This window comes from Lampris incognitus, chromosome 3, assembly GCF_029633865.1.
Source record: "Lampris incognitus isolate fLamInc1 chromosome 3, fLamInc1.hap2, whole genome shotgun sequence".
Classification (NCBI taxonomy): Eukaryota; Metazoa; Chordata; class Actinopteri; order Lampriformes; family Lampridae; genus Lampris; species Lampris incognitus.
This window is the reverse complement of record NC_079213.1, coordinates 79,392,657-79,536,835: the sequence shown is the minus strand read 5'-3', so window position 1 is coordinate 79,536,835 and position 144,179 is coordinate 79,392,657. Positions and strand designations below refer to the sequence as shown.

General features: G+C 44.4%; 4 protein-coding genes across 4 annotated transcripts in view; 1 reads left to right on the top strand and 3 right to left on the bottom strand.

Moving 5' to 3' along the window:
* palld (palladin, cytoskeletal associated protein) overlaps nucleotides 1-19,736 on the top strand; it is a 143,044-nt gene extending 123,308 nt beyond the window's left edge. Inside the window, exons 11-21 of the mRNA XM_056278031.1 lie at nucleotides 5,891-6,601; nucleotides 7,539-7,680; nucleotides 8,069-8,170; nucleotides 11,078-11,296; nucleotides 12,462-12,611; nucleotides 13,093-13,181; nucleotides 14,179-14,311; nucleotides 16,187-16,394; nucleotides 16,600-16,765; nucleotides 17,412-17,545; nucleotides 17,663-19,736. Coding sequence (XP_056134006.1) covers nucleotides 5,891-6,601; nucleotides 7,539-7,680; nucleotides 8,069-8,170; nucleotides 11,078-11,296; nucleotides 12,462-12,611; nucleotides 13,093-13,181; nucleotides 14,179-14,311; nucleotides 16,187-16,394; nucleotides 16,600-16,765; nucleotides 17,412-17,545; nucleotides 17,663-17,823 — 2,215 coding nt within the window. The 3' untranslated portion in view covers nucleotides 17,824-19,736. The remainder of the gene's footprint in view (nucleotides 1-5,890; nucleotides 6,602-7,538; nucleotides 7,681-8,068; nucleotides 8,171-11,077; nucleotides 11,297-12,461; nucleotides 12,612-13,092; nucleotides 13,182-14,178; nucleotides 14,312-16,186; nucleotides 16,395-16,599; nucleotides 16,766-17,411; nucleotides 17,546-17,662) is intronic.
* A 149-nt stretch (nucleotides 19,737-19,885) lies between these two features.
* Nucleotides 19,886-32,276, bottom strand: cbr4 (carbonyl reductase 4). The gene is made up of 6 exons (XM_056278034.1): nucleotides 32,211-32,276; nucleotides 30,627-30,776; nucleotides 29,787-29,907; nucleotides 29,515-29,651; nucleotides 21,438-21,572; nucleotides 19,886-21,269 (listed from the first exon to the last, which is right to left on the bottom strand). The coding sequence occupies exons 2-6, from the start codon at nucleotides 30,769-30,771 to the stop codon at nucleotides 21,088-21,090; spliced, it is 720 nt and encodes a 239-aa protein (XP_056134009.1). The 5' UTR covers nucleotides 30,772-30,776; nucleotides 32,211-32,276; the 3' UTR covers nucleotides 19,886-21,087.
* Nucleotides 32,277-39,941: 7,665 nt separating this feature from the next.
* Nucleotides 39,942-96,982, bottom strand: sh3rf1 (SH3 domain containing ring finger 1). Its single transcript, XM_056276304.1, has 13 exons — nucleotides 96,673-96,982; nucleotides 96,125-96,236; nucleotides 95,203-95,707; nucleotides 67,237-67,512; nucleotides 66,584-66,679; nucleotides 64,774-65,079; nucleotides 61,879-61,983; nucleotides 59,319-59,446; nucleotides 58,324-58,494; nucleotides 44,794-45,077; nucleotides 44,348-44,667; nucleotides 43,021-43,367; nucleotides 39,942-42,865 (listed from the first exon to the last, which is right to left on the bottom strand). The coding sequence occupies exons 3-13, from the start codon at nucleotides 95,581-95,583 to the stop codon at nucleotides 42,697-42,699; spliced, it is 2,583 nt and encodes an 860-aa protein (XP_056132279.1). The 5' UTR covers nucleotides 95,584-95,707; nucleotides 96,125-96,236; nucleotides 96,673-96,982; the 3' UTR covers nucleotides 39,942-42,696.
* A 3,583-nt stretch (nucleotides 96,983-100,565) lies between these two features.
* On the bottom strand, nucleotides 100,566-138,702 carry nek1 (NIMA-related kinase 1). Its single transcript, XM_056276321.1, has 36 exons — nucleotides 138,673-138,702; nucleotides 138,066-138,214; nucleotides 137,593-137,689; nucleotides 137,213-137,310; nucleotides 136,861-136,944; nucleotides 136,701-136,768; nucleotides 136,501-136,587; nucleotides 135,916-135,970; nucleotides 135,419-135,619; nucleotides 135,253-135,325; nucleotides 134,911-135,062; nucleotides 133,672-133,737; nucleotides 133,268-133,327; nucleotides 133,122-133,169; nucleotides 132,886-132,966; nucleotides 132,568-132,797; nucleotides 132,366-132,488; nucleotides 132,145-132,244; nucleotides 131,767-131,853; nucleotides 130,408-130,491; nucleotides 130,187-130,264; nucleotides 129,963-130,046; nucleotides 129,633-129,809; nucleotides 129,495-129,548; nucleotides 127,531-127,765; nucleotides 125,411-125,536; nucleotides 125,032-125,190; nucleotides 117,801-118,010; nucleotides 117,598-117,703; nucleotides 117,397-117,470; nucleotides 117,078-117,295; nucleotides 114,216-114,373; nucleotides 104,543-104,880; nucleotides 102,907-103,040; nucleotides 102,660-102,792; nucleotides 100,566-101,454 (listed from the first exon to the last, which is right to left on the bottom strand). Exons 2-36 carry the CDS (start codon nucleotides 138,180-138,182, stop codon nucleotides 101,441-101,443), a joined length of 4,209 nt encoding a protein of 1,402 aa, XP_056132296.1. The 5' UTR covers nucleotides 138,183-138,214; nucleotides 138,673-138,702; the 3' UTR covers nucleotides 100,566-101,440.
* Nucleotides 138,703-144,179: the final 5,477 nt, after the last annotated feature.

The following is a 144,179-nucleotide window of genomic DNA, read 5'->3' as shown; positions in this document are numbered from 1 at the left end:
GTGTTTTGCCTGCTCTCCCATATGTGAGTTCGGCTTATAGTCCTGGTGTGATAAAGCCCCGTACGAGGGCACGGTCAGGGTCCAGCACCATGTGGTTTTGCAAGTACCTCAGGCAGGTTTCCACACTGGTGGCAGAGGCACTGTTTGTTTTAAAGATGTGATACTGGAGTTTCATTTGACTTGTCTGGGTATGAATTGCTATCAATCTCTCGCACTTGGCAGGGTCAAGCTTTTACTACTTGTGCAAACATGGTTATACTGTCTGATACAAACATACAAGGCTGTATAGCCTGGAAGTAGGCGCAGCCCTCTGTTTTTCTCTTTCCCGTGGGCCGCATGCTTCTCTGAATTGTACTCGTTGCCCAGGCCAGCAGATGGCTTGTATTAGATGTTTGCTCTCCCTCTTTTTCTCTCTTTGGGAAGACCTGTAGACTTTTAAGTGGAAACACAGTCACAGCAATGGTTACTGTAAGAAGTTCTCCTGTTGTCATGTTGTTGTTTACTGAAGGAACCCCCTCATTACAGGATATTTACACTCAACAACTTCCTGTCTTCCCTCAATTGCTTCCTGTCATTGGTCCTGGCAGAGTCCAATAAAATAGCTTTAACCTGTTTTGCTGCGTTCAAGCAGCTGCAGACCGAACAAGATGGTCCTCTGGACCCAGATTAATTGTTGTCATTGTTCAGGGAGCCAAAACACGCTGTAATGGGTAAACATGGCCATTATGCATGTAGATTAAAGTCCTCTTTGATTATGGCTGTCAGATTGGATTGGAGGGATTGGTGCCACTGTTGCTGGCAGGATCTGGGGCAATTGGGTCGACTGTTACAACATCGAGCTTCAAAAGACAGTTCAAGTTCAGCTGTAAAGTTATTTCCAACCCCATTAAGTTCACTGGTGGTGATCATGCTTCTGCATCAGATCTGGGAAGATGAAGTTGCAGCACATTCCTCATCATTTTCTGCCATCTGTGATTTCGATGGTTGTAAACCCATTCACTTTTAATTAGCTGCCCCCCCCCCTGTGGGTCCTCCTCTCACGTCTATCCCATTTAGAAAACGAAACAGACAGAAGCCAGTCCAAGAGTAAAACGTATTTTTTCAAGATCAGAAAGAAGAAAAAGTACATAACTGCTCTGTCTATTTATACCACCAATTGGCAGGAGAGAGAGGAAATGAGAGAGAGAGAGAGAGAGAGAGAGAGAGAGAGAGAGAGAGAGAGAGAGAGAGAGAGAGAGAGAGAGAGAGAGAGAGAGAGAGAGAGAGAGAGAGAGAGAGAGAGAGAGAGAGAGAGAGAGAGAGAGAGAGAGAGAGAGAGAGAGAGAGAGCGAGCGAGCGAGACCTGAGACTAGTGTTACAGTTGGAATGACAAACCGGAGCGTTTTCTCTCGCTGAAACCGAACTGAGTTCTGTGGGCTGCTTGGCTCAGGACCGAACAGCAAAACACAGGGCTGTTTGCATGGCGACAGGCGAACGGCTCCCTTTCAAGTCATCCCTGCTCCACCACAGGGAGAAGGAAATAGAGAAAGGCGGGAGACGTAAAAACACAGAAATGAGGCCCGTTATTTTTGCAGATGAAGCTTCTGCCTCTTCAGCCATTTGCACAACACATTGCTGTATCGTTGCATCAAGCACAGGTCAGGCTTTCGAGGGAGTCGCGGTGATTTGTTGCATTTGATAAGGCCTACACCCAGCACAGAGACATCCCCGGGAACATGAGCACAAGACAGTCTGTGTGTTATGCCAGCTTCATCCTGCACTGTACGCTCGGTGTTGGAGGCTGCCCAACAGCTGGGTCACAGAGTCCAGAGGGCAGCGTCCTACATTGCATGCAGATCTTTTAATTGGTGGGGCTGAACGATATTGGAAAACACTGACACGGCAATATTTTCTTGCTTTTTTTTGTGCCATACGTATTGCGATATTAAAGAAAAACAGGAGTTACACAATTTCGCCAGATACCACAGCGTTCAACTTCAATTGCTCCATCTGAAAAAAATGTATGACTCTACTCATGATTGGGGTGAAATAAGTTCAATACTCTGGTTGACTCAACACAGCACCATTGCATTCAGTTGATACTCCCCCCCGTCAGTCCAGGCTAGTCCACGATCAACAGTGTTTGTTAAGCAGTTTGAGTACCCTTAAAGAAAAGGGCTTGTGGGGATGGGTGAAGGAGGGTTGGTGTCTAGAGAGGATTCAGGATAATACAGAAAGCTTCATGTCACTGTCCTTAATGAGGAAAATGTGATTGGTCATTGGCTGAGTAAGCAAAACATATGTAACAAAGAAATTATTAAATCAGACAACATTTTGTTTTGCATTTGATGGGTTAGACAGTTTTTCTATAAGATTAGTCATGGAAAATGCAAACCTTGCTAGTTTTCATCTGCTATCAAGCAGTGAAAAGGTTTCAGCATAATGTGACTGATTGGCCCATCACTTTGCCTTGTACTAGATCCTTTGCAATGTGACTATTGCACATACGTACATTGGTGCGTGGATGCTGAAACGATGTATCGATCAGCCTTATTAAGAGGGCTATAAAACTGCTGACTGACCTGATCCTAGTGTTTTAACTCGCAGTCCCAAATAGATATCCCAAACAGCATAATCCTAGTCTGATTAAAATATAATCTCAAATAATTGTAATTTTATTGAGTGCAGCGTTCTTTAGCTCGAGGCCAGTCATCGGTGACTTCTTGACTGGGGAGTGAAGGATCTGTGAGGAGAGACAGGGAAAGAGAGGGGGGCTGCAGAGTCGTGTGGCTTTATAGTGAAAGAAAGTGATTGTTTGGAAGTGGAACTTTATATAGAAAAATATGCACACCTTTTAAGGCAAAGGGATGATGTCAGTTACAGCTGGCTAACATCCACACTACCTCCGGCTCATACACATACTAAGGCGAATTCCAGAGAGAGGCGAAAGAAAAAAAAACAACTAACACACCTTTTAAGATAAATTTAGCCAGCTTTATACAATGTGATACTCTTTATGTAGGCAAGGAGCCATTAGAATGGTATTAAAGAGACAGGCACGCAGGCAATGGTTTCTTTAAAGGTCTCCAAGTTCTTTCACACTGAGGCAGTGTAAGTATGCTGCAGAGCGAGAGAGAGAGAGAGACACGGCGAGAGAGGGAGAGAGAGACAGAGCAAGGCAGAGGGAGAGAGAGAGTGAGACAGAGGGAGAGAGAGCGAGAGCGAGAGCGAGACAGAGGGACACAGCGAGACAGAGGGGGAGAGAGAGAGAGCAAGACAGAGGGAGAGAGAGGCAGAGGGAGGCAGAGGGAGAGAGCGAGACAGAGGGAGAGAGAGGGAGAGAGAGACAGAGCAAGGCAGAGGGAGAGAGAGACGGGAAGAGAGTGAGACAAAGGGAGAGAGAGAAAGAGACAGGCGGAGAGAGAGTGAGAGAGAGACAGAGCAAGACAGAGGGAGAGAGACAAACAGAGGAAGAGAGAGAGACAAAGTGAGACAGGGAGAGAGACAGAGATAGAGGGAGAGAAGAGAGAGACAGAGGGAGAGGGAGAGAGAAACAGAGCAAGACAGAGGGGGAGAGACAGAGCAAGACAGAGGGGGAGAGACAGAGAGACTGATCAAGATGGAGAGAGAGAGAGAGAGAGAGAGAGAGAGAGAGAGAGAGAGAGAGAGAGAGAGAGAGAGAGAGAGAGAGAGAGAGAGAGAGAGAGAGAGAGTGAGTGAGGGAGACAAAGCACTGAGGAAATTAAGTATGTTCCCCCTCTGCATGAGCAGGGGGGCAGGGTGCTTCTGCCTGACACGCTGAAAACAAAGCCAAAAAAGGAATCAAACTGCTTTGGAGGGCTGCAAGCCTCAGGAGCTGCCAACTATTCTTGTAAAAGCACTCTTTCGGTCAAAGCTCGAGTAGGAGACCTTATGGGAATGTAAAGAAAAAGTATGTGTTAAAAAACAAATAAGATAGATTGGAGCTGTTTTTTTTCATGTGATGGGATGAATTCGGCAAGGACATGTTATTAGAGGTCACCAAAGTTGTGACAGATGAGAGTGAGCCAATGTGAAAGGCGAGGCTCCTCGGGAGGGGGTCAGGTGACGAACGTGGCAGAAAATAACTGACTAGGAAAGGCTGCTCAGTCATATTGTTGTTGGCTCGTGTGATGGATCTGTCTCACTAAAGCAAGGACCATCGGTTTTGTCAAATGTTCACTCGCTGTTACTGTCCATAGAGGCGGGTGGGGGACAAAGGAGAGGCGTTCCTTTAAATTCTCGTAGATGAAAAATAGTAGAGAAACCCTCTGCTGATTATTCAACATCTGGAAACCATTTGATTCAAGTGAATTTAGCCCTAGTGGTCTCCTGACAACACACATGGCTGGGATGTATATTCTGCACAGGCTGCCTGAGGGGAACTCATCAGTCTCCCATCCACATGGGCATTACCAGCGACTGGAAAAGTCCAAAGGTTTACAGCGCATCTCGAACATTCCCAACAACTCACGAGGCCTTACTCTACGATAGTACCTAAAAGTACACCGCTGTCCACTGGTTTCCAGATTAAGACTTCTTTAAACACCTCCCAGCATTCTGATGTGACAAGTGAAGTAATCACTAAAGTGGGAGGCAGAGTGGACTGCCACACTAACTAATCCTCAGGACCCATCCCTAGCAAAATGATGCACTGTGTTGTGTTGGTTGTGTTGTTGTTTCAACACAGTATAATGCTAACACTGCGAACCACACTTCAGTTCAGTGGTTAACTTTCCCCAAATTACTGATTAATAAAACAACCTATCTGAGATCCATCTCCATCCTGGATCAGATCGTAGTCCACAAAGGGAGGCATTTGTAAGACAAGAGGGCATGAGCAGAACTTCGGTTTTAATCCAGTCTGCTGCCTCCGCTTTTTTTGTTGTTGTTGTTTTTTTGTGTCATATTTTGATATGGCGTCGACAGACTGGTCTTTTAACAAGTCTTTGTTAAAGGCTTGAGGCTGATAGCCTATCAGTCCCTGCTCCTGGTGCTGTGGTTTCCTTTCCAGAACACACGCATACACATGCATGCACGCGAGCGCACACACACACTTGCAAAAATACCACTTCGTAGGGCTGCTGAGCTAGACTCAGTTCAGTCTCTTCTGAACACTCTACCCCAAGCCCTGACTGGCTCCAACAGAGAGAAAACTTCAGAGGAAATCTCTCTCTGTAATTCCTGTCAGAGACCCCCTCATTCATCAACGTTGTGCTGATGTCATCCTCATACTCTGTGTGGTTTTACAGATAAAAAGAAAAAAAATCTTGTTAGATGCATCAGCTAAAGTAGAACTTTCTTTCCATATAACCGGGATGCTCCAATGGCCCTGATTGGCTTTTTATGTCTTCAACAATCGTACTCCCATCTGCTGTCCGACACGTCTGCCAGCTCTACTCAGACAACAGTTGGACAGAGAACAGGCCATTGTGTCATGCTCAGATTGAAGACAGGCGCACACTTTCTTAACATTTTTACAATGTGTCTGTTACTTTGTAGCAGAGCTATCCCCCCCCCCCCCCGCAGCAGTACAGTGGGGTGAGAGGATGTTGAGCGTTGGTGGGGTTTGTATATGTTATGTACTGATTGGTGGAGGAGAGGAGGGTACCCAAGAACTGCTCTCTGGGGTGCTCCTCTGACCCAATAGTCAATCTAATATGGATTCAGTGAAAGGTCTGTGAATTAGTGTGGTTTGACTGCTGTGGTCTTGTGATCTCCCAGTGTGGTACCCCTGCTAAGATCTGGAAGACAAGTGTGATTCAGCTTTGGCCCAGTTCCATTCAGAGCCATATGTAGTTCAGAGCAGTACCATATGTATGATGTGAATATTATATGTGATTTCTGAGGACAGATAACAGTCACTGATCTGTGTGGGTCATCTTCCTTGCAGGAACGCTGCCCAGCTGAAGCAGCTGCAGGAACAGATTTTGTTGGAGCAGCAGGAAGCAGCCAACTGGCAACAGCAACAGGATCAGCAAGGGCAGGAAGTCCCACCCCCCACACAACAACCACAGCCAGCCCAGGAAGTACCTCCACCCGCTCCACCCTCTCCTCCTCTTCCCCCTCCTCCCTCTTTCCAGGAGCTAGAGAGCAGCGCAACTATGCAGACCAGCACCTTCAACTATGCCCGTCCTAAGCAGTTTATTGCTGCCCAGACCCCTGGGCGGGGCAGCCCTGTGGGGAGCTATGTCACCCAGTCATCAGGCTCATCAGGCTCCAGCCTGTCCTCCCCTCTCTCTCCCCCCACCTCACACAAACCCTTCAGCAGGGTCACCCTGCCGCCTTTCAGCAAGGCCAGCAGCATAGAGTCTCCCACCTCTCCTTCCTTCCCTCCTCCTCCTCCACCCTTCCTCAGCTCCAGTAACCTGCCCTCTCCATCAGCCAATGCCCAAGACTTCCCTCCTCCCCCACCCCCTCCCCCTCCCCCTGTGTTCTCGGGCCCCACCATGTCTCCAGCTTACTCAAACACCTCCTCGCCCTTCAGTTCTGTCCCTCCATCTCCAGCATCCAGCTTCCTGTCCTCCGTGTTGCCTTCCACACCCTCCACTCCCAGCAGCCCGACGGTCAATGCTCTGGGCCTTCCCAAAGGCAATGGGACAATGTAAGTAACCCTCGATCACAGACAACCTCAACAGGTGCCTCTTATGGCGCTAAGTACTGTAGACTTTACACGGGATTTAATAACATTAATCTATCCATACATATATACGTATATATATATATTTAACTCAAGGAGTGAGTTAGTGTGTCAGGCGTGTGGAGATGCAGGCCCCCTTCCTCGTTGCAGACAGGTCTGCTGGCAGCTGCAGCTGGAGACTAGAGGCTGGGTGTCTTCTGCTGGAGAAATGATGACACGTTTACATTCTTATACAACATGTTTATAGGAAAGAGCGCACCAAAAAGGCCTTGTAAATACACATGCATGAACAGACACACACAAGGTGCAACACTCTTAGCCCCCCACATGGCAAAAAATGCAGTATGACTTCTTGAAAGCACTAACAGGTCTGTCAGTCAGATAAACAATTAGATGTTGTTAGTGCGATGTACCTATCAATAGATCCCGCCAATCTGGTCTCATCATTTCCGTTTTGAGATAGGCAGCCTCTCAGAACACTCCCTTCATCTAACCATAGCTGAAACTTGTGTAGCTAGCCAAGAGAGATGAGCTGTTGTGTACGTGATCAAGGCTGTAGTTGTTTTCTGACAGATGTTCCGAAGAAAATTAAAATCCCCGTGCTAGTTGGCACCCCAACCTCTATGGACATTCCTCCTCTCTGCCGGTTGGTTTTGGCCATCCCTCACTTACCCCTGCTATCCCCCCTCACCCTGGCATTCAGTTATGAGTGGAGCGAGATAAAAAGACGCTGTGTGGAATGCTGAAGTCCAGATAAGCATTGATGGGGGGGGGGGGACTTCAGCGAGAAAGAGAGGGAAGAAGGGTTGTGACGTGTTAAGGAAATAGTCTGTGTCATGGACTTCAGGGTCCGCATTCTTATCCTAAGGAATGTTGTTGTTGTCTTGTCCCAATCCCTTAGAGCATTCCCCAGGAAGTCCTCAGTCACCAGATCCCCTCGCATGGCCTCTGACTCAGACATCCAGGGATCCAAGGACGCCGTCATCCAGGACCTGGAGAGAAAGCTGCGCTTCAAAGAGGAGCGTTTAAGCAATGGCCAGCAGGTAAGTGTGCAGTGTGCGTGTGTGTGTGTGTGTGTGTGTGTGTGTGTGTGTGTGTGTGTGTGTGTGTGTGAGATCATGCATGCTTTTGTGTGTTTCCGGTGTATTCAATATGAAGGAAATGACTTTTTCTAGGTAATGGGAGGAAGATTGTGCTGGTCATTAACACTAATTAACATGTGGCCCAACAAGTCAACGAACTATCCCATGAAACAAAACTAAATCGCACTCCTCATGAACTGTAATTGAAATTTGAATTTTTTTAAATTTTTTTTACAAATGATGCTAATCAGTGCAAGGCTTAGATACTTAATTGATTGATGCTGTGTAAACTTGTGTGTGCTGCGACTCACACACTAACCCCCACTGACCCATTAATCCCTGCTTCCAGAGGTTAACCTATGAGGAGAAGATGGCTCGCAGACTGCTGGGGGCTGACAACGCTGCCACAGTCTTAAACACACAGGACACAGAGGAGGAGCTGGTCACGCAGGTACGCTTGGGTCTTTGGTAGGATACCAGCAACAGGAGCGCGCGCGCATACACACACACACACACACACACACACACACACACACGCACGTATAACTCACTAATATGAAGTTGAGCAGGCATGGCCAGGATGCCCAAACCAGCAATGTTTTATGCTTTTGACACAAATATGCTCCAGCGCTGCATGTTCTGTACACCCCTGGAACAGAAGCCATGTCTGTTGTTTTTAGCTACCAATGTCTTGTCACCGATTTTGCTGCTGTGCGACCGTCATTCCAATTTTATGGCCTCTAGTTTTTCCTCTCATGTACAGCTGAAAAAGCCAGTGCACTTTTCCATTCTTTCTGGGAAATAGTTTTTTGAAGAGCGTGTTATGAAAGCAGAGTATAAACACGGCAAAGTGCTCCGCAGCCCTCCATAAAAAGCTCTGTTTATGAACACTGGCAGAAACCACCGTGTTGTTACATACGTGCTGTGAAGCAACACACTTTGAAGTCCTATGTCGCTATTTGGTCCCCCTTGGAGCTGCTAGCCAGCGCTGCAAGGGTGCCAGTGAGAGACACTTCCATACAATACTGGTTGCATACCGCGAACGGACTGAATACTTTTTAAAACTCGATTACTCATCACCACGCAACACAGCATTGTCAGTTAAGTAATGCCCAGCGCTACTGCAAACCACAAGAAACCAGCATCTACTACACTAAGTGATGATGTTCGGGTCCACTGGGCTGCTTCTGTGTTATGCTGTCTGTTGACATGAAATCTGACAACTCTGACTGGCTGACAGTCTGCAGCTCTGCATGGCATGGGAATATGGCCCTGAATGCATCAATGCCAACGCAGTGTAAGAGAAATGTACGGAAAGTATTTTCTTACAGAGCTGATGATACTGTATCTGGCATGCGCTGTCAATTTTTCTGTTTTAAAAGCAAGTAGGATTGTTTACAAATACACAAATATGCACACAAACACACTCTCTCCATATCGCTCTTCCTCTCATCTATTTCATTCACGGTAAGTCAATGGACATCAAATGACAAAATTACACCATAACACATGGGCAATACGTCTGTTCTTCTATCTCCTAACAGGATGACCAGTCATCTGACAGAGAATCTGTCCCCCAAAAGGTTACTCAAACCTCATACTTGTGTTTTCTTTCTCTCTCTTTTTCTTTTTCTTTCCTTCAGTTATTTTCCCATTCACTCACTGTGTGTGTGGTCACTCACTATGTGTAAGCCAACACATTAAGTCACACTAAAATATGAGATGTGTTCACTTTAACTTTAACCGGCTCAGGCCTGGGAATGACCTGATAAGGAGCGAATAGCAAACCGATAGCAGCGATAAGGAGTTCATTCATCTTTGTCCTTACTGTGGCTCCATATCCATTGGTAACCTAGGAGAGTCCAACAACTGCACAACAGACAACGGTCTGAATTTGGTTAGAAAAGGGTAGAACATTCATTGTGCATTATGTGTGCCTGTGAATAAGAAGAGCGGTCTATTCCATTGCCTACCAACACAGGGATCCCGGTTCGAATCCCCGTGTTGTCTCCGGCTTGGTTGGGTGTCTCTACAATTGGCCGTGTCTGTGCGTGGGAAGCCGGAAGTGGGTATGTGTCCTGGTCGCTGCACTAGTGCCTCCTCTGGTCGGTCGGGGCGCCTGTTCAGGGGGGAGGGGGAACTGGGGGAATAGCGTGATCCTCCCACGCGCTACGTCCCCCTGGTGAAACGCTTCACTCTCAGGTGAAAATAAGCGGCTGGCGACTCCACATGTATCGGAGGAGGCATGTGGTAGTCTGCAGCCCTCCCTGGATTGGCAGAGGGGGTGGAGCAGCGACCGGGATGGCTCGGAAGAGTGGGGTAATTGGCCAGATGAAACGGGGGGGGTCCAAAAAAAAACGAAGAAGATATCAGTCAAGCATGTCATAGGTTGGCCTCCGTAATTAAATTTTTGATGTTACAAAACATCTGAAACATTTGAATGTCTGATTTTATTTAGATATTGATGCATGAAGTTGACTGCAGCACAAATGTCAATTTGCTCAAACTGTGAACATATTTCATATTCACAAGAACTGTGAGGTGCATCTGTTTTATTACTTTTCACAAGCACGTCTCACTTCGTGCCAGCACTGCCACCACAGGAGTGCATGCTGCACTGCTGCGCCGCCTCCGACATGATGTGTCTGGAAATACATTTTTACGCCTGCCGTCAGAAGTCACAAGGAATGGTCTTGAAACCATTTATTTGACAGATAGTTTTACAGTGGAGTGGGACTAGGCTGTAACACCCACCTCAGTAGGGTAGGGGCTGGGTAGACCAGGACAGGGCACATACTTGTAGGATTGCTGATGGTGTAAGTAGATTAGTGAGCTGAAAAGAATAAATGTGCTGCTTTTGCAGCTGTGTCTTAGGCCTGTCATTATCCATGTGATGTGTCATCAGACTATTCTGCTCTCCAGATGTTCCCTTTGCCTCAGCAGAACTGTAATGATGAGAGATTGATGAGGATGATGGGAGGGAGGCGTGGCAGATCTGGGCAGAGAAAAATATGGAATTGGGAGAAAGTTGGTACTTTGGATGGAAATAAAGACAGACCAACGGGTGCTTGGAAATTCAGATTCTGAGGGTCAGGGTTTTTGTTGGTACATTATGTATCAATACATCGCAACACTAGTTTATACTGGAGATTTCTCACGAGTGATTTAATGAATATAGAAATGTGTAAACTTGTGACTGAGACATTGCACGCTTTAGAATGTGCTTCCCTTGTCCTCGTGCTTTTCAAATGGATTTAAGCTGTTGATCAGCCGAGCTACGAGTGATCAGAGTCCATTATTAACCCTAGCTTTCCTCTCTCTCTCTCTCTGCACATTTCTTTTTGTCTCTACTCTCTAGGAATACAAAGTGTCTAGCTTTGAGCAGCGCCTGATCAGTGAGATTGAGTTTCGTCTGGAGCGCTCCCCGGTAGAGGAGTCAGATGACGATGTGCAGCACGACGACGAATCTGGCCAGGGAGCGGCACCTTCCTTTGGCCAGAAGCTCAAACACTACAAGGTCTTTGAGGGCATGCCAGTCACCTTCTCCTGCAAGGTCAATGGAGAACCAAAGCCCAAGGTGAGAGGTTAAACATGACACGGAAGGCGTGCAGCCCACCCTGGCTAATAGAACGTAGAGTAGGCCGAGATATTCTTTTTCTACGCCACTATTACTGAAGTGATGATGCGCATGTAGCGTTTGTTAATTTTACATTAATAAATTACTGTTTCCTAAAAGTCGGGGGAAAATCAGCAGTCAGATTTCCCTTTATCCAAGCATTTATCTACTCTTTTGTCATAACTGTTCAACTGTCTCAAACACTCAAGCAGCAAGTGGTCTAGACCTCATTAATATTCATGAGCTGACCTTTGAATGACAAGTGTGAACAAGGTTTGGTAGTAAGGGTAGGGGGATTTCATCGTTTGATGATTTGATCTGTTAGGCTGTATGTAAATGAATGGATCTGATGACATCATGAGTATCAGAAAAATGATTGGCTGAGAGAAGCAGAACTGGGGGTAGTGCTTTTAAAATGAGAAAAATAGAAAAAAAACTAAATTCAACCTTTATTACTTTTTCCAACAGAGAGAGACAGTGCAAAATGCATTACGATTAAAGGAACAAGTGATGTTAGAAAATATCAGTGCTTCAGTATCAGTCCAACTTAAACAGATTTACGTGGTGTTGTGTGTGGCATTTTTATGAGGGCTTTGCTGTTTTGATTGGGAGCTGCTGACTTGTGATGTTGGTGATAGAAGGGGGAAATACTTGGAAGAAGTGTTGCGATAAGGGTGAGGTCTGTCCGTCGTACAACCTCCATTCGTCCAGAGGACTTTGGCTCCTCTGGTGCTGGGCTGGCTGCCTAACCCCGGCTCTCCAGGCCCCTGTAATGAATGGGCGATGACAGACCCCCGGATGAACAGATGAGAGGGAAGAAAGGCATAGAGATAGAAGATAGGGTAGAAAGTCAGGACTCCAGCAACTCTCTTTTAAGATTTTGTACTTTGGTTTTGTTCTCAATGCTATCTAACTAACATTTTGTAGACAATCAGTTTTTTTTTTAGTGCTGATAGCATACATACTACAGATTAATAAATGAACTGTTGAAAAAAGTCTGAAATTGCACATCTTTGGCTAATTTAGTCAAAAATTGAGCACAAAATATGTGTGTGTGAGAAAATCTAATGAAACACGTACCAGGTTATGATGCAAAAATTACAGTTGGGTCGTCTGTCTTGTCCAGGTCTACTGGTTTAAAGACGGCAAGCAGATCTCCAAGAGGAGTGAACACTACAGGATCAGCAGAGACGCTGATGGGACCTGCTCTCTTCACACTGCTGCGGCCTCATTGGATGATGATGGCAACTACACCATCATGGCAAGCAACCCTGTGGTAAGAAGATGATGGGCCTCAATCTCTGGGGCAGCACACAACCCGCAGTTTGTGACAATAAAGAATATTTTGTATGTGCGAGAACACGTGTGCCTGCGCACGCACGCACGCACGCACACACACACACACACACACACACACACACACACACACACACACACACACACACACACAGAGTAGAAACTGCTACTTTGGCTGCCAGTCCAAAATTTCAGCGCTCATTAGAGAAAACCGGTGTCATTATAATGGGCACCAGCCGAAAGAGGAGAAGGGTGTTGAATGAGACAGGAAATGAGTAATCTTCACAAGGGTTGAAAGTTCACGCACTACAGGTTTTCCAATGGGATTGGAATGACTAACACTCACTTTCTATTTCCTCCTCCCAGTTTGACTTCTGGTCGTGATGTAGTGGCGTGTCAGCACCTCATATGCTCCTTCTCCCCTTCTTTTCTCTTTTCTCTTTTCTCTCTCTCTGTCACAGGGGAGGGTGAGCTGCACTGGCAGGATGATGGTTCAGGCAGTCAACCAGCGAGGGCGTAGCCAGCGTTCAACACCTGGACACATTCGCAGGTAAAACCGCAGTGACCGAACGGAGAATGTGTCGCAAGAGGAAACACAAAAACAAAAACAAGCTTTCAGTTATTCACAACCTTTAGCCATCACCTTACAAACGAACTTGCATTATGTTCATCGTTTGAATGACTTCTGTGCTCCCTGGCATGTACACACTAAAATCTGATCAGATATGTTACTGTAATGCAAAATGAACTAATCTTTTTACATTTAAAATAAACAATGGGCAAAGACCGGCTGTAGACAACTTCTCCGTTTAAATGTTTGCTGTACACTGAATCACACCAGTCTTTTGTATTGCTGTCTTTCGGAGATGAAAAACTCAGTATTGATGTTAGGGAACACCCGTTTGCTCTGTGTTTTTAATTGGTCTAATGACACTCTATGCTCATTACACTGCACCACACCCACATTATAGACACTGCGTGTTGTGCAATGATATACACACCTCAAAACATAGCAAGCAATAACCCATTTAGAACCCTTATCCAGATGTACACTCCCAAATCTGCTAAGGGTTCATGCACAATCCAAGTGAAGAGAGGCGATTCATGGTTTCAGTCAGTGGTTCTCTCTGTCTTCCCTTTGTCCTCCGCCTTGCTTCTTGCAGTCACGCAACCATACCTGAAGTGTATTTACACTTGAGGGACAAAGGGGCGGTGATGTCATTGTTGTAATAGAGCATAATGATGGGAACACATAAGGTCGTGAGCTGATTGGGGGGGGGGGGTCAAGGAGGAGTACCAGACCGAGACAGTGCTAGTGGCATGATGACAGAGACAGGGGAATCAAAGATAACATCTGAACTGGAATTCAGTGGTGTTCCTTATAAATAAAGGTTTTACTTTCTAGTTTCCTGGTATATATACCCTTCCAATGCTATCAAAACCAGCGAAGGGGGCATAAACACTTCATTCCTGCAGATTAATTTTAAACCGGCTGTTCATTTTTTATCTTATGCATTCCTCTCGCTCTCTCTCTCTTTCTCTCTCAGGCCAAGGTCCAGGTCTAGAGACAGTGGGGATGAGAATGACAACATACAGGAGCGTCACTTCCGCCCCCACTTCCTGCAGGCACCTGGTGACCTCATTGTCCAGGAAGGCCGCCTCTGCAGGATGGACTGTAAGGTAGAGACATGAGCTTTACTAATTTTTGTTTTTTGTTTTTTTCTGGACAACCATAAATAAAGACCCATCTAGAGATTCAAAAGCAAATAGGCACATGATGGAAAGGGCAACAGAGTAAGACACAGGGTAACATAATGAACAAGCCTTACCAGCCAACCCCCAACCCATATACCCTACTCCCTACCTGTGTGTGTGTGCGCGCGCGCGCGCGCACACAGGACTACACTGCAGCAAAGGAGGAGGGAAGATGATCACATTGCCCTCTGGTGGTTGAGTTCAAGACTAAACGAAAATGGCAAACATTTTCCTTAGGAAACTTGATAGAGAATTATACAATTTTGTATAAAATGTATTCTATTTCCGTTGGAAACAGATGCACTTTACAAATTACTTTCATCTTTTAAAGGAAAACATAATCTTGTTTTAATAAAGTTTACTTATGCCATTGATGTATAACTTTATCCACTGGTAAAATTCATGCAGTTAGTTAATTATTCTTGTCCTGAGAAACGACTTCATATTTGTTAGCAGCAAAGTTAATGGTAACCTTCACAGAATAATCTATTATGAAGGCCCTTTTTGTTGAGAGATGACAACTCCTTATCTAATAGCCAACGCTCTCACGTTATAGTGTTTCTGGTTTGATTTAAGCATCACATTTCAGCCTCAACAACCTTTTGATACACGAGAGGGTTTAAATTGACTGGAACGTGACGTGACAGAAAAGCTGTCTTGCCAGAATGGATACGATAATCACAGCATTGGAAAAAACCCATTTCCGATCCACCCTTTAATCCAGGGCCTGTATTGATTTCCGGTAGGGTCTGTCAGTGCTGCCCAAGAAACTCTTTTCCTTCCCATGCATTCCAGTTTCTTTAGAAGATAAAAACAAGTGGAGACTATGTGTTTCATGGCTTCACCACATTATGAATGGCTCAGGGCAGGCGAGGAGGACACACTGGTATCATTTTTCCTGGATTAAACAGGATCAGTCTTTCTGTAATTATCTCCCCTTCCAAACCCTTCCTTCTTCCGTTCTTCCTCATTCTCTCCCATTATTCCTTTTCCTCTCCTTAGTGCACCTCCTTGCAGCCTGCAGTGGTTAGACTGTCTGATGGCTGCTACAAATCAGTCATAAAACAAAGCAGTACCATACCCAGAATTCACACACCATAAAAAGTCTGTTTTAATGCTTGTCAGAAATTTAAATAAATAAAAAGGGGGGGTCTCTGCAGTGTCTTGGAGCTCTTAATGTCAATGATATTTATAGACAATATTTATTTCTAAATCGTTTGCGGCTTTCCAAACTTTCCATGCCAAAAATGTCTCGACTGCAGGAAATGGGTTGGGGCCGCGGAGCTACGTTCCAAAATTGCTTATCGCCACTCAGTCTGCTCTCCATAGCCGATGTTTGAAAACATATCAATTAACAGTTAACTGCTCACTTACACATAATACAAATACATTGAGATGCATGGCATACAATACACTAACCCATACACACACACACAAGTGGGCTCCCATGGACACACACCTGAGAAAGGGAGGGGCAGGTATAAAATTCCCTGGCATGCTGTGGGTGCTGAAAAGAGAGACGGGTCCCTTCACAGGGCAGTCTCTTCCCATGAGAAAACATGCCAGCAAGCAGACTCCTCCAGACAAACACAACACAGACACATTAACCAAACACTAGTGTTTTAGGGCTGCCAACAAATACACACAGTCACAGACTGCGGCTGATATACTGATGCTAATGTGCTTTTTGCACAAAAAAAACAAGCGTTGACTGCACAAACGGAAAGCATCTTTAACTGTTTGAGTAAGCATTCATACACTCAGCTGGTTTCTCCATAGACTGTGTTTTGCCACCTGTAGGTGAGCGGCTTGCCTACACCTGACCTGATCTGGCAGCTCAATGGACAGACCATCCGTCCTGACTCCGCCCATAAGATGCTGGTGAGGGAAAATGGCGTTCACTCGCTGGTCATCGAACCCGTCTCCAGCCGTGATGCAGGCATCTACACCTGCATTGCCAGCAACCGTGCAGGGCAGAACTCCTTTAACCTGGAACTTATTGTTGCAGGTAAATATACAACATATAAAGAAGTGTGTAATCGATTAAAATATTAAAGTGTAACAATAACATGCACATCTGCCGCCCAATGACTGCTGGGATAGGCTCCAGCATCCCCACGACCCTGAGAGCAGGATAAGTGTTTGGATAATGGATGGGTAGAATAACATGCACATGCACAAGGTACATGACGTAGTTAACACTCTTTCCCCAGCTAAAGAGATGCACAAGGCCCCCACATTCATCGAGAAGCTGCAGAACACGAGCGTAGCAGAGGGTTATCCAGTGCGTCTGGAGTGTCGTGTGACCGGGGTGCCCTCCCCACAAATCTTCTGGAAGAGGGAGAACGAGTCCTTAACTCACAATACAGACAGGATCAGGTAGAGGCTCTTATTATATACACACACACACACACACACACACACACACACACACACACACACACACACTACTACTACTACTACTACTACTACTACTACTACTACTACTTTTGGCTGCTCCCGTAAGGGGTCACCACAGCGGATCATCCATTTCCATTTCTTCCTGTCTTCTGCATCTTCCTGTAACACCAGCCACCTGCATGTCTTCCCTCACCACATCCATAAACCTCCTCTTTGGCCTTCTTTTCCTCTTCCTTGGCAGCTCCATATTCAGCATCCTTCTCCCAATATACCCAGCATCTCTCCTCCACACATGCCCAAGCTGCTCAATCTTGCCTCTCATTGCCAGATTTGCATCAAAGGACTCATATATTGAGCAGCAAAAACGTGTAGATAACCACAGGTCAATTTAATACACTTTTCTAGGATTTACTGTTCAACCACTTTTTAGTCCACCAAACTGGTGCTCCAGACAACTTAAAACAAAGGCTGAGAATGTTTTACAAATGCTATTTTGGAATCTGTTGGTTAGCTACCATAAAAGCTCTACTGCCATTATCTAAGCATTACTGTTGGTGTGCTTTTGTGAGAGCTTTTGTGAGACTGTTCACTCTCCTTTAACCTGCGCCGATGTGTATTTTGCCAGTATGCACCAGGACAACTGTGGTTACCTGTGCATGATCATCCAACCAGCCATGAAGGAGGATGCTGGCTGGTACACTGTGTCAGCCAAGAATGATGCTGGCATTGTCTCCAGCACTGCACGCCTCGACGTCAACAGTAAGTGGAAGTGCTCACATTCTGAAATGCATTGGGCAAAAAAAAAAAACACAACATTTATGGTGTTTTATGCTATGGCGCAAATTTCAAAACGTATCTCTATGTTCTGTCCTTCAGCTCAGTGGCAACAGCCCAACCTCCCCAAACCTAAGAAAGTTCGCCCTTCCACTAGTCGCTACGCTGCGCTGACAGAGAGAGGGCTGGATGTAAAGGCAGCCTTCTTCCCCGACTCCAGCCCCCTGCAGCCCGGTGGCCTGGTGGAAAGTGATGACCTGTAGAGACCTGAGAGGAGGGTAGCGAATACCATCCTGAGACCCAAAAAAGTCCCCTGCCCCCAGCTCCGCCAGCCCCCGGCTCCCAACACGCCTAAGACTGATACTTTATGACTGCCTTGGGGATTCTATGACGAGGTCACAGATGCTAGTCAGTTGGTGTGCTGAGTGAGCCAGTACAGCGGCCCTTGTTTTCCAGTGTTGTATAGTATTTCAAATCCTAAAATATTACAACATCAATCAAATATGGATCCCCGGGTTTCATTTTATCAACTGGACCTGCTCTCCAAAAGGATCACTGAGGTGTTTAGCGGTTTCCGGGAAGACTGTTGATTAATGTCCTCTAACGTTTCCTTAACTACATGGTACACCCTGTTCTGCAATGGGTCACCTGTTAAGTGCCTGAGATATCTCATTTCTGTTGAAGGTAAAAAACAGAGGGTTTAACATTGAAATGAAAAGTGGAATTATTATGCATGTTGAAGTGGTGCCATTTGCAATACACAGAATGTAACCCTGTACGTATTAGTGTCACTCCACCAACTGAGAGCACGGGCAGTAATACGCGAGAGAAAAGACAGCTTCGGACTCATCGGAAAGTTGAGAAACTGTTCAGAGCATCACAGCTGTGTGACGTGTCTTGTGACTTGGGTGAGGAAGGAGGGAACCCAGAACACCAGTATTTCTTCCATTATGTGGGCATCAATGATGTGTAGTGTACCTGGGCTTTATGTAACACAGCACAGATGTATCTACAGTGTCTGGTTATAGTTAGAGCAGTGAACTGTAGTTGAACTGTATCCCTGATTAGCACCATACGACAGATATTGCACAAGGCCGGGCCTTATATGTTTCTTTTCTTTTTTTCTTTTTTTAGTGACAAAAAAAGGTTTGCAGAAATAGATTGTTTGTCAAATGATAGATGGCACATGGATGAGATCTCTCAGTTGATTAATGGGTAGCAGAAGGAGGTATGTGGGTTGAAACAGGCTCAGAAGCAGGCAGTAGGAGTGATAGTGTGTCTGTCTGCTACACGAGACATTTTTCGAACTTAAATTTCGTTATCTGTGGTAATTGTCAGAAGCGGAAGAAAAGCAGCAAGTTTTTACTGTGGACATCGACCTACAAGTTGATTTGAGAAGAGGATGTGAATGATAGGTTGGCAAAGGTGACGACGATGATGATGATGATGATGGTGATGACGATGCTGAAAACTTCCAGGATGGTGGCTCATTCAGGAGATTTTATTTTCTTTGACCATTTATGGGGGTGCCGCTGGTAATTGAAATGTCTTCAAAAGGGAGCCACGTGAAAGGTTTTCAGTGTGTTTGCCACACACATTGCAGATTGACCGTTTATTTTTGTACAAGAAAAAAAAAAAGTAAGACCATGTATTTTCCCAGCGAACTTGACAAAGAATATCACCATTCTTTTCTGAAACTTTCAATAACACATAATCTTTACTGTTTCATGAAGTGTTTTAAAAAGGTATATATATATATATATATATATACACACACACACACACACACACACACACACACACACACACACAGCCAAAACAATTTATGTGCATGTTATTTTTGGACACGTATGGTGCCAAATAACTTTTACCGGGATCTATAAAAGCACCACTTTTTTTCTCTTAATTAGGGGTAGCCGACATTCTTAGTGGGAGAGAAATGCAAAACAAGGCATATACATATATCTCCACTATTTTTGTCACCTCTGTAATACTATACCAAATGGGCATCTTTACCTGTGTCTGTTCAGAGCATGCTTCAGCTGACAGTTACTATGGTCACACAAAACATGAATATCACACTTTGTTCATTTCTATGCCAATCTGTGCCTGTATATGGATTATTCTCCTAATATTATTTTAGTTTATGAGAAATAATAAAATCAAACCCTATGAAGACAGGGCAAGATGTTTTTTGTTGACTGGAAGACTCTACCAAAAGCAATACCACGGACATTGCTCAAAATTGCAGTATCAACCACATCTACAACAATGTCACTCTTAAAGAGTACCGATGATAATGTTGACACTATTTTGATAGGGCCATGCTTTCTATAGTTTAGTGGCATGGTGTGGAGGGGTTAACAGAGCATGTTTCATTGAGGAATGGGGGGAAATAACAGATGAGATCACAGCGTTCCAATTCTCAGCATTGGGCGTGACAGTCACCTCCAACCTCATCCATCCACACCGCGGGACCAAACCAGTAACAGGACACTCAAAACATTCCCAGAGCTAAAAATACCTCCCTCCCATCTCTAATTCCCTCCAGCTGTAGTCCACCCTCACCAATCCCTCTCCCCTGGCCCCTCCAGAGGTGGGCGCCTCTGGCAGTGAGGAGGCTTGTGTCGGCCGTGTGGGGGTCTCTTAGGGGAAATGAGAGAGTGAAACTTGAGAGCTTATGGTAAGGACAGAATGCCTTACAGTCACAGAAAATGTAACAGCATTAAATCCGCTGATCAAAGTCAGAGGCCTCAGGGCACGAAGGACTGAAGTGGGCTAGACACTCTGGAGTCAACAGCGTTAGTCATGATGGACTGTCACACAAGCCGGCCCCGCGTTCGCTGTGGCTGTGCAGAGTGACTCAGCACCAAGGGGAAAAGAGGTGCAGGGCAGGCCGCAAAGCTGAAGCAGAGGGCAACTCTCGGGCTGATGTGTAATTGCATGCCTCCAATGAAATGTACCAAGTATGCAATTTCACAATTTGCTTGCACGTGGAAGAGTCTCAGTCAGAAACTGAAAGGTTTGTTTCTTTGATGATTCTGATTGGCAAACGGATGATTTAGGATAGTGATGTACCCCTACGCAGCATTTACTCATCCAGTCTTATGGCTTACCTTCTACCTTATGGCACAACATTTCACAACAGATAGAAATAGAAAGAACAGAAACAGAAAGAAAAAGGTGATAAAACTTTGCCCTGTTAAATTTCACAACGGATAGAAATAGAAAGAACAGAAACAGAAAGAAAAAGGTGATAAAACTTTGCCCCGTTTTTTGTGTCCACTCAGTGCAATGACCAAAGTTATTTTTAGCATAATAGTATTGCCAAACAAGGAGTTCCATAATGCATCCAGCTGATACTGAAACATGCGCTATCATCTGGCATTAACAACTGCCATTCAGTGCCAAAGCTCAAGGGAACGCCAACCCTTTGTTCCACAATTTGATCAAAACCTGCATCACAAGGCATTATGGGTAATTAGACATCCTGGTAGTGAGCTGCAGCAGGGTGAATCTCTTCTTCTCTACATGGCCAGCTGCAGACCTCCATCCACAACCAGGACCTGTCCTGTAATGTATGAGGACTCCAAAAGGAACAGGACAGCCTGGGCAACCTCCTCTGGCTTACCAAACCTCCCCAGGGGGGTGGCAGCACGCACCATTTCCTCTTCCCTCAGTCCTGCTGTCATGTCAGTGTGGATGAACCCTAAAAGTGAGAGAGGACAAGGACCAGTTCAAGAAACGGCAAAAGAATTTACAAAAAATAGGGAGAGTGACAGAAATCTAGGTGAGAAGAGAAAAGAAAAGCCATTGTAGTTGGACTCTGGGGAAGCAGGTAGAAAAGAGCGAAGCTGGAAGTAGTTTGCAGTTGTACCTGGAGCGAGCAGGTTGACCCTGATATTGCGTGAAGCGACCTCTTTGGCCAGTGAACGTGTGAAGCCCTCCAGGCCTGCTTTACTGGCACTGTAGACACTCTGGCCAACATTCCCTTTAAGCCCAACTACCGAACCTGCCAAGAAAAAAAAAAGACACAAAAATACTTCTATATACTCCATTTATTCAATCAGTCTACTTTGCATAAAAGAAAATTTGAATTAGAAAGGGAAGCCTGAATGAGACAATATTTGAAAAATTAGTAACTTTTTGCAGGCAGAAACCATTTGAAGCCATGTAAAACAAGAGGAGAGCACTCAGTAGAGTGCAGATCTCCCCGCCAGGTGGCCATATCTCCCCTTCTCCGGTGTTCAACTTGGTGATAAACCACCCCTTTCTTCACCTACTGGGGGACGGGTAGGCGAAAAAAGGGATACACAAACAGAAAAAACAGTATTTTTCCTGCCATTATAAGACTTTTGTGCAGCGCCCAAGTCGATTGAATGGGAAATATGGAAAAAATATATATGTAGCGCTCATGCTAAAAAAAAATCTCCCTAATAAAAACGTTTTGCCTGTCAGTCTGTGGATGTACAGCCTCCTTGGCGGACTGTCGCACAAAAGCGACCAAGTCTAATATTAAAAAGACAGAGATCAGGCTGTCATAATTTCAAAGCCCTTATTAAAAGACATCAAATGTGTTTAACTGTTACAGTTTTCATGATATAAAATCAATCAAGGCAAATGGCTGCTCTGCTAATTGATTTTCATTCATAAAACAACTGTAAGAAAACGTAGCTCAGCCATAGGCGGCACTATTAAGAGGCTAGCGTCCCTAAAATTATCACCGAAAAAAATGAATGTTAATCCTAAAAATCCTATCTATCTGTGATTAGAATCATCCAACATGTGAATAGACCACTGACATGCATATGCAGTCAGATATTTACATTTTTCCCCCTTTTTCCTCCCCAATTGTACTACTTGGCCAATTACCCGACTCTTCGGAGCCATTCCGGTCGCTGCGCCACTCCCTCTGCCAATCTGGGGAGGGCTGCAGACTACCACATGCCTCCTCCGATACATGTGGAGTTGCCAGCTGCTTCTTTTCACCTGACAGTGAGGAGTTTCGCCAGGGGGACGTAGTGTGTGGGAGGATCACACTACATAACGGATGGATGTACACAATATGCTACACAATAAAGTCTTAAAAAGCAAAGAAATTGGTAGATCGGAAAAAGACCTCAGTCAATGTAATATCAGCGCACCAACTGCAGTGGTTGCATAAAAGTAGCAAACGCAGCTACTTAATATACAAAGCTACATAACATACAAAACATAGCTACATAATATACAAAGTAGGCTATAACGATTTGGATCCCCTGCTCTACGAAGTGCTAAGTCTCCCAAGTGTTAGTTGTCCTCATTGGAATGCAAATTAAAAGGTTAATAAAACTAGCATCATGATAATACACCCATCTCTCAGTACCAGCTGTCAAAGCACCTGTCAAAAGCTAGCACAGGCTACTGAAGGGGGAGAGGACATGGGAACGAAGTTTTGCAACAAAGTTTTGCATTATTAACAGGAGGGCATATTAGAGTTATACTTTCTACATAGTACTAATCAAATACATTTATAATTCCTAACGACTGAATAGTTAAAAGATGAATCTGTTCAGTTGATACAGTAGAATATACAACATAGTTTATCCTTTGCCTTAATCATTCTGATTCTGATTCAGGACTTCATGTAAAAGGATCCACTGGCACCCGGATTATGTTCTCTCTCTATTCCCCCATTGCCAGGATCCACATTAACAGCAGTCAAGTAAACAAAGTGGACAGATCAAGAAGGCAGCTACATACAACTATCTCGGGGGAAAAAGTCACAGATGACAGAAATCTACTGTAGTTACCAGAGGAGGCGGTCGCTCTGACTGTCTGTGCTGGGGGAGCGCAAAGGATTATGGGGTGGTTAACTTCAATCAATCAATCAAGTTGCATTTTATATAGCACTTTTCTAGCTGCAACAGCCACTCAAAGCACTTTACAATTAATGAATTCACACACACACACACACACACACACAGACACACACACACACACTCACACTCATACACCGATGGCATGTCAACTATGCAAGGTATGCAAGATAACAACCGCTCATTGGGAGCACTGAGGAGTTCAGGGTCTTGCTCCGGGACGCCGTCATTATTCATTATGACACGTCAATTATGGCTATAACGAGTGCAAATCATTCTAGTAACAATGACTAATCAAAACTTCTCTCTCCACTAGCTGAGTTGTGATTAATGTATTTTTATGCGTTCAAATGTTCTTTTCATGTTTTGGTTTTCATGGTTGTGTTGATGTTTGGGGTTCGACTCAGGCTAAGTAGATGACCAGTTTACTAACTGACTGTTGGACCATGACTAAGACTAATGTTTCTAGAAGGGACATCGGGAGGTTAAACCACTGTTCAGTAACCATTCAAATGAAAGAACACTCCCGAGGTCGTGCGATGTATGGGACAAGGGAGCTGCCGTTAGAGATACATATCCGCCTCTCGACGCCATCTTCCACACCAGCTCGCCACACTACAGTCCCTGGAGACTCGAGGTACCATAGTTACATACGACACTTCCGGCCACTGAGTGGGATCATTAATCCGTTCCGATGTTCAGCTAAAAGAACATTGGTCACCAATACCCCCAAGTTTATCTAAATACCGGCACCCGTCATCTGCTGCCAAACTACTAATGTAACTCTCCTGATTTCTCATTGCAACTATGCTTTTACCGGTCTTTTTTTTTTTTATGTATTTCCTTGTCAAACACCTGCGAGCCATGCCGTTCAAATGCCTGCGTCTCCGCCTGATCAGACCACGTCTTAGCGCAGACGCAGACATTGTGTGGTAGTTTCCAGGCTTCAGGTGCAGAAGCACTAAGCATAGACTTATCCAAAATCACCCACGCCACTTTTGTGTATGTTATGTGGGCCTATTTCATTGATAATTCCCCCCCCTTTTTTTCTCCCCAATTGTATCCGGCCAATTACCCCACTCTTCCGAGCTGTCCCGGTCACTGCTCCACCCCCTCTGTCGATCCGGGGAGGGCTGCAGACTACCACATGACTCCTCCAATACACCTGGAGTGGCCAGCCGCTTCTTTTCACCTGACAGTGAGGCGTTTCACCAAGGGGACATAGCACATGGGAGGATCACGCTATTCCCCCCAGTCCGCCCCCCACCCTGCCCCGAACAGGCACCCCGACTGACCAGAGAAGGCGTTAGTACAGCGACCAGGACACATACCCACATCCAGCTTCCCACCTGCAGACATGGCCAATTGAGTCTGTAGTACACCCGACCAAGCCAGAGGTAACATGAGGATTCGATCCGGGGATCCCTGTGTCGGTAGGCAACGGAATAGACCACCACGCCACCCGGACACCCCTGCCCTAAACCTTTTTAATCACAAAACGAAATATTTGCACATGTATCATTGTCTTCCCGTCTGTTAAACTCCTGAAGTTTGCATCGTCTGCATATACAGTGCATCCGGATAGTATTCACACCCCTTCACTTTCCCCACATTTTGTTATGTTACAGCCTTATTCCAAAATGGATTAAAGTCCTTTTTTTTCCTCATCAATCTACACACAATACCTCATAATGACAAAGTGAAAAAGGTTTTGTAGAAATTTTTGCAAATTTATTAAAAATAAAAAACTGAAATATTGCATGTACATAAGTATTCACACCCTTTGCTATGACACTCAAAATTGAGCTCAGGTTCATCCTGTTTCCACTGACCATCCTTGAGATGTTTCTACATCTTGATTGGAGTCCACCTGTAGTAAATTCAATTGATCGGACATGATTTGGAAAGGCACACACCTGTCTATATAAGGTCCCACTGTTGACAGTGCATGTCAGAGCAGAAACCAAGCCATGAGGTCAAAGGAATTGTCTGTGGACCTCCGAGACAGGATTGTATCGAGGCACAGAGCTGGGGAAGGGTACAAAAAAAATTCTACAGCTTTGAAGGTCCCGAAGAGCACAGTGGTCTCCATCATTCATAAATGGAAGAAGTTTGGATCCACCAGGACTCTTCCTAGAGCTGGCCGCCCAGCCAAACTGAGCAATCGGGGGAGAAGGGCCTTGGTCAAGGAGGTGACCAAGAACCCGATGGTCACTCTGACAGAGCTCCAGCGTTCCTCTGTGGAGATGGGAAAACCTTCCAGAAGGACAACCATCTCTGCAGCACACCACCAATCAGGCCTTTATGGTAGAGTGGCCAGACAGAAGCTTCTGCTCAGTAAAAGGCACATGACAGCCCACTTGGAGTTTGCCAGAAAGCACCTAAAGGATTCTCAGACCATGAGAAACAAGATTCTCTGGTCTGATGAAACCAAGATTGAACTCTTTGGCCTGAATGCCAAATGTCATGTCTGGAGGAAACCAGGCACCTCTCATCACCTTGCTAATACCATCCCTACAGTGAAGCATGGTGGTGGCAGCATCATGCTGTGGGGATTTTTTTCAGCAGCAGGAACTGGGAGACTAGTCAGGATAGAGGGAAAGATGAATGGAGCAAAGTACAGAGAGATCCTTGATGAAAACCTGCTCCAGAGCGCTCAGGACCTCAGACTGGGGCGAAGGTTTACTTTTCAACACGACAACGACCCTAAGCACATAGCCAAGACAATAAAGAAGTGGCTTTGGGACAAGTCTGTGAATGTCCTTGAGTGGCCCAGCCAGAGCCCAGACTTGAACCCCATTGAACATCTCTGGAAAGACTTGAAAATAGCTGTGCAGCGATGTTGCCCATCTGACCTTACAGAGCTCGAGAGGATCTGCAGAGAAGAATGGGAGAAATACCCCAAATATAGGTGTGCCAAGCTTATAGCTTCGTACCCAAGAAGACTTGAGGCTGTAATTGCTGCCAAGGGTGCCTCAACCAAGTACTGAGTAAAGGGTGTGAATACTTATGTACATGCAATATTTCCGTTTTTTATTTTTAATAAATTTGCAAAAATTTCTACAAAACCTTTTTCGCTTTGTCATTATGGGGTATTGTGTGTAGATTGATGAGAAAAAAAGGAATTTAATTCATTTTGGAATAAGGCTGTAACATAACAAAATGTGGGGAAAGTGAAGGGGTGTGAATACTTTCTGGATGCACTGTAGATGGGAGATTGATCAGCTGGCCCTCTGGTGCAGCCATAACAACCAGGAGTTGAACATACTTAAAACAGTGGCGATGACAGTGGACTTCAGGAGGAATCCCCCAACACTGCCCCCCCTCACCATACTCAACAGCACCATGTCTACGGTGAAAACCTACAGATTTCTGGGTTCCACAATCTCCCAGGACCTAAGGTGGGCATCAAACATAGACACAATCAACAAAAAGGCCCAGCAGAGGATGTCCTTTCTCCATTCAACCTGCCTCAGGAACTGCTGATTCAGTTTAACACTGCAATAATCAGTCTGTTCTCTGCACATCCATCACTGTCTGGTTTGGATCGGCCACCAAACAGGACAGGGACGGACTACAATGGACAGTTAAGTCTGCAGAGAAAGTCACTGGTGCAAACCTGCCCTCCATTCAGGATTTATATACCTCCAGACTCAGGAAACGGGCAAGCAACATCACTGCAAACCCATCACACCCTGGTCACAACCTGTTCCAACTCCTTCGCTCTGGTAGGTGCTACAGAGCATTGTACCCCAAAACAACCGGATATAAAAACAGTGTCTTTGCACAGGCTGTCATTCAAATGAACGCTTAACACTGTCAAATAAATCCAACCAATTTTGTAAATACTGTACATTGTACATATACTGGTACACTGTCATGTCCATCTACCTCAGGCATGTATGTAAGTAACCTGCTAACATCTATTTCAGCATCTCTGATATATTTTCTGCACCATTGCACCTTATCACCTCTTATTTCACCTGTATAAGTCCATCCTTGTGCATATATCTGAAGATTGTTGTGTTGTTAGTCTATGTTAAGTGCACTGAGAGAGCCATGAAACTGGAGTCAAATTCCATGTATGTGCAAACCTACATGGCCAATACACATGATTCTGATTGTGATTCCAACATAAAACAGTCAATGTGCATCATTACACGTGGAAACCAACACGTTGACAGAGATTTCAATATTTCAGTTAACCTCATTCAACCTGAAAGAACGAACTGATTGCTTAGGCTAATTGATCCGTGATCACAACTCTCTCCTACGCTGTTCATAGAATGTGCAGGAAAGAGAGAAAGACGGTAGTGAGAACGGAGACACCTTAAATGGTAGCCTGTCAAATAATCATGTTTGCATGTTGTCTCACATCACATTGGAATTGGTGTTAATGTCTGTTGTATGCGCGCTTGGCAACTGCACCTCACGAAAAAGGATATCAGTTTCCTCCTGGGAGAAGCTTTTCTGCCTTACCCAGTTTGGACTTTAGCCGTCCAGTACAAAATTGGTGGTTTGCCATGACAGAGCGTGCTGCTTTTAAAAGAAATAAAGGCTGTAATTGAAAACAGTCCCCACCACTCCCACTGACAACTGTGCCTCCATTGCGCCCAATTACTGCCAGCTCAGCATGTCCCAAAATTAGCAAAAAAGTATTGGCCAGATTCAGGTGTGTCAATTTCATCAAAGGGACATCATCTATGGTGTGCCTCTTTTTCAAACCTTGGGTGCATGGAGATGCTGAGGGTTCAGGACAGGGGGGATGGTATGACACAGGGCAAAGCAGGCCTGGATCAGTTGACTGGATGGAGAGATGAGGCAGGGAAGATCATGAGTCCTTCACAGAGGGTGAAGAGCTGCCAAATAATGTCTCAATGGAACATTGCCCACTGAAATGACAGTGATGTCGACAGTGATGGCGAGAGTGTGCCTGGTGATGAAGAAGACATCGGATCGTCCAGGATGCAGAACTTTAGTGGCGTCAATTGTGTGCATCCTGCCCCGTCATCCTTTAATAAAGAAGACTGCAATTGTAATGAAGCTCCCCCATAAAAAAATCCTATGATAAGGCAAACAAAGCACAGTGCCAGCTACTCTGCTATGTCACAAATTAACTCCTGCAAAACAAAGCCAAACCAAAACAACTGGAAATGATAACAGATATCCATCCATCCATCCATTATCCGAACTGCTTATCCTACTCTCAGGGTCACGGGGATGCTGGAGCCTATCCCAGCAGTCATTGGGTGGCAGGTGGGAAGACACCCTGGGCAGGCCGCCAGGCCATCACAGATATAAAACAGTGAATATGCCACGCTTGTGAAATGAGTACTGATAATAGCAATCATTCTACTAATTTTAAGCAATAGATATGATACTATATATAGTATGGAACTGCGATACAGCTCCACTCAAATGTGGCATTGTCTTTGATACCATTTCTGGTCTTTGTTTACTTTGTTCTGCATATCACAATATGGAAAGAATTGTTACAAACTCTTTGCCCTGTTTTGTTGTGTGGTCACCTTCTGACCATAAGTAAAAGAGAACACGTGCTATCAAGACAAGTGAAATAAACTACAATAGAGAGAAGTCAAGGAAAGTAGGCTGCCTGGCAACAGTAATAAACACAGACATACAGCCAAACATTGCATTTGTGTATTGTAATTGCCTACCTCCAAGTCGAAATTGTTGCCCATCTCTCGATGTTTGATGAAGTGGGCAGCCACCCCAGCTCCACTAGAATCAGCATCCATCTTGAAACAAAAAGGGCAGCGTGCGCCTCGACAAAAATTCAGAGGTGCACGGCCATGCTAACAAGACAACTTGTGGAGCCTCGCACTTGGCGCAAAAGATGTGATGACATAATTTTTGGCATGCGCACTCTCACACCGGGGATTAGTCCCCTTCAGGCTATCGCCCGGTGGAGATTTTTTTTAAAAAAAAGCCACTATAGAGAAATCAGTAATGATGTTCACTAGCTCCTAGTGACTACAGTAATATTACAACATTTTCAGCTGCTATTGGATTCAGGCTGGTGACGGGCATGTGATTTTATGTGGACACTACCCATCGGTTAGTGACATATATTACCTATATTGACAATGGCTGCATCTTGGGCCAGAAGCATACTCCGTAGCGCTGCTTTGCAGGTAAGCATGGTTCCTAGCAAGTTGTTGTGAAGTAGAGCCACCATATCCTCGGGCTTCGTCCTCAATAGCAGACCATCCCTATAAAATAACAGCAGCAGCAAAAACAAATATAAGAACCGTCCAAAATTCATCATTAAATGATATCACTAATCTGATGAATGAGCTGGCAAATATAGCATATCCACTGGATGCGTAACTGAGATGTCTGCACACCTGTTAATCCCAGCAGCATTCACAAGATAAGAGATGTTTCCACAAGTCTTCTGGATTGTCTCAAAGGTCATCTGGACACCATGCTCTTTGGAAACATCACAGCTAAAGGCCATATGGTCAGCTAGAGGGCAGATAAGTATTTGAGTTAGTAAACCATGTCAAAAATACAGCCAGTTCTTCACAGTACCTTTAATTTTCTTTTGCTGAAAAATAGATTTTGTGAAGGCAAACAATCTGTAATTTGTACATGTATGCAAAATCTTAATTGCTATCAAGAATGGAAGGAGTCTATGCATTTGGCATACTGTTTATGTTCACTAGTTTAAGCTACCAAACATTTTATTTTGACTAAATGTCAAGTTTTGTTCTTACAATTTACAGATGAGGAAAACTAAGTAAGAGGTCAGTCAAAGTCATTTTTATTGATCACACACACGGTAAATGTGTAGTGAGATTTGATGTTCCTGTAGCTCGCTCTCAGCCTTGTTCAAATAGTAATATCTTACACAAAAATGTAAATCATCAACACAATATTGCTATTCAAACAAGCTTGAGAGTGAAATATGGGAACAACACTGTCGGGAGATATGGAAAATATCATTATCACAGTAATCACAGGGACTTTCACATGATATTGACATACATTTCACGATATCTTCTTATTACGTATGCAAAAGTGAACCATGACTCTCAATACCCATGTACCATGTGATTAATAAAAACTACTTTGACTTCCTACTTAGCTTTGCCCTCTCTGCCTTAAACTTCACAGTGCTTACACGAAAACGAACGACTGAATATCAAAAACACATATCGAGATGATAGAGCACGACACTGTACCTCCATTCAGAGATGCCACAGTGGCCTGGGCAGTGTCTTGGTTCCTGGAAACAACTGCCAACCTGCAGCCCTTTGCAGCCAGCAGGTGAGATACAGCCCGCCCAATGCCCCTTGATCCCCCACACACCACCGCCAACCTGGTCATGATCACTGCACAACACAGGGCAAGAATGGATTTCAGAGAGGGGGAGAAGAGTAGAATACCACAAAGCCCAACTGAAATTTATCTTCTTTTTTGTTTTGTTTTTTTGCATATCCCACCTATCTAAACACACACTATAGTTCCCTACACATATGGATTCCTTTTGAGTCTCCCTTGTGTGCATGCCCAGTCTCCATGGTGATGGTAGTCGCCACTTGGACACTGCCTGGCATTCCCCTCATCACATTTTCTTTCTTTTTTTTAACTTTACATTACTTGGCCTCCTGCGCATCATATTCATCATACATTTTATGAGTCCATTATAATTCTGTTTATCCTCTTTCGGTGTTGTATTGTGTAAATTGTGTAAACATAACATCCATTGCACGTTGTCCATCTTGGGAGAGAGATCCCTCCTCTGTTGCTCTCCCTGAGGTTTCTTCCTATTTTTATTCTACCTGTTAAAAGGTTTTTTTTAGGGAGTTGTTCCTTATATGATGAGAGGGTCTAAGGACAGGATGTTGTGTTGCTGTTAAGCCCACTGAGGCAAATTTGTAATTTGTGATATTGGGCTATACAAATGGAATTGACTTGAGGAGTCAAGCGCATGGTCGGCCACAGTGCAGTGCCCCTGGAGCAGTTCGGGGTTCAGTGCCTTGCTCAAGGACACCATAGCAGAGATGGTGGGCACTGTAGATATAATACCAGCCACCCTCCAGTCACCGGCGTAAGGCTGAAATACAACCCTCCTTTGGGTGGCAGGGATCAAACCAGCAGTCATGATATATGATATTGATATATTGATATTGGTTACTGGTCGGCCATCCTGCCACACGTCTCCATCCGAGGTGTGATGTGATGTGATTAATTCACACAAAAAATAAAGTAAAAATAGAAACAACGTCGCTTATTAAGGAGTATTAGGGGCAGGAAATAAGTACATCTTCGATGTTCTTCAAGAATATAGTTGGAATTTCTAAGTCAATATTAAGATTTTTGTAAGACTTAGGACAAAATACTATTTCTAAAGTTGTTTTGGTTTGTTTTACATTTCATGAAGTGATTTTCTACTCTCTTGGAAATGAGAGAAGCACCTTATTCTAACAAGCAGTGATGCTCCATTGAGAAGACCTGACCCAGTCATGTCTCCGTCAGATGGGGGTCGCTGACATAAACAGTAATAACAGTAATATTTGACTTGTCGTCGACCACCTCTACCGCATATTTGCACTGCACATTGTATTTACTGTATTGTACTGTATGTTCTATTCTTCTTACAGTTTTCTCCTTGTTTACTGGATCTACGTTAATACCTGCGCCGAGACAAATTCCTCGTACATGTGTACTTGGCGAGTTTTCTCCTCTCCCTCGTCTATGAAGCTTCACACACGCCTTGAAATACGCACGTCACTTCACAACATGTTGCTTGAGTCGCGACTTACGTGAGCTTCGGCGGTTCTGCTCCGTCCGACTAAAGGGGGATTTCGGCAAGTACGCTGAGCTTTGGGTCGTACGCAGAGCAGCGAGGCACAGGAGCCGCCATGTTTCTGCCTGCGCGTGCCACTGCGACTCTATCGTCGCCAGGTGGCGCTACACGCACAGCAAATGCGGAAATACAGCCTTTAAATCGCGCTTCCGCCCCTCCTACTTTTATTTATTCACTTAATAATCCTCCTGTTGTTTTACGGGTCAGAAAGACCCATAAGTGTTGAACAGCGGAGAAAAGACTCTAAATTGTGTTTTTTCAACCTGAAATTTGATGACTTTTCCGAGAGTGGCCCCCAACATTAGAAAAAGGGAAACGTTGTTCTTGTTCATATTTTCATGAAGGCTGTTCACCACTAGGGTCCTAAGATTGTCTTAGTGTCATTTTTGACCCTAAGATGTGTTTGGGTCATGTTTGACCCTATAAAAACGAGCGGTGTCCCCTGATTAAATGCAGTCTTTCTGCACCGTGAGGAGGGAAAACCCAGAGAAAGTCACACAGTTTGGGATGAATCACAGGTTGCTTCTTCGTGCTAAATAGATTTGGAGTTTAAAATTAATATTCTAAGTTGCTTTAATTTAGAGGTTTGATGATGGCCCTGAAGACAAGGGCAGTATACAGATTGTGTGGACAACACAAGGTTAATTAATTAATTAATTTGCTTTTGATCCATTACGGGTCCCGTCTGTCCTAATTAAAACCGTTTTATAGTGATGCATGTCATCCTATGTTATATTTTCTCCGCTTTGCTTCATTGAAGTTTATATTTTACATCAATTCGGTGTGTTTTCTTCTATCGTTGCCATCTTTTCTTTTATCAGTGCACCCCATTTAATTGCATTGTTTCTCAACGCTATAATAAAAATGATGTTCGTCTGATTGACTGATTGATGAAGTCAGTGTTTTGTTTTACTTACAAATAAACTACCTCCAAAGCGGGGACACTGTCCTTTCTAAACGTATTGTAGGGAATTCGGGGGACAACGCAACCACAGGAACTGCCGCGGCCGGGAAGCGAACCCGTATCGCCCCCACAGCAGGAGGTATCGCTCGACTAAAGGGTCAGACCCGCAAACCAGTGGCCAGCGTGTCTTCTTATCCATGCACGTTACACTACCCTCTCCCCTCCCCTCCTTCGGGAAGCGCGTCCCCGCGCTTAAGCATATCAGCTCCTTCACGCCTCAGGGCGCCTACGGTTCCGATGGCCTAACGGTTGCTCCATCCTTCTTCTGACACTACTGTAGCGAATTCGGGGGACAACGCAACCACATGTAACGGGGGCAGCCCTATGCTGTTCTATGCTGGTCAGCCTGCTGCACGCCCGTCACTCTCATCATTAGCTCTGCGTTGTGTTCTATTTTCGGTGGGGCCCCAGGTGTTGTTGGGGGGGTCCTCAGTCTCTCATCATCATCATCATCATGATCAAGGAAGGAGGGGGGACACACAGGACTCTATTTGGCCCACCTTGCCATTTATTTTGGTTTCAAACCCTTCGACAAACGTCCAGTCCCCCAGCGGGAGCGGTGTTTCTTACGGACGTGGGGGTCGAAGTTCAACCACTGCCCGGACTTCACTCGTGTGCGTTGGAAGGAGAAACCGTCCACGGGACGTAAGAAACACGCGTGGCTCGGCTCGATCGCTGCTTGAGACTCCTCCCACAAAACAAAAATGGCCTCTCCCGCGTTCCCTCTTCCGTGTACCCACAAGACCTCTCTCTTAAAGCGACAGTACACGTATATGACGGTCGTTGTAAAACATACATAAAAGTAAATAATGACATAAAATAAAATGTAGTAAACACAAATAACAGCACACAGACAGGATTTGGTGATATTTCATACTCAAACAAAATAAAATAAAAACATTAATTTTAACCTGGTTACACACAGGAACCACAGGAACAGGAGGCAACGTTAACCGCTCGACTAAAGGGTCGTTAGCGATGTCTCCTGCGGTGCGGACGATATACACTGCTCAAAAAAATAAAGGGAACACATAAGCAATGCAATGTAGCTCCAAGTCAATCACACTTTTGAGATATCAACCTGTCCAGTTAGGAAGCAACACTGATTTGTGAATCAATTTCACCTGTTGGTAAATTGTCTAATTTCCACCTGGTGGAAATTAGACAATTTGCAAGGCAACCCCTATAAAAGGAATGGATTTGCAGGTGGTGGCCACAGACCATTTGCCCGTCCTCATCTTTTCTGGCCAATCTTTGGTTAGTTTTTCATTTTGCTAGTGCCCTCACCACTAGAGGTGGCATGAGGCGGTATCTGCAACCTACAGAAGTTGCTCAGGTACGGTCCGCGGTGGTGTAGCGGTCTAAGCATCGGCTCTGTGTCGATGCAGTTGCCCACTGGGGACTGGGGTTCGCGCCCCGGTCTCGTCAGATCCGACTATGGCCGGACTCGACGAAGCAGCGATCATTGGCAACGCTGTCTTCGGGAGGGGGGCGGAGTCGGCTTGTGTTCGTCACGTGAATGCGTCTCTGTGTGTGTCGGAAAAACAGTGGTTCGGCTTGGAGTCGCCTTGTCACGAAAGTGGCGAGGCGGTCTCCTTCGAGACTGCCGGCCGGAGAGATGCAGTTGGCGAACGCATACAGTGCGAGGGTGGGTGTTTGAATTAAAATAGGGATCGATTGGCCACTAAATTGGGAGAAAAAAGGGAAAAATCAGAAATAAATTTATAAAAAAAAAAAAGAAGTTGCTCAGGTAGTGCAGCTCATCCAGGATGGCACATCAATGCGTGCTGTGGCAAGAAGATTTGATGTGTCTCCCAGCACAGTGTCCAGAGCATGGAGGAGGTACCAGGAGACAGGCCAGTACACCAGGAGACGTGGAGGGGGCCGCAGGAGGACAACAACCCCGCAGCAGGACCGCTATCTGGTCCTTTGTGCAAGGAGGAACAGGAGGAGCACTGCCGGAGCCCTACAAAACGACCTTCAACAGGCCACTAATGTGCAGGTTTCTGCTCAAACAGTGAGAAACAGAATGCATGAGGATGGTATGAGGGCCCGACGTCCACAATTGGGGCCTGTGCTCACAGCCCAACACCGTGCAGCCCGATTGACCTTTGCCAGAGAACATCTTGGTTGGCAGATTCGCCATTGGCGCCCTGTGCTCTTCACAGATGAGAGCAGGTTCACACTGAACACATGTCAGACGTGAGAGTCTGGAGACGCTGTGGAGAACGTTCTGCTGCCTGCAACATCCTCCAGCATGACCGGTTTGGCGGTGGGTTAGTGATGGTCTGGGGAGGCATATCCTTGGAGGGCCGCACAGACCTCTACGTGCTAGCCAGAGGTACCATGACTGCCATTAGGTACCGGGATGAGATCCTCAGACCCATTGTCAGACCATATGCTGGTGCAGTGGGCCCTGGGTTCCTGCTCATGCATGACAATGCTCGTCCTCATGTGGCCAGAGTGTGTCAGCAGTTCCTGTATGTCGAGGGCATTGATGCTATGGACTGGCCTGCACGTTCCCCAGACCTGAATCCAATCGAGCACCTCTGGGACATCATGTCTCGTACCATCCGCCAACGCGATGTCGCACCACAGACTGTCCAGGAGTTGACCGATGCCCTGATCCAGGTCTGGGAGGAGATCCCTCAGGAGACCATCCGTCGTCTCATCAGGAGCATGCCCAGAAGTTGTAGGGAGTGCATACAGGCACGTGGAGGCCACACACACTACTGAGCCTAATTTTGAATCGTCTTGAAGAATTTCCACAGAAGTTGGATCAGCCTATGTTCTCATTTTCCACTTTGATTTTGAGTATGATTCTGAATCCAGACCTTAATGGGCTAATGATTTTGATTTCCATTGATCATTCTTAGGTTATTTTGCTCTAAACACATTCCTCTGTCTAATAAATAAAGATTTTCAGCTGAAATATTTCATTCATCGAGGTCTATATTGTGTTTTTAGGTGTATTTTTTTGAGCAGTGTACGTTCGCTTCCCGGCCGCGGCAGTTTCTGTGGTTGCGTAACCCCCTCGAATTCGCTACATTGGTGTCAGAAGTATGATGGAGCGACCGTCAGGCCATCGGAAACGTAGGCGCCCTGAGGCGTGAAGGAGCTGATATGCTTAGGCGCGGGGACGCGCTTCCCGTAGGAGGGGGGTAATGTAACGTGCATGGATAAGAAGACGCACTGGCCGCCGGCTGACGGGTCTAACCCTTTAGTCTAGCGGTTAGCGATGTCTCCTGCGGTGCGGGCGATACAGGTTCTCTTCCCGGCCGCGGCAGTTCCTGTGGTCGCGTTGTCCCCCGAATTCGCTACAGTATTGTAGCATGACGTTGCCGTGGGCGGCTCCTCTGTTTGCCACATCTGTTTGACGAGTTGAGCAACATCAGTGCGATTCAATGACCCACAAACGGGACTTGATGGGGCTCCGTGGTAGTTACTCATAAACTACTAGCCTGTCCATTACCCGGGACATCTGCACATTTTCTAACATCACGTCGTAGCTCTCGTGTCTCCAGTTGGCACTGGGAGCAGTTAATGATCACAAATATCGATCAGCTAAAATAACACGTCATTCAGCTCACAGGCACATTACTGTTCTCCGATTTAAAGTCAGTCTGGAGAAACAGAGCAGCCGATCACTTTCCACTCGCTGAGATTGGGTGGCCTGAGCAAGGTGACATCGGATCGATTTGCTCTGGTCCAGGGGTTAAATCGCAACATCTGCCAGAGAGGACCTTGTGACCTCCCTCCCCCCTGCAGAGATATGGAGGAGCCGAACACGGAAAACCAAACAATAAAACACGTCTGTGTCTCCATAAATAATGTTTACGCCATGCCGTTTACTGATATTCACTGTGTGTGTGTGTGTGTGTGTGTGTGTGTGTGTGTGTGTGTGTGTGTGTGTGTGTGTGTGTGTGAGAGAGAGAGAGAGAGACAGAGACAGACAGACCTACAGACAGACAGAGATAGACAAAGCATAACTTGTTTTGTATTCAGATCATCTTCCGGACATCAGGCCCGCGTTTTCCTCCTTCACACTTGTGTGATCTCACGACGTTTGCAAACACAGATCTGCACTTAACATCACACTCACTCTCACACACTCTCACACACACACACACACACACACACACACACACACACACACACACACACACACACACTGCAGGCACAGAACAGGCACAGAAGACAGACATATGGGGGTGTTTGTAATGCTGTTTAGACAAGAAACAATGAGGAAACACACACACACACACACACACACACACACACAGATATCATTGACAAATGACCATTGAGGTGCTATCTCCATGTTCTGACTGATGTATTAGCATAGTTACAAACCACTCTTTTCCCTTTCCGCTAACACACACTCACACACACGCACGCATACAGATACACTGTCAAGGCTTAACTACAATGTATAAGTCGACTTAAGCCTATTTCTTGCTTGCCTGCACATCAATATTTAGACTTGGTTCAACCATGCTTGGCTAAAACCTCATTGTTTTTCTGGTTTCATCATGTTTAACCCCCAAAATTGTTCATCCAAGTTTCTTCAGCGTGCCACACATGAAATTCAGAAGTAGGAGTTAGCAGAGCAAAATCACAATTGCCAGGTGACACCAACTGGCAATACAGAAGTTTGAAGATATTTAAGAAACTGTATCTCTCCCACTGGTTTGTCCTATGCGCTTGTAACTTAGTACACATAATAAACACCGCTAATGTTATTATATGCACCCTTACTATAAAAACCACCAATATATCTTCCACACATTTACATTTTTGGGATGAAAAACTATTTAAGAGAGGGTTTCGTTCATTTTTAACCCAATGAAATCAAACTTTGTACACAGTGTGTGCGTGGAAGATGAGATCTAACAGTCAGATAAGAAACATGGCCATGATGATCGTACAATGAGCTTCTTGTCAATTGTCTCCTGCAGTGCTGGCCTTAACTTCAACTGTCAGTTGTTATGTAGTACCCCGTCCTTTCTGCAGCGCTCTCTCTCTCTCTCCCCCACGGTGTCCTGTCTGTCTGCTTCACTTCTATTTTGCAGACTGGCTCAGTGGAGGGAGGAGGCAGCGACTGTTTGCACATAGGACACACATGTGGACAGGCCTATAAAGCCTATTTAGCTTCTGGGCTTGGTCTCTTGCTGACTCACACACCTTTTTTTTTCCCTCCTCAGGGTTAGGTCATGATTCTGGGTATTTAGTTTGTTTCTTCTCTTGTCTGTTTGTTTGGTTTTCTCCCCCACACACACATTTTATCTTGGTCTTATTTGTCATGGTTATGAGCCATGTCACGATACAGCCAAATCATGACAGTTCTCAACATTTTGTAAACTGAAGGAAAAAAGCCCCAATGCAAATGGCAAAATAAAAAAAAAAATCAATATATGTAAAATGAGGTTTCTTTAAATGTCAAGAGGCTGTTCCTCTTTTACCTGGGATGTGTCTTTAGCCAAACTGGAATTTATTTGTAATAAGTGAACATGGGCGTGTTGTATTACCAATTTACCAATAATTCGAAGCCACCAATTTGTTTAATATTCCTAAATCAATATTAATCTAACGCAGAGATCATATAGTGACTGTTTACCACGTATACTTGCACAATGATGACTTCGTTAAGAAGGTAGCCAGTGCAGTTTCATCCGAGTCTCTTACCACTACCAGACTTGAAATGGAAGAAAATATAATGTACTTTTCAATAACACTGGTTTTTTAAGACTTCATTTCCTGATTTCTTGATGGTTCTTGCACCTATTTCACAATTCTGTAAACCTATTCAACCCACTTGGCGTCTAGCACGTTTACAAATGCGTGTTTACTGGTTAATCTCATTCGTCTTCCACGCTCCTTTGTGACAAATCAAGACACGTCTCCCTGGCAAGAGAAAAATTATTTGATTAAGCCTCTCATTTACATGCCATTATGGGCAGAGGAGACCCGCGTCGGTGGATAAAGCATCAGGAACAAAGCGCTCTGTTACAGTTAAACAGAATAGTTAATGAGGACGGATTGTAATAGGATATTACCTGTTTTTTGTTACTCCTCGCTTCATGTGGTCTTACACTCATAAACTGATTTGACTCATTTCCATGGTAACTGTCATCTGCAAGGAACTGTGGGTAGCACAGTGACCTCTCCGGGTGCCCGTCACTTCCTGTCAGCGTTCTCTAGCTGAGCATTGTGCACACAGATCTATAGTTAGCCTGCGGCACGCTGCTTTACAGTGTAAATCAAGAGAGCGTAAGGCGCAAAGAGGAGCGCCCTCCGCCTGGGCACATTTCAGCTTTCTTCAGGCAGCGCAGTAAAGTGCTTTTACTGTGAGCCAATCTACATACTCCTGCAAATTATGTATTACACGCCGGGTAAGCAGAAGCATGCTAAGACACATTAAAAAGCGTAATGATGCCATACAAATCCCAGCCTGCCCCTGAAATGAGGGATGGGGAACAAGGGGGACAAAAGGAAGATTTGACTCCTCTTTCTCTCCTGTCAACAGCGGTTGATGTTTTTGGTTATGTTCCCAGTTAGACAGCTCCACCCTGTCAGCAAGTGGCCAGCATGAGACAAGGCCACACTATAAAATGTAACAGATAAGAGAAGAGAAAATAAGCCTCACAATATCATCACACAAAAAAATAAAAAAATAAAAAAAATATCAAAATGAATAAATTGGGCTTAAAATTGTATGGAAACCATTACCTTTTATTGTTATGGTCATTTTTACAAAATGTGCTATTCCCTCAAATAGTTCAGAATGTTTTGCACATAGTCCTGTGCCAAATAAGATGATTTAAATTTCACCCTTCTCATACATACAAGACTAAATATACAACAAAAAAAAAATCATTAAAAAAAAAATCAAGTAAGTTACCTTGGCATGATGAAATTCTGTTTAGTTGAACATAGCAGACCTTTGTGCCGTCTTGTGTTCCAAGGCATGAACATAAAGTATAAATGAGTCTTCACAGGAACACAATGCTTCACTTTTTTTTTTGTCAGTCAAACTCTGAGGAAGATACTGTGCTAAGTTTCAACAGAATTTATAACGTACATCAATATAATGAATGCATGTCTCTGTGTACACAGATTCTGTTGAGTATGCAAAAGGCTTGCCAGTGAAATAAAAGACGTTGCAAACATGGGTTTAATGTATGGCCTTGGGGCATTAGACTAATTCTACACAAGTATTGATTGAGAAGCAAAAAAAAAAAGAAGGCCCCAACAGTGTTTTGTACCACCTTTTTCAAGCCTGTCCTATTCTCAAACCAACACAAATGACAACATACTCAGCATTCGATCACACAGTGGTCCCCATCAATCAACAATAATGAAATAAAACAACTTTAAAACCCTTGAAAATCTGGATCAAAATCATTCCTCAGGTATATCATGAAATGTCAGAATTCAGCACGTTTTAGTGATTGCCCCGACAGTCAAATATTCAATGTAGTTTAACAGATTTGTGCTAAAGGTGAACCCACAACCTACAGTGTTAATCTGTCGTTTTGCTACAGTTTTACTATGACATTACATAAAAACAACTGTTTTGGTGCCCGCTGAGCCGAGGGTAGAAGACCATATTCTGGCACGATTCCTTACAGCTTGTCCCCATGCTTTCTTGGTTAATATCAAAGATACAAAAGAAAGCAATGGTGAAGATCCTATGCTCACTCCATCTGCCAGTGCATGATTGGAATGAAGACAGACGGGGAAGAAGACATCATGTTTCAACAGATTTGTTGCGGTGAAACAAACTGCTAATGTTCTGAATGTTTTCATTCATTCCCCCAACCTTTTTTTTAAACCGCTGCTCAGAACTTTAAATTTTACGTTCGACCAGTTACAAGAGAACTGGTACTGATCCCCGTGTAATCAAGAAAGGGTCTTATAATAATAATTCAAGTCAATACAACATTTAACAACAAACATTTTGTACAGATGAGATGTACAGTGAAACCCAACAACTATATCAAGAATAAAGGGGCTCAAGTGATTGCTTTGTATTTAAAGCTCGACTTTCAGATAACGAAATACCCTTCATCGCACTTTATGTGGAGTGATACCAGTAACACCTTAGATGAGGAAAACTGTTTGTGCTTTAGCAAGTTGTGTTTTCTTCTCTTGAAGTCACATTAAAAATGAGTAAAAGATAAACAAGAAATTAGAGCCTGTGAAGTCTGACCCTCGGGGCTTATTTCTTGTGTGTCTGTCCTTGTGTCCAGATTAGGTACTCTGCAGACACTCTGTAAGAGCAGCTGGTGTCAAGTTATGGAAATCCATTTGCAACTGAGAATAAATACAGAATCAGTTGAACACTGCTACTGAAATGACGAGTGCATGTTGCCCTTGTGACGTAGAGCTATGTCTGGTAGGTTTAGGCTTCTGCCAAGGGCCTGAGGGAGCAGCTACTCTGGTCAAAAAGTACATAGACAATATAGTACGCAATGTATGATTGCAAGGCCCATTATGGAGTGTATTTTTTGTACATTAAAAAGGCAAAACCAAGCAACACTAACAAATCTATCTCCCGTTCATCCTCTGCAGATGGCTTACCGAATGACATGCAAATATTTGATCACCACAAAGTAACACATTAACAGCTTAGCATGTCATCTCCACCAGGAAAATGCCTGGACCAATCTGTACTATGGCAATACTTTGTGATATGCAATTTCCACCTGAATGACTTGTAGCTCCAGCATATGTAAATCCACGTTTCAGATGAATCTTAGGGTCCATCAGGCCTTAAGTCAGAATTAGTTCATATGATTGGAATTTGAAAAGTATCTTTTTCTCGCTGTGCTGCATATGTTGATGATGGCATTGCTTCTCTTTCCGATTTGCTGCTTTCGATATCAGCAGAGAGTTGAAACAATATCAATTGGAAAAAATAGCAAAACCATTTGGCAGTCTGAGAGAGGCGTAGTGGATGTAGTTAAGAGTGGCATAAGGCATGTGCTCGCTCAAACTGCTCAGGTCTTGCATCACAAAAAAACCCAAGCTCATATTTTCTAGAAATCAAAACGATGAAATAAGTTAAAATGTGAAGCATTTCTATCTATTATCAGTTCATATTGTATGTTTTGTGACTAATGATCTTTGTCTCCTTATGTACAGTAAAGTGAGGAACAGTACAAGGCACACATTTAACATCTGAACTGTTACGAGATATAAATAACTGACAAAGAGAGATCATGAGTAGTGTGCTCTGGCCACTATGCTTTCACCACCAAAGTGGTCCCGCAACCCTCTCTCATGTGCCGCGGCCATCAATGTCCCATTTCTATGGCTGTAGCCACAATGGCCTCTAAGGAGGTTTGGTGTCCATCTGACGGTGGGTCGAAGCAGTTTTGTGGGTGTTGATATGTTTGTTATGTAGGGCGGTATAGCAAGTACACTCACTAGCGGTCATCCGGTGGTGGTGACCATGGTGACAGCATGGTGTGTGTTAGACGCTGTCTACAAAGCTGCCGGGAAACAGTCCAGTCCTGCCGTTCCTCTGGAGTGTGCCTTTGAACCATCCATCTTCCCTTTTCCTGTGAACAAATACAATGTCTCCCTCCTTCAGCTCCAGCTCCGCCTCGCTCTGGGGAGGGTAGGATACCACTACCCTATACCTGAGGAGGACAACCAGCAGGATAGAGTCAGTCACTGCTGCAACTCAAACTGATGATTCAAACTCTCTATAATGCAGGTCTATCTCTCCTGTAACATTTGCCATGTGGACAGTAAGAGGAAATTATGTGTTAAAGTAGAAGAGACATTTCTGTACCTCTCACATATGATGGGTCGTGCATCGTGCTGTTGAGATAAGAGAGAGGAGCAAGCCTGGCGAGGAGGAGGAGCAATAGGCGCACCTCCATCCAGGGGACTGCTCTTACGATGGGAGGATTCAGATGCTGAGGAGGAAGAGGAAGCGGCAGACGCTGCAGCAGCAGTTTCAGGCTCTGCGCGGCTAGCAGTGCCAGAGAGAGGGGGAGTGGTGTCTGGCCCCATGGCTCCCTGTAGCATTTCATTGGCAGCAGCCTGCTCTGCCTCCAGGGTGGGTGAGGAGGGGGGGGAAGGGCGAGCTTTTTTCTTGTTGGAGGACAACAGCTTCAGAAGACCTTTCTTTTCTCGCTATAAAAACGACATCATGGAGTTTTATGTTAGTACTGCTGCACAAAACTCCCAGGCAATGAGGCATACGAGCAGTTAACAATATGCAACTTGCAGTTTTTACATGCAGCTAAAATCAGTTTGACAAAATCCATTGTCAGTCATTTCATTATAGGCTGCTTTTCAGCCCAGGAAATGTTAAGGTAATGTGGTTTTGGCTAATCAGCATTGCACTTGGGAGACGTCAGAATGGAGCAGACAGCTGGTGCCTGTTGTCTGGCCTCATCCGATCGCCGCCCCCACTCTAATTCAATTCTGAAGACTTTCTTGAGAAACAGACTGCACTCTTCGATGTAAATTAACATAAAATCCCATAGTTGACTGCTATATTTTCAACAGTGAGGTAGGGCTGGGCAATATCGATATTACATCGATATCATGATGTGAGACTAGATATCGTCTGGGAATTTGGATACTGTAATATCGTGTTATGGCATAAATGTCTTTTCCTAGTTTTAAAGACTGGATTACAGTAAAATGATGTAATTTTCTGAACTTACCAGACTGTTCTAGCTGTTTTATTATTTGCCTTTACCCACTTAGTTAATCTGATTGTGTAAATGTTTGGTGAACACACCAGTAGTCATCTTCACAATATTGTTATAATATCGAGGTATTTCGCCCAAAAATATCCTGATATTTCATTTTGTCCATATCACCCAGCCCTGTAGTGAAGTACTATTCTACATATTTAACGTGTTTGATATTCTGAGATAATTGTTAGTAAATAGCAGCCCTAGGCACTCTCAACCAGGGTAAATTATTTTAGTCATCTGGCAAGTGCTGAACTCTACCAGACAAGTATGTTGGAAAATGGACAAATGGGCAAAGGTAACTGTTGAAAAATGCAAACATCGGCTGATGTAGTAAGAACAAAAAGGAAGCAGTTTCAATGTCAATACCAATAATAGGATTCCTAAGCTTATTTTGACAATGCCAACCTTGCTATCTTTGTCGAGTCGGCAGGCGAGGGCCGTGTTTGTAGACGTGGCATTGGGAGAACAGCCGTTAGCAGGGCCAACAGGAACAGTTAGAAGAGCTACAGACCGCAGAGCATCACCCTCTAAGGAGGCAGCGCTGACATTAGGTGGGGTCAGGGAAGCAGCGGCACAGCCCATGGCCACCCCAGCACGGGCACAGCCTTGGGTGGGGTTGGAGGAGGGTTGGGGGCACACTGTCAGGTGGGGCAGATATGCCACAGGCGTCGCAGACTGGATGGGCGTCACAGCTGCTGTGGGCCTGTCTTGACTGTGACACGCAGCTAAAAAGAAGATAAAGACACTATAAGAGCAGCAACAAAGCCTAGAGATACTGCCACAGCACAAAATGTATATGATAAAGCCCCAGCAGTACCCTCTAGTATCCATTTCATCTACAGCAAACCTACCTGTCCTGACAGCATTGCGGGCCTGGTTAACAGTCATCTGAGAATTGACATGCATCAGTACTTTTGGCTGCTGACCAGTGGCTGTTTGAGCCACTGTTACTACAGCAGAGGACTGGGGGTTGCCAGAGACAGAGCCAGAGCAGACGGTGAGGGGTTTGTTGAAGTCAGGCCCTGGAACAATGGCCCCCAGAGGAGTGGAGGATGGGCTAACGATGGTGACTCCTCTGCCAGCCTGAGTGCATAGACTCAGGGGCACTTTGGGTTGGGTACTCCCCGATGCCGTCCTAAAGGTAGAGGATGAGAAGAGCAATTAGGCCTAACTGGATGTAATAAAGTGAGGGTATACCCATGAGTCAGCCCTATTCACCAATAGGGCTGCAGTAAAATTCATATTTCCAAAATGTACAAATATAATTTACTTGGATCTTTTGGCCTGCTTGTCTTATAGAGCATTTAATCCAAAATTTCATTTGCAAATTTCTTTTTATTTTATCTTCTTTCAACATGTCAACTCTGCAGAATACAACAATGTTTAGCGATGGTAACAAGGTTTACAGTTAAGGCCAATATAAACTAGTTTTAAGATAAAGCACAAGATCACAGGGCAAACCTTGTAGTGACAGATTACACAATTAAAAAACAATTAAAAAAACTAATAACATAATGTAGACAAGTTGACATTTTATGAGAGTAAAATTAATTGACTAGATTTTCTTCACTCATAGAAAAGATGCCACGTTTTGAAAAATTGGGTGGTTTGTGGAATATGTGAATATTTTGAGGACAATTTTAATGGGGTTAACATTTGAGGGTATACAACAAAATGAAAATTTGGTCTTTAAACAAAGACTTATTTATCGTTTCAAAAAAGGTTATAATAAATTCTATTATCTTTATATTTACTATATCATCTACATTATCATTGATCAACAAAAATATGTAATAAGATTTAAGTGTGAACACGTATTGTAGAACATACAAAATGTATACTGTGTGGCGGACACTTGGGGCTATGCCTCTCACCCATCTCATTCCTGCCACATTGGTGACCCCGACGTGATATGAACATGTTTGGAGCAGAAGAGGAGTGTGAATCCACTTCGGCCACGCCGCCCCAACTCTCACAGCCGGCCGTTCTCGCCGCGGCTGTGAAACTCCCAGAGTTCTGGCAGAGCGACCCGGCCTCGTGGTTCCAGCATGTCGAGGCACTGTTCCACCTGCGTGGAATCTCCACGGACGACTCCAGATACTATTTGGTCATCGCTGCGCTGGACCAGCAGTCCACACGCCGGGCCATGCAGCTGTTGCGCGCCCCTCCGCAACACGATAAATACGTCGCCCTCAAAACATCTTCTGCTCTGGAGGTACAGCCTATCTACCGCAGAGAGGGCAGATAGAATCCTTTCCCTATCCGGTTTGGGCGACGGGCCGGCTGTGGATCTCATGTACAATATGCTGTCGCTGCTAGGCTCAGACGAAGGTGGGTTCCTTTTCCCGCACGTTTTCCTGCGCCAGCTCCTGTCTCCTGTACGCGCGGCTTTGGCTAACTCCCCGTGTCTGGCCGCTGGTGACTGCCGAGGTTTGGCTGAGGAGGCCGATCGGGTCCTGCTGGCTACCAGACGGTTCTCTGTGCAGTGTGGCATCGGAGCCTCTGCAGCCGACGTCGGAGGACGCGGACCCGGCAGTGGTGGCTGAAGTGACTGCCCGGAGACGGCGTGGGAGCGGCCTCTGTTTTTTCCACCGGCGGTTCGGCGGCAAGGCGAGGCGCTGCGTCCCTCCATGCACGTTTGAGGCGGCAGGAAACTCCAGGGCCAGCGCTCAGTAGCAGCTGTGGGCGCTGGCGGACGTAGTGAGCTGCTCTTCATTAAGGACACGATGTCAGGAAGACGGTTTCTGGTGGACTCAGGCTCGCAAAAGAGCCTACTCCCTCCTGTTAAGACAGACAGGTCGGCCGAAGGCGGCGGCCCACAGTTAAGTGCAGCTAACGGTTCGTCCATTGCGACGTTTGGCACAAGGTTGGTGACTGTTTGCTTCCACGGGCGCCATTTTGAGTGGGACTTGGTAGTGGCCGCCATTACTGTTCCTATTATCGGCGCGGGTTTTCTGTGTGCTAATGGTCTGCTGGTTGATGTTGCAAACCGCCGTTTAATTGATGCTGTGTCTTTCGCCACTGTTCCGTGCGAGACAGGGGGAGCCGGGCCGTTAACACACGCTAACTTTTTGGCATTAGGGGATGTTTTTCAGCGTTTGCTGGCGGATTTTCCATCGGTGACTACGCCTGCCTTTTCCACCGCGGTTATTAAACACGGGGTAGAACATTTCATTCCCACTCTGGGACCGTCAGTTTTTGCGCGCGCGCGGCGCCTCAACGCAGTAAAATTGGCTATAGCTAATGTAACCAGGTTAAAATTAATGTTTTTATTTTATTTTGTTTGAGTATGAAATATCACCAAATCCTGTCTGTGTGCTGTTATTTGTGTTTACTACATTTTATTTTATGTCATTATTTACTTTTATGTATGTTTTACAATGACCGTCATATACATGTACTGTCGCTTTAAGAGAGGTCTTGTGGGTACACGGAAGAGGGAACGCGGGAGAGGCCATTTTTGTTTTGTGGGAGGAGTCTCGAGCAGCGATCGAGCTGAGCCACGCTTGTTTCTTACCGTAGCACAGGTTTGCTGATTGAGAAGAACGTAACCTTGAGTATCCCTGTAAGAAGATACTGCAAGCTGTGGGATAAAATACTTGTTTATCCTTTCTTACATCGGAGTCCCGTGGACGGTTTCTCCTTCTAACGCACACGAGTGAAGTCCGGGCAGTGGTTGAAATTCAACCCCCATGTCCGTAAGAAACACCGCTCCCGCTGGAGGACTGGACGTTTGTCGAAGGGTTTGAAACCAAAATAAATGGCAAGGTGGGCCAAATAGAGTCCTGTGTGTCCCCCCTCCTTCTTTGATCATGATGATGATGATGATGATGAGAGACTGAGGGCCCCCCACAACACCTGGGGCCCCACCCAAAATAGAACACAACGCAGAGCTAATGATGAGAGTGACGGGCGTGCAGCAGGCTGACCAGCATAGAACAGCATAGGACTGCCCCCGTTACATTGGTGCCGTGACCCTCCTGGATCCTGAGAGTGACATCAGTTGCTCGCCGCGGGAGGCTGCTGTCGTCATCAAGCCCCAGACGTCCTCAGGTATTTCTATAGACTGTACACTCATGTTACAGTGGACTGGAGTTGAGCTGTGTGGACACTGGACAGTCATAGCTGTGGTTACCATGGACTGGGCTTGTGAACAGGACATTTGTATATATTGAAGGAAGAAAAACACACGGGAAAAAAAGGAAAAAAGGTTAATGTTGATGTGATTGAAGGACTCGTGTGAATAATCTATTGATGTAAACTACTAGATATGTGCATATGTAATTAATCTATTGGTGAATTTGTTGATTGTATGTGATTGTTTCAATATCTTAGTGCTTTCTAGATTCAATTATTTAAATGAATTGAGCTTTTCACTTTTTTATTTTATTTTTTATTTTATCTGAGTGTTAGAGGTAGGTGGGGGTAACATTGCTGATCAGGATCTTTTGGATCGCCAGTCTGCTATGGAGAGGGGGTACCAGTTAGATGTGGGTGGGGGTTTACGGCTAGGTGTAGGTAGGAGTTTCGGGCAGCTCTTAGAGGGCAGGGAACCAGACACCAGAGCACCAGGACCTAGAGACCCGACCGCATTTGGCACTCCTCAGTTCACCTCCACACGCTACGTAGAATGGGCCAGGCCAGGTATCAGCGAAGGGGCTGTGCTAGGTAACAGCGAGCAGCCAGTGGGTGAGTTAGCCATGCTCATTACTCAGTTGGCAGAGAAGATAGGAGAGTCAATCACTGCTAAGCTGCAGGAAACACAAATGCTTAGAAACACACACACAGACAGTGCTAGGTCTGCTGAACAGTGTTCGGAGACAGTGCCTAGTGTTAGAGTAGTATGCAGACAGACGCTAGGGAGCCTCCTATTTTCAGGGGCGATAGCTCTGATAAGTTTACAGTTCATGAGTGGGAGAGCCTTATGACTTTGTATTTGAGGAAGCGAGCCATTCCAGTTAGTGAGCAGTCACATGAGATTCTAGCTAAGCTTATGGGGAAAGCAGGGGACGTGGTGAGGATAAAGCTGCGCAACACATCTGTCGACCACATAGCGAACCCCCACATTATTTTTGATGTACTGAAGCAACACTTTAGTGACCTCACATACTCGAGCATGCCCCTGGCGGACTTTTACAGTACGCTGCCCAAGCCAGGTGAGGACGCTATGGAGTATTGGATTAGGCTTAATAAGACAGTGGAGGTGGCTGACGAATGCTTGAAGTGGCAGGGCCGTAGTATTGAAGAGCCAAGCCACGAGGTAAGCATGATGTTTATCAAACACTGTCCAGATCAGTCTCTTGCCAATGTTTTTAAGTTCAAGTCCGCAGGGAAATGGTCTGCTAGCGAGATCCAAGAGAGGCTTGATGAGCACATGCTGGAGAGGAAGTCCCGTGTTGCTGCAGGTGGACAACGTGAAGCAGGCGCGGTAGAGCGTAGGTTCCATTCACAGGTTCATGTCCCTGTAGTCGACGTGGCTCCCGACTTGAACACGACCGTGCCGGTGGTGCCATCTCCCGTCCCGGCTCATGCGTCATCTACACCATTTTGTGCAAGGTGTCCTACACCGTCTCCCGCACCTGTCTTTGGCGGTGATGACTATATGAGGAGTTTGGTGAGCTTGCTAGACCGTTTGGTCACAATGCACACTCAGGTTCCAGTTAGCGCTGCAGTCCGGACACCGACGCAGACTCAACCGCCAGCTAGCGCCGCAGGGCGGGTGCCGGACGCACCGCAGCGGTTGTGCAGGGTTTGTAAGTCTCCGGATCACTCCACATTTTCCCACTGCAGCCGGGAGAACCGATGTATAAACTGTTTGTCTCCTGGTCATTGGAAGAGGGACTGTCCTCACCCTCAGCCGCCCAACCAGCTCCGTTCTCAGCCTGGTGGAAGAGCTGGTTGTCAGTCTCGTCCGTTAAACTACTAAACCCACACCTAGAGAGGGATGGTGTGGGTAATGTAGATGTATCCCTCACTGATGTCTCCGACTTGGCTAAATGGTATGATGACAAGTGTGCCAAAGCACCTCAGGGTTCGCGTATGGTCATTCAGGCGACACAGAGGATTCAGGCTTTCAGTGACTTGTTCTATGCTCCTGTTCTTGTCAACCAGAGTGTGCAGCTTAATGGCATGTTGGATACTGGCTCTATGTCATGCAGTATCAGTGAAAATGCAGTAGAGAAGCTCCGCTCTGGGGGTGTTTTACCTGAGAAGCAGCAGCCTGAAGAGGACATTGTCTTGATTGGCTGTGGTGGTCTGGAGACTAGGCCTGATGGTTTTTATGACCTCAACATGCAGCTTTATGGTGTTTCCTTTGTCATACCCACTCTGGTCGTGCCCGGTCAGCATGATGATCTGATAGTCGGCACAAACGTCATTAAACATGTGGCCCATGTACTCAAGAGTGGTACTGAGTACTGGGACATCGCGTCCAGACAGGAACATCCGTCTAGTCCTGACGTTGAACAGTTCCTGTCCATGTTCACGAATGTAGAGCGCTGGAGGGGTGGTGCTGTTCCTGAGAAGATAGGTACTGTTAAGCTCACCCAGGCCGTGACACTCTTACCGAGGCACGAGCACTTAGTCTGGGGCAGACTTCCTGCTAAGGTGCCTATGTCAGCTGGAAGCACTGTTGTTGTGGAGCCGACAGACTCCAAGGCCATGCCACGCAGTGTCCTCGTAGGTCGACTTGTCACACCGCTCTGGGGTGATAGGTGGGTACCCATGACTGTTGTCAATCCATCTGACAAAGCCATCATGCGTAAAAGGAACTGCAAGTTGGCTGATGTGTTTCCATGCTTGGCGATTGAGGACTTTAATGTTTTCCAGGGACTGCAATCAGTTGCGGGGAGGCATGAGTCCAACGCCACAGATAGTGCCTGTCCCCCTGTCCAGCCGGCTAGGAGTTTGTCAGAGCTCGGACTCAGTGACATTGACCTCAGCTCCTGTCAGGTTAGTGAGGCATGCAAGTCCCAGCTCACTCAGCTGCTCACCGAGTACCATGACATCTTCTCCAGGGACTCTCTGGACTGTGGCAAGGTCACAGGATACACACATCGCATCCATCTGGTGGATGAGCGCCCCTTTCGCTTGCCCTACAGGAGGGTTCCCCCAGCCCACTATCAGAAGTTGAGACAGGTTCTCACTGATATGGAGGAGAAAGGGATTATCTGGAAGTCCTCGAGCGCATATGCTTCACCGCTGGTTATGGTGTGGAAGAAGGATGGCGGGCTTCGGATCTGCACTGATTTCAGATGGCTGAATGCTCGGACCTTGAAAGACGCTCATCCCTTGCCACACCAGTCAGACTGTCTTGCCACGCTGGGTGGTAACTGCCTCTTTAGTACGATGGACCTCACCTCTGGCTTCTTCAACATCCCAATGCATGAAGATGACAAGAAGTACACTGCTTTCACGACTCCCCTTGGGTTGCATGAATACAATCGCATGCCACAGGGCCTTTGTAATAGCCCTGCAGCCTTCATGAGAATGATGATTGGGATCTTTGGGGATCTGAACTTCACGAAGCTTTTGTGCTATCTTGATGATCTTGTCTTCGTGCCGTCAGAGGTTGAGGCTCTGTCGAGGCTCCGCACTGTGTTTCAGAGGTTGAGGGAGAACAACTTGAAACTGGCTCCAAAAAAGTGTCATCTGCTGCAGAAGCAGGTGCGGTTTTTGGGCCACGTGGTTGATGGCGGAGGTGTGTCTGTCGATCCCTCCGAGTAGAGGTAATCCCAAAACATGACAGTGCAGGATCTCATGGAAGGTAATGGGTGCACGCCTTCTGTTCGTAGGATCAAATCTTTCCTTGGTATGGTATTTTACTACCAGCATTTCCTCCCGAACTGCTCCTCCGTGGCTAAGCCCCTGTTCGCCCTTACAGCTGGACAAAAGAGGAGGGGGAGGTCAGCTAAGGATAAGAAGCCCCATGGCAGCTTCCGTAAGCTTACCTCCGCAGACTGGACGGTGGAATGTGGGGAAGCATTTGATCTGTTGAAGACGATGTTACTGGAGTGTGTGGTGCTTGCCCATCCAGACTTTGAGGTGCCTTTCATTTTGTCGGTCGATGCGTCTTTGGACGGACTCGGCGCGGTGCTGTCTCAAGTGCCCCGAGGAGAGTCCAAGGCCAGACCTGTTGGTTTTGCAAGCAAGTCCCTCAGTGCCTCACAGCGGAAGTATCCAGCTCATAGACTGGAGCTCATGGCGCTGAAGTGGAGTGTTTGTGAAAAGTTCAGCCACTGGCTGAAGGGTCAAAGCTTCACCGTTTGGACAGATAATAATCCGCTGACTTATCTCCTAACGAAGCCGAAGCTTGACGCGTGTGAGATCCGCTGGGTGTCTAAGTTGGCGTCTTACACCTTCAATCTCAAACACCTGCCAGGGAAGAAAAACGTGGTGGCGGATGCCTTGAGTCGCGACCCTTTTTCCAAGCCAGTCAGTCAGAGGCTACTTAAGGAGCCCTGCCCGGCCCTTGTTCAGGAAGCCGACGGGGTTGAGGGGGACTCTGTGCAGGATGTTTTCAGACTCAGTTGCCAGTCCCAAACAGTGAGCAGTGCGCGATCTGGGTTTGCTTGTGATGCAGCTGAGGTCAGGGCTTTTTGTCAAGCCAAATGTGACTGGCCTGATGCATCAGTATTCACAGCACTCAGTTTGGTCCAGCACGTTCAGCATCTGTCGGGTGGTCAGGATACACTGCCAATGTTATCCACCGAGGAGCTCAGGTTGAGTCAGGAGCAGGACCCCTGCATCTCCAAGGTGTTGCCCTTTGTCGCTGTTCGGAAGCGGCCATCGAGACGTGAGAGGCATGGTGCTGACCAGAAGGTCCTCAGGCTGTTGAAACAGTGGGAGAAGTTGGAAGTCAATGATGGTGTCTTGTACAGGGTGACAAAGGACCCAGTGTCCAAGCAGAGGAGGTCTCAGTTTGTTTTATCTCTGAACCTGAAAGACAAGGCACTGTCTGGCATCCACGATCACGCTGGTCATCAGGGCCAGGACCGCACTCTCTCTCTTGCAAGGCAGCGTTTTTATTGGCCTGACATGGAGAGGGATATCAGAGCATATGTCAGATGCTGTCGGAGAGGTGTGTTTGGGAAGACCCCAGAGCCAGCTGCTTGCGCGCCCTTGGAGAGCATTAAAACCTCCGCACCGATGCAGCTTGTGTGTATGGATTTCTGGTCCACTGAGGACAGTAAGCAGCGGTCAGTCGATGTCCTAGTGGTTACTGACCACTTCACTAAGCTTGCTCACGCGTTCCCCTGCGCCAATCAGATAGCGAAGCAGGTCGCCAAGAAACTCTGGGATCATGTATTCTGTGTTTCCGGGTTTCCGGAGAGAATACATTCTGACCAGGGCACAAACTTTGAGGGCAACCTGATTGCAGAGCTTCTCAGGTTGGCGGGTGTAGCGAAGTCCCACACGACGGCCTACCATCCTATGGGTAATGGCGGGACAGAGCGGTTTAATCGCACGATGGGGAATATGCTCCGTTCCCTTCCGCTTCAGCAGAAGCAACAGTGGCCTCAGCAGATCCATTCTCTCACGCTCGCGTACAATGCCACTGTTCACGAGACCACGGGTTACGCGCCTTTCTTCCTGATGTATGGGCGTGTCCCAAGACTGCCGGTGGATGTTATGTTCAGGCAGGTTTTGCATGACCCTCACGTTGTTGACTATGACTCTTATGCTCAGTCTCTGCTTTCGTATCTAAGGAGTGCAATGGAGATCGCTCAGAAGCACTCCACGGCTGAGCAGCAGCATCAGGCGCGACAGTACAACAGACACGCCAAGGGCACTGTCCTGTCTGTCGGGGATCGTGTTTTGGTTGCGAACCAGAGTGAGCGAGGGAAGAGAAAGTTGGCTGACAAATGGGAGAACGGAGTGTACACGGTTGTCGGTGTCAACCCCAATATCCACGTCTACAAGATTCAGGATGCAGAGGGGCACACCAGGGTGGTGCACAGGAACCGTTTGTTGGAGGTCAACTTCTTGCCCCTTCCTGAGTTAGATCAGGGTGAGGAGTCCGGTACAACCAGTCAGTTGCTTGACTGCGCAGAGTCCGATGAGGACAGTGCAGATGTCCTGACGGTCTCAGGGGATGCAGTGGGGCTAGCAGTCTCATCACTTGGGGACTCGCCTAGATCTGAGTGGGCAGAAGCGGAAGAGTTCATTCCGTCTAGTCTGGTAGTCAGTCCTGCGGGGGCCACTGCTCAGTCTCCACCCAACACACACGCACCACACAACACACATGCACCACACATAGAGGCATCACACTCACTCGATGTAGGTGTTATATCTCACACTGATTCGCACACAGGGGCACCACCCTCACTCGATACAGATGTTGCAGCTCGCACTGTCTCACGCACACAAGTAGAGAGCGATGGTCGGGTTAGGACACGCACAGGGAGGGTGGTGAGGTCAGTGAACAGGTTAATAGAATCTATGGCTCAGATGCCATTTCTACGGAGTGTGAGGGTTTGAACTTTGATGGAGGTTGGTGTCATTCAAACTAGTTTAATGTGAGTTACTAGGTGTCTATCAGACAGGGTTGTTTTGGGCCAAGTGCATGGTGTGGCGTATCAGGCGTCACATTGATCTCAGGGAATTCTGAGACTTGATCAACCTCATTATTTTCTGGACCTCGTAACCGAGGTAGCTCCTAAGTTGACTGGAGGACTAGGTCCTTCTTTTCACTTGTGCCAGTAGTCAGTGATGGGCTTTTCCTTTCCTCTTTCTTTTTATCCTGCTGTCAGGATGTTGGTGAATTTCAGGAGGGGTGAATGTAACCAGGTTAAAATTAATGTTTTTATTTTATTTTGTTTGAGTATGAAATATCACCAAATCCTGTCTGTGTGCTGTTATTTGTGTTTACTACATTTTATTTTATGTCATTATTTACTTTTATGTATGTTTTACAATGACCGTCATATACATGTACTGTCGCTTTAAGAGAGGTCTTGTGGGTACACGGAAGAGGGAAAGCGGGAGAGGCCATTTTTGTTTTGTGGGAGGAGTCTCAAGCAGCGATCGAGCCGAGCCACGCGTGTTTCTTACCGTAGCACAGGTTTGCTGATTGAGGAGAACGTAACCTTGAGTATCCCTGTAAGAAGATACTGCAAGCTGTGGGATAAAATACTTGTTTATCCTTTCTTACATCGGAGTCCCGTGGACGGTTTCTCCTTCTAACGCACACGAGTGAAGTCCGGGCAGTGGTTGAAATTCAACCCCCACGTCCGTAAGAAACACCGCTCCCGCTGGAGGACTGGACGTTTGTCGAAGGGTTTGAAACCAAAATAAATGGCAAGGTGGGCCAAATAGAGTCCTGTGTGTCCCCCCTCCTTCTTTGATCATGATGATGATGATGATGATGATGAGAGACTGAGGGCCCCCCACAACACCTGGGGCCCCACCCAAAATAGAACACAACGCAGAGCTAATGATGAGAGTGACGGGCGTGCAGCAGGCTGACCAGCATAGAACAGCATAGGACTGCCCCCGTTACACTAAGGAGGAGTTCGCCATCATGGAGCGTCTGGGTATAGTGAGGCGTTCCAACAGCCCGTGGGCCTCGCCGCTTCACATGGTGCCCAAGGCGGATGGGTCGTGGCGGCCTTGCGGCGATTTTCGCCGCCTGAACAACGTCACCGCCAATGACTGCTATCCCATCCCACACATACAAGACTTTTCCATACGCCTGGCAGGTACCACTATTTTCTCTAAGGTGGACCTGGTGCGCGGCTATCATCAGGTTCCCGTGCGCGCAGAGGACGTGCCCAAGACCGCAGTGATCACCCCGTTTGGGCTTTTTTCAGTTCATGCGCATGCCTTTTGGCTTGAAGGGGGCAGCGCAAACCTTTCAGAGGCTGATGGACTCGGTGTTGCGTGACCTTGCTTTCGTGTTCGTCTATCTCGACGACATATAAGTGGCCAGTCCGTCAGCTGAAGAGCACCTGGCGCACCTGAAACAGGTTTTCCGTCGTCTGGACGAACACGGCCTGATAGTCAACCCGGCCAAGTGTCAGTTTGGACTGCCGGTGATTGACTTCTTGGGTCACCGCATTTCGCCGCAAGGCGCGGTCCCGTTGCCTTCTAAGGTGCAAGCGGTGGCGGAATTTCCCCGCCCAGTCTCTGTTAAGGCATTGCAGGAATTCTTGGGAATGGTGAATTTCTATAACTGTTTCCTTCCTCGCGCTGCCCACCTTAAGAAGGCTAACGACCCTGTCGACTGGACTCCCGAACAGGTCCAGGCCCTTGGACGGAGCTAAGTGCGCCCTGGCTAACGCTGCCCTCCTCGCCCATCCCACACCCACGGCGTCCATAGCTTTAACAACCGATGCGTCTGACATAGCCGTGGGGGCTGTGGTTGAACAGCGTGTGGCGAATGCGTGGCAGCCACTCGCATTTTTTAGCCGCAAACTAAGGGATAGCGAGCGCAAGTACAGCGTTTTTGACCGGGAGTTGTGGGCACTGCACCTTGCAACCCGGCATTTCCGCTTCCTGCTGGAGGGTCGCCCATTCACGGCTTATGTGGATCATAAGCCGCTGACTTTTGCCATGTCCGAGGTGACTGAGCCGTGGTCTGTTCGTCAACAGCGCCACCTAGCGGCGATCTCCGAGTTCACAACGGACATTCAGCATGTGGCTGGGAAGTCCAACCCTGTTGCTGATTGTCTGTCGCGTGTGCTTGTGTGTCCTGTGCACCTCGGTGTGGATTTCTCCGCTATGGCTGCCGACCAGCCCAGCGACCCGGACATCCTTGCCCTTAGGTCAACGCGTACCGGTCTCAAGCTAGAGGACGCTGTGATGCAGGAAGGCAGTCCTGCCCTCCTCTGCGATGTCTCCACCGGCCGTCCCTGCCCCGTTGTTCCAGTGGCCTGGCGCCGTCGAGTTTTCGATTCGATTCACTCCCTCTCGCACCCTGGAGTTCGGGCGTCGGTGAAGTTGGTCGGTTCCAAGTTCGTCTGGCCTGGCCTCCGCAAGGACGTCAAGGGATGGGCAGCTGCATGTGTAGCGTGCCAGCGCGCTAAGATCCATCAGCACACTAAATCGCCCCTCGAACCGTTTCCGATCCCGGCCAGACGTTTCGACCACGTGCATGTGGACCTGGTGGGCCCTCTACCTTCTTCACAGGGTTTTACGCACCTGCTCACGATGGTAGATCGGACCACCAGGTGGCCAGAGGCTGTCCCTCTATCCTCCACAACATCCTCGGATGTTGCACGCGCTTTTCTTTCCTCCTGGGTCGCCCGGTTCGGCACTCTGTCAGATATCACCTCAGACAGGGGCCCCCAGTTCGTGTAAGAGCTCTGGTCGGCACTTGGGCGATCCTTGGGTGTGCAGGTACACCGCACTACCGCGTATCACCCTCAGGCTAACGGGTTGTGTGAACGTTTTCACCGGTTGCTCAAGGCGGCGCTGCGCACTGCGCTCTCGGATGGTAACTGGGTGGAGCGTTTACCTTGGGTTATGCTCGGGTTGCGTTCGGCTCCTAAGGAGGACCTCGACGCGTCACCCGCTGAGCTGGTGCTTGGTCAGCCGCTCCGCGTCCCTGGGGAATTTTTGCCTGGGAGTTCTGCTCCTCGACCCCGTCCGGCCGTTTATCCTTTTTTGTCCGACAGCACTTGGGTTCCAGGCCCCGTTCACCACTGTTTTCCGCGGTCGTTCGTGCCTGCGGAGCTCATGTCAGCTCGTTTTGTTTTTGTATGGCATGATGCTCACCGCTCACCCCTCCAACCCCCATACGATGGCCCATTTCGGGTTCTTGAGACGGGTCCTAAGGGTTTTGTGCTAGATATGGGTGGGCGTAGGGAGCGTGTCACGCTTGATAGGCTTAAACCGGCGCACAGGGTGGCAGGCGAAGTTGTGTTTCCGGCCCAGGTTCCCCGTCGGGGTCGTCCTCCTTCCAGGACCCCGGCAGTGTCTTCACGGGTTCAGCGTTCTGCTTCTCAGCCGGCTTTGGACTGTGTTTCACCTACTGTTTCGGCTGAGGGACGGTGCAGCCGTTATGGCAGGCTGCTTAAGCCTCCAGTGAGACACTAATTTTCTTTCCAGGAGTCCCTTCTGGGTGTTCGGGGGGGGGGGGGGGGCTGTGTGGCGGACACTAGGGGCTATGCCTCTCACCCAGCAGGACTGTGAGCTGGGGGCGTGGTTTACGTTCCCGGACTCGCCGGTGCAGGGTTGTTCCTGCTGCAGTTGGTTTTTGGAGTTGAGGAATAAACATCAAACTCGCCTTGGTCTCCTGTGTTTTTCCTCATTCCTGCCACAACTGAAGTCAGTGTATAAAATCAAAGAGAAATGTGTGCACAAATCTGTGTGAATAAATGAGCGTGAATAAATGTATGTATGTATGTATGAAGTTATGTGATGTACATTAAGTGACTGACCTGCTGACGGGGCTCATGTAGTTCCCAGGGAAAACACCTATCTTGCCAGTGTGCATGGAGGTGCCCTTGAACCAGCCATCCTGACAGCGCTCCAGCACCAGAAACATCTCACCCTTTCTCAGCTCCAGCTCATCCTCCTTACGAGGGGTGTAGGGGAACATGGCCACATAGCTGAATGGGAAAATAAAGGTAAACAGAAGCAGAGATGAGATAAGAAGTGATAATTTAAAAAAAAAACAAAAAAAAACACCCACACATAGACAGAAGGCTCTTCTTGCGTGTTTGATTTTTCTCCGTGTGGAGACAGGGAATAGAACAGAGTCTGTGTTTTGTACATCATACAATTTGCACTGGAATTTCCTGCTGTGACCTGCCGTACATCTGTCATCATCTCCCCCGGGACCAGCAGAGAGTGTGCCCTCTGACCCAGAAGAAAGCAGCACTTGCTGTGTCCTGAAGAACACAGCGGTATGTGGGGCATCTCTCTGCAGTCGTGCTAGAGACGGGACTGGGTTAACAGGCCGTACTACATGAGTCTCAGCAGGAAGATTTTCAGGGCCTCACAGGCTGATTTCATTGGGGTCAGAGGAAGAGAATATAAGTGCTTAGAGTCTGACACGCATGCTCATCAGTGCACACAGGCGATAGAGGTAAGACAGGCGTGAGTGGATCTAATTTTTATCAGATGTGTCTTGAGGTTCTCAGAGGACTAATGAGGGAAAAGGTGAGGGGTGAGAAGTCTGGGGTGATGGGGAGGGTCTCAATGGGACCCAGGGGACCGTCTCCCACAGGTGTTGACCCCCTTCACCTGTGCACAAGCTCACACTCTGAAGCCCTTCTCTGACAGCTGAGGGGTCAATCCGAGGCAAGGACTCTGCACTGAGCATGTACGCAGAGCCTTTTGCCACAAAGTTACGCAAACTGTTTCTAATATGTCATTGCACGTAGGGGAAGGTTTCATATTCATATTGCATGAGAGTGTTTTTATAACTCACACTGTGGGCCTTTGTCTCCCACTTTGGTCGCTTGTGCCAGGAGAGGCTCTCTGTCCAGCTGCCAATGAGGACGCTGCTCCAGCAGCAGAGGATTGTGGAGGAGGTGGTGGGGGAGGTGGGAGAACATCCTGTAAGACAAAAAAAAGGCAAACCACATCAACAACTGGATGAGATTTCCCATTAAAATACAATCCCACAACAATTAATCATTTGCTTCCTGTCAGTATAAAGCAACAGGAAGGGGAAAAAAAAGAGTAACATGAGCACCACAAAACACTGTGTATATGTGTTGCATGAGAGAAACCAGCCTGTTTATGAGACAGAAAGAGAGAAAGACAGCGAGAGAGTGAGAGATCATTTGTCATCTGGTATATTCTGTCTTGCTCGCTGACACCAAGGGAAAGTATGGCTTGGCAGGGACATTTGGTCTTGTCCTCGACTTCCCCTTCAACTGGGAATCTCCTGCTCTGCTTGTTTGTTTGTCGCTAGGAGACCACATAGCTGGATGTCAAATCCATCGCAGTATTTAATTGGTACCATATGAAATGAAAAACATGTCTGTAGACATTCAAAAGAGTAACCCACAAACTTCTACTATGTGGACTGAATTTTTTAGCTTGTTTTGTATTCCACTAATGTCAAAAGAGATTAAAGCTTTACGAAGATACTCAAATAAACGAGGAATGCCACTGGAAGAATCCCAACTCTGCTCTAACAGTTGTATATTTCCAGACAGCTTGTTTGTGCCTTCACGATAAAAGAAAACTACTACTCCCCGTCCAAACCCATGGTAGTATCACAGAGAAAAACAACACGACATACACTAACTCTTCTGACATGATGAACTGAGAAAAATGTCTACATTTCTCTCTGAACACACTGAAAGCCCAAACTAGTGCTTAGAGTTGTATGGAGATGGTAAAGAATACTCCGATGACTCAGAGCAAAACGACTTCTGCAGCTCAACATTGTGCAGTAGACGGCAATAGCTGCCATGCAACAGTGGGGGAGGAGAGGGACACACAGACAGCCCTGTGGTATGCATTTGGGTGTGTGTGTGTATGTGTGTGTTTCGGTTCGCTGCTGACGCTTGCGCTGAGATAATTAGGTTGCCTGCGGGCCAAAGAAATCATCTGTACAAAAACATCATGTAGAGTTCCCAAATGAAGCGAAAGCTCAACCTTTTGTGTACACATTCCTGCTCGTTCAGAGGCATCACATGCCAATGCACACGCACAAACACACGGAAATATGCATGCTGTTTCACAGAGGCCAAATGGAGTCCCCTAATATTTTGAGTTTAAATGCTTCTCCTCTATCAGGAGCCAGACACACTGTCAATGCTTGTCATTACAACCAAATTTAGCTAGCAGCTTTCCAACAACTAACAACTGCATGAACGAGGGGTGAGAATCTTTCGGAATCTCATGATTCGATTTCGATTCTTGGGGCTCACGATTAGATTCAAAATCGATTTTCCGTTCAAAAGGATACCTGATTCAAAATCGATTCTAGATTTGGTACATAGGGGTGCTAACTTCAGGATCTACTCCATTCTGCTGTGAGCTAAGAAAGGCGGTTTGGCAAATTATGGCATGAAAGCAGACTAAAGTGTGTATAAGATTATGTAGTTTTTATATTTGAAAAAGTTATATCACTTGATTGCAATAATGTGAACACACAAATGCAAACCTAACCTTTCTCAGTAAAAAAAAAAAAAACGACGCCATGGCATGTCGTACTTTGGCTTAGTTGTCTGGATCATAAATCTAAAGCCTTCATTGTTGACTACGCTGGAGGGGCGCAGGTCTTTTAAAATGAAACAGGCGATGGATCTAGTTTTTTGTTGTTTTTTTTACCCGTTCAGAATTGGCTGGGAGTTTGGTAAAGTGTTGCAGTGTGCGTTGGTTGTTTGTTAATGTTGCAGGAGATCGTTGTTCCACTTCTTTCAACTCCGAGTGATGGCGTATGATGTGAGACCTAACATTTGTAGTGTTCCCGAAATACTTAACTTTCGTTTTGCAAATCTTGCATATTGAATGAGTCATGTCAAGCTCCTTCTTCCCCGGGAGATTGTAAAATCGAAAATGCGCCCAACGCTTGCCTTCAATGATGATGGGACTGGCTGAATTTGTTGCTGCTCCATGTTTAGAAAGGCTACCAAGAGCTAACATTAACAGTGACAGCCTAGCCATTGTGGTGTTTTCCGGAAGCTGTAACAGGTGCGCGGCAAGTCAACATTGCCAGTAGCGAGGAGGCTACTTAAGACTGAAAAATACATTTTTAAAAATCTATTTTTGGAATTTGTGAGTCTACTCAGAATTGTGGAAGATAAGAATCACGATTATTACGTGAATTGATTTCCCCCCCACCCTTAGCATGAACACAAACACAGATGCACACTCTCACTCTGTAGAAAAACAAATGTTGACGTATTCCTTTTGCTGTGAGGCATACTATATCCATTGTTCTTAAAGGGGGTGTTGTACAATCAGTGTACAGTAATGTACCAGTATTACCTTTATAACTAATTTCATTGTCAGTAAAGGAATTCACCTACCACAGGGATGGTGTAGCTAGCCTCTGAAGGAAATGTGAAAACCGTTGTAGTAACGGGACTGCTTGGGGGTGGAGTCACGATTAGTCCAGTTGTGCAGATGTGAACCTGTAAACAAAAGGGAATTGTGAACCATCACATAACCTCATGGTGGATAAGCTTTATTCAACCAGTAGAGAAAAACAAAGTGCTGGAACAGATACAATGACAGTATTTTGTCCTATAATAATCCACCAGACTTCATTTGAGGAAATGTCCCTTGGGACAATCTGTGCTAATCTGTCTCTCTTTTAGCCTCAAAATGGGAAATGAGATGACCTATTATAGGCTATAACAGACCATATCTTCGTTTTAAAACCCCTATGACACTCCAAAATCTAACATTATGCAGAAATTTCCATTTGACAATAAATGATGTGCACATGTAGCACTGCATACTAGTGAGTGAGCCGTGATGACCACAGTGATGACCTGATACACAGTATGAAATCAGGTAACCACTGAGCAGGCGATTTTATTGGGCGAGTTGAGAAAGGTGACTTCTCAATCAGGAGAAAAGTGAAGCCAATGGCTCCCTTGTTTTCTGAGTCATGGTGGTGCCCTGGTAACAAGGCCACACTGTTGGACACACAATATCTCCCCCTGTGCCCTGTGGTCTCTCTCCATGCATGACTGCCCCAGACAGAGCCGCCTCTCAAGGTGAATCATTACTGAAAGCAGGCCAACCTCAGATTCAATTTACACTGTTTCCACAGCAATGGTGCATTGGGAGTGCCAAGAGAAGGCAAAGCTAAATATAAGCATCAGAGAGAATGACACTATCAGTGCATTGGCTTCAGTGAGAGTATATACATATGTATAAATGGCATACTATATTAAAACACACCAATGCTGTGCCATGGATCAAACATGCAATACTACATGAAAATATTAACACATAGGCTATCGAATAACTACCATAATTTCATAGAACGTCGTTTTAAGCAGCCACCCTCGTTTTTAACAATTCTCTCTGTTCCCTTGTGAAGCAGAGCGCAGTAGACAAGGGGAGGCTCATTCTCAGGATGGACTCCACGGGCCCCTGAGGCACCTACTCACCTTGCCTCTGTTGTTTTTCTCTCTGCTTTGAAGGGAGAAGAGATGTATGGAGGCAAGGAGTGAAGGGAACAGAGAGCGAGATCGTGCCATGCACACAATGCCTGGGGAGTCTTCCCTTTGTGCTTTTATTAAACAGTGATCTGCAAATCAAACAGATCGCAACCCCTAACTGCTGTCACAGGGGAGGATCACCTTACCAGCATGAATGGACGTTTTAAGAGTGCTGCCAGTATCTTGTTATTAATTAGTAGTGAGAGAAGCCTAGTCTGCAGTCTTAAAGGCATGATTACCCCTTCCCAATAGATAGAAGTGTTTATTGAAAGATAAAGCAGGTCTACATGAAAGGATATGGTTGCATGAAAATGGGAAAATCCCAAAAAAAAAAAGTTGTAATATATCAGCCACACTTTTCGGTTTGTCTCATTCTCTCTCTCTCACACACAATGAAAGAAGTGGCATGGGTGTGGCTCTTCTTTTTAAAACAGAGGTCCTGATTGAGCGTCTAAGCATTTCAGGAAATCTGAGATAGTTTTTCACTTTTTCGAGACTGGGGATAAAGGGAAAAGGACTTTCAAGGGCATGAGAAAAAAAAACCCAATACAACAGTAGAATTACATCACGAAACAAAACATTGCAGCATAGACAAAAAGCTCCTACATTCTGGGAGTGAGACAACTGACAGTCTGGGGGTACCAGAGGAAGTTCTGAATATCATCAAACTATTGACACTTCAAAAGCTAACTTCGCCTTGTTTTGAAAAACACAAAGAAAACAACACACTGCAGTGTACACATGTACAAAACACATTCAAAGGGAAGGAGAACTGCTTTTGATAAATCAGTCATCATGTAGCATCTTCAAATGATAAGACTACATTATCTTATCTGGGTTATCTGGGTTGCCAGTATTGAAGACACTTTGTGTGTAACTGTTAAAACACACACACACACACACACAAACACACACACACACACACAATTTGATCTTCAATTTTATCAGCGTTAAAGAAAATGGTGACGCTAACACCCTCTACATGTTTCCTCTCCTTAAAGCTTTGAGTCTGTCACGGAGGGTCTGAGCCTGACAAATATGCAGGACAGTGTAGCCTTCCTGTCCATTTGCACATTTGTCTGTCAAGTTCTCGAACAAGCCCCATCCACAGTGCCTGGCAACCATGCTGTGAAAACCTTAGGGGCTAAGCTGGAGTATTTTTTGCGGGCAAGTGGAGTCACGCATCCATAATTTCCAATGCTAGGATGAAGCAACTGGGGGTAGTGGTGGTAGCGGTAGTGGGGGATGGTCTGGCTAATCGGTGACGAGCGTGAAATCACTGAAAGGGGAAAAAAAATGTCTCATGAAAAACAAAAGCATTGAATTTAGACCATTTTTTTCCAGTTGCGTGACTCTGCTGTGTTTGATGTGATTGATGGTAGTGTACAGCATGGAATCGGATATTGACAAACCACCCGGTTAAGAGAGGAAAAGGAAAAAATTGCTACAGAAAACATGTTGGATTGGAATTCATTGGTGTCTCTGGTCAATTAGCAACATACACTAGTGATAATTTCTGTTTATGGGGATACATTCGTTTTGGTTCTGCAGCAAATTTTCAAAGAAATTATTACCAAGGATAAAAAGAGAATTATGCCACTGACTAAATGGAGGTAACGCATGCTTCCACTTCCATAGATTAGCTTTTCTCCCAGTAGTCAGCTTGCTGGGTACAAGGTCTAGGACTGCAATGCAACAGCAGCAGGATTAGTTCTGGCTCGCCTTCTTCTTCCCCATGGAGCATCTCACCTGCGAAGGTGCGCTGCAGGAGAGTCCCCCGCTGATCTCTCCAATGCGGGCTGCAGCCGTGGGGTTGCTGGAGCTGATGAGTACTGGTCCACTGATCTCCATGGAGTGGCGCTGGGGGGGAGGAGCCAGCGAGGGTTTGTGGGACATAGTAAGGGAGGTGAAGGAATGGCGCTTCTTGCTGTTCTTCTTCTCCCCTGCCCGTTGAGCACCATTGCTTTGGGGCCCTGAGGAGGCTCCCTCGCTAGAGTCCCCACTGGAGTCTGACGGCTTGTCCAACTCGATAAGCTGACGAGCTGCTGAATTGAACTAAGAGAGAGATGCGAATGGGTGGCAAAAGACAAAGGGAAGTAGAGATGGAGAGAGAGGGAAGGTGGGAATAAAAGAGAAGGTGTTAATAGAATAATGAAAACCATCACTATACTAAAAGGGCTCGTTGTAGGGAGCCCATTTATATCTGTGTAGTCAGGGGAGAAGGTGAATTGAAAGATCTGTTGGTGGATTTAAAGAAGACCTCTCGCTCTGTGGGAGTGGACAGCTTGGAGACAGCCAGGTATCTGCAGACTTTCTAACTCTTTCATGTTGTGCAAAATCAAAGGAATACTAGAAAGGTTTAAGTTAATCACAGGGAAGGCTTAGTTGGTGTCAAATGTTGCCCCAAGCAGCTCCCCCCCTCTACTTAGGTCATAAAAGACCAGCATTTTACACCAGTCCGCAGAAGGCCTATGCTAAGCCAGCTTTATCAAGTAGACTCACACTAACATATAGCCACACCAAATCATATATAAAGATTATAAGACGTAACTGAAACTAGGTCTGGATTCTCGATGTCCCTAAATCAAAAGGTACCTTTCACACTAACAGTAGATTACATAAATTATTAAAAAGCCAATTTAAGATATAAGGGCGCAATAAAAAAACTTTGATCTAGGTAATGATTTATTCCACCAATGTTAGAACTGTTACACAATGCTCTATAATCTGTGGGCCCGGGATGATAAAGTGTTTGTTTATTAAACCAAAACACCACAACACAACACCATATTCTGTTCTATTCTGCTCCAGTGGTGGCCCACTGTGACAACACTGTCAATTTATAGCTGGAAAACATCCTACACTCAGCCTCTACAAAACACTCTGCATCAGAATATTACAGCACAAGTCTCTTATTGTCACCAGAATAGAATACAGAAGAAAGGAATATTGAGAAGCCATTTCAGCGGGATGTGACAAAAATCTTTCACAAGGGTTTAAGCAGAAGATGTCATAGCTATAAAAAAAGAAAAGAAAAGAAGCTTTTCTTTAGTCTTACTTTCACTGTTTGTCACTACCTGCCGCTACTTTATTTAGAACTGAACTGCTTTTTTTGAGATAATTGTGTCAAATCAGCTTCTCAAAAGAAGATATTTTCATCTTCTTTTTTGTTTTGTTAGGATTATTACAACAGTGAGCTTTAGTCATAGTCAACAGTTTAGTGAAAAAAATTGGAATGATTTTTAAAAGACATGAAATTAATTTACTCTGCCTGGATTTTTGCCAATGCTTTTTAAATGAGACCTGTGGAGCTCCTAGAAGGAAAGACTAATTACACGTAACTTCAAAAAAACATACAGTACCTCTCTGAAACTGAGCATTTCAAAATGTGAAGGGAGCCATCAGGTGTATTTTGCAAAATATCATGAAAGGAAAAAGACTATATCCAGAGAAACTCAGAAATTTGCTGCTTTTCCTGAGGCATTCCCATCGTGAGTTAGTGGCGGCGGGTGGTGGTCGGGCTTCAGATGTCAAGGAATGAAGATATGCTTAGTCTTACCTCAACGTAAGAGATGGGGAAGATCCCAATTTTATCACCCAACATTCCTTCTGCCCAGTTTTCATCCACTCTGCGGATTACAGTCAGAATGTCATCCTGAAAACCCAAGACAGAGAAGACTTTAAATGGGGTAGAACACCATTAAGGATGCTGTTAAGAGTTTCCCATCCTCTAGGAACAAACACAGACCAGGAGGGGGGAACAATGTTTTATTAAAGGGAATGTACCCAAGAGTAAAAAACACCTAATATACACAGCTCTTCTTGGGGAAAAGAAGCTTACTAAGCATTTTCCTGTTTCATTTTTGCTTCATGGCATAAAAACGGCGCATGACAGAATATATGAAAAACATCAATCCATGACCCATACAACAGGGATGGATATAACCATTCAGAGAACTGTAGTTCTCAAATGTTAAGCTGTGCATAGACCACATGTGACAACAATACTGTACAGGCTAATAACTGCTCCCCAGTATAAAGTCTGGCACAGCTACTAAGTCATGTCTCTGGGTCTTCTGGTCTGCAAACCATACATTGTAAATATCTTGTAACTTGAGAAAATGAGTCCTTGGAAGAGAGTGTCACTGTATTTAAAGCCTATTTTAGCCTTAGTGACCATGTGGCAGAGGTGTCGGTGTGTGTCAGAATCACCTTGGAGAAGGGCAGACAATCCTTGTCTGCCTCCTTGTCTTTGAGCTCAAAGTCATAGAGAGCTTTGCACTGTGGAGGTGGCTGTGGCAGTGGCTTGATGATCTGGACAAAGTTGGTGGGGAAGAAACCGTGGATTCCACCCATCTCTCCGTGATACCAGTTCTCGTCCACTTGCCGACGCAGGATGATGATGTCACCCTTGCTAAATTTGAGGTCTCCAGGTTCCTTTCCGTCATAGTTGTAGAGAGCCTTGGCACAGGGGAGCTGGGGTACACCCTGGAAAAGAAGATTAAGGGGGAGGAAAAGGTGAGAGGGAGAGAGAGAGAAAGAAAGAAAATATTCAAAATTCAGGCACAGGGAGGGACTGTAAAAGGCCACTGTGGAGTCAGTCAACATGCAAGCCATGAAATCTCTCCAAATAAAGTTGGTGTTGCCATCTTCTATACAAACATTTAGTATCACCAGAGGAGAACAAGTATCCTTGTTGTGGGAGGGAGCTATCAGAGAACAACCAAAAAGAAAAACAAATCTGTATATGTGTGTGTGCATATATGCATGTGTGTATGTGTCACACAGACATAGAATACTGTCTTGTTTGCAGCCAGAGTGTGAAAAAGTCTGTGTTGCAAGATCACATTGAAAGAGTGATGTTTGGCAGACTCTCTGACTAGTTGACGGATGCCTTCTGAAAGGTCTAGGGGCCTGTCTCTCGGATCTTGCCGAGGAAGGTTTTGTGGTTTCGACCTACTAGTTTGAAGCCTTGAAAGGCCCATTCAGGGTTACAATCCAGGGGAAGAGGGATAGGGAGAAGGGGCAGAGCAGCAGGAGAGGGGGTCGTGTCAATGAGTTCCATTCAGGCTGGGTGTCCATGAGGAGGGCATCAGTCCAAACTGGCCCCCACATTTCTCCATCTGCTCTTAGACATCCTTTGCAGTGCTCAGAATCACAATCAAGACCAATAGTGACTACAGCCTCACACTGAAACAACAAACTGGGGAGAGAACTGGCGGGAACAAGTGCTATGGCCAGTACATGACAGCATAAACAGAGTAGAGAAGTGAGTTGGGGAACTGAGAGAGAGAGAGAGAGAGAGAGAGAGAGAGAGAGAGAGAGAGAGAGAGAGAGAGAGAGAGAGAGAGAGAGAGAGAGAGAGAGAGAGAGAGAGAGAGAGAGAGAGAGAGAGCGAGAGAGAGAGAGAGAGAGAAAGAAAGAAAGAAAGAAAGCGAGAGAGACAGAGAGAGAGAGGTAAAAGAGTTTAGAGCAGGCTGTTCTGCAGTCTTGTTAAAGGCTAATGAAGCGTTTAAAGGCTTGGTGGAGAATAAAAGTACAGAATGAGCTGTGATGGTGAGCCAGGGTGACATTATCCCGCTGCAGAGAATCACACAGCCTGGAGCATAGAGCCAATTGGTCTCTGGCTTCATTGGACCAGCCTGTGGGGAGAGGGGAGGAGGGATGCGGCGGCCCCCCAGCATACTGCATTAGAACTGGGCCTCCTTTCAGGGGAAAACAGGCCTTTGAGCCCGCCCAAGCTTGGCACGGAGTTTTGTGATGGAAATACGAACAAATGTAGAAGCTCTGCCATTTTTGTTTCAATAATGACAGGACAGGTTCAGGCTGCAAAAACCAATGGGATCTTATTAAAAGGGGAAAGATGTTATTCCACTTGGCGCTGTGCTACCTGCTGGTGAATGTTTGTAAACCATGTTTCAAAAACGTTACAACCACCTGCTCTTTCTAAAGCGTAGTTCTACTACTACTACTACTATAAGTTATAATTATCATAATGAATATAGCTGTGGATAGCACAGTGGCGCAGTGGTTAGCGTGGTCGCCTCACAGCAAGAAGGTCCTGGGTTCGAGCCCCAGGGTAGTCCAACCTCGGGGGTTGTCCCGGGTCGTCCTCTGTGTGGAGTTTGCATGTTCTCCCCGTGTCTGCGTAGGTTTCCTCCGGGTGCTCTGGTTTCCTACCACAGTCCACAGACATGTAGGTTAGGTGAATCAGCATTACTAAAATTGTCCCTTGGTATGAATGTGTGTGTCGGCCCTGTGTGATGATGGCTTGGTGGCCTGTCAAGGGTGTCTCCCTGCCTGCCGCCCAATGAATGCTGGGATAGGCTCCAGCATCCCTGTGACCCTGGGAGCAGGATAAGTGGTTCGGATAATGGATGGATGGATGGATATAGCTGCAAGCGGCAATGGTCAGGGTCTGAGCACATAGCACAATTCACTTTAATATGTGAGCTTAGTGAAAACTCCTGAACATGTGTCTCAAATTTCAAGCTGATATCGCAAGGGGCTCATGAATTATTGCAAATTTTGGAAAATTAACTATTTTGATAAAAATTGATGGGCTTGTATAATCGAAACTGTATGGAATATTAAAAATCCGGTCCAGAAATGCTGTGTACCAAATTTGGTGATAATTCCTCAAAATGTATAGGAGTAATAGTGAAAAAACAGATTTGTCCAAATTCAAAATGGCGAAAAATCTAAAATCCATCAAAAGGCAGTCTTTGACTTAATATGACCTTCAGAAGAATTTGAAAACATGGCACATGCATATATTGCCACAAGGTTAGCAAGTTTGAATTGAACACCTTGGGACTTGAATCAGCAACCTTTGTTTCCCCAGAGAAGGTGACGTACTGACTGCATCACTGTGGCAACATGCTTTTCCACACACCTTTGTTCAACTTGAGGCAATGACATCACAGTTGCCAGACTCAGGTATTTTTGTCTGTTTAAGCTTAAAAAATTCAGAACAATTTAAGTGTTGGTGATAAAATTCTGGGAAAAAAATAAAAAATCACACACCATTCTAATGGTTTCAGGTGTATTGTCAAATACAATGATGAAGTTTGATCAAACATTTGGTGAAATAGAAAATGTGTATACAGTACTAATTAAAGTACGACACTGAATGTCACTGAAGACTTGTTTGACGTATCTGACTACCATTTGAAACGTGATATTGAGTATCTGCACAATCTGTGTCAATTTTGGTAGCATTTGAATGAAGACTTGTGGAGATATAGATGATGACTGACTTTAAATATTTTGGAAAATATAGAATGATGGACTTCTGAATTGACTATCTGTTGCAGTGAGGCAAACTTTTGTCACATGTCAGTGGATATGCTGAAAATTTTTCAACTCTGTAGCAAGTCAAAGCAAGTTGAATCAGTTCATCCGGACACAACTTTTATCAAGGCTGGATTATGGACCAGGCATGCCGGGCGAGTGCCCCGGGGCCCTGGACCATGAGGGGCCCCAAAAGGTCAGGGGTATTGTGTTCGCGTATAGTAGGGATCCCCAGTCATACCCTACAAGGGACGTTTGTTCCAACCCTGTATCGCGATGCAGGGCCCAAGCTAGTCTCTATTGATGTGGGGGCCCTAAGCTACAAAGTCTCTATTGATGCAGGGCCCCAAGCTACAGTCTCTACTGATGCAGGGCCCCAAGCTACAGTCTCTACTGATGCAGGGCCCCAAGCTACAGTCTCTACTGATGCAGGGCTCCAAGCTACAAAGTCTCTATTGATGCGGGGGCCCCAAGCTACAGTCTCTACTGATGCAGGGCTCCAAGCTACAAAGTCTCTATTGATGCGGAGGCCCCAAGCTACAGTCTCTACTGATGCAGGGCTCCAAGCTACAAAGTCTCTATTGATGCGGGACCCCAAGCTACAGTCTCTACTGATGCAGAGCCCCGAGCTACAAAGTCTCTATTGATGCAGGGGCCCCAAGCTACAGTTTTTATTGATGTGGGGTCCAAGCTACAAAGTCTTTACTGATGTGGGGCCCCAAGCTACAGTCAATTCTGATGCAGGCCCCCAAGCTACAAAGTCTCTACTGATGCAGGGCCCCAAACTATAAAGTCTCTATTGATGCTGTGAGCTGCTATTCTCATCTGTTTGTTTTGTGATTCGAAATTGTGTTGTACTTTGTAGTCGCCATCCGAATCCCATGCAGATTGGCATAGCGTCGACTACCATGTTGGGAATTTGGATTAGTTTTACATTTAACAATGTTTAGTATTGTTTGCGTAGCCTATCTGACGGGGGGGGGGGGGGCAATGGACGTGCGTACCCCGGGGCCCCCTGGTGGGTTAATCCGGCCATGATGTTTATCGAGAGGAACGTTTCATCACTCATCTAAGTGACCTCTTCAGTCTCAACTGACTGCAGGTACGGGGGATTTTTTTTTCAATTTTTTTAAATTTGGAATGTGAAATGTCTACAGATTTAGATTTGTTGTAATAAGCCACACCCTCTTTAATCAATCATTACCAAATTTTATGCAACGACTGAGTCATGAAACCAAGATTGTGCAAACCGAATTTCGTAAGAATCCATGTAGACAATTACAAGACATAAACGTTTTACATTTGTGGCACCCCCTAGAGGTGGGGCACAATGCGCTTTAATACATAAACTTAAGAGAAAACTCCTGAATATATGTCTCAAATTTTAGGTTGCTGTCTCAACCTGCTGATTAGTTATTGCAATTTTGTAAAATGTAATTATTTTGATAAAACTTCATTGGCTTGTATATCAAAACCGTATGGAATATAAAAAAAAATCCAAAAGGTAAATTTCCTGGCTTGGTCAAGAGATGCTTTGGACCAAATTTGGTGACAGTTGCTCAAAATTCGTAGAAGTGAAAAAAACAGATTTGGACAAAATTCGAAATTGTGGAAAATCTTTCTTAGCACAAATGGGTATGGATTCTATCTTAAGATTCACCTGGACGCACAGAATCCAGGATGAAAAAAAAAAAGAATTTTTTTTGAGACTTATGGTTCAAAATTTATAGGCAAAAATGTGTAGTTCGTTGTTATAGTGCCATTAGCTGGTCAATTGGTATAAATAAATAAATAAAGTAGTAGGAAACAAAACTTTAATGCATTTCAGTACAAGCTTTTTTTGTGCGTTGCACACTCGTCAGCTTCCAATGTGATTAAACAACACATTTGTTGATTTTTTTTGTTTAATCGCATTGGCAGCCCTGTGATGGTCTGGCGGCCTGTCCAGGGTGTCTCCCTGCCTGCTGCCCAATGACTGCTGGGATAGGCTCCAGCATCCCCGCGACCCTGACAGCAGGATAAGCCGTTTGGATAATGGATGGATGGATGGAGTAAGCGACGCATGGTACAAGCCTCATTTGTTGAGCACTTTTATCTTCACCATTGATGGTTTCCGGGGGGAAAAAATGCAGTATATACACTCACCGGCCACTTTATTAGGCACACCTGTCCAACTGCTCGTTAACGCAAATGTCTAATCAGCCAATCACATGGCAGCAACTCAATGCATTTAGGCATGTAGACATGGTCAAGACGATCTGCTGCAGTTCAAACCGAGCATCAGAATGGGGAAGAAAGGTGATTTAAATGACTTTGAACGTGGCATGGTTGTTGGTGCCAGACGGGCTGGTCTGAGTATTTCAGAAACTGCTGATCTACTGGGATTTTCATGCACAACCATCTCTAGGGTTTACAGAGAATGGTCCGAAAAAGAGAAAATATCCAGTGAGCGGCAGTTCTGTGGGCGAAAATGCCTTGTTGATGCCAGAGGTCAGAGGAGAATGGCCAGACTGGTTCGAGCTGATAGAAAGGCAACAGTAACTCAAATAACCACTCATTACAACCGAGGTATGCAGAAGAGCATCTCTGAATGCACAACACGTCGAACCTTGAGGCAGATGGGCTACAGCAGCAGAAGACCACACCGGGTGCCACTCCTGTCAGCTAAGAACAGGAAACTGAGGCTACAATTCGCACAGGCTCACCAAAATTGGACAATAGAAGATTGGAAAAACATTGCCTGGTCTGATGAGTCTCGATTTCTGCTGCGACATTCGGATGGTAGGGTCAGAATTTGGCGTCAACAACATGAAAGCATGGATCCATCCTGCCTTGTATCAATGGTTCAGGCTGGTGGTGGTGGTGTAATGGTGTGGGGGATATTTTCTTGGCACACTTTGGGCCCCTTAGTACCAATTGAGCATCGTGTCAACGCCACAGCCTACCTGAGTATTGTTGCTGACCATGTCCATCCCTTTATGACCACAGTGTTCCCATCTTCTGATGGCTACTTCCAGCAGGATAACGTGCCATGTCATAAAGCTCGAATCATCTCAGACTGGTTTCTTGAACATGACAATGAGTTAACTGTACTCAAATGGCCTCCACAGTCACCAGATCTCAATCCAATAGAGCACCTTTGGGATGCGGTGGACCGGGAGATTCGCATCATGGATGTGCAGCCGACAAATCTGCAGCAACTGCGTGATGCTATCATGTCAATATGGACCAAACTCTCTGAGGAATGTTTCCAGTACCTTGTTGAATCTATGCCACGAAGGATTAAGGCAGTTCTGAAGGCAAACGGGGGTCCAACCTGGTACTAGCAAGGTGTACCTAATTAAGTGGCCAGTGAGTGTATATATACACACACACACACACACAAATAATTTTTCTTTTTCTTTTTTTTGCCTGAGTAGTGGGTGAGCGTTCCAACCTATCTGCCAAGTTTGGGAACTATAGCTGTTACGGTTTCTACGCTTAGGTATGAATTGTGTGTAACTTAACATTAGTGTGATGTCCCTAATATTTTGTACAAAGCACAACTTTTATATTTTGTGCAGGTAAAAAAAAAACAGCTGGTAAATCAAAACTGTACCCATTTATTGCTGATAAACAACGTTACTGGTCAAAAAGCACAAAACGAGGAGCAGACTGAGTGGTGCGTTTCCCCCCTATACGCTCTGTCTTACAACTCTACTGGTTCTACATATCCCCATACTGGCCTCACACAAGAGCAGTTGTCAGCAGATTTACATTTCCATGTTTCACTCGGCTTAGCTTGAGTGGGTGGGTAGGGAGAAAAACTGAAGGGGCCTCTTCATGGAGGAGATGGTGTGGGTGCATAAGACTGAGGGCAAAAATGATGGGCTATATATGTGTGTGCGTGTGTGTGTGTGTTGGGGGGGGGGTTTCCGGTTTGTGGCGACGGAGATTGTGCGGATGTGTCTGCAGTGGAACTACATAAAGGAGCACCGTCAAGGTTCTGATCCTGTCTCAATGTCCCATCTGGACATGGACAGAGAAATAGGGGATGTGCTGTTTACAGCACTGTATGGAAGAAAGAGGAGGACCCACATTCACACAAATAATCTAGTCTCTTTGCAGGCAGCTAGTGACGCATGCACGCACACACACACATGCACGCAGGCATGCAGGCACCGACAGACACACACACCTCCTCATGCCTTTATGGTTTTTAACCCCTCCCCAGAGATGGGGAGAAACTGCATTAGGGCTCATCTTCTTTGTATGAATCTCTGCCACAGAAAAGCCTTTTTCTTGAGCTAAGTTGGGGGCTCTGACACCAGAGACCAATGAGAAAATAAATCTTCATCATAAACACCAGCAAAGGAGTGGCGATCAAGTCTCCCCCCACCCCTCCCCAACCTCCATGGTTCTTCTCCATCTCTCCCATTTGCATCCATCTGCAGTGAAAGTTTACGGAAGTAATTATACAGCATCATAAGTCACTGTCAGGTAGCTTTATCGGGATGTTGCTCCTCTAATGAGAATCTGCAGGCCACTTCTAATGACTTCAAGCCTCTTTAAAGATTTAAAGCACATGATTACACACAGCAGCAGCAACCACTTACATCCTTGAGCTAAGCACAAGTACAACAATGCCAGAGTATGAATAAATAAGGGAGGGCTGACACAGGCGTCGATCAAACTTTAAATACTGCCCCAAGCAAACACTGAAACATCTGAGTTGTTATACAAATACAAAACAATGACTTAATGATGCAAGGTAATTGCTGTCTCTCAATACTCCATGACCACACCATCCATTGTTACCATCCATCCATCCGTTATCCAAACCGCTTATCCTGCTCTCAGGGTCGCGGGGGTGCTGCAGCCTATCCCAGCAGTCATTGGGCGGCAGGCGAGGAGACACCCTGGACAGGCTGCCAGACCATCACACACACACTTGTTTCACTATCCTTATGAGGACCCCTCATTGACTATATTAATTTCCTAGCCCTTAATCCTAACCTTAACCACGCAAACTACATGCCTAACCCTAACCCTAACCTTAACCTAACCCTAATTCTAACCTTAACCCTAAAACCAAGTCCTAACCCTAAACACACACACACACACACACCTAGAGACAATTTAGTCCGGCCAATTCACCTGACCTACATGCGGAAAAAATTGATTTCCCTGCTGTTATCTAACTGTATGGGATGATATTGAAAAACTTTGTTTTATGTGCACTGGACTAAAGATCTTGGTCTAAAGAACCCTGGACTAAAGGTCCTGGGTTCGAGCCCCGGGGTAGTCCAACCTTGGGGATCATCCTGGGTCGTCCTCTGTGTGGAGTTTGCATGTTCTCTCCGTGTATGTGTGGGTTTCCTCCCGGGTGCTCCAGCTTCCCCCCACAGTCCAAAGACATGTAGGTCAGGTGAATCGGCCCTACTAAATTGTCCCTAGGTGTGCGTGTGTGTGTGTGTGTGTGTGTGTGTGTGTGTGTGTGTGTGTGTGTGTGTGTGTGTGTGTGTGTGTGTCGGCCCTATGATGATCTGGCGGCCTGTCCAGGGTGTCTCCCTGCCTGCTGCTCAATGACTGCTGGGATAGGCTCCAGCATTCCCGTGACCCTGAGAGCAGGATAAGCAGTTTGGATAATGGATGGATGGACTAAAGATTACACAGTGCTGTGACCTTTGTGTTCTGCTGAGGTGGGTTTAAATACAAAGCACACAACAAACGCTGTCTTCAAAATCTGTTTAGAAATGTGGCAGCGCTCATTTTCATCATATATTAAGACAAGCAAAAAATAAAAAATCCTGGAGGAATTTGACACGCATTGGGGAAAAAAGTAAAACATTTGCCATTCATGAAATTTGTAATAGGATTTTTTTTATCTTGAATAAACCTCACAAATATGAACTATGAGGTGAATAAAAAAAATGCCTGCGTGACAGACAGTATTTTTACTTTTAAAAACAATGGTAGAGTATACCCATGTATTCATTCATGGGTGTTTGTGTATATGTAGATGTGTCCATGTGTGTGTTACAAGGTTCAATGTTTAGAGCATTGGTTGGAGTGTGCAATCCCACCTTTATCGCACATAATGCAATTAGACCTGAGTGCTAAAGGGATTTGTCTGTAATAATGTTCTCCTTCAAAGTACTAGATCTTTACTGATTTACACAAGTGTTGCACTTTACAGCAAAGCCAAATGTCAACAACCAGTGAGCAGACAGGCATAGAAAACACAAAGCATATGTGCGCAAAGTTACATAAAGCTAAGACTAGGTCAAACGGCAATTAAACAAACAATTTGCTCACAGTTACATCACAGTTTTTGTTTGTAATATTTTCATAGAGGAGCATTAGACCTCCTGTAGGCTTATAAATACAGTTTCAACAGGCTGTGCAACTATTTTGCAAAGAACACAGCTGACAGAACCATCTGGCATGATATACTCATAATAAATAATAAACCTGTAATGGGTTTCAAGTGCAAAGGGTGAAACAACACGATATCTTGTCACCTGGTGGTTGTTCTTAGGAGGCTGCAGGTAACTTCTGTCCTGTCAGCAGTTCAAGTGTTGTGTGTAACCACAGCAGACACAAACCTCTACCCCCTAGGTCTCTGTGCCAGACAAGTCTCTGCTCCCATATGGAGAACTACGGGAGGTCAAAAGTGGGTAGGGTACAAGGAAGTGAGCAAAACAGCCTAACTGGGGGTGGGGGCCAGGACATCTCAAACTTCTAACCAGAGGAACAGAAGCAGCAGAAGTGTCTGGCACATGGGCCAAATGGTCGTGGAACATTCTGTGTTCATTACCACGTCACTGTTTACTGATGATCCTACTGCTGGGGTAGCGGTTTGGGGAGTGACACATTATGGAAGTGTGGAATTCTGAGGACAGGGGCCATCTTGTATTCATTAGAGCTCCATTACTTTAAATTGGTTCCTAATGGCCTTGTTTATGACGGATGCGAGGCAGCTTTCCATGCTTCTCTTCCTATACTGTCACTTCAATCCCGAGGGCTTCTCAGTGCCACATACAAGAACAGGGTCAGAAACAGGCTGAAAGTAACAGGGCAAGACTAAGCAGACATATCAGGTGTGTCGGTGTGTTATGTAGTCCAGTAGCCAGACAGAGACAACTAAACAGGTTACGTAATCTAAACCAAAGGATAGGATAGAAAATAACACAATCCAGTATGAAAATGAAAATGAGCTCTCCCATTATAAATGAATCTTAAAACATTTCAAAACATAGCAAAACAAATTAACTGGCTCAAGAGGTGAAAATGGGCACAGGTAAGTCTTTATCTCACTGGGATCCCAGTAATACTGTCATGTCGAGAGACTCAGAGAAGCCAACTTATAAGTCCTATGTTTTAGAACACAAGGTTTGCCCAGTCTTGGCATCAATTGTGCAGTATGAAATTATATTTATGGTCTGGGAAATCATGAGGTTGGTGCTACTTCTCATTTCCCTGGTCTTGTATCAGGAAAAAAGTCACCAAAAAATTAAACACTAAACAAGTCAGTCAGAACCATTCTTGGGTTCTGCGTCTCACCTTGGGCCCCTGTGAAATCAGCAATAATTTACTACTTAATAACACATATAAACCAATCTCAGTTCTCCTGAGAACCAGGTAACACTTGTCAGATCTAATCTATCTTTAGAATTATTAGCACAGCCAAGCGTGACAAGTGACTTGCAACTCGATGTGATGCTGGCCATGTCAAATGTTGTTTTTTCTGGCTGTCAGGAAACAAACAAATTTTAGCACGGTCATCCAAAAGAGAAGGAAGCCGAAAGAAGTGGTTATAATTTATTTACAATGAACACCAAACACAAGTTATCTCATGGTGTGCTTGGCTCACCTCTCCCAACTGCTCTCTGAACCAGGTCAAGATCAATTCCAGATCTGAAGCCAAACTGTCTGTGTAGAGTTGCCTGTTGCTCACCGGTCAGGTTTCTAATTAGGCCTGTGAATAATAAATATGTGGAAAAAATGTTCTACGCCCACATAAAATGGCTTGTTCAAGTTGGGAGAACAAAGAGGCGCTGAATAAATTCTGAAAATTGCTTCCTTTATAAAAAAAATCAAGTAATGTGATATATAGGCCTATAGGCTATGGGCTTTACATAAGATTACTGAAAATAGGAAAAATATAGGGCTTTTAAATACTCTCCCTGAAGACCCCATACCACTGCCTGCTCTGCGAGTACTGTTGTCTCCTGCTAAGAACTCTGAGACAAAAGAAAAAGGGAAAAACTTCCACTCTGGTTTCTATGGCAACTCCACACAGGAGGGCTTTTTGGCTATTTATGGGTCTCTCAACAATGTCACGAGTCCTGAGAAAGACAGTCATTCAAGATCAATGCGGTATCTCGAAGAACGGTGGCGTTAGAGGATACAAAGCGATGGAGAAGTTAATGTAATATCACCTTATGAGGAGAGGTAACAACAAAACACACAGAAAGGAGAAGATAGTGCAGGGGGCATTATTTATCCATTTGTCATCATTTCGGTGGGGGGGGGGTTAAGAATTTATTACAGCCCCCCCCTCCCTCCCATAACCTTAGCTGTACAAAGGCTCATTCTGCTTATTCACCCCCTACCACAGTGAATGAGGTCACACTGGCACACAGATTAGCATACAAACAGCAACAAATACACAGACATGTTCAGAGAGCTGTCTGTGGGCCAGATGGAAGTCTGCACCACACATGAATGAGAGCAAAACCAGAGGTTTCACTAGTCTTACAAACCCTAACCCTATGTCAGTGAGTACACCTCCTGGTCAGACCTAATACTTATATTATATACTAATGGAGATAATGTGTTTCCCTCCCCCGGGTGCTAGTTACAACGCACACTTCAGCCCTAACCATTCAGTGACCCCAACAAATTCTCCTTTACTGCCAGTTCCTGACCCTGGGTTGCAGAGTGGGGGCTCATGGGAATCTCAGACCTTGACTGCGATCAAAGCCATCATTCCTGGAGTCTGGGTATAGGCCTCATAAGGCTGCCATGTGTAAATCAGAAACTACATTGAGATTTCAGTTTATTAAAGACATGGGGGGAAAAATCTATAAAAACATTCAACACATGTGGAAGTATAACCAAGACATTGCTGAGGCGAGAGCATTTAGTAAGCTACAGATTAGTCATCAAAAAGAAAGCATTTTAGCAGGAAGGGGTCTGGATTTATGGAGAAACTATGGAAACAGAGCCGCCAGCCATACGGTTTTTATAAAGTTGTGTGTGTGTGTGCTATAGTATGCAGGTATGAAGCCACTACTGACATGTAAATTGCACATACACATGTGTCTGTAGCCTACTGTGGATGCCTTCTCCACCTGGCTGGCCTCAGTTCTGTCATAAAGGCTGGTTCTGGGTGGCCCAGGGACTGGCCAGTCTGCCTGTCTGACTGAAGAGTTAAGCAAAGGGGGCAGAGCCCTCTATCAGTGTGCCAGTTCACAGACGAGCTTAAAATGCGCTCTCACATGTGCCCACTCATATTTCAGTGCCATCAGAAGGTAAGAAAGGACAGGAGGGACCTGGATGGGAGTTGGAAAGAGCAGCAAAAGAGTAAGATCAAAAGATTAAAAAGGCAGGCAGAGGAAAGGAGGCAGGCCTAGTTAAACCTGTCAGAATGATGGTTCTGTGGTCTAATAGACCCAACAGAACCCCTCTGCTCCAACAGGACCCAGAGATACAGGTCCACGAGCGGGGATGAATATACTTAAGAACCAACAGCTGGGAAAGGGAAAAGTGAAAAAACAAAACAAAAAACACTCCATCTGTTTTGGTAACATACATTCGTGACTCCGGTAAATTAAGGAAAGACAAACACAGAGGAAGTTAAGAAAAGAACTGGTTAACCTTTCAGAAAAACAGCATTGAATAAGCTGTTTGTTTTGCCTGACAGAGCTGCAGATAACATGAAACAAATATAGGCATAAAGCAAATAAAGTGCAGCAAGATAGCCCACTTGCAAATAGGCCTAATTTTTCTCCACCAAAGCAAGACTGTGGTCGGGGGGGGGGGGGGGTTAAGTGTGATTGTGCTGGGCTGCTGTATGCTGGAGGAGGATAGAAAGGCTAGTCACGTGTCCTGTGATAGGTTAAGAGGACTGAAGAGTGAGCTATTACAGTCAGTCCTGAGAGGTTCAACCCATCAACTCGTCTCACTCATCTCTGTCATTCTCTCCTTCCTCTCCACAGCTCCCTCTCCATCTCTCAGATTCTGTCTCTCTCTCTCTCTCTCTCTCTCTCTCTCTCTCTCTCTCTCTCTCTCTCTCTCTCTCTCTCTCTCTCTCTCTCTCTCTCTCTCTCATTTCAATCTGCAAAGGCTGCTCTATTCACCCTTCATCTCCTCCAGATGTCAGCAGTTGGATCCGTTTTGAAACCACAGAGGTCGGAGTGAAGTTAGTGGGTGTATAATCTCATGTTTCCACCAAAAGAGTTGACTAACCAGTTTAAAGGGAAAATGTATGGCTGAAAAGAAATCTCCAAAGAACTCAAAGAGGCTTAGCACATAAAGTGATGGTATAGTAAAATACGGGAAGGATTACTTTATAAATGTCACAGTATCTGTAGTGGCAGTCGATATGAGCTGAATACTAAGCAACTCTTCAAATCACTCTCCACTGTGCTAGTGAAAGCATGCAGTGTCTGAAGCCTTTTGTTCCACTCAGTCATTCAGGGTGAGCCACCTGCTCTGCTCTACTTGGAAAGAGTTAAACTATTTAGCGGCGGCACTGCAAGTTGAAGGAACATTTGACAAAGAATCAGACTAAAACTACATTGCACTATATGGTGTTTTAGGGTTTTAGGGTCTTAGGTAAGGTCAGTCTGGAAACATAACAAGACTTTGACCACTTCCACTTTGCCTTCAGCGACTGCTTCATAAAATGACTAAATACGTCTTATACCATATCACTGCTGATTGTCTGATATGACATAGGATTTCAGACCAGTGGGCAGTTGATGAACACTTGTTTGCACTGGCTGGTATTTGGGCGCCTCTAAAGTGGGCCAACAAAGCAGGGATATTGACGCAGTTGTGGCATAGGGCCAGGGCACAAACACTGCATCTGTTCTCCAATTCAAAAACCAGAACCGCATTGACCATCTTTCACTATCTTGAGAAAAAGAATGTGTGCATGTGCACGTGTTTGTCCATTCCAGCGCAGTATAGTGCGTCCTGTTTGCAGTGTTCTCCTGCAAACACTCATGGCTCAGATGTAGCGTGTAACTGCTAGCTTCTCTTCCCCTCTACTGAAAGGTGAATGGACTGGACTGTCAAGATAGCAGATCTGAGGAACGAAGGTCTCACTACTCCCTTTTTCCCCTCAGAGTCTGCTGAGCAATTTGGCCTTAGCAGGGCTATGCTAGATAGACCATTACAGACTGTCCTTAAACTTCACTAGTGCATTTTTGTCACGTACTAAAGGAGCAGCACAGTTATACTTGGCAAAGTTGTCCTTTGTGCCTTTGTTACTATGCTGTGCTGTAAAGAAGTTGCATAATTCTGAATATGAATTGCTCCAATTTCTTGCATTCCACAGATGGGTCTCTACAGGCCTACATATAATTACGCACTCAAAAGTTTACAGTGTGAGAAAAGGAGAATTGCAAGTGAATTTATGCTGCTCATTACCTCGTCTCAGCAGAGACAGTTCACAGCCAGCCAGCAAGAGGTAAATGCACAGGAGGGCTTCAGACTGAAGGTTTTTAACAAGTGTACAGGTCTGATGTTAGAGGCCCACACCCCAACAGACCCAGCCTGCTCTGGTTACTCATTAACCCATGATAACGCTATTATGAGGTGGGGAGAAGGGAGGTGCCTTCACAAAGCGTCAGGCTGTCCATATAAATGTGCAGCTAATGAGGTTTCCTCCTTGACATTATCAGCACAGAGCTCACACCTTCTACCACACAGAATACAAATATAGGCTCAACCCTGCACTGGCATTTAAGATAGTTTTTATCCCAGGTCTGTTTGTGCCCTGTTTGTGTCTGTTTGGATGTGCATTGTGCAATGTGCCTTCAAAGATCTAAATAAGTGAATGACTCATTAAAATAAACATCACTTTGAACCTGTCAGACCTAACCCACAAAGGTGAGTGTGTGTATAAAATGAGTAGGCTAAAGTTAGCTCTTTCGCTTTGGGACAGTGTGTGTTCATAGTGGTCAATTTCTGTGCCATATAAACATAAGCCTATGATCAGAATAATTACAATTAAATAAAAGTTGGGATGTCTACATTCCATTCTATTATCCGAACTGCTTATCCTGCTCCCAGGGTCGCGGGGATGCTGGAGCCTGTCCCAGCAGTCACTGGGCGGCAGGTGGGGAGACACCCTGGACAGGCTGCCACTATTATTATTATTATCCAAGCCACTTATCCTATTAGGGTCGCGGGGTGCTGGAGCCTATCCCAGCGCTCATTGGCGGAAGGCGGGGAAACACCCTGGACAGGTCGCCAGTCCATCACAGGGTAGACACAGACAGACACATTCACATGCATTCACACCTAGGGGCAATTTGGTATCTCCAATTTACTTTTTTATAGTATTTTATCGATTTTTTATTTATAGGGATATCTATATTCAAAATTCAGAATTATAGTTGGGTATGTGTGGGGAAAGACAGCATGTCAGATAGATATGCTACCAGCATGGCTGATCGACCCCCCCCCCACACACACACAGACACACACACACACACACACACACACACACTTGACAGCCCTCCTCTCTATTCAAGCCCACTTCAATAATTAATCACACACTGTCAGCAGGAGAGACCACATGCATGTAAAGTAAGTGAGAATGCAGTCTTTCAGCAGCATAGCTTTCAAGTTTCATGCAGCAGAATTTCCTTTACTGTCCCAATGGCATCTTCTACAGAAGACATTTTACTGGGTATCATTTTAAAGGAACAAATACGGATCTAGCAAGTCTAATTTGAGTTCTTTGCCTGTGAGTCTGCCACTGATGTCAAAAAATACAATCACAAGTAAGACAGAATAAAAAAAATAACAGCAAAGTAATATTCTTATTCTGCCGTTAATGTTTTACTGAAACACCAGAGAGGAAGAACAGAGCATTACTATTCACTCAATAAGTTATCCTTTTTTAAATGGGGACAAATGTTTCAAATAACCCACCTCAAAATCAAATACAAATTTTGGCATATGAGCATGAGGGTAATGTACTTCCTACAAGTTTATGCAGAATTAATGGAAAACTGTTTCAAAGGTGACACAATCATTGATGAATGAACAAACTGAATAAGTTGTTGATTGTTGATGCAAAGCAGTTTCTGAACTGCTGAGTAAGCAGTTTTAAGACAGAGGGGTCAGTTCACTAAAAAGCCAAATGTTGGTGAGACTGATTGTGAAGTTATAGCCTTTTTGGATGAAAGGTTCTGGACTTGGTGCTTTGTGTAGATATTCTGTCAGTTAAGCATAAGTCCAACGTAAACTAGGGCTGCACGTTTCTATCTTTTATCATCACTGCGATATAAAAATGCATAATCACCAAGGGCTGGATAGGGATATCAACAACAATCACATTCAGCCTATCGCTCCCAGTAATATTCACACTTTGCTTGCAAACCGAATGATCCACTTAGACGGGACCTTTCGAACATGTGATGGAAAAAGACCAGAGATAGGCCACACAGAAAACACATGGAACAAGTGCGTTGGATGACAATTTGAAAGAAAAGGAGGAGTTGGTACCAAATATGGCAGTACATCCATTGCTTGGAGGTACTTCGGATTAAAAAAAAGAAAAGAAAAAGAAACGATGACATCTCACAAATGCAGGATTGTGCAGAACGAGTTGAGTGGTGGCATGGGGGTGATGATCACAAGAGGAAACACTACAAATGATCAGATATGATATTTTTAACCAAACACCTTAATATCAATAATGTGCGATATTTTGGGGATGACTACTGGTGCTTTAATAAGATATTTACTCATAAGAGCATTTTGAGAAATAATCAGTTATGTGGATACAATGACCAAGCAGGTAGAGGTATTCATTGTTCATTTCACTCAGTTAAAACAGTCAAAAAGATCAGACAAGTATATAACGTCACTGTAATGCAGCCTTAAACACCAAGAAAATACAACTTTTAAGCTATATCACAATGACCAAAACCCCAGTCAAAACCTAGTTGCAAATCACCTAGCGATATTATATCTTTTATTGCCCAGCTCTATTACAAGCTGCCAAGTTATCATCATCACATATTCACGAGGAGGTAAATGAGCGTTTAAAAAAAAAAAGAAAAAAAAAAGGCTGACGCATAACTTTAGCGCCTCACTGACGCTGTCCCCAGTCCAGCGCAGATTTTTGAACGCATTCCACCATAAACCATCCAGGTGACATACACAAATGCCAAATGTAATCACTTCCAACCAGAGTCACACAATATATATGAAATACAGATATACCAATCATTTGCATTGTCAGTAAAAAGGGGTTAGTTTTATAAATACATTGGATTAACAATACCAGATAGTACGACACACATTCCCAAAATGTATGAGAGATGTCGCAAGTCTGTGGAATCAGAATCAAAGCAAACAGACTTGACTGACAATAATATGTCATTACCCTAAATCAGCCTCACCGTGCAGTTTTTATGACAACAGCCTCAAAACAAAAACTTGGTGTCTGTTGATGGCCAACTGTCCCAAGGAACAGCAAGAAAATAACATAGCTCTGGGCTTGCAAGAGGCTTTGTCAAACTATAATTTGCATAGACATTAGTCTCTATTACAATCCAACATCGTCACAGCCACTGAACTCAATGCCTAGTTAATAATGATCTCATTTGATTTCATTTACTACCTTTGTAAATTTTCTGGGACTTTAGCAGCAAACCTTTTATTGATATTAAAGTACTATATGCTCAAATATTATATACTATGTCAAAATTTGTAATGGCCACAGTTAAAATTTTGTTCCCACCACGAATGTTTTGCCGTTTGCTGTTGCCCTAATATTGCACGTCTTTTTGTCATCACAATATGCAACACAGTAATTACATCGCTTTGGTCCTGGGTAAGACGTTAAACTGCAACCATCGGATCAGCGGTGACTAAACCGGCACCCCCACTTCAACCCTTGGGTTGTTGTGAGGAGGGTGTGTGGACACCCAGCAGGACTAAAAACTAAACCTGTCGAAGGGCCGATCGGTTCCTCTGTGAACCAAAGCCATCCATACCTGGAGAGGAGATAGGGACCACCAGGTACTCCCCCTTCTGAAACACAATGATGGCTCAACTGAGACTTGTTGAGGCATCAGCTGTGCTCCTATGATCTCCATGGGTTACGGAACTGATGATGATGAATTGCATATTTTGTTCATATCGTGCAGCCTTAACTTAAACCAGTAGAGGCCTCATCAGTCCTGAGAGCAGATACAGACCTGTGGTTTTGGGATGCCTGAGTTTACTGTTGAGCCTTCTAGAGGTGTCATGGGCATAATTCAACCAAAAATCTGTGGGAAGAGGCTGCTTGACAATCCCAACGACATAACCACTCTCACCCACCATCATTTACCATGCCATTCAAGTCATCCTATCCTGTGGTAGATGAGTATTAGCGCTGGGAACAACAGGATGTGACATGAATAAAAGATGCAACAAATTATATGCCATTAGGGAAGACAAAAATGTCACACTGGATTCCAGAATGTCTGTGAACTGTGAAACTTTTTATTTTGCATGTTCTCGGTTATAGATTTATTTTCTCTCCAAACATACGTAAGCTACATATAGCTGCAATTCAGTACCAATTCAGTTACAAATAAAGTTTAAGATGCACCCTAGTTACCTCCAAATCACTCCTTAACAAACTTAACTCAACGCTCAAATTTTGTCTTTTGCCAAAAGTACCCCTCTTTCGCCAGTTTTCCCAGGCTCTCTTCCCATTTGTGAGTCCTGCCATCACCCCTACAGATAAACATGCTGTGGCCACCCACAGCACAGGGGAGGTGGCTGTACAGTAATCCCATTCACATCGGCCTTGTTGTAGCCTATATATATAATCATTCATAATCACAGCAAAACACGACAGGCAATACCACATCCACTGGGCTCAATGCGGAATCCCGCAGTGCCCCTCATGGATAGGGAGAAGGATGTCATTCAGGGGACAAATGCAGATTAACTGTGCCCCTGGGGCGCAAAACAAAACAGGAAATTTTATCAACACAAAGCAGAAAAGCAAATACTTGCCTCTCACAAGAAAGGAGAGACATCTTACGATTTAGAGAAAACTGTGTGCACTAACGTATGATTGAGTCATCCTCATCTCCATCTAAAAAAGCAGGGAGGAGGACCATACATCTGTGTGATCCAGCAGCAAGGTGAGCCAAAGGTTGTTGCTGCTATCTGACAAGTGATTGTCCTTGGGTCAGAGGTCAAACAACTGAGAATGAAACTCCCAGAAAATTGTGATGCAGCCCCAGGGATGGGAACTGAACACTTAACATGCCATCAGACCAATGGCCCATGGATGACCAATCCTGGCCAACCAATCACAACAAAAGTTCAGAGGTCAAACTGCTCTGCCAAAGCCAGAGAGCTATGAGGAACACCAGGTGGGGAACCACCGTGGAAGTGTTTTCAAAAAGCTGATAAAAAAAAAGTCTACGCATCAATTTCAATAAAAAATGAAAGAAAACTTTTTATTTAGATGTGCAGCCCTTTAGATCTAGATATTAGTGTTGAAAATATTGAAAAATATGGACATACACATTGTTGTATCAAAGACTATCCTTGTTGGTAATGACAGGTGTGCTAAAACCGAGCAGTAACATAAATGGTTAATGGCAGTTGGCCCATGAAGCTGTGTTACATCAAGAAACCTTGGCTATTAGACCACACACACACACACACACACACACACACACACACACACACACACACACACACACACACACACACACACACAGAGTTGTAGAGAAAAGCTTTGGTCGGCTGCCGCAGGTGTGATAGGGCTGAGGTAAAAAGGAGGTCACTGCTCCTTCCCCCACTATTGTCATGTTGACAGACTTGGCAGGAGATGTGGATGTGTGGATGGAAGGAACAAGGAGGGGGGCCTGGGGGAGTTGTGTGTGTTTGTGTATGTGTATGTGTGTGTGTGTGGGGGGGGTATGGCAAATGCAGCAGTTATGCTAGTTGGACCACCCAGAGGTTGGTGTTGAAACAAGCTGAGAACATCAACCAACATTAACACTCTTTCAGAGACAACACATACACAGTTTAAACGTGGTCTTTGATACACAGAGGAGGAGAGCTGTACTAATTGTATACTCCAATTACACAGGAAAACACGATTCCAGCACTTCACGTGAATATGAAAGGGTGTCTTCCAGGAAAGCACTGCTGCTGCAGGTGACTCTGCCCTGGGGCTTACAGGTGCACAGGCGCCTTACTGCCTACAATGTTATCAACCACAACTACACAGCTGATACATATCACAGACAGACACTGACATTTATCAAATCATAGCAGGTCAACCTAAAGCCACCTACCAATCAAAACAGAGCTTAATGTGTCTGATGTCAAAGGACAGAGGTAGAACACAGGCAAATATGCACTGATAGACTCAAAAGGATATCTACTGAAGTAGAGGGTGAGCTGGCAGATAGGACGAGACTAGACAAGCCCAGTGTTTTAAGAAGAAACAGTGACCTGCAACCACTCATGGCATTCCTCCGTGACACATACACACGCACACATGCACACACAAACAAAACACCCTATTCTGTCTGGGGAAAGAGCTTAAAAGGAGATTCAAAACAAAACAAAGAAAAAGTCTTTCTCATGAGTCTGGGCTGGAAAACCTTAAAAGCTTAGACAGACAGACAGACAGACAGACAGACAGACATCCTTTAGCAGGGAAGCAATGTTACCCTATAATGAGAAAACCATGACTGCACCTTAATTATATGATAAAGTCTTGATTTTCTTCTCTGGAATTATGCAAACCTACTAAGTGTAGAGCATAGCAATTCCCTACAGCAGAACCAACCTCATACACTCATGATTCGAGGTATAGTGTGTACAAGGCCCACAATTAAGTACTAAATGTGGGATAATCTTTCAAATGGTGAGAAAATCTCTGAGGGGCATCTGTCCCACTTACAGCCATTTTTGTCAATAAAGACAAAAGGAAATGCCCTAGTTGGATATAAATTGTGGTTTCTTTAATATAAAACACATTGCCTATCTACTCGTGAACCATTTACCATCCCAACACAGTGCTGATAACTGAATGAAAAGGGAGGTTGAGGAAGCAATGTACTTCACATCAATACCATTTCCCACTCAGTGAAAAGTGGGTTTACGTGTGAATAGACATGTATACAGTATTAAGCCTCGACAGAAGCACAGGCAGTGAAACTAAATCACAAACGTTTCATGGTCCTACAATGAGAGTCAGCAATCAGCATTAAGGGGAGAACAGGGAGCTCTGCCAAATCACTGTCTAATCAACCATAATCTCATTTAGACCTTAACAGGCTCCATAATGGTCTCAGACAGCAACGACACAGAAGGGTCGCTCCACAACAAGGGGAAAAAAGACTACAAGTTGAATCAGTGTTTCATAACAGAACTTTATAGATGGCTTAAAAATCCTGACATGCAATGTCTTAAGGATCATGGCTCTGTGCGGACCTCCATGGGAAATAGAGAGGGGGCAAGAGAATCATGTGAGTGTTGAGAGAGCAGGAAAGAGTGGGCCTGGGATGTCTTGAAAAATTCCCAGTGGGAGCAGCCAGCATGTGGAAACAGCAAGGGTGTAATGAAGGGGTTCCGTGACACAGGCCGAGGTCAGCGAGACGGCCAAGGGGAAAGGCTCCAACAACAATATGATGTCATCAAAGAGGGCCAGCGTGACTCATCGACCTCAGACGAGGGAGGAGCACAGGAATTTTAATGAGATACTTTACCATGAGGAACCCATAAACAACATTCCTTTCCCCTAGAGAAACAAATCAGAAACAACGAGATAAACTAGAGGAGTGCACTCAGTAGAGTGCAGATCTACGCCAGGTGGACGTATCTCCCCTTCTCCGGTGTTTGAACTTGGCGACAAACCCCTCCTTTTTTCACCTTCTGGGAGGAGGGGAATACATGTGCACACAGACAAAAAAACAGTGCTTTTCCTGCCATTGTAACTTTTGTGCAGTGCCCAAGTCAAGTGAATGGAAATATGGAAAAAAACATGTTTAATATGCAGCGCGCAAGATAAAATATCTACCTAGTGGCTCACCAGGTAGAGCACGTACCACATAAGGCTGAGTCCTTACCGCAGCGGCCTAGCTCTCTCTACTATCGCTATCAAATAAAGGTGAGAAAAACCAAAAAAATATGTCAAATGTGTTTAACTCTTGTGGCTTTCATGATATAAAATAAATGAAGGCGAATGGCTGCGCTGATGATTGGCTTTCATTCATTCTAAAGCAATAAAACGGTAATAAAGGATTTCAAATGTGTTTAACCATCGTGGTTTTCACGATATAAAATGAATCAAGGCGAATGGGTGCTCCGTTGATTGACTTTCATTCATAAAACATTAAGAAAACATAGCTCAGCTATGGGAAATTTTTTATTGTAGCTACTGAGATGATTTCCAGCTGTGACTGTGATTAATCCTACTCTTGAAATTGTATTTTTATGGCGGAGTTTTAACATTGGAGATTATGGCACTTCCCGCGTGGCAGCTAAGTGAATAAGAAGGATTATTTTTGGTTCATCCAGTGTTCCTCCAGTTTTCCTGTGCTGAGATCAACAGTTAATGATTTGCTGGCTTGCGAAATACGATCAACTTCTCATTTACTTTTAAGACTCATGCCCAAATACATAATATTTTGGGTTTGACACCGTCGTTGCCCGATCTGACTCAACTGTAGATGTGAGTCACGTATCCACACCATTGACTCAGACCAGGCAGTGACGGAGAGCAGCGTGGTTGAATGGCGAGTGAGTGAATGGAGAGAGCAAGAACAAACGATTTTCAAAGCTTTTGAATCACTGCACCCATGAGAGGTTCTTCATCATACACTCATAACTGTGCACAAAAAAATTTTAGGCCGATAGGCCCAGTACATGCACACAAGCACAGACATGCACACCAACACGCACACACAGACCAAAAACATAATCCTCTCCAGGCTACTGCCTGGCAGAGATAAGAAACAAGACCAACACATTTAGAACAAAACAACAACTTGGAATAAGAGTTTAGCCATTCCTTAATGGAAAAAGTGAACTGGACTACATCTCACTCAATCAGCATTAACTAATGCTAAACTTACAGCTGTGCTTTGCCCTCTGCTCATACGTAACAATTTTGCTGGATATGATAGTAATGAGAAAGAGGACAGGATATAAGGAAGGGAGCTATTGAGAGGAAGAGGTCTATATAAGAGTAAGATCTCATTATCAAAGAAGAGACAAAAGCCTAATTATGTCCCTGAGAGGATGGTGTCTCATTTCCCTTAAGCTAAACACAGACAGATAGACAGGCAGACAGACCTCATACGTAGCTCTCAACGTAATTGTTGATTACAGCCTTATTACATGGATATTAGTATATACATTAAGATTTCTAATGTAACCTAATCTACAATGTCTTAAATCTACACTGCAGCTAATGTACATCAACACTAAAGCTTATATGACAGAGGATGCCAGTATCATAAAACCAGCTCTATTTAGGATGTTCAGAGAAGAAGCTCAGCTTCTCTGAGCACTAGAATGATAATCGAAGACATCCAAGGAGACCTCTCTCTAATTCTTTTTTTGCCCTTCTGTCGGCTCTGACCCCTCACTGTCACGACCCCTGAACCCTGACCTTTGCTACCAGACAGCTCATACGGCTTTACTCACATCCATGCAAAAATACCACTGAGCTATCTGTTCTCAATCTGTGCGAAAAAATGTTTTCCAGTATGAGTCAACAAGGGTAAAAAGAAAGACAAAACACCCCATGTAACGTGAGCAATGTGAAGGCGAGTCATCACTCTCAAGGCAACACTGCTGCAGCCCTTCATTCAAGACCAGCCTTTTCATTCTCTTCTTCAAAGAAATGCCAGGGCCTCGAGAGTCACAACTGGTGGACTACTAGAGCCCTTAGGATGGTTAGGAGGAGGGGCATGTAGCTGACTGTGCATGGATACCCACACATTTGTCCCTTTTAGCGCTAACACCTTTACTTGGCACTCAGCGCCTTCTGTTACCGGTATCCTGCTACTACCCCATCAAACACACACACACACACACACACATGATTTCCCCTGTGTTTTGGTCACTTGTGATACGTGTGTCAGTCAGTCATTTAAGATCAGAGGGGAGTCGAGACAAAACCCTGTTGTGCATCTGCCGCTGGGCTCCACCCCTCTCCCCTTCCCTCCAGATCATTCTTTGGCCAGATAAGTCATGGAGTTGGAGCCAGGGTTTTACTGGCGTGCTACACTGGAGGGGCAGGTCCAAACCTTTGGATGCAGCAAAACCAGAAGGAGCGATTGCAGACAATAGGAGAGCAGGAGAGAGGGAGTTACCACGGTCAAGGCATCTAATATGCATCAAGTAGGGGCAGTGAGGCGAGTGGTCCCCTTGGAACTGCGCTCTGGGACTGGCTAGCAATCAGAGTGGTTTAAAACTCAAGAGCTTTGATCTCAGCCTTTTATGTTCTGAAAATCTTCCACCTGCACGGCCATGTCTTCTCCTTTTCCCTCTCTCTCATCAGCAGAATGCTTTGAGACAGAAGAAAAGACTTAAAAGGCCTAACAAGTCCAAAACATTACATGCTACAACAAAATTGGAAATAGGGGGAAAATTCAAATCTGAAACAGCTTTTGAATCTGTCTCACAATTATGCACACTCAGAAAAAACACCTAAAGGAAAGAATCTGCCTTTGTGTGTCTCTTAAATGGCGGAGCCTGGCTTTTAGGGCATTGTATATTGCATGCCTAGACTTAGGGTATCGCAATCAGTTCTCAATCCTAAAACATAGATGGGCAATGTAACAGAACAGATTTAAGTATGCCCACTCCTTTTTTCTGAAAAAAAAAAAACAAACAAAAACAAAACAAAACAAAAAAACATTCCTCAGCTTTACAGAACCAAGGGAAATTCCATTAAGCAAAACCCCTTGGAAATAGGCAGAAACCCTCTGAAGAGATACTATGGTAAATGAGGCAGGCACCCCAGTAGCTTTGTACAGCAAAGTCTCTGTTCTTTGTACCTGCATGGTTACGTAGATACATTATCAGCACATTGTTACTCCAGTGAGCCGACACAGGGCCATGACATCTTTTCATCTTTTCATACTATCCCATTATGTGGCACAGCACTGTCCAAAAGAACCCATGGGTCAAATTCTCTCCTTCACATTTCTGGGTTAAGATACTCTAAATGTATAGTGTCTGAAGTATTAATGCATAATAGTATTGTGTAAGAGTAATTTTTGGACTGGCACACATATTCTGTTTCCATGCCAAAAAGTCTGGCCGCCCCTAGTATAAAGTTTCACAGGGAGAAGCATACTCACAAAAAACAAGGGAAAAAAAAAAAAACAAGTTTCATGACTTGTACAAAGCAGTAGGTTCAAAAAATACATCTGGCAATAGAGCCATGTATCACCAAACTAGGTATTAATGACTGTAAAAACCAGTAACTTCGAAAACATTAATAACAAAATATAAAACAGAAGGCCTCTCAGAGGGAGACGTATTGTAAAGAATAGAGTTGAAAAATAACATGGTTAGTTGAAGGTAAAAAAGGCACATTAAATACCATTAAGAGCACAGAAAAAAAAACAAGCACTGTCATGACAATTATCTGTCCGCATCAGGACCTGGTTTCATCATACATGTTATGGTTCCAAATACCCACTGAGCACAAGTTACTAGCGGTGTGGAAATTTCTCAATTCTAAGATGCATCATGATGCGGACGTGGATGATTCTGCATCGACGCAGTGACAGAACATAATGGAACAAAATTATAGCCTAATAACATTGATTGTTGATTTTCTGATCAGATACCATCGGAGAAACAAACAAACAAGAAGGTACTGGGTTCGAACTCCAGAATTACTTAACCTTGGGAGTCGTCCCAGGTCGTCCTGTGTGGAGTTTGCATATTCTCCCCGTGTCTGCGGTGGGTTTTCTCCAGGTGCACCAGTTTCCCCCACCATCAAAAAGACATGCATGCTAGGGTTAATACTCCAGTCTCTGCCCTTGACTGAGGCATGGCAAGACAAACTGGAGTTGGAAAATCAACAATCAATGTTATTAAACTGGAGTTGGTCCCCGGGCGCTGCACGGCGGCTGCCCACTGCTCCTAGCTACACAGCTAGGATGGGTTAAATGTACAGCATAATTTCACCATGGGGATTAATCAAGTATATCAAAATTAAATCAAATAAATGATACTGACTAGCGATCCCGCGGCATTATACCCATTCCCCACTGGGCAGCATCCGGGGGGAATATGGTTGCAAAGCTGAAACTTAAGATGGAAGGGCACCACCAGGAGTGGAGAGTGTTAATTAATTTGTTTGGTTAATTCCGATGATGAATGAGACTCAAGTATGCTAAATAGTTATGTGGCCCCGTGAGGTCGGCGTCCAACTTCTTAGAGGGACAAGTGGCGTTCAGCCATGCGAGATTGAGCAATAACAGGTCTATGATGCCCTTAGATGTCCAGGGCTGCACATGTCATATTGAGTGGATCAGTGTGTATCTTATCCACCGCCGAGCCCCATCACGAGCGGGGTTCAGCAGGGTACCCATGCCTCTCGGAGGAGTTTGTGACGTTTACCACATTCAGGAAGTGCCCTGTCTTAGAGCTGCTACGTGAAAATCTTATTTTTGTAGATTACAGCACACTTGCAATGCGCTGCAGAAGGATTTATGTTTTGTTGTTGTGATGTTTATGTACTGAGATGGGTCACACAGATACTGGTATTGAAAAGATGCACCTTTTTATATTATTGACTGCAGTAGCCTGATTTTTGAAAGCACTTCCTAAATAAAAAGGGAGTTCAGATTTATTTGACTGCTTGTGTTAACTGATGAAAATGTAGCCATGTGCAGTGATATAGAAAATTGAAGATGCAATACATTGAGATGCATCATACAATCAAATCATTGACAGGTGAATCATAATCAAATCAAATTGTGAGGCCAGTGAAGATTCACACCTCTACAAGTTATACACCCACACACTTCAGGTTAATCTGTCTTTTTTCTCCCAGGCTTCTCAACACAAGAATTAGAGATTGTAAACCCTATTTTTCTGTCAGTAAGAGCAGCCACTCTCAACTGTTCAATTTTTTTCTGGATAGACACCAGGGTGGTTGCATTTCAACATTTGCTTCTGCATCTAACTATACCTTCTGCATCTAACTACACTCCTCTCAATGCTGCACCACTATGCAAGTAAAACCACACCCTGTGTTTCTCACGTACACCCACAAGCAATACTACAGCAGGGACATCCAAGTACAATGAAAACTCCCGGCATACAGCAATGTCAGCATCTAAGAAAGCACAACCAGCAGCTGCCTTACCAGCAACTGAAGCCAGGTTGCAATCAACAAACAGAGTAGATTTATTTGTTGGTTAAACTATCAGCTGTTCTTCATCAATGCCATTTGTAATGCTGGGCTACTTGTGAGTTGGCTGATTTATGATCACAATAACTGTTAATCTCCAGCAAAGATTAGAGAGCCAGTAATGCCACCTGCTGCTTTTAACCCATATTGATTTGCTCTGTTTTGTTTCATCTTGACCTTAACCATGGGAAACACAGATTCATGCTCAGTGAGCCATATTCAAACACACAAAGTATACTAACCCGGACTAGGGTGCTTTTGGCTTGAGCTCGCTGGGGTTGTGCTCCTGGGCCAGCCTGGTCCCTGGACCCACTGCCCTGTGCCCTGGCTCCAGCTCCAGGTGTACCATTAGCACAGACTCCTGCCCCAGAACCAGTCCTCCGAGGTCTCTGTTTGATGCCATCAAGAAGCCGCACCAGGAGGATGTTGCTAGGCAGTTCATCAACAGCACACTCCACCAGTGTCCGGCACTCTGGGCAGCGCAGCTCACCACGGGAACCAAGGATACCTTGGAGGCATCGGCGGCAAAAAGTGTGCTGACAGGGAAGGACTTTTGCTGAGGCATCAAGTCGCTCCAGACACACTGGGCACTCAAGTAAGTCCAACAGCACAGACTCATCCATTCTCTGTGTGCTCTCCTTCTACTTCAGCAGAAAAAGCATGGTGCTGATGTTTTTGTTTGGAAGCGGGGCCAGTCACTGTCACGTCACGCCCATGCCTCAGTTATGGCCATGGCATCTCCATTATCTGCAAAAGAAGGTTAAGATATGCAAATCTTTCAGTTGCAAACATAAGAAATGGGTCATGGTATTCATACAGTAGACAAGATGGGGGGGGGCTTAAATTGCGAAGTGTTCCTTTATCTGTGAATCACAGGAAATCGGAAAAATCGGAAAAACAAAGTTGTATCCTTAAAATTAACACTCCGTAAAGGCCGCGTTATCCCAATGGTCATCTGAAAACGGCGATACAGACAAAATCACACTACTCCCCTTCACTATAACTCAGTGACATTAGTTTGTCGAATTTCCCCCCGTGTTATTGTGGTTATTCCCGTTAAGAACACATTTCGGTGTTGCAGCTGCACAGTCAACACATCACAAGTGGGATCGGAGAGAAGGGCTGCGGCAACAAGGAGAAAGCGAAAGGCAGTGATTTATTTACCTTTGCACTGGAAGGCATGGAGAGGACTTTATCCCTGATGTAGTCAACCGCCAACCGTCAGCTTCTCGGAAAAAGTAGAACAGGAATAAAACGTCGTGAACCTACTCCAGTCCTGTAACGACATGGACAATGTCACTGTTAAAACGCATATGCTGGCTTGTCGTAACGTATCCTTAAAACATGTTACGGCAGTGGCATACTCGGTGTTACATAATACCTAATAAAACTGGACACCACATGGGCGCGTTTCTTTACAATCACACGTTTCAACCGGCTCGCTACGGTTGTCACCGAAAACCGAAGTTAGTTCAACATGACGAGTTCGCCAATTAAAGCTGGTTAACCAAGTTAGCCCGCTAGCGAGGGGCTAGCAGGCTACTCTTAAAGGTACAATCTCAAAAGTGAGTTCAAAGTTGTTATAACTAAATTAAACAAACACAACAAAAAACACCCGGTTTCCTATCGTTGCTATCGCGTCGTGCGATATCTCCGCGGAATTTGAAGCACACAACCGTTAATCTACCCTTTCTAAAAACAGGACTTCTCACCTTCCACCTCTTCTCTCACTTTCTGCTGCGCTCCTCTTGCGACTTGTCCGCGCTGTTAGCAGAGCTAGCTGGAATGTGTTGTTGGCCACTTACTTGAACATTTTACAGTCAAGATATTACACCTCGTCCTTTAGACGCAGGAATGCCAATCGCGTTCAACGATATAAATACATATACATATATATTTATATATATAAAGAGGCGTATGTGTACTTCCGTTAAAAACAATTACAACGCGTGAGACAGTGACAGGAGAACAGTAAACTCCAGCCTCCGTCGCCGAGCGCCATGACGAGTCCTACTACTAGACTGTGTTGTCGGTACAAGCGGTGGAGGGGAGGGGGCAAGCCGCCGTCCCAGCAGGGTGGGCGTGAATTTGCCTCATGATGTATATATATAAAAAACAAAATTTACAGAATCACACCACCGTGTTATAATCTATTTTGCCGTTCCGAAATACTGTCATATTCTCCCGATCGGATAATCCTAATTCATGCCGTCTGCGCGATATTTACGTGCGCTCGCTGTCGCCGGTGTCGATGGCCGGTGTTCCGTCGATATGTGCTACCGTATCGAGATGTGCTACTTGACGGTTCTGCGCACGGCGGCGCGGTTGGGGTTGGGTCCGAATCGCGCTGCCGTAGCATTTTTCGACACGGGCGCATAAATCGTCAGAACACCAGCGGACAAAATGAAATATTGTAAATGTTGTCGTGGCCGCCGACGATGGAGGTAAAGAAAATGTTACCCCCCCTTTTTTTTAAATACAAGACTTTAATTGCAGTATCTCTCATCACGCCGTGAAAATGTTTGGATAACGTTATTTTCTTCCACGTGTTTATTCGTGGACAAGTCTCCAGAACTTTTTTTTTAAATGCAACTAATCTTTATTTTGTTTTGAAAAGAATGACAGACAGGGAGACAGTGTTTGCAGGTGGAATTAGACAGGTCGGAGCCTTTACAAGAAATCCACAGCTTTTTAAAGCGGCGCGGAATAACGCAGAGGAAAGGTGACCCATTACGGTGTGATTCATATTTATCTTTCTTGGTAGGGCGCAGCGTGTTACGGAAGAGGGAGAGAGGTGAGGGAGAGAAAGAAAGAAAAAGAGTAATAAAATGGGAGATTTATACGGAGGTGGCCCTCTTCTGTCACCAGGATCCCATAGGAGCTGGCAGAAGCTCTCAGGTCATATTTCATCGCTGTGAGGCGGCGCTGCTCCGCCCCCACACAACCTCTGCCGACACAAAACCCCTGCCCTCGATTCCTGCATGACCTCTGTATCGCCCCACAGTCGTGTCTCACACACGTTCTGCGTTATTTTCAATAACTCTAAGACACACGACGAGTGATGTGTAGAGCTCAACAATTACGCGCATGATAAAAATAATAAAATAAACGCGCTCGCTCGCTCGCTCACACACACACATACACACACACACGCACACACACACACGATGGAGGTGACAACTGCGATATTACTCATAAAGAAAGAGGAAAGAAGACGAGACAAAAGAAACGACCCATTTTCCATAGAGAATCACAACCTGAGTGAAACGATGGGCCCCTTTGCAAATACCTGGATAAATGAAGCATTGGAAACAATGGATGAATGAATGAATGGTGATTTATTTCGAACATGTAAATAAGCAGGATATAACATACAGATAAGCCATTGCCAATGATCTGAAGTGATCAACAAATACATGCATCAAACTCAGCAAACAAATCTGCCAATGCATCAGATTATTTGTTACATGTTGGAAAAGGAGTAGGAGGAAGTATACACTTATTTTTTCCTACCCCTTCCTACTCTTAAATTAATTCAGCTACTATACATTTCAAACTCAATTCCAACTGTACTGTGTAGTTCAACTTACATGCCAGTTGTGCTGCACAATACAAACTCAACAACTGTGAACAATAACAGGAAGGGAAAAAAATCAAAAACACATGAGAGAAAGAGAATAACAATCGTGTCAGAGGAATGCTATTGGGAAATTTCTTTTTTAACCAGGGGAGAAAGTGATAGCACTTTGCTGACCGTATTTTGAAATCAAAGACAAGCGATTGTTAACATTAAACTGAACACATTGATTCATCTGAAATCCGGTGTGGTTGCCACTTACTGTGATCTCTATTTACAACCCTTTGATAAGACTTTTAGACTTACCTCAGCCTGAGGCAAATTGATTCAAATTAGATTAGGGATCACAGCTGAATGTCAATGAATGCTGCCTGATAATGGGCAAGTATGCATGCATCTCTTCGGCACAATTTTTCCTTTGAGAACTGAGCTCAGGCTAACTAAAGGCCTTGTGGGAAATTCAACTGAAGAATTGAATTATCCTTTGGATAATGCCAACTGGAGAAATGGGTTGGTAGAAATGAGACAACATCCTATTTGCAATAATCTCCATTCCTGATGAATCTTTAATCTCGTCACCAGCTGTAATATCAGTATAGTTGTCAAACTTCTTTCACAGATGTAATTAAACAGGTAAATTTATGGACTTGCATTCTATAAAAGTGAAATTAGGCTTTCTTTAATTTACTTAGTAAATTCCTTCCTTGACTTTAAGCTATTGAAATTATGAAAACACTTACTCCCTTAGTAGCAGATAATTACTTTTGCTACATTAAAATCACTCTCTGGGGTTGTTTTTGTGGATAAACAGATTTTAAAACTGGCAGGATTTTCTGAAGGCAAGTAGCGAAAACGTACTTCCCTCAAAAAATAACGAATGAGATTACATGCAAACAAAGGCAGTGACGGTGCTGTACATTGGCTCTACGAGGTTGTTTTTTTTTGGCATGTATTCATCAAATCACCTTCAGAAACCCAATTTACTGCTTTGATTGGCGAGTGAGCAGGCAACAGCCTACATTTCTTTTCTATATGCCTCTCAACTAGAGAAATGTAATTTACTGTTCAAGATAAAACTGCACACTGGGCCTAATGTGATTCAGATGGCAGGACATGAAATATAATGTGTAAATTAGAAAAGAAACAACAAACACACCACCGCCATGCACCATAAATATTGAATGCGACACTTTGTGCATGGCATGTAATGGTAGTAGTTCATCTCCATACCTTAATTAAAGCCTCGGCAAAGGTTAAAAATTGGGAAATAATTGCATAATCTTTAAGGGATAGAGTATGAAAACCAGGAGTATATTAAATCATCTATTAAAACTGGAATATGAGTGAGCAAATTCATAGTAAAATTGTCATGTGACTGGTACATATAGTAAAATATCCCTTCATTTGTCTCTATTGAAATGGGGCAAATTATTTGGCCGCAAATTAACCCGGAGGAAATAAGACTTACATCTCGTCTGGCACCCTAAATCCGACATGGCACTCAAAAGTCAGCAGACTGGCCCAGTGTAACTTGACTTAGACTGTTGTGTCATTGTCCTGCTAAAGCATTTCCTTAAGCAAGACGTTGGACCCCTACCATTTCTACGGGTGCTGGACGGGAACCTCCCTGGATAGGGGTAAGTAAAGATGAATTCCCCTATGGGGATCAGTTAAGCATAAGCTTACAACATGTCATTATAATGGTGTAAGCACATAAGAGGTTATGCTAACATTATTCCAGAGGGACGGCTACTAGACATAGATCTTGCAAGCTAAAAGAGGGCTGAGTGGTCTCTTGAAGAGTCAAGATGATGAATAGTTTTTGTGTTGTCCAAAGGCATCCATTACCAGATGCCACCACATGTACCTATGGCCCAGGAAAAGCAAAATCAAAAGCATTTTTCTGACTGGGGTGGTCTTTAAAAAAACACCTCAAAGTTAGTTTGCAAGCATTATTCATGCTGGATCACACCTTAATGTGCATGCAGCAGTAAATGCAAATCAAAAGGAAATAATTAGAAAGGAACATTATTTTTTAAAAGCATTTATTTTATACAAAGATTTACAACATTTAGATAATTATCAAATATGAATGATTGTTATATCATTGCTCGTGTCATCTGTACAAACCATCTACAGAATAGTCTATCTGATCTGATCCACTGTTTATCCAACAGCACTTGTGAACATACAACTGTGCAAACATTATCAACTTTCCGTTAAACTACTTTTGGGTAAACAGAACCAGTAAGAAAAGTGAAAAAATGCATTAGAGAACATGAAATCTTTTGTTTTGATGGAAAAGTTGTAGGAAAAGGAGGTTCAACTGGTTTTGACTAATCATAACAATTTTGTTTAACGTGTTGTGTATCTCACTACAGACACATGCACACACACAGAGGCTGACCTGGTTTTTGACGTTACGGTGAGTGTGTGGCACTGCCCTCAGGTTTTGAAAGAGCACCTGATGCTGAGGGTAGCAGAACACTGCCTACCAAAATGTTACCATACAACAAACTGCCAAGTTGCACTGTAAATGAACCGTGTAGCATGTGAAATATTTGTTGTTGTTCTGCCCTCGGCAGATATCACAATTCAAACATGTGTTTCAATAACTTACAGACACATACACATTCACATACATTTGACTAAACCTTAAAGTTAACTTTGGTTAATAAGAACATGTACTCAATAATGCACTTTTGTATGAACACTGCTTAGAAAATTGCAACGGGTGGTGAAGTGTACTAGTTTCTCATCATGCAAGTGTGCCTGAAACACTTTTCGATGCATGGCTGCAACATTTCATGCATAGATCCTTCCGCCACATGATGCTCGTCATGGGAAGACATCAGATGGCTAGCAGATTGTCATAGCTGCCAGCGGCCTCATTGTACACAAAGCTATTCATCATTATCTAAAAAGAGAAATGGTGGGTGTGTGGATGGGGTGGGGGTTAGGGTTTGAGAGACAGAAAGAAGAAATGCAGTGTAAAAAACATAATTCATTAAATAAGCCGTAGCCAGAATGCTGGAGCACACAGAATGGCCTGGGGGGGGGGGGTCATTGGTTCCATTATGTCTCTAATCTTAAGTGATAGGAGATGTAACTAATGACTCGGGAATGCCAGAAATAGGAAGTAACCTCTGACCTTGCCCTCTAATGCATAGGACTATCCAAATCTCAGCCAGCATACAACTCAAGTCTTACCTTAAAAAAAAAGCCTCAATACTGGGCCCCGACACACCCTGAAAAATACATTTTCTGATTGGAACTGTTTAAGCTGGAGGAAAGTTTCAGTTGGTTTAACCTTTGAAGAGATCTCTTGTTTTTCAGTTGGTTTGCCCGACATTTATCTAAAGATCAAGAGAAGCTGTCATGGATGGCTTGGTTTTCTGATACACAAGCATCACTACACAGATATCAGACATTTATGTTATGGCTAATGCTCAATGAAGGGTGACCATAGCGGCCTGTTTGATTTGCAGAAAAGGTTTTGAAGAATGGGATTTGACTTTCACATCACTGATGGCATTTTTTTGTAAAACACTATTAAATTTGATACAAAGTTTAGAAGAGCAAAATGGTCAGCAAGAGAAAGACCTTTGTTTGAAGACTGCTCCCATCCTAAGGGAAATCTGCCAGCGTCTCAAATGACTTAGCACAGGGCGAGAGAGGGCCAGACAGACAGTCTTAGGGGTGTATTTTACATCTCTTTAGTCTCTACGTGGCTCAGTAAAGCTGTATGGGTGTGAGGAGACAGAGAGAGAGAGAATAGGATTTGGCAGATTGGATTAAACTGCTTTCAGTAAGCTCACAAGGCTCTCTGCTTTGGGAAAACCAATAAGGACAATTCAGCACTGTTGCTGAACACAACAATAAAAAAGAGGTACATGTATTCCTGTGGTTTCCAGATGTGATGCTAAAACAAAAGAGGAAGGCAAAGCAGAAATGAAGAACCCAAAGGGAGGAATAAAAGAACAAACAAACAAGCTCTAGCTTGACCAAACTGGTGTTTACGGTAGGATTCAAACTGCACAGAGGGGCAATGGGCTTTTCAATGGGAAAATGAAAAAAGAAATAAAGAAAAAAGATATAACCAAGAAAAAAGTTAACACTAGCCTTCTTGGTACACTCCATCTGCCATCACTAGATGAAGGATGTTAGGATACAGGTGCTGGTTTTCCGTTCCCAAAATGCTCAAGACCAAACTGGAGCCTAGTTCAATATTTTCATCTTCATCCTCATGTATAGCCTTGGGTCAAAACACCAGAGACAGGACAGTGTTCTGAAGGAGTTTCGTATTCAATAACAAAACATAAGACAGTTTAGGGTGAGCTTGGGAGGGGGTTAAAAAAAGTTTCAATACCTTAATCTTATTGTAGGCTTCAATGAAGTTCTCAAAGCCCATCTGCTGCTCAAGGTTGAAACGGAGTTCTTCCAAACGACTGAAGATGCTGTCCTGATGTTCCACCTCTCCACCCTGCTCCTCTCCACTGCCATCTGCAGTGCAATGGAATTACTTTTCATAATATTGCACAAAACTATTGTACAATTAAAGTACAAGACAACATTAGCTGGGACCACAGGGTGGGAAGAGACAGCTGCCACAGTTGCAAAAAAAGCTGCTCTTTCCACAGCCTTCATTTCTTTTAAGGTCAGCAATGAGTGAAGCACAAATGTGAAAATGAAGAAAACTGTCCATCAGCCACTGTCTCACACAGACAGGAGAACAAGATGAGTTTGTTCACCTGTTAGGCAGTGGTTATTTAAATGCTCTGACAGTCATTGTCAACTCTGTCGAAACATGTTGTAACTTTAGTTTAATGTTTGCACTTCATGAAATTATTTTTGAAGCACAAATGTATTTTAGAAAAGATAAACTGTCCAAACTAATGTTTTATCTCAGACAAGCTGTCATGGTCTAAGCTGAAGCTAATGGGATGTATACTCAGCCTCTGAAGACTCTTTGCTGCTATGCTATGTGTTGTAATGTGATCATTATAAAATAAGAATCAGAATCATGTGTATTGGCCATGTAGGTTTGCACTACATTGAATTTGACTCCAGTTTCGTGGCTCTCTCAGTGTACTTAACATAGAATAACAACACTATAACACAACAATCTTCAGATATATACACAAGGATTGACTTATACAGGCAAAATAAGAGGTGATAAAGTGCAATGGTGCAGAAAATATGTCAGAGGAAATAAATGTTAGCAAGTTACTTACATACCTGAGGTAGCTGGCCATGACAGATCATACCACTATACATACAATGTACAGTACAGTATATCATACCACTATACGTACAATGTACAGTACAGTATATACGAAATGATTGGATTATTTGACAGTGTTAAGCGTTCATTTGAATGACAGCCCGCGGAAAGAAACTGTTTTTATATCTGGCTGTTTTGGGGTACAGTGCTCTGTAGAGCCTACAAGAGGGGAGGAGTTGGAACAGGTTGTGACCAGGGTGTGATGGGTCTGCAGTGATGTTGCTTGCCCATTTCCTGAGTCTGGAGGTGTATAAGTCCTGAATGGAGGGCAGGTTGGCACCAATGATTATCAAGATTTAATAGTAATTACAATAATGGTAATATAGCCATACTCTCGCTAGGAGTAGCTGTTTGTTAGGAAATGCTGTTTTCCGGAGTTTCCGGGTTGCGGGAGGTTCTTTCTTTTTCGTTTTGTCTGTGTGTGTGTGTGTGTGTGTGTGTGTGTGTGTGTGTGTGTGTGTGTAGTAAACTCCGTCACCCCAACAAGATAGTTGCTGTAAGCCTGTGTAAAAGTATTATTTTTGCCCGGCCTAGATAAAGTTGATCTTGGAGCATGAAGTTGTCGAGTGGTCCTTTTTAGAAGTAGAAGTTACATTATGTGCCATCTTATCAGTAGCAACACAGCTTATGGTGTATTATCCTTCACTTAATGCCCATAAATTGGTGTTTTTAATTCTTACAACCACAAACATTTGCTTCCCTGGTATCTAGCATCTCTTACCTGAATGCCACTCTTCATTGAGCTGACTGTCACTGCTGTGATGCTCTTCCTCCACACCATTGCTAAGCAGCTCTTCATCAGCTGGACTTCCATTGGAGCCTTCCTCCTCCTCCTCCTCCTCCTCATCTTCATCATCATCCACAGCCATCTGATGGAGGTCGTCCTCCTCTGCTTCAGCAGCTATCCTGTTGTGAGGCACTTTGTTGTCGTCCCTCGTGGGGTTTCCATTAAAGTCCCCGGGTTCACCCTCTGGAGGGCTCCCGCTGAAGTCTCCCTCCTCCTGCAGGAGTCTCTCCATGGAGGCCCTAAGCTCCCGTAAGTCCTCATCCTCATATCCACTAGGAACAGTGTATACTTTGGTCACACACACAGCATGCCACCACTGAGCCACATTTGCTGTCATGCTCAAAGTCTAATGAGGTATAATATACACCGATCAGCCAAAATATTAAAACCACTGACAGATAAGCGAATAACATTGATTATTTTGTTACAATGGCACCTGTTAAGGGGGGGGGGTATATTAGGCAGCAAGTTAACAATCAGTTCTTGAAGTTAATGTGTTGGAAGCAGAAAAAATGGACAAGCGGAAGAATCTGAGCGACTTTGACAAGGGCCAAATTGTGATGGCTAGACGACTGGGTCAGAGCATCTCAAAAATGGCAGGTCTTGTGGGGTGTTCCTGGTCTGCAGTGGTCAGTAACTACCAAAACTGGTCCAAGGAAGGACAACTGATGAACCGGTGACAAGGTCATGGGCACCCAAGGCTCATCGATGGGTGTAGGGAGCGAAGGCTAGCCTGTCTGGTCTGACTCCACAGAAAAGCTACTGTAGCTCAAATTGCTGAAAAAAGTTAATGCTGGCTATGACAGACAGGTGTAGAATGGATTGCAGCTTGCTGCGTATAGGGCTGTGTAGCCGTAGACTGGTCAAAGTGCCCATGATGACCCCTGTCCACCACCGAAAGCGCCTGTGAGCATCAGAACTGGACCATGGAGCAGCGGAAGGAGGTGGCCTGGTCTGATGAATCACGTATTCTTTTACTTGATGTGGACGGCCAGGTACATGTGCATCATTTACCTGGAGAAGAGATGGCACCAGGATGCACTGTGGGATGGCAAGCCGGTGGAGGCAGTGTGATGCTCTGGGCAATGTTCTGCCAGGAAGCCTTTGGTCCTGACATTCATGTGGATGTTACTTTGACACGTTCCACATACCTAAACATCATTGTACACCCCTTCATGGCAATGGCCTATTTCAGAAGGATAATGAGCCCTGCTACACTGCAAAAATTGTTCAGGAATAGTTTGAGGAACATAACAGAGTTCGAGGTGTTGCCTTGTCCGCCAAATTCCCCAGATCTCAATCCGATCAAGCATCTGAGGGATTTGCTGGAAAAACAAGTCCAATCCAGGGAGACTTGTCGATCTTGCAACTTACAGGACTTAAAGGATCTGCTGCTAATGTCTTGGTGGCAGATACCAGAAGACACCTTCAGAGGTCTTGTGGAGTCCATGTCTCGACAAGTCAGAGCTGTTTTGGCAGCACGAGGGGGACCTACACAATATTAGGCAGGTGGTTTTAATATTTTAGTTGATCGATGTATATTTACAGCATACTCCTCCACCTTATAAGTGGTCAATGAATGGTGAGTTATACCAAGTTCATAAAGGGTTATATTTCTTCTTGTTTTGCATACACACACCCACATCAGCCAAAACATTAGAACCATCTGCCTAATATTGTGTATGTCCCCCCTCATGCCGCTAAAACAGCTCTGATCTGTCATGTTCCTCAAACCATTCCTGAACAATTTTTGCAGCGTGGCAGGGCACATTATCCTGCTGAAAGAAGCCACTGCCATCAGGGAATACCAATACCATTGCCATGAAGGGGTGTTCCTGGTCTGCAACAATATTTAAGTAGGTAGTACATTTCAAAGTAACATCCACATGAATGCCAGGACCCAAGGTTTCCCAGCAGAACATTGCCCAGATCATCACACTGCCTCCAACAGCTTGCCTTCTTACCATAGTGAATCTTGGTGCCATCTGTCTGCACCTGGCCGTCCACATGCAGAAAAAGTGACTCATCAGATCAGGCCACCTTCTTCTATTGCTCCATGGTCCAGTTCTGATGCTCACGTGCCCATTGTAGGCACTTTCGGTGGTGGACAGGGGTCATCATGGGCACTCTGACCGGTCTGCGGCTAAGCAGCCCCATAAACATCAGGGTGCAATGCCCTGTGTGTTCTGACACCTGCCTATCATAGCCAGCATTATAGTCCATGGGCCAGAGCCCAAAATTTCCTATTTCGGTACACTCAAGGTGGCAAAACTTACTTATAATTTTTGAAAGGATCCATGTCTGTAGATGATATTTTGGTATGATAACCATTCCTGAGTGGCAGCTGTATCACAGTTATCAGCTCATGAAGTTAACCACCCCCTAAAGTAAATTGCATTTTAGACGCTGGTGCATATCCTGGTTTAGCCTCATGGTCAGGACATTTTTCAATGTTCTATAATATTGTCTTTGGTATCATTTTAAAGGGGAACTTCTTAGCTTTCATTCAAGCCCTGTTGTGGATATTTCTCACAAATATAGAGGTCACTTGAGCTCTTCAACCCGTCAATAACACACATCTTTCTGCAATGTTCGCCTAAACTATATACTTTCTTTTAGCCCTGTGGCATCTAGGAATATCAGGGACACAAAACACAAAAACTGGAATACTCACAGGACTGTAAAGATTCAGGAAATGTATGATATACCCATACTATTTCATTGTGTGAGGTGATTGTGAACCTTAAATTAGAAGGGGATTATTACTAAGAAACTAACTAGACCAAAGCCAGTTAGTCCATGGGTCAGACCAGATATCGATATCACCCAAGGTGACACAACTTCACTGGTGCCATTTTATTTGGTACACTAACAGAAGTAAAATAATACATGATAACCTTTCCAAATGAGCAGCTATTTCATTTTTCTTTCAGGAAACCTGTTTCTGTGCCTCTCACGATTGTGTATTTGCCCAGATTTTTACAAATATAGCATTTCAACACCCCTGGTACTGATTAGCCTAGCTTAAACTCTGGGACAGTTCTTAGTTGGCCAACAACCAAGGATAACCAGTACTGTGTACTTCCATTCATTGTGCTAAGCTAGGCTAACGTGCAGCCAGATAGCTTTCTACTAAACACATATAGAGGAAACTGGTATCTATCTTCTTGTCTCACTCTGGAGAAGATTGTAAGCTAATTTCCCATAATGTTAGCATGTTCTTTTAATGTATATGTTAATATGATTAGTTAAAGTGGCTACGAGGAACTTTCATCTTGTGTTGATTTTAGCGGCCTCATGTGGACAAAATACAGCTGTTGCATAGCAACTAGGTAATGTATCTATTTGTGGCTATGTAAGATAAATAATGGTAATATGACGCTGGTGAAGCAAAGTAAACTTTGTTTTAGTAGTGTTCATACACCTAAGTTACATGTATTTGTTTGTATGTGGCAGGTGAAAACTGACTGAATATGGCCACTGGTGAACAAGCAAGTTTTTACCCAATACCAAAGCGCCCACGGGTGGAGTGCATTATCCACTGTTCTGATGATACAGATAAGCTGGTTTCACTACAAAGTGTCGACTCATGGAGAACTCTGCTCAGGGCAGCTCGGATACGAAATCATGTACCAGTTTTGAAACTGGCAAAAGACATTCCTGAGGGACAGATTCCAGCAATCTACTACCACAGAAAGTGTCGCAGTATCTTCACTATGAAGCAAATTCTTGATGGCCTCCTTGCAAAAGAAAAGAAAAGTTGTGTCTCTGCTGAAGAGAAACAATCTAAGAGAGTAGCTCGACATGCTCCAAGTACATCTAGGACTTATGATGCAGAGTGCATATTTTGTCAGAAAAACAGCAAATATTCCAAGAGACAGAATACGAGAGAAGTACTGGTGCAGTGTCGAGAACTGCGAGCTGATGCAAAGATCAGGAGTGCAGCCACAAAGAAAAGGGACAGCAGAATCCTTGCCATTGTGAGTAGAGACCTTGTAGCAGCTGAAGGGCACTACCACAGGTCATGCTATAGACTTTACACCAAAGAAGAGGTTTCCAAAGGAGAGGTTGCCAGCAATGAAGATGATGATGCTGCAGCCCAGTATGAAGCTGCTGTGAATAAGGCATACAATGAGCTGTTCCTCTTCATCAGGATGGAGCTTTTTGGCAATCCTCAAGTGATGACAATGACTGATCTCTCTTCTAGACTGGTAGCTTCAATGAACTCCCAAGGCATTGCCCAAGTCAAGGAATCAACCAAGAAGCACATAAGGCGAAACCTGGAGAGTGAGTTTGCTGGAGCCTTGCAGATATTCCCTGATGAGAAAGGAAAATTCCTCCTCTATCCCGATAACTTGTCCATGAGGGAACTTGCCAAAGAAAATCAGTCTCTCAAAAGGGAGCTGCAGACCCTGAAAAGTGTCAGTGCACAAGATGTTATAGCCAAAGCAGCCATCAAATTGAGAGCAGACATTAAAAGTCAAGATGTTCCTCAAACCTGGCCGCCTGAAGTCAAACCAGAAGCAGAATGTCCTACCATTCCAGAGTCGCTCATTATCTTCCTGTACTTTCTACTCACAGGCTCAAATGATCCTGATCATGCATCCCAGAGAGTGCAGTGCCTTCTGCAGTCATTTGGCCATGACATAGTATATGCAGTGACATGTGGAAATATCAAGCCTTCCAAGCACATTGTTCTGCCATTCAGTGTCAAATCGTTGACAGGAAATGTAGAGTTGATAAACATCCTCAACCGACTTGGTCACAGTGTGTCCTATTCACAGATGGAAGAGATCAACACTGCCCTGTGTCTCCAGAAACTCTCATCATCAGGGAGTGGCATTGCCCTTCCAGCTAACATCCATCCTGGCATATTCACAACTTTAGCCTGGGACAATATCGACCGTCTTGAAGAAACTGTCAGTGGTGAGGGAACATCTCACAGAGTCAATGGGATCGCTGTGCAAGCAAAGCCAGTCAACCCACTTCCTGTCCAACCCATGCCCACTGTTCCCAAAACAAAGAAGAGAAGCATTGATGGACCCCCACCAATGTTACCAACTTACAATGCTGGACAACGGGTAGGGCCACCACAAAGCAAAAAGTCAGATGCCGATACTGCAGCCAATACTAAGCTTGCCAGAGAGAAAAACCTTCTTTGGGTCCTAGCACGCATGTCACAACAAGAAGAACAGTCAGTCAGCAGCTGGACAGGCTTCAATATCCTGACTCGAGGAGAGATGACGGTCATCCCCGACAATATAGGCTATCTGCCTACCATCAATGCTCCAGCGACACAAATGTCTACTGTCAACGAGGTGCTTAACCAGTCACTGAGCATCATGCAGTGCTTAGGCCTGAGGAAGATTGTCTGTGTCTTTGACCAAGCCCTTTATGCGAAGGCTGTCGAGATCACATGGAAACACCATGACAAGTTCCATGATATCATCGTTAGGCTTGGGGTATTCCACACCATCTGCACACTGCTGGCAATAATAGGAAAGCGTTTCCAAGATGCTGGACTCAAACACCTCTGCATTGAGTCTGGCATGATTGCAGAAGGCTCAATTGCTGGTGTTATGGATAGCCGCAAGTACAACAGGGCAGTGCGACTACACAAGCTCCTGTATGAGGCTCTCATGCGACTGACCTTGAATGGTTTCCTGTCCTGGTTGGAAGAAACTCACAGGAATGACATGGTTCACCTGAATGAGACACTGAAGACCATTGACAGCCTTGGGAAAGAAGTCTCACAACATGCTTTGAAGGAGGTCCTCGAGAACAGCTCTTGTACACGCATCATGGATCTATTTGAAGTCTACCGTGAGTTCCTTAGAGGTGGAAACAGCAGCCTCTCGAACTTCTGGATGTCCTATTTGGACATGGTTGAAATCTTGTTGGGGCTCATCCGAGCATCCAGAGAGGGAGACTGGATGCTACACTTGGCTAGCATTCGAGCAATGATCCCATGGTGCTTTGCTTATGACAGGATGAATTATGCACGCTACCTCCCCTACTACTACGCCCAGATGTCTGAGCTGCCCATCACACACCCAGATGTGTACACAGAATTCATGGAAGGAGGCTTCTCAGTCCAACTGGGCTGCACCAATCCCTTTGGCCGAATCCCTGTTGACCAAGCTATAGAAGAAACGGTGAACAAAGACACCCAAACAGCTGGAGGGACAAAGGGATTCAGCTTGAAGCCAGGAGCTGTGACCAAATATTATCTCACAGCTGAGTATAGAAGCATGTACCTCAGACAGCTGAGAGACCTGACAGGTCAAGGCAGGTGCAAATGGTCTCATCCAGATCTACAGAGTCCAAGGATCAAGAGAGATGAAGCAGATGTCCAGTCTCTCATGGACCTTATGGAGAATAACTGGCTCAATCCTATGTCCCCTGATGAGATTGATTTGGTTAGCCTCTCCACTGGCAACATGGCTCCACCTGATGTGACCATAGATCTCTTGAGAGCTCTTGAGAAAGGAGAAGAGGCCTACCAAGCATTCCAGCAAACAAGGTTAGATGCAGACCCACCACCTGTGAAATTCCACGACAAGATGACCAAGCAAAGTCTGAAAACATTCTCCAATGTCAGCACAAAACAAGCTCATGGAAAGAAAGCACAGGATGTGGTTCTGAAGGCAGATAGAAACCTTTTCAGTCACATGATCCTGGTGGCTGAAAGCAGGAAGGTGAATCTGAAGGATGTCCTTGCCTACCCATTGGGCCCACTACCATGGGCACTGGCAAATGCTGATGGGTCCTTACGAAAAACAAACAAGGCTGCACTTGCCAGAGAGCTTGAAAAGAATGTATCTCCTGCAGAAGACATCCCAATCCCATCTACTTCCATCATTGATGGGATGAGCCTGGTCCAAAAAATGAATGGCAACAACAAAACCTTTGCACAGGTGGCAGTCAGCCTTGACCCAGGTCCTCCATGAGGGAGCACAGAGTGGGAGGATTGATGTTGTTTTTGATGTCTATCACCAGACTTCGATCAAAGAGGCTGAACGACTGAACCGGGGTGGAGACATCACTCTCCAGTACAAGAATCTTGCAGGGGGACACCACGTCCAGCAGTGGAGAAAATTTCTGTGCAGTTCCTCCAACAAGACCAGTCTCATCAAGTTTCTGGTGGAAGAGTGGAAACTCCCACGATACAGAGCTATGCTGCATGGCAAGGTGTTGTACATGACCTGTGAGGAAACCTGCTACAAGTTGACAGAAGATGGGTGTGAGGAAGCAGCAGAACTGCACTCCACACATGAAGAAGCTGACACCCGTCTGCTCCTGCATGCATTGCATGCAGCAAATGCGGGCTCAAAGTCAGTTATCATCACAGCTGAGGACACTGATGTCATGGTGCTTTGTCTTGGCTTCCAGAAGGACATCACCTGTCCCATCTACCAGAAGTGTGGGACTCAGAACCGCACACGGTTTGTCGACATCACCAAACTGGCAAGTTCACTTGGAGACAGCATCTGTGACAGCCTAATTGGCTTACATGCCTTCACAGGCTGCGACACTGTCAGTGCATTCGCTGGTCGAGGGAAGCTGAATGCCCTGAAGATAGTGAGAAAGCACACTTCCTGCCAAGAGACTTTTAGTCAACTGGGACAGACATGGAATGTGAGTGATGAGCTGTTCCAGAAAATTGAGCAGTTCACCTGTCGGATGTATGTTGCTAATAGCAGCACTGCTGAGGTGAACAAACTGCGTTACCAGCTCTTCTGCACCAAAAGGGGAGAGGTTGAGTCCAGCCAGCTGCCACCATGTAGAGACTGTCTCTTTATGCATGTTCAACGAGCCAACTATCAGGCAGCAATATGGAAGTGCTGTCTGCAGGCTAACCCTGTGGTGCCAAGCCCTACTGAGTATGGATGGACAGACGATGAAGGCAAGCTGGCCATTTACTGGATGCGCTCCCCACCTGCACCAGATTTGGTCTTGGAAATGCTAACATGCAAGTGTGTGCATTCATGCAAAATGCCAAGCTGCATGTGCCTGTCAAATGGACTTCCATGCACAGACATGTGCAGGTTACAGACCTGCAGTAACCAAAAACAGCAGGATGGTCCAGAACTGGACTTTGAACTTGGGGAGTCAGATGATGAGAGAAACGAGCATTTTGATGAATGACAGTGTGATGATTCTGATGGTATTACTGTGGTAGTAGTCTATTGATGCACAGGATGTTGATTCTGGACTTGGTTACCCAGAGCTTGATAACAATAATGTAACCATATTCACATATATCCATTACCCTACCCATTACCATTACATATACCCACTAATGATATGGGATTACATGTATCATTGACTAAGTATATGTAAATGTCAATGTTGTTTAAAATATTAAAATAGTTCATTACCTCACTATGGTATTCCTTTTTATCATGTATTTTGATTGTGTATTTAAACAAATGTATAGAGAGCAGTTTGTGACCTAACTGGCTTTGGTCTAGTTCTCATTTAAGGCTCACAATCACCTCACACAATGAAATAGTATGGGTATATTATACATTTCCTGAATCTTTACAGTCCTGTGAGTATTCCAGTTTTTGTGTTTTGTGTCCCTGATATTCCTAGATGCCACAGGGCTAAAAGAAAGTATATAGTTTAGGCGAAAATTGCAGAAAGATGTGTGTTATTGACGGGTTGAAGAGCTCAAGTGACCTCTATATTTGTGAGAAATATCCACAACAGGGCTTGAATGAAAGCTAAGAAGGTCCCCTTTAAAATGATACCAAAGACAATATTATAGAACATTGAAAAATGTCCTGACCATGAGGCTAAACCAGGATATGCACCAGCGTCTAAAATGCAATTTAGTTTAGCGAGTGGTTAACTTCATGAGCTGATAACTGTGATACAGCTGCCACTCAGGAATGGTTATCATACCAAAATATCATCTACAGACATGGATCCTTTCAAAAATTATAAGTAAGTTTTGCCACCTTGAGTGTACCGAAATATTGTCTGGCCCATGGACTATTAGGTTTTTCAGCAATTTGAGCTACAGCAGCTCTTCTGTGGGATCAGACCAGATGGGCTAGCCTTTGCTCCCCACACATATCAATGAGACTTGGGCGCCCATAAGACTTGGGCACCCAAGACCCTATCGCCGGTTCACCGGTTGTCTGTCCTTGGACCACTTTTGGTAGGCACTTACCACTGCATTCCAGGAGCACCCCACAAGACCTGCTGTTTTAGAGATGCTCTGACCCAGTCATCTAGCCATCACAATTTAGCCCTTGTCAAAGCTGCTCAGATCCTTACGCTTTTTCCTGCTTCCAACAGATCAACTTCAAGAACTGACGATTCATTTGCTGCCCATTACATCCCACACTTGACAGGTGCCATTGTAACGAGATAATCAATGTTATTCACTTACCTGTCACAGTGGTTTTTATGTTTTGGCTGATAGGTGTACACACACACACACAGACACACACACACACACACACAGCACGCCATATATATACCCCATGCCATATATAGATAGATAGACAGATAGCTATAGGTAGATGGGGGGGGGGGGGAGAATAGTGCACCTGAAGGTACAATGTGCATTGGTGTGAATCTATGTTTTTCTTACTCCTCTGTCTCTGACTGATCTTCATCTTTAGCTGTTTCCTCCAGGTCTTCTATTTCCAGGTTGTTGTCAGGAGCAACAACAGCCCCATTTGACATAGCAGGGTCCTGCTGAGAGCTGAAGACACGGCTGAGGTCTGGCAAAGAGCATGTACGCAGCATCTGGCAGCACAACATCATGACAGTCACACACAACATAGAACATCTTGCCAACATCAAACTAGATGTTTTGATGGACAAGACAGGAAACTGACAAAAGAGAGGGTGTGGCAATTAATTACATGGTACCCATTTTGACTATGGTTAAACAAAGCTCAAACAACCAGTCCCTGAGGTGAAAGCAGTGTGGATTTGAGTGTGTGTGTGTGTGTGTGAGAGAGAGAGAGAGAGAATAAAACAAAAATGTACGCCTGTTTTATTGACTTCCAAAAAGCTTTTGATTCTATTTGACATGCAGGACTGTTCTAGTTATTGAGAGTGGTGTAGGGGGTAAAACATATGATATTATTAAATCAATGTATTCTGGCAATATGTGCAGCGTAAAAATTGGCAAAAAAAGAACAGAATTCTTTACCCAAGGGCGAGGTGTCCGTCAGGGCTGTAACCTCAGCCCTGCACTCTTCAATGTCTACATTAATGAATTGGCTACTATACTAGAAAAGTCCTGTGTCCCCGGGGTATGTCTCCGCAATCAGGAGGTGAAATGACTACTCTTTTCAGATGACCTGGTTCTGCTGTCCCCCACAGCAGATGGCCTACAGCAGAGCCTGGATCTGCTAGAACATTACTGTCAGACCTAGGCCCTGACAGTAAACCCCAAAAAGACCAAAATAATGATATTCCAATAAAGATCCGGATCTCAGGGCATTCTACCTAAATTCTCAATTGGTACAAAACTTGTAGAGTACCGCACACACAACACCTACCTAGGATTAAAACTAAGTTCAACTGGACATTATAATGAAGATGAGAGGGAAAGCACGCCGGGCTTTCTACGCCATAAAAAAATATACAAACAGAAATACCAGTTAGAATTTGGTTAAAATTAATTGAGTGTGTTATTGAACCAACTGCACTCTATGGCAGTGAGGTGTGGGGTCCACTTACAAAACAAAACTTTACTTAGTGGGATAAACACCCCATTGAGACCTTGCATGCAGAGTTCTGTAAGATTCTCCTACATGTCCAGAGGAAAGCTACAAACAATGCATGCAGGGCAGAATCAGGCCAATACCCACTAATACTGAAAATACAAACAAGAGCAATTAACTTTTGGACACTCTAAAACTAAGTGACCCCTTCTCGTATCATCACCAAGCCCTGCAATGCCAAGAGCTGAATAGTAATAGGAACCCCCTTACCCAACTGGTCCTGAGGCTGAGAGCACAGACCTGCTCTATTAACACACCTCAGGAACAGGACACATCACCAATCAGACTCAATCAAATTACGAAACAGTTAAAACAAAACTACATCACTCATTGGCAAACACAAACAAAAACACAGAGCAAAATGCAGTGCTACCTGGCTCTAAATCGACAGTACACCATAGCAGATTATTTGAGAATGGTGACTGATCAACAACTAAAAACAACCTTGACAAAGTACAGACTGAGTGAGCACAGCCTTGCTATTGAGAAGGGGAGACACAGGAAAACCTGCTCCCTGCAGAGCAAAGGCTGTGCTGTCACTGCAGCCTCAGTGAGCCTGAAACAGAGCTACACGTCCTCACCAGATGTGGAAAATACAAAGATCTTAGAGAGGCACATTTTAAACAATTCGAACTAATCGTAAAAGGTTTTCTTAACCTATCAGATGAAGAAAAACTACCAGTCCTACTAGGGGAAGACCCAAAGAGCTGTAAGTTAGCAGCAGTCTGTGTTGCTGCCTGCCATAAAATGAGGGACAGTGAGCGACAGTTACCTGAAACACATTGTTGCTGTCATATTCGATGACAGTATGTTCTTTTGTTTTGTATTATGTTTCTTTGCAGTACTACGTTTCTTTGCTGTAGTGTGTTTGTTTTCAATGGTGTTTTCCAATTGATGTTTGGCTTTTTTCAATGTTTGGACGCTTGCTTTGGCAATATGTACATCGTTACGTCATGCCAATAAAGCCATTTGAATTTGAATCTGAGAGAGAGAGCGAGAAAGAGTTTAAGTGTGTGTATGTATACATGCATTATAGAGGGAAATGGGGACGCTGACGAAATGGCCTCTGGCATGATGACACATCAGAGATGTGGAACATTTCAGTAGTAATGCTCTATTCAGGCACAGTCACAGCTGGTAAAGCACACGCACACAGTGCATAAGCCTGGACCCATGGACAAACGCAAGCAAGCGTGCAACCATGAACATACCAACATATATATATACTCTCTCATATAGAAACTATATATCGCTGAGCTGAGATCTGTGCATTTCTATGATCTTGATGGAGGTTATGAAAGATGTAAGATGATAGATGCACTCTCTCTCCTGCCAGACCCGCTGCTGGTCCTGACCATGTGATTAACGGCACTGGTTCCATTCCAGGCCTCCACCCCCCTCCCTCATTAATAAAGAAGACTGAGAGCCTACCTAAAAATACCCCACAAACCTTGAAATTACACTGGGCAAAAGGACAAGAGTGCACTTCCTGAACCTCTGAAACAGCCGTTAACTAGACGCTGAGCTTTCCAGCACTGTCATGGGTCTCATATATATATGCATGGGTCTAATTTATGCAATCATCCTTGGGATGACAACTATTAGACTCGAATATGAAATAGTTTATTTTGTGATATTACTGGTAGTGAATAGGTGGGTGTAATTTCCATTAAATCCGGAGCTTTAGATTTTCCATTCAAGCTTTACTGGTTCACCTTGGGGTTGCTGGTGTCGAACATGCCTGTGGAGAGACCGATGAGGAGTGCGTCCTGGTGTTTGGAGCGGAGAGGTGAGACGGAACGGGAGCGGGAAGCCAGAGAGGAGGATGACTCGTCCATGGAGGACTGGGCTGAGAGGACTGACAGAGCAGCTGCACGTCGGTGGGCCGGGGAGCAAAGCTTTATAAAGAGGGGCTCCTCACAGGGTGGCAAACCTTGAGTTATAAAGGCAAAAGGAACCAGTTAGCATTCTTATTTTTATTATTATTATCATTTTTATATAAAAGAAACAGGTTCAGACCCTCTCACAGCTCACCAGAGGATTCTGTTTGCTTATCTGTGTGTTTCTGCACTTCGGTCTCTGCTGGTCTTACACCGCCTTCTGGTGGTCTAAATGGGAAATACACTTCAGGCCAAAAAAATACACGTGGCGTCTTTAACACACAATTAAAACTTCGCGTCTTTTACACACAATTAAAACTTCAGTTCATGAAGGTGACAAACAGTCCGCACTCACGGTGGCCACTGGACCTGTTCCTCCCATGCCTGCTGTACTTCAGCTGGGTGTTGCAAGCCCTTTTTTGGATACTGTTCTAAAACCACTGACTCCAAGTCTGCTGGATCTGCATGTATTCAGGTCAGATATGATGATGTTTTGAAAAAACATTTCTTAAATCGACTGAAAGGACTGAGCAATATTTTCTCAGGAAACATACTGACCTTTAATTTCAGTGAAGTCAGGTGAAATCTTTCCTTTCTCCTTTGCACCAGCCACAGGCCTCTCCTGATCTGGGATTACTGTTACAGTTGTAACCTCCTCGTGACCTTTAACATCAGCACCCTGAACTGCGACTTGTGGGCTTAGCGTTGGGGAGATGACCACTTTGGGTGTCCTTGCATCTTCAAGTACTGCTGACTGGTTAGACTTGTCTGGGGAAAATATGGAGGGTCATCAGTAATGGAGGAAATGCAGAATATTAACCATATCAGCTGCAGCACTTACAAATTTCTCTGTACATGTGTTTGTGCATTAGGTATTTAACCAATCACAACCATGTTTGGGCGAGAGAGAGGATGCGTCTCCTTTTCTTTAATAGGAGACGCACTAATTGTAGCATCTGTTGTCATGGCTGAAATTAAAGATGCAACCATGCACTCAAAGTCGAACTCCAGGCCTACCGTGAGTTTGGCACTGCTGTGCTGCAGCCCGAAGTTGTGAAAGACATATAATTTATATGACACAATAGAATTATATAATATTATACACTACCGTTCAAAAGTTTGGGATCACATTGAAATGTCCATATTTTTGAAGGAAAAGCACTGTACTGTTCAATGAAGATAACTTTAAACTAGTCTTAACTTTAAAGAAATACACTCTATACATTGCTAATGTGGTAAATGACTATTCTAGCTGCAAATGTCTGGTTTTTGGTGCAATATCTACATAGGTGTATAGAGGCCCATTTCAAGCAACTATCACTCCAGTGTTCTAATGGTACAATGTGTTTGCTCATTGGCTCAGAAGGCTAATTGATGATTAGAAAACCCTTGTGCAATCATGTTCACACATCTGAAAACAGTTTAGCTCGTTACAGAAGCTACAAAACTGACCTTCCTTTGAGCAGATTGAGTTTCTGGAGCATCACATTTGTGGGGTCAATTAAACGCTCAAAATGGCCAGAAAAAGAGAACTTTCATCTGAAACTCGACAGTCTATTCTTGTTCTTAGAAATGAAGGCTATTCCATGCGAGAAATTGCTAAGAAATTGAAGATTTCCTACACCGGTGTGTACTACTCCCTTCAGAGGACAGCACAAACAGGCTCTAACCAGAGTAGAAAAAGAAGTGGGAGGCCGCGTTGCACAACTGAGCAAGAAGATAAGTACATTAGAGTCTCTAGTTTGAGAAACAGACGCCTCACAGGTCCCCAACTGGCATCTTCATTAAATAGTACCCGCAAAACACCAGTGTCAACATCTACAGTGAAGAGGCAACTGCGGGATTCTGGGCTTCAGGGCAGAGTGGCAAAGAAAAAGCCATATCTGAGACTGACCAATAAAAGAAAAAGATTAAGATGGGCAAAAGAACACAGACATTGGACAGAGGAAGACTGGAAAAAAGTGTTGTGGACGGATGAATCCAAGTTTGAGGTGTTTGGATCACAAAGAAGAACGTTTGTGAGACGCAGAACAAATGAAAAGATGCTGGAAGAATGCCTGACGCCATCTGTTAAGCATGGTAGAGGTAATGTGATGGTCTGGGGTTGCTTTGGTGCTGGTAAGGTGGGAGATTTGTACAGGGTAAAAGGGATTCTGAATAAGGAAGGCTATCACTCCATTTTGCAACGCCATGCCATACCCAGTGGACAGCGCTTGATTGGAGCCAATTTCATCCTACAACAGGACAATGACCCTAAACACACCTCCAAATTGTGCAAGAACTATTTAGAGCAGAAGCAGGCAGCTGGTATTCTATCGGTAATGGAGTGGCCAGCGCAGTCACCAGATCTGAACCCCATTGAGCTGTTGTGGGAGCAGCTTGACCGTATGGTACGCAAGAAGTGCCCATCCAACCAATCCAACTTGTGGGAGCTGCTTCTGGAAGCGTGGGGTGCAATTTCTCCAGATTACCTCAACAAATTAACAGCTAGAATGCCAAAGGTCTGCAATGCTGTAATTGCTGCAAATGGAGGATTCTTTGACGAAAGCAAAGTTTGATGTAAAAAAAATCTTATTTCAAATACAAATCATTATTTCTAACCTTGTCAATGTCTTGACTCTATTTTCTATTCATTTCACAACATATGGTGGTGAATAAGTGTGACTTTTCATGGAAAACACAAAATTGTTTGGGTGATCCCAAACTTTTGAACAGTAGTGTATATTATTAGGCTATATTATATCCTTTTAACCCAGGCATACACTACTAGACACTACTTTTGATCAGTTGGCTACCAGTAGTTGGTCCTCTTTGGGACAAGAGGAGGATGAGGTAATTGCTGGATGGTGGTGACCCCATCGTTATCCCTGCCCTGGAGGGATTATACATTTGGTGGCATGTGTGGGTGTGTGTCTGTCCGTGGCTAATCTCGCAAACTATTGGACCCAACAGCCTAAAAAAAATTTTGTGCCCAGTTATGTCTGTATGATGGAGAACCTCTCATGCTTGCAGTGATTCAAAACCTTTGAAAAACATTGGTTCTCGCTATCACTGCTCCCACTCTTCATTCACTCTCTAGCTCGCTCAACCAGCACTGCACCATGTGCATGTGTACGGTTGACTCGGATTGGATTGGGTAGCAACACGATCAAAAGTTATTAAAAGAATTCTAATAAACTGTGATTACACTTTTTATTCATGCCCCCATGATGCATACTCGAGAATAGATTATGTTCTTGCGTCAAAGAGAGATTGCCATAGAATGCACGGCTGTGATATTGATATATCGACTTATCTGATTATGCACTTCTCTCTTGCACTATACATAGTAACGATAAACCGAGAAGGACATTGTGGAGGCTAAAGCATCCTAAACAACTCACAATTTAAGACCCAAATGAAAGAGAAGATAAAAGAGAAGATAAAAAATGTATCTACAAGAAAATGATAAAAGGGAGGTTGATTCAGCTATGCTATGGGATGCCTTAAAAGCAGTCGTCAGGGGGAGAATTACATATATTTTGTGCCCGTGAATAGACAGAAAAATAATTAAGACTAATAGACCTAAATAAAGAATTAAAAGATCTTGAGACACAGCATAAAAGGGAACAAAAACTAAATTTGATGACAAAAATAAAAAAATTAGAAACGAAATAATATTATATTCACAGGAAATAGAAACAAATATTTACAAAACAGAAATGCTATTAGTCAGGCTCAAAATCAATAAAACTTTTGGCAAGGAAGTTACAAAAACAACAAGCGGATAGCATTATATACAAAACAAGAGACCCCGATTCAAAAACTATACAATTTAAGCAAGATGAAATACAAAAAATGTTTAAAAAGTACTACAAACTTTTATATAGACCTTATTCACAAACCCCGGAAGTAGCTGCCCACGGCCATATTGTTGACAATTCACTGATCAGAGCGCAGTATGGCTTCAAGGTACGAACAAAAAAGAAGTTCGATTGGAGGTGTGGATCCATACAAAATTGACTTAGTTGCCATGAATGATGATCACTCATTATTGCCAGCTATAACGTATCCGGGCATTTATAACTATCTTGTGCATACAGTATCAGCATACACGTCTCAGGAGCTCAAGGCTTTCAAATCACTTGAGTCATAACTATTTCATCAGTGGCAAGGTCAGTGATATTCTTACTTTTGTGCCACCACCAACAACATCATCATCATTATCATCAAACATCGTTGTGACGTGAAACGAGAATTTCAAAGTAACAGGGTTTAATAAAGTTATATGAAATGTAAATAATAAAATACTCATAGTATTCTTAATGTTGTCATGCTATACTTTAAGGATGGGACAAAATGAAATTCATTATCACAATGCCTGAAATTTGCCTTGAATGTAGAGTATATTGAAAAAAAAAAACATATTTTTCTCATTCCATTTTTTCCATCTTTTTTCCTATTCTATATTCCTATCTCTTGTGATTAAGGTCCATGTTAAGGTCACACTACACATGCGGTATCAACCCCTGCTTTACAACCCTACATTTAGTCAGAAGGTACAACAGAAGTGCACATGTTGGTTAGGCAGCAACACACTGTAGTTATCTTATCGATAGTTGCGGTCTCAGATCCTGATGTCACCAAGTAGGAGATTGGTATCTTCTCTGACAGTATCACATATTTATTACGCACCAGTCCAGTCACTCTTTCTGCATGTATGCGGACATGTGTAATTTTGTGGGTGGCCTCAACTTCAAGAGCAGACAGCTGTAACTTTCCTTGAGTAAAACTGGGTGTTACAATTTGTGCACATTTTAAGCCTACATTGTCCTATATATTAAAACCTGTCGGCCAAGATGAAATCACCTGGGGTAAGCAGCTCTAGTAAGCCTGAATTTTCTGTGATATATTTATTAGTAGTGCACCCTCCCCATGCCTTAGAAAGGAAAGAAATCATGTAGGTATGATTGCTTGCCTAAAAGAAAATGCTCTGTTAGAAACAGGGGTAACTTAAACCACTTACTGGCACAGTTCACTGTCAACTTAATATACAGGTAGGATAACATTATTGGCTTTAGACAATCAATTGACCTTACAAACACTTCTTCCCTTAACGTTAATGTCTACCTGTGGTAAAATGCTGAGAACAGACTTTGCTGTGAGGTGTAGGCTGAAAGTTTCGCCTATTTATTCTAGCTAGCCACAAGTCTCTTCTGTGCTGGCTCAGCTCCTCAGCATCTTTCCCTTCACGTCCGCAGACAGTCGGGATCACATAAAAACTAATGCCGGGGTTTTTATTGCTGCTGTTAGAACAGCCGTGTATAACACAGGACACCATCGCTGGTGTGCAATAACGTTATAGCCTGCCTAAAACTAACGCCGGTAGCTAGCTAGCATCTCTAGCGCAGTTGTCACCTAGGCTGTCACTTGTCGTTGACAGCTGCAGTATCTATGGTCGTAGCTATGTCAACAATATGGCTGTGGCGAACCATGATGACGTCAATCGATTACACCCTATACACAACCACACTAAGAGGGTGAGCAACAAATTGGCAAGTTCCTTAACTCTCTCAATCTATCTGCCCTATTCAAGGAACAAAATCAAATATTAACAGCTGCAGTAACTGAGACAGAGCTAAACAGCGCCATCTGCAGACTTAAAGCGAATGAGTCATAATGCAAAACCTTCTTTGGGCTTGCAATACAATCTTAACAGATGCTAAAATGCCCCTATCATGGATTGAGGGCGTGATCTCGGTTATCCCCAGGGAGGGAAAAGACAAATTAGAATGTGGATCATATAGACCAATTTCGGTGCTGAATGTTGATTACAAATTGCCAGCAGCCATACCAACATGTACCCTGTTTCTGCCAAATGACGGAAATTAAGCAGGTATGGGCTTTGCTAGTACTTGGATGGGAGAAATCCCGGGAAAACTGAGGTGCTGCCGGAAGTAGTGTTGGTGGGCCAGTAGCGGGCAGTCTTCCCTCTGGTCCTAATAAAAACAACAAATATCAAATCCCAATGCCCTAGTGCAGTGACGGGGACACTGTGCTGAAGAAGATGCTGTCCTTCGGATGAGATGTTAAATCGAGGTCCTTACTCACTGTGGTCATTAAAGATCCCATGGCACTTATCGTAAAGGGTAGGGGGTTCCCCGGTGTCCTGGCAAAATTCCCAACCTGGCACTCTCCATCTGGCCACCTAATCATCCCCTCATGTAATTAGCTCAATGATTCCTCCCTTTCTACCTCAAGCTGAAGTCTGGTGAGCGTTATGGTGCAAAATGGCTGTCGTGCACCACCCAGGTGGGTGCTACACATTGGTGGTGGTTGAGGTGAGTTACCCCCTTCACTGTGAAGCGCTTTGGGTGTCTAGAAAAGAGCTATATACATGTAATGATTATTATTATTAAATTATACACCAACATCCTTGCCAAAAGACTGGAAAAGATACTTCCTCAGCTTATACATAACCTCCAGACTGGTTCACAAAGACAAACTCACGATAATATCAGAAGATCATTGCATATATTAACCATATCCAACAAAAAAATCTTGAAGCCTTCTTAGTGAGTCTGGATGCTGAGAGGCCTTTTGATTCAGTGTGTTGGCCTTTCCTCTACAAAGTTCTTGAAAGATTTGGCATGCACAAAAATTTTGTTGAGGGCATCCATACACTATATAGTAAACCATCAGCCCAGATAAAAATAAACGGGTACCTTTCAGACACCATCATATTAGAACACGGTTCAAGATAAGGGTGCCCAATTTTGCCGCTGCTTTTTGCACATCATATAGAGTCCTTCGCACAGTGGATAAGGCAGACTGAAAGCATCAGAGGCATCCGCATAAATGGATAAGATCACAAGGTGGCACTGTACGCCAATGATATTTTCATCTATTTAAGTAAACCCTTAATGAACCTTTTGGAAACATGTGGAAGATATACAGGATATAAACTAAATGTACAAAAAACACAAATTTTGACTTTTAATTATACACCCCAAAATACCTTATAGAGAAATTCCACCCTAACTGGGATCAGAACTCATTGAAATATTAAGGAATATACTTACTGAAAAAAATCTCAACAGTGGCAGAGAAAAATGATGGCCCCCTCTTAACAATGATTAATTATGACATACACAGATGGAATTCCATTTCTTTCCTTGGTCTTGGTCATAGAATTGACTCAGTAAAAATGAACATTCTTCCACGATATCTCTTCTTATGTGAAGCACTCCCTCACTGGTTGGTAAAGATTTCAAAGTCTGCAGTTTTCAAACCAGTCCTTGCAGACCCACAGTCCTGTTTTCCCATTCTGCCAGGTAGTTAATTATATTCACCTCTTATTCCCATGATTAACTGGTTATAATATATGACACAACAGGAAAAAGTAATTACCTGTTGAAAACCAGCAGTACTTTGGATGCCTGAGAGCGAGTATTAAAACCACTGATCTAAGTGATCCTAACAATTACTGGACAGATAGTTGTTCTCTAAAACGGACCCAAGTATGTGGCCCAAAGCCCCAAACTTATTCTCCTTCTGTTTTCTGTTTGCTTTTACAGCTGAGACAGGCGCAGTAAGTAATGGGGCAACAACCATACAATAGTGAGGTGGGATTAACTTGAACTCAAACCTTTTCACCAAGCTTGTGTCTTTATCCTCATGTCCTACAATGCCCCTATTTACTTCTAGATAACACAAAATTAAGGAATTAGATGGATTATATGTGAGGTCTGTTGAATGGGGTTGATGAGTAATAGTAGTTTTAGTGATGACTTAGTGATGCAGGATTTACCTTCAGAGATGCTAACTTTCTGCAACACTTGGGTGAGGGGTTGAAGCTCTGCCTCCTGAAGGACTCGAAGAACCTGAGAGTCTGGGCTCCTTCCCCAAGCCTTCCTGGGAGCTTCTCCCTGTAGTAAACCCACCTGAATAACTTCTCCCACTGTGTGCTCTGAGACAGTCATGCATGCACACACGCACGCACGCGCGTGCACACACACGCGCGCACACACACACACACACACACACACACACACACGCACGCACACACACACACACACACACACACGCACGCACACACACACAAAGTCACAAGTAATACATACTAACCAGGATATCAGTCCCTATAAAGAAATACAGATATGCTCTTCCACAAAGATAATGTCACTTACCAGCTGTCCTTATGCAGGTCTCTTCTAGTGTTTGTTGGGCAATAGAGAGGACAATTGGAACTCCAGCCTCCCACTTTTTCCTCTCCCCACCAGAGGATGGTCTCTCTTCTGCAGGCACTGGGGTGCCTAGGGAGGGGATGTGTTGGGGTGGGTGAAAACAACAAGAAAAACATAACTGAATACGACTTCCAACAAACAAATCCCAGTTAAAAGCAAGAACAAATAGAAATAAAAATGAGTGTATGCTAAGTGAAAACTAAGCGAAGGGCTGCCGCGTCGGCAGTCACGGAAGCAAGAACTCAGGTGTGGGAGGAGTTTGGCAAAGCTATGGAGGAGGCCTTTCGGTTGGCCTCAAGGAAGTTCTGGCAAACAATCCAGTGACTTAGGAAGGGGAAGCAGGGCTTGACTCAGGCTGTGTTCAGCCGGGGAGGGAAACTGTTGACCTGGACTGAGGATGTTGTCGAGCGGTGGAAAGAACACTTTGAGGAGCTCCTGAACCCGACTAACACGTCCTCAGTGGAGGAGGTAGAGTCTGAAGACTCAGGGGAAGCCCCACCCATATCTCTGGCAGAGGTCTCTGAGGTAGTTAAAAAGGTACTCGGTGGCAAGGCGCCGGGTGTGGATGAGATTTGCCCTGAGATGCTGAAGGCTCTGGACATTGTTCGGCTGTCTTGTTTGACACGCCTCTTCAGTGTCACGTGGAGGTCAGGGACAGTACCTGTGGAGTGGCAGACTGGGGTGGTGGTTCCCATATTCAAAAAGGGGGGCCGGAGGGTGTGCTCCAATTATTGGGGCAGCGCATTGCTCAGCCTCCCTGAGAAAGTCTACTCTAGGGTGCTCGAAAGGAGGCTCCGACCGATTGTTGAACCTTGGATCCAAGAGGAACAATGCGGATTCCATCCTGGCCGTGGAACAACGGACCAACTCTTTACCCTTGCTAAAGTGCTGAAGCGGGCATGGGAGTTTAACCAGCCAGTCTACATGTGTTTTGTGGACTTGGAGAAGGCTTACGATCGTGTACCCCGGGGCACTCTGTGGGAGGTGCTGTGGGAATATGGGGTACCGGGGCAGTTGCTACAAGCCATCCGGTCCTTGTATAACCAAAGTGAGAGCTGTGTCCGCATTTTTGTCAAACACGTTTTCAGTCGGTGTCGGACTCCGCCAAGGGTGTACCTTGTCTCTGATTCTGTTTGTGATATTCATGGACAGGTTCTCATGGTGCAGCCAAGTTGAGGAGTGTGTCCATTTTGGGAACCTCAGAATTGCATCTCTGCTCTTCGCAGATAATGTGGTTTTGTTGGCTGCATCAGAACGCAACCTCCAGCGCGCACTGGGGCAGTTTACCAGGCACAGCCAACTGGGAGGAGACTCCGCGGTCACGGCCAACTGGGAGGAGACGCCAGGGTAGACCCAGAACTCGCTGGAGGGATTACATGTCCAAGCCGGCCTGGGAATCCCGTGGGATCCCCCAGGAGGAGCTGGAGGGCATTGCTGGGTAGAGGGACGTCTGCAGTGCCCTACTTAGCTTGCTGCCACCGGGGCCCGACCCCAGAGAAGCGGCTGATGATGAATGAATGAAAAAAAAAACTAAGTGAAATACAGAAATTTACATTTTTTAAAGCATAATCATGGGCACAAAGATCACTTGTAAACTGGTCAGCTGGCATTTTAGAAATTGAATTTTCAGCACTAAATCATCAAAAGCAGTTTGTGAACAGAAAGAAAAACAACAGGCTATCTGCAGATAGTTCTTCTAGAATCCAGCTGTGCTGCTGTTGACGTAATTGCTCCTCTCATTGTATTTGTGCAGAGCACTGATAAAGGTTCAACTAGCCGGACCAGGTGGACATATATAATGTGGGAAGTCAAATTTTATGCACATAAGTGAGTAAATCCTTGCATGTCATAAATGAACACAATTATTTAAAATAAACCTGACAAAAATACAGTAGCTGGAAGGCCATAACAGGGAGAAAAATGACCAAAAAACATGGTAGTGTGTACAACTGTGGCAAGTTCTCTGCTCTCTAAAAACTGGCATAATGGTAAATTGAGAATTCTGTATCTTAATCCTGCTATGGGGGAGGGACTATGAGCTATTTTGTGAAGGTTTGACTCACCAACAGTAGTGAGGCAGGTCCCCTCCAAAGTTTGCTGAGCTGCAGAAAGGACAGGCGGTTCTGCAGGTACCCACTTCTTCCTGTCGCCTCCAGAGGCTGGCCGTTCCTCTATGATAGGCTGGTTCTGTTCGGGGACAGGATCTAGTGACAGTGTGGTTGTGACGTACTCCTCTTCCACTGGGCTCTGGGTTTTTAGGTTCTTGTTAAGTCTATGCAGAATCTGCTTTTTCTCGCTCTTCACAAAAAAAGAATATATGAGATAACATTTACATTGCCTATAAGGACTGAAGTACAAACCCCAATTCCAATGAATTTGGGACGTTGTGTAAAACGTAAATAAAAACAGAATACAGTGATGTGCAAATCCTTTTCGACCTATATTCAATTGAATACACTACAAAGACAAGATATTTAATGTTCAAACTGATAAACTTCATTGTTTTTTTTTTGCAAATATTCACTCATTTTGAATTTGATGCCTGCAACACGTTCCAAAAAAGCTGGGACAGGGGCAACAAAAGACAGAGAAAGTTGAGGAATGCTTAAAAAACACCTGTTTGGAATATTCCACAGGTGAACAGGTTAATTGGAAACAGGTGAGTGTCATGTTTGGGTATAAAAGGAGCATCCCCGAAAGGCTCAGTCGTTCACAAGCAAGGGTGGGGCGAGGTTCACCACTTTGTGAACAACTGTGTGAGCAAATAGTCCAACAGTTTAAGAACAACATTTCTCGACGTACAATTGCAGGGATTTCATCATCTACAGTCCATAATATCATCAAAAGATTCAGAGAATCCGGAGAAATCTCTGCACGTAAGCGGCAAGGCCGAAAACCAAAACTGAATGCCCGTGACCTCCGATCCCTTAGGCAGCACTGCATTAAAAACCGACATCATTCTGTAAAGGATCTTACCACGTGGGCTCAGGAACACTTCGGAAAACCATTGTCAGTTAACACAGTTCATCGCTACATCTACAAGTGCAAGTTAAAACTCTACCATGCAAAGCGAAAGCCATATATCAACAACACCCAGAAACACCGCCGGCTTCTCTGGGCCCAAGCTCATCTGAGATGGACTGACGCAAAGTGGAAAAGTGTGCTGTGGTCTGATGAGTCCACATTTCAAATTGTTTTTGGAAATCATGGATGTTGCGTCCTCCGGGCTAAAGAGGAAAAGAACCATCCAGACTGTTATCAGCGCAAAGTTCAAAAGCCAGCATCTGTGATGGTATGGGGGTGTGCTAGTGCCCGTGGCATGGGTAACTTGCACATCTGTGAAGGCGCCATTAATGCTGAAAAGTGCATACAGGTTTTGGAGCAACATATGCTGCCATCCAAGCGACGTCTTTTTCAGAGACGTCCCTGCTTCTTTCAGCAAGACAATGCCAAGCCACATTCTGCACGTATTACAACAGCATGACTTCTTAGTAAAAGAGTGCGGGTACTAGACTTGCCTGCCTGCAATCCAGACCTGTCTCCCACTGAAAATGTGTGGTGCTTTATGAAGCGCAAAATATGACAACGGAGACCCCGGACTGTTGAGCAACTGAAGTCGTACATCAAGCAAGAATGGGAAAGAATTCCACCTACGAAGCTTCAACAATTAGTGTCCTCAGTTCCCAAATGCTTATTGAGTGTTGTTAAAAGGAAAGGTGATGTAACACAGTGGTGAACATGCCCCTGTCCCAACTTTTTTGGAACGTGTTGCAGGCATCAAATTCAAAATGAGTGAATATTTGCAAAAAAACAGTAAAGTTTATCAGTTTGAACATTGAATATCTTGTCTTTGTAGTGTATTCAATTGAATATAGGTCAAAAAGGATTTGCAAATCATTGTATTCGGTTTTTATTTACGTTTTACACAACGTCCCAACTTCATTGGAATTGGGGTTTGTACAATAATTATTACTGATGACATTTACATTGTTTTCAGTTCTTTCTTACTACCTGCTAGAAAACTCACCTGGATAACAGTGGCAGTCTCAGGCTTCAACGGATCTTCTTTTATGGGAGAATTCTGTCAAGTAAAATAAAACAATATTGGAAAAACCAAACATGTTGAGAAATATTCTGTCATAGGATGTGATAAATGTACACTAACTGCGCCAACATCCTTTAAGGCAGCAGTCATGGATATTGCTGGGGTGGAGGGCTTTGAAGCAGGCAGGACTAGAGCTTTGGCAGCTGGCTCTGGCTGAGGGGGGCCAGGCTGGGGAAGAGAAGTCTCAGAGGGAGAGTCTACTGCTGCTGCACCAACTTTCACCCCCTGGGCCACAAGCTGCCGCCACAAAAATAAACAAAGGTCAGGTTATAAGTTCACTATGGCACATACCCACAACTAAATAACAGAAAGCACTGAGTAGTGGTGGCATGAAACAATGACAGAGTAATGGTTGAAAAAGCAAGGAATGAAAGAACAAAAGGAGCTTACATGGTCCTCCCAAGCCCTCTTTTCTCTCTCATAGGCTTCTCTCCTCTTCTTCTCTAATTGCTCCTTCAGCACAGCTGCACGGGCCTGGCAGAAAATCACACAATCATTGCAATGGCTATTGTGCAGATAAAGAAGAATGACATTATAGCCTACAGTAATGCAGATACAATATCAATTTTACAAGTGCAAAATTTGATATTTCCCAAGGGCAGAACCAGACACACTTTCAAAGCCTCGATCTTCTTTCTCCTGAGCTCTGCCTCCTCACTGGACTCCTGGCTATCAGAGCCATCACTGTCATACTGAAGAAGACAAACAGTAACCAAGAGCAAAAAAAAGTCACTGTAAAGTGAAAAACAATTTCAATTAAGATGAAAAAATGAATTTATTGGAGAAAAGCAGAAAAGATGCCTGTTGAAGTGCAGTGATGCTCTCAGGACTGTACCTTCTCTCCTCTGAGTCGAGCTTTGATCTGCTGACGTTCATTAAAGTTTTGCAATCTGATCTGCCTCAGCCGTGCAAGGTACTCCTAAAAATGAATACATACATGTTACATGGTTTGCATATAAACACACACACACAAACTGACCGAGATAAGATAGGTGAGCTCATATAATTATATAGGAATTCGCAATCGTAAAATACCTTTACAAACATAAAGCTTGACTCAAATTTGAACTGTTAAATATGATTTACATGAATAAACACACATGAATTTGAAAAATAGAAATCACATGTACAATACATGGTTAACAGCAAAATAGCCAGACCAAAACAACAGTTTTACGGGGCAGAGCAATAAAAAAAAAAAATGCTTTCACATGAAAAAGCTATGGTTAACTGGCTGAAAACAAAGGTAGTGCAGTTATTTAAAATGGGTGAAAACAATTCACAAAACAGATTAAAATATACCGTGAACAAACCTATAATTTTTCTTGATAAAAACAATAAGTACTACAGACCACATACACCGAATATATTAAAAGTGTGGGTGCAAGGCCAAGATCACATGCAAATAAATATCAAAGATATAGAGTCTGCACACTGCTGTCTCCCATGCAAAAAAATTTTTTTTTTGTATTCCCCTCCCCCTTTTTCTCCCCAATTGCACCCGTCCAATTACCCCACTCTTCCAAGCCGCCCCGGTCGCTGCTCTACCCCCTCTGCTGATTCGGGGAGGGCTGCAGAGTACCACATGCCTCCTCCGATACATGTGGAGTCGCCAGCCACTTCTTTTCACCTGACAGTGAGGAGTTTCGTCAGGGGGACGTAGCACGTGGGAGGACCATGCTATTTCCCCTAGTTCTCCCTCCCTCCCAAACAGGCACCCTGACTAACCAGAGGAGGCACTAGTGCAGCGACCAGGACACATACCCCCATCCGGCTTCCCACCCGCAGACACGGCCAATTGTGTCTGTAGGAACGCCCGACCAAGCCGGCGGTAACACGGGAATTTGAATCAGCGATCCCCGTGTTGGTAGGCAACGGAATAGACTGCCATGCCACCCGGACGCCAGGCTATCTTTAATATTGATTTCATAAAAATAACAGCCATTCAAAGGGAAAAGAAATAAATTAGTTTGAACACACACCTGTCTTGTGATGTGCACAAGCACACATACATAACATATAGATATCACTTTAAGCAGGGAAAAGGCATGGTTATGAGCCACTGTGTCACACTGTGGGTGTGTCTGAAAGGAGTGCTGTGCAGACACAAATGAAGGACAAGCCAAACCAGGCGTGGTATGGATGACGTTTATGGTGGGGGTATCAGGCTTTGCATCCAGGCCTGTGTTCCTACCTCCTCCTCTTTGTTGGCTTTGGGTCTCCTGCATCGGACCGAACCTGCCCGGCTTCCATAGATGGCTGCCAAGTTTTGCCGAGCACCCTGTTTACCGTTCAATTAACCACACTTTAGAAGGATGTAGCCCTTACATCTAACTGGCACAATGGTCACAAGTTGGTTCCAGGGGAAGAGTAAACTAAAATGTCATATGGTACATAACACATGGAATGTGCACTGTATCAATGTTGATATGGATCGCTTCACCCTGCCCTCAAGTCGTCATAATTTTTATGATGGAAAAAAAATCAGCACTGTAAAAGGACTAGACATGTTATTAGATAATAATATGATGTTAAGTAACTTTGAGGAAAAAAATTAACCCATGCTACGTACCAGCTGTCCTTCAGCACGAACTTTGTTCAACATGGCCTCTCTCTTTCGCTGTAAAAACTCCTCAACTTGATAGGCCCGCTCTGCACCCATATGACGTTGTCTTAAAACAGAGTGCAGTACGAGTTACTACTGTGACTCCTTTTCAAGGTGGAAGATGTTCAAGCATGCAGAATCTACCCCCTCCAGAGACTTTCTCCTGAGATGTGGATTACTTTACTCACCTGCTAATATGGGCTTGTTTAGGAATGTACTGCAGCCTATGTGGTTCTCTCTTGGCTTCATCATGGTGTGGGAACCGGGCAGAGCCATTGGGTAGAATAGGTCCAGTGGCAGCAGGTACACCCCTTGTACACACAGGGAAGATTGTTAAACAGCCACCTAACAGACCTAAATTATTTTAAGAAGACTGAGGTTTGAACCTACTGAATGCAAATGTCGCTTTCTGCCAAGGCGCCAACCCTGCCAACCTCTTTGGGCTGTGGTTTAGCCATCTGGTCCAGAGCCGCATGGTAGCGTTCATAGAGGCCCCTGCTGGGAGCTAAGGCAGGGATTGGAGCTGCAGCAGGACCTGGAACAGGACCCAAGGTGGACCCAGCCCTTGGTGTAGGTATAGGACCAGCACCTGCTCCTCTCTTGCCACCACCTCTATAACACTTGGATTAAAAATACAAAAGTAAGCACTGCAAGTATTGCATGGATGACTAATAATCTGATATGAATGAGGCCAGACATGTCCAGCACCTTCCTTTCTGGGCTGCTTCCTCCACTGGAACTCAGGACATGCTTCCAACCCTGCTCTCTGGCTTGGTTTATACGATTCATCTAGTGGTCAAAATTCACAGCCAAGTCACTTTAGTTTTAGATGACATACAGTGACACTTTTGAAATGCTGTTCAAGCACAATAACAATACCATAGCGAATGCTAAACATAATTATATTAATAAATACACATCTACTCAACTTGTTTACTGCTCACCTTTTCCTTTTCATATCTCTTCACTTGTCCTGCTTTCAAAAGGAGCATCTGAAGGACAAAGGAAGAATTAGAGTATCTCACAAAAATATTAGAATACCTCACAAAAACATTGACATGGGCACTTAGTGGAACTTATCAATACCTACCTGCTCCCCTTGTTTCCTTTCTTTCTTAGTCAGCTCCATCCTTTTCTTTCTGTTGCCATCCTGCAACATGAGACAAAAATGATCCCGTCCATCACTTAGTGTAATAATACAGAAACCTGGTTTGAGGCAGGAAGTGGGATTGCTCTGTTATCAACCAAGTGTGCAAGGAGGGGGATTAATTTGTCACTGGGTAGATTGAGAGATGGCGCTAACTCAGGCAGAACACTCCAAACAAAAACAAGAGGAGACAACAGAGGAAGGGTGACATCAAATGTAATGATAGGGGGGAAAACTAGGGATGCTGGCAGGAGGGACCCTTCGTCTGTGGGACCCTTCGTCTGGCAGAAAGGGGGCTGGGTGTATTTCAATGGTTAATACAAGTTAGTTGGGGCTCTCAGCTGTACCTCAGACTTTTTCCTCTCTTCCTCCACTTGACTCAATCTTCTCTGGGGGGCTGCTGGGAGGGGGGCCTGAGCAACATATGACACTGGGGTTCAGAGGTTACACATGGAGTGATGTAATAACACACACACACACACACACACACACAGATGGGAGAGGCTCGTAACATGCCTGACTAGGAGCTCATCATTAGGCGGAGCTCTAATGCCTATAATTAAAAAAATAAAAAAAACAGCCAAAAGTGATGGTTAAAAAAAAAAATCGCTGCTACTTCCCTTAAAGTGTACATGCAGTCAAAATATTGATTTCCGCAGTTTTTACACTGTATTACTGCAATAACTTAAGTCAGTTAACACAATCTTCTTCTTTCAGCTTATTCCCTGTTTCTCAGGGGTTGCCACAGTGGATTCTATAGTTTCCATCAGTACCCTTCCTCAATAAACACAATGTACAGTTAAAAATGTGCTATTAATCTGCGATGGTTTTAGATCTACGATTCCAAATCTCCGATTTCTTTTACTTTCGTCATATCCTGACGTCAAGACCTGCAGGCCAATGACAACTGGAGCTCTGCTTAATTCCTCCCTCACCCAAACAAGGTGTTGGGTGGGTTAGAGAAGAAAACAGGGGACTGGGAGAGTGGATTACCAGACGTGAGTCGCTGAGACCAGAGCAAGACTTGTCACTGCACTGGTGTTGTCATTACTGGCGGGGACTGCCAATTTACATTCTCAGTGAGTGGCGTACAAATAACACCAACTGAAAATGTTGTGCAATGCATACGCTTAAGTCAATTTTTATGCAGCTACAGCAACGACAGTTACAGTGGTTAAATTTAGGGTGAAGTAGTGGTTAGTCAGGCTGCCACTATGATGAGCCAGGGAGTGGAGAAAGGTAGACATGGTCCGGGGCATATTGGTTGTATGCTGTGTTTCAACTTTGACATAGCCAGGTGGGGGAGGGGGGTTTGCGAGACTGATGGTACAGTCAGGCAATCATGGCTTTTAAAAAATAACACACCCACAGCGTCAGGCTAAGCATTTCACTGAGAAGTTGAGACTGGTTAGAGATAATGATTAAAAAATATTTATTGACGTGTTTTGTGTCACCAAAAAAACAAACAAAAAAAAAACAAAAACGCATGAATTGGCTTCTTAAGTTATCAGGGATGCTCTGGAAATTAGCCTAAGATGACTGGAGGTGCTGTTTAATGCAGGGTAATAGAATGCTGGCTTACTAACCGGTTTATTTTTTAAAGCTGGTCTCCTCTCTACAGGTTTCTTGGCTGCATCAGATACCTTCTTGATAGTTAAAGGCACTCCGTATTTGGCGGCTGGTTTGGTAATCTTCTGGGCTGGGGTGTGAGGTATGCCAGCAGGGGCAGGACGCCTGGCTAGACACATGAGTTACAATACAATATTTTATTGGGATTGCAGGCTTGTTTTACTCCTTTCATCTTACTGCATTAGCAACATTTTTAAGGAATGAGCTATACAATAATAATGATCCCTATCCTTATAAAGAGAGTGCGGTAGCATTATGTATTTTTAATTGCTGCAGCACAAGTGGCAACATTTGTTTACCTGGTGGCCCCTGTGCTACACCAATTTTAGGCTGCTTGTGAAGAAAAGTATGGCTGAATTCCTGAGCAATGATCTAGAAGGTGGGAACATGAAATACATGATTCAAAGATAGTATGATTTTAGAAACTTTACACTATATCAAAGACAGCTAACTGGGAGCCTCTACCTGTGGTGGGAGGAATAGTTGTATCCTGCGAAAGAGGAAGGGTTTGTCCAGTATATTGCTGACCGAGGGCCTCTCCCGTGGGTTGCGTTTAAATAGTTGACCCAAGAGATATCGCAATTCCTGGGAGTAGTGAACTGACACTGGAGGGTATGAACCACGGATGATCTTCAGAACCAGGTTCTTCATGTTACCAGCCTCAAACTGAGAAAAAACACAAGCAGTGTTCTGTTACAAAGTGTGGAAAAGAAATCATTAAGGGCAACTGAACACAATCAAAAGAAAAATGAGAAGAGCAGTGCCTGCTAAGATAAAGTGATAATGAATATGATGAACCGTGGATGTGGAAACGATGTTCTTCGAAAATCATGGTGCATGCATTATGCATGGCACACATCAGAAGCAATATGTCAGCTAGCACTTAAAAGAGCCCCATAACTCAACCAAGGATACGCTAAATCTACATTAACTTGCAGCTCACTAATACAGAAGATACTTACTGCATGCTTAAGAGTGCACATTTCATACAGGACACACCCCAGCGCCCAAATATCACTGCAGGAAGAGGTAAGGAGGGGGATGAGGGGTAGAGAACATACAAATGGACAGGCAGGGATAAGCTCTGGGGCAGGTTACATTCACACAGTAAAGCATCAACAATCACTTGGGGGTTTTCACTTATCTGTTTTTCAAAATGGAGAGAAATAGGCTATGTTGCTCTGAGGGATGGACTGAATTGTTTCAAGCTACTATGTAGAGTCCATTTGAGAGTAATGTAAGATGGATTAGATTACATGCATATTTAAAGCAGCTAGGGAGTGAATCAATACTTGCTTCCTGCTTGGGATGTACACCACACCAAGTTCACTCAATAATGAGGAGACATGATACTTTGACATCAACCCAACAACTTCCTTAATAACCACCTTAACAATCCCACATGACTCAGCATGAGTGTGACAGTTAATTTGTCAACTAGGTTTGTTAACATCAGTTGCTGCTACATAAAACCCATGTGACCAGTACTGGCGTTGTGGTACCAACAAACAGATTCACCCCAGATGAGAAAGGGAGAAAGGAGATACCTTTTGTTGTTGTATGGTTTGTTTTCACAAATTTCAGGTGACAAGTAATACGGCGTTCCAATGCATGTTCTCGCCAGCTCAACAGTGCTGAAAAATTAGGAAATACAGTTATTTAAATCCTAGCATTGTACGATTTGCTACTACTGGCTGGTGGATTTATAAGTATCTTCGTATCAATGTGTAGTTAATTTTTTACAAACCTATTCAGCACTCTTGCGATTCCAAAGTCCCCAAGCTGTATGGTCCCATCTTTTGTCAGAAATATGTTCTGCACAAAAAATTTCAAATACAAGTGTGATTTTTAAGATGCAATGGATGATATATGTCATCAATGAGAGAAGAGCTTGCACTGAACTATACCTGTGATTTAATGTCTCTGTGGAGGATCTTTCGGTCATGTACATGCTTGAGTGCCAGGCATATCTGCACAAACCAATTCAGGATCTAAAGGAAGAAAACAGCAGAATAAAACCATACTAAGCAACATTATGTTCCTACTGTATGTTTGTCCATTTAGAATCAAAATGGCTGAAAAAGTCATTAAGTATTGAAGCATGAGAATAGTCTAAATATAATTTAAAAAGGAGGCCGAAAGAGAACCACCAAATATGTTTTTCTAGTCTATAAACATAATCTATTTTGCGCTCAAGGCTATTATAACATACTCTTGATTGTATTAATACTTCCAGGGGGCTAAGAGTTGGAGGCTTACTTGCTCTTCAGGGAAAAGTACTCCTTTCTGAGAGTTAATCTTCTTGAAGAGGTCTCCACCCTCACAATAGTCCATCACAATATACAAACAGCCCTCCTCTATAAGATTGTACATAAGACAAAGGATATTAAAAAAAATCCTTACTGTATTGCAGCAGAATTCACTTACCAGCATTTATTTCTTAGCAAGGATGTTAAACAGACATCCAAAGATTGAATTAAGCAAGAGAAGACTCAATTAGATCATCCTCCTTAATTTGATTTAACGAGACTGTCTGCTACTTGCCCACAAGACATCAACTTAAGTCTTTTCAAAATTTAAATCATACTGTATATACAGACATCTGAATTTCTCATCAATTTGGGATGCAATTACTATACCTTCAAAGGATTCCTTGTACTGAACAATGTTAGGATGACTCATGTTGGCAAGTACAGCAACTTCTTTTCGAGACTCCTGCCTCTCTTTACTTGACATCTGTTGATGAAAAGAGGGAAAGAAACATACTGAATGAGAAAGCAAGGATATATATATATATATATATTTTTTTTTAATAGCTCAAAGTTGTTAAATGGCAGAACAAGCCTGTTTCATGATCAGCACACTCATCAGCTGCCTACATGTTCTGCCATTTAACAACTTTGGCTATAAAATATATCTTTGCTCCTGAATTGTTGAGCTCTTTTTTTTTACATTGAAGGTTTCATTGCAACATCCTGTGGACACACACACACACACACACACACACACACACACACACACACACACACACACACACACACGAGAGGCTGGTAAAAAATATTGTAATGTTATCCATAGCCAAGTCAGGAAAATATTTACTTTGCAAGCTTACCCTTGATATGCCAATCTCTTTGATGACATATTGGTGTCCATCCTCCTTGGATTTGACTAGTATGGCCTTTCCAAAAGAACCTTCCCCAATTTCCTTCACCTTTTCATACTTATCCATTTTACTGGAATGTCTGGCTCGTCATGCTGGGTCTTCAACGGGATCAAGGAATATATTACCAGACTGTGCTGCTGCTGAATTATGAATAAGGCTTTGCCTTTATACCTGAAGATCTTAGTGGCAGTAGTTAATATGATAGAATATGATATTGGATTGACTATGGATTCATGCAGAAGGCACAATTTCGGTTGAATTCTACTTGCTAACCAACATAAATGTTACCATGTAATATTGCTCGTACAAGAGTTGCCCTAAAACAGACAAAACGATCTTGAGTCAGACGGGTTAGAGACCATACACATGCAGCTAACATTATTGCTAGTAATGTGAGGTGGCTAACAATTATAATATTTCAAGTTATTGACCACAACACCCTATAAAAATACCTGGCATACAGCGCTGCCCTGTTAGTGAAAGCAACTCATCTAGAATCCCATCTAGGTAACTAACCCGAAATGTATGTATGAATAATATGACATGTTTGGCTTACCATTGGGATTTTAGACACAGTCTGGTCCTGATTCTGCTGCTTGCTGTGAGAATTTGATGCATCGTATTCCTTGCGCTCTCTATCTAACTACATACATCCCTTGCTTCGCTGTCATTGGTCAACAGTATTTTTTTATAGCGTATTGATTGGCGGATAGAGCAGTCGATCATCTGGATAGTCTCCACCCTGACGATTGTTGCTGTGGACATAGTCCCCTGGTACTTGATGGCCAACGGATTTTCATGTTAAAATGAATGAAAAAAAAAACCTGTGCTGTTTCCCGGCTACCATTTATAAATTGATAATAGAAAATCTAAAACGAAAAGACGCCTCGTTGTCTGATTTTCTTTGATGTGCTTATAGATGGAAATCGGGAATTAACCGTAACAACTATTTATTAACTACTACTATTACTTTCGGCTGCTCCCGTTAGAGGTCGCCACAGCGGATCATCCGTTTCCATCACTTCCTGTCCTCTGCATTTTCCTTTGTCACGCCAGCCACCTGCATGTCATGTCCTCCCTCATCACATCCATAAACCTCCTCTTTGGTCTTCCTCTTTTCCTCTTGCCAGGCAGCTCCATATTCAGCCTCCTTCTTCCAACATATCCAGCATCTCTCCGCCACACATGTCCAAACCATCTCAATCTTGCCTCTCTTGCTTCGTCTCCAAACCGTCCAACCTGAGCTGTCCCTCTAATATCCATCCATTATCTGAACCGCTTATCCTGCTCCCAGGGTCGCGGGGATGCTGGAGCCTATCCCAGCAGTCATTGGGTGGCAGGCGGGGAGACACCCTGGACAGGCCACCAGGCCATCTAATCCTGTCCTTCATCACTCCCAACGAAAATCCTAGCTTCTTCAACACTGCCACCTCCTGTCTTTTTGTCAGTGCCAGTCTCCAAACCATACAACATAGCTGGTCTCACTACCATCTTGTGAACCTTCCCTTTAACCCTTGCTTGTACCCTTCTGTCGCAAATCACACCTAACACTCTTCTCCACCCACTCCAACCTGCCTGCACTCTCTTCTTCACATCTCTTCTGCACTTCCCGTTACTTTGAACAGTTGACCCCAAGTATTTAAACTCATCCACCTTTGTCATCTCTACTCATTGCATCCTCACCATTCCGCTCTCTTCCCTCTCGTTCACGCATATGTATTCCATCTTGGTCCTACTGACTTTCATTCCTCTTCTCTCCAGTGCATACCTCCACCTCTCCAGGCTCTCCTCAACCTGCACCCTACTCTCACTACAGATCACAATGTCATCCGTGAACATCATAGTCCACAGAGACTCCTGCCTGATCTCATCCGTCAACCTGTCCATCATCATTGCAAACAAGAAAGGGCTCAGAGTCAATCCTTGATGTAATCCCACCTCCACCTTGAATCCATCTGTCATTCCAACCGCACACCTCACCACGGTCATACTTCCCTCGTAACATATCCTGCACCACTCTTACATACGTCTCTGCCACTCCCGACTTCCTCATACAATACCACACCTCCTCTCTCAGCACCCTGTCATATGCTTTCTCTAAATCCACAAACACAATATACCTCTTTCTGACCTTCTTGATACTTTTGCATCAACATTCTCATAGCAAACATCACATCTGTAGTGCTCTTTCGTGGCATGAAACCATACTGCTGCTCGCTAATCATCACCTCCTCTTACAGTAGCTTCTACTACTTTTTCCCATATTTTCATGCAACTTTTTACCGCTGTAGTTACTACAGCTCTGTACATCACCCTTATTCTTGAAAATCTGTACAAGTACGCTTCTTCTCTGCTCCTCAGGCATCCTCTCACTTTCCAAGATTGTGTTAAAAGGAAAATTCAACTGCCATCTCTCCTAAACATCTCCATGCCTCCACAGGTATGTCATTTGGACAAACCGCCTTTCCACTCTTCATCCTCATCATAGCTGCCCTCACTTCCTCCTTGCTAATCCACCACACTTCCTGATTCACTATCCCCACATCAACCAACCTTCTCTCTATCTCGTTTTCTTCATTCATCAGCTCCTCAAAGTACTCCTTCCACCTTCTCAACACACCCTCCTTGCTTGTCAGCACATTTCCATCTCTATCCTTCATCACCCTAACCTTCTGCACATCGTTCCCAGCTCGGTCCCTCTGTCTAGTCAATCAGTTCAAGTAATCTTCTCCTTCCTTAGTGTCCAACCTCTCATAAAACTCGCCATATTCCTTTTCCTTTGCCTTCACCACCTCTCTCTTTGCTTTACACCACACCTCGTTGTACTCCTGTCTACTTTCTTCATCTCTCTGACTATACCACTTCTTCTTTGCCAGCCTCTTCCTCTGTATACTTTCCTTTTTTTTAATTGGTTTTCAGTTTGCAAATCACATCAAATTGTACATCAACAGTACAGAACACAGCAAACATTTTTCACCCTGTTCTCCCTCCCATAACCCAATCCCTAACAACTTAAGTACAAAAAAGAAAGTTATATAAAATCAATAAAAGTACCGAGAAGGAAAAAAAAATTAAAAAGAAAGAAGATTTAAAGGGTGTTTTTCTGGTCAATGTACACGATCATATAAAGCTACCCTACCCCCCCAGAGCTTGTTCTTGCTGAAGCAATTTGCCAAGATTAACATTATGCCTGAAGAAGTACATAAAGGGTCTCCAGATATCATCAAAAACATTTTGTTTACGTCTAACAATATACATTATCTTTTCCATTGACATGTTTGACGTCATTTCTTTGATCCACATTCCAATTCTTGGTCCATCAATATTTTTCCAATTAAGAGCAATTATACGTTTAACTGGTAATATACACATGTCTATGAACCTGAACTCTTTGGTTTGTAAATGTGGGTTGGTAGGATATATACCAAGAATAAAAAGCTTGGGATCCAATGGTAATTTCTTTGATAAAATTTGATAGATCATATTAATAACATCTTGCCAAAAGGTTTTCACTTTCACACATACCCGTATACAATGATATGGTGTTCCTCTTGTCTCCTTACACTTGATACAAGTATCAGGAATGTTATCATTAAACTTATGTAATTTAACAGGAGTTATGTATGTCCGCATCAGCCATTTACGTATACTGTATAAGTTTCAAGCTACTGCTGATTGTCTGCCTCTGTGCCTCCTTACATGCCTCGCTCCAGTCTTCTAAAGATACAGTGCATCCGGAAAGTATTCACACCCCTTCACTTTCCCCACATTTGTTACGTTACAGCCTTATTCCAAAATGGATTAAATTCCTTTTTTTTCCTCGTCGATCTACATACAATACCCCATAATGACAAAGTGAAAAAGGTTTTGTAGAAATTTTTGCAAATTTATTAAAAATAAAAACTGAAATATTGCATGTACATAAGTATTCACACCCTTTACTCAGTACTTGGTTGAGGCACCCTTGGCAGCGATTACAGTCTCAAGTCTTCTTGGGTATGAAGCTACAAGCTTGGCACACTTATATTTGGGGTATTTCTCCCATTCTTCTCTGCAGATCCTCTCGAGCTCTGTAAGGTTAGACGGGGAGCATCGCTGCACAGCTATTTTCAGATCTTTCCAGAGATGTTCAATGAGGTTCAAGTCTGGGCTCTGGCTGGGCCACTCAAGGACATTCCCAGACTTGTCCCGAAGCCACTCCTTCGTTATCTTGGCTGTGTGCTTAGGGTCGTTGTCATGTTGAAAGGTAATCCTTCACCCCAGTCTGAGGTCCTGAGCGCTCTGGAGCAGGTTTTCATCAAGGATCTCTCTGTACTTTGCTCCATTCATCTTTCCCTCGATCCTGACTAGTCTCCCAGTTCCTGCTGCTGAAGAACATCACCACAGCATGATGCTGCCACCATCATGCTTCACTGTAGGGATGGTATTAGCAAGGTGATGAGAGGTGCCTCGTTTCCTCCAGACGTGACGTTTGGCATTCAGGCCAAAGAGTTCAATCTTGGTTTCATCAGACCAGATAATCTTGTTTCTCATGGTCTGAGAGTCCTTTAGGTGCTTTCTGGCAAACTGCAAGCGGGCTGTCACGTGCCTTTTACTGAGCAGAGGCTTCCATCTGGCCACTCTACCATTAAGGCCTGATTGGTCGAGTGCTGCAGAGATGGTTGTCCTTCTGGAAGGTTTTCCCGTCTCCACATAGGAACGCTGGAGCTCTGTCAGAGTGACCATCGGGTTCTTGGTCACCTCCCTGACCAAGGCCCTTCTCCACTGATTGCTCAGTTTGGCTGGGCAGCCAGCTCTAGGAAAAGTCCTGGTGGATCCAAACTTCTTCCATTTACGAATGATGGAGACCACTGTGCTCTTCGGGACCTTCAAAGCTGTAGAAATCTTTTTGTACCCTTCCCCAGATCTGTGCCTCAATAGAATCCTGTCTCGGAGGTCCACAGACAATACCATCCCTACAGTGAAGCATGGTGGTGGCAGCATCATGCTGTGGGGATGTTCTTCAGCGGCAGGAACTGGGAGACTAGTCATGATTGAGGGAAAGATGAATGGAGCAAAGTACAGAGAGATCCTTGATGAAAACCTGCTCCAGAGCGCTCAGGACCTCAGGCTGGGGCAAATATTTCAGTTTTTTATTTTTAATAAATTCGCAAAAATTTCTACAAAACCTTTTTCACTTTGTCATTATGGGGTATTGTGTGTAGATTGATGAGAAAAAAAAGAATTTAATCCGTTTTGGAATAAGGCTGTAACATAAAATGTGGGGAAAATGAAGGGGTGTGAATACTTTCCGGATGCACTGTATTTCCTCCCCTATATCTTCCTCCCATAATCTAATTTTTGATTCAGATGAATCATCAGATCCGGACACAAACAAGTCATACAGAGTTGAAATTAAACCTTTATCATAACAATGTCTTGTGACTGCTACCTCTAATGTAGAAATGCCAGGTTTATCTAATGAATGATTTTGAGATGAAGATATAAAGCCCCTAAATTGAAGATATTTGAAAAAAGTATTCTTTGGAATGTCATATTTGGTTGATATTTCTGCAAAGGACATAAATACTTATTCACTGTACATGTCTTGCACTTTCCTTAACCCTTTTTCAACCCACATTCGAAATCCTGTATCACTTTTCCCTGGTTTAAAATTGGCATTACCCCGAATAGGACTGAAGCGCGACCAGGAAGAGTTTATATTCAAATATTTACAAGTGTCTCTCTGTATACTTTCCTGTACTCCCTCATTCCACCACCAAGTCTCCTTGTCTTCCTTCCTCTGTCCAGATGACACACAAAGGATTAATTTCTTTGGCAACAATGCAATGCAATGCGTCCACGTCATTTGGGGAGCCACACCTTTGACAAGCGTTATTAGTCCACTTTTTAAACCAGCCATGGCTCTTGCACCATCTTGTGGAGATGGGAGAACCTTGCAGAAGGACAACCATCTCTGCAGCACTCGACCAATCAGGCCTTTATGGTAGAGTGGCCAGATGGAAGCCTCTGCTCAATAAAAGGCACGTGACAGCCCGCTTACAGTTTGCCAGAAAGCACCTA

Excerpts from the sequence above, each read along its gene's own strand:
- sh3rf1 (XM_056276304.1), bottom strand. The coding sequence starts at position 95,583 with ATGGATGAGTCTGTGCTGTTGGACTTACTTGAGTGCCCAGTGTGTCTG. Across the intron at positions 45,078-58,323 it reads TACATGAGCCCCGTCAGCAG|GACGGCATCGGGGAGTACCC; the intron begins GTCAGTCACTTA and ends CTCTACCTTTAG. Across the intron at positions 44,668-44,793 it reads CCGCAATGCTGTCAGGACAG|CTGCGTGTCACAGTCAAGAC; the intron begins GTAGGTTTGCTG and ends TCTTCTTTTTAG.
- cbr4 (XM_056278034.1), bottom strand. The coding sequence starts at position 30,771 with ATGACCAGGTTGGCGGTGGTGTGTGGGGGATCAAGGGGCATTGGGCGG. Across the intron at positions 29,652-29,786 it reads AATGCTGCTGGGATTAACAG|GGATGGTCTGCTATTGAGGA; the intron begins GTGTGCAGACAT and ends GTTATTTTATAG. Across the intron at positions 21,573-29,514 it reads TGCAGCCATTGTCAATATAG|GTTCGGTAGTTGGGCTTAAA; the intron begins GTAATATATGTC and ends TTTTCTTGGCAG.
- nek1 (XM_056276321.1), bottom strand. The coding sequence starts at position 138,182 with ATGGATAAGTATGAAAAGGTGAAGGAAATTGGGGAAGGTTCTTTTGGA. Across the intron at positions 118,011-125,031 it reads GAAAGTTAGCATCTCTGAAG|ACAAGTCTAACCAGTCAGCA; the intron begins GTAAATCCTGCA and ends TATTTTCCCCAG. Across the intron at positions 114,374-117,077 it reads TCGACACCAGCAACCCCAAG|ATGCTGCGTACATGCTCTTT; the intron begins GTGAACCAGTAA and ends TTGTGCTGCCAG.